The sequence below is a fragment of the Zalophus californianus genome, chromosome 3 (assembly GCF_009762305.2).
Source record: "Zalophus californianus isolate mZalCal1 chromosome 3, mZalCal1.pri.v2, whole genome shotgun sequence".
Lineage (NCBI taxonomy): Eukaryota > Metazoa > Chordata > Mammalia > Carnivora > Otariidae > Zalophus > Zalophus californianus.
This window is the reverse complement of record NC_045597.1, coordinates 19,687,818-19,831,996: the sequence shown is the minus strand read 5'-3', so window position 1 is coordinate 19,831,996 and position 144,179 is coordinate 19,687,818.

Below are 144,179 nucleotides of genomic sequence, written 5' to 3'. Positions count from 1 at the left end.
TTATTATTACTATAAATAATTAATTGTAATGCCAACTTACAGCAATGAAATTACATGAACCAGATGGTAATGAATAGCAGCAATTCATCTCTTCAATTAACAGTTATTAAGCCCTTATTTGAATGTCATATTCTATCCAAAGTTCTCAGATTACATATCTATTGTTACTAATGATTATAATCTGTAAATATGATGACTATTAGGTAGTGGAAGAGGAATCATTTTCAAGAAAAGGAATTTAATACAGTGAATCAATTTCAGTCTTAGAGAATAGTTAGTTGAAGGACTGAAAAGATACACTCAAAAAGCAGAAACCGCTGGAGCTGCGATCACTCTCAGGCTGGCCACACTCACTGGCCACTGCTATCACCATTGCTACATGCATGGCCACTTAAGTACAGCGCGGTTTTTTTTCTGAAAATGACTTTTCATAGCCTCTTGCCCTCCATTCTGCCACAGCACTTCCCTTTGAAAGAACATAGTATATTGAAACTGAGAAATGTAGTTTGTAGTCATCTTGCTTCAGAGTTAGGGCAAAATATAGAGTAATACAGGTATGGAGCTGAGAGATACCTGGCACCTTCTAGCACAGTAATGAGAATAATCCTGACAACTCTTCCTTGGGAATTTAATATGCTTTTAAGCTGACCGCTAGAAATCTCAAAATATACTATGCATGTTTCATCCCATGCTTATGTTTATGTAGCAACAAAATTAATCTAAGCTGTACAAAAATAGACCAACAAGATTACAATATGTTGTCCATTTAATTAGCATAATAAATGCAAAGAAGGGATAATCTTCTCCAAATCACCTAATCTCTTTTAGTTTTTTCTCCCAGTTACAGTAACGATAAAAAATCATTCAACTTGGAAATTAGAGAATTTTATTGGGAAAAATTTAGCATTCTGTTAGCTGTTAGCATGTACTAAGCTCTCACTGTGCGGCAGGGATAGTGCAAATACTTTAGATGTTCATTCCCTCTTTTAATTCTAGAACAATCCCACAAAGTAGGCATGATAAAATTAATAACTGACCCAAACCCACGTAAGTGTTAAGAAAGAGAGTCAGTGTTTCGACCCTAACACAAACCAAAAGATCAAGTTCATTGAACACCATATCACATTGCTTCTATACCTGGTCAAAGCACAAATACAGAGCCTAACAGTTCTCTTGGTTATTTTTCCCTATACCTAGATCTTAGCTGACTCTTAGATCTTAGCTGACTCTTTCTTTCCACATAATGGTGTTAGCTGACTCTTTCTTTCCACATAACAGTGTTCATACCCCTGCCAGTGAATTATGTCTGACCTGAAGTATCATCTAACCCCATTTTATTTTTGCTTCTATTTAGTCTCCCTTATGCAGTCTGTTTATAAGTATATTCTTACATCAAATATCATGCTTTCATTCTATTTTATATATCAAAAGCAATAACTATCCCATTTTCAAAGGAATAGAAATTAATTCTACATGTATTATTTGGGAATGAAATCTGTTTGTGTTAAATTCTGATTTAAAACAAAATATAGGGCGCCTGGGTGGCTCAGTTGGTTAAGCGACTGCCTTCGGCTCAGGTCATGATCCTGGAGTCCCGGGATCGAGTCCCACATCGGACTACCTGCTCAGCGGGGAGTCTGCTTCTCCCTGTGACCCTCCCCCTTCTCATGCTCTCTCTCTCTCAAATAAATAAATAAAATCTTAAAAAAAAATATAGTGATTCCTCCTTATCTGCAGGGGATTTGTTCCAAGATCCCTCCAGTGACTGCTTGAGACCACAGATAATACCAAACCATATATATTACACTGTTTTTTTCCTGTACATATGTATCTTTGATAAAGTTTAATATATAAATTAGGCACAGTAAGAGATTAACAACAATAATAATAAACTATAACAATTCTAAAAATATACTATATTAAAAGTTAGGTGAATGTTGCCTTTCTCTCTCAGAATTATCTTACGGTACTGTGTTCAGCCTTTTTCTTCTTGCGATGATGTGAGATGATCAAATTTTATGTGATGAGATGAAATTAGATGAGGAGATAGGCATTGTGACATAGCATTAGGAAACTATTGACCCTCCAATGCTACGCCAGAAAAAGGATCATCTGATTTTGGACCTTGGATAACTAAAGCCGTGGAAAGTGAAACCACAGATTAAGTGGGACTACTATATTGAATAAACAGACTTGAAAAGAGAAAAATGGTGAAAAGGGGATGCACATGTTGAGCAGAGCACCATGCACCAGTTTTCAATTGCAGGGGAGGATTAAACACTTTCTGTCTATTGCATCTTGGTATGGGAGTCACTGAAGAAAACACAACAAAGTTATGCAGTGGATAGAACATTGCTTTACTCAGAACAGAGACAGAGCAAGATGAGTTTCAATAATAGGTGTTGGTCCCTCATGACTAGGGAGTCTCTCCGGGCAGACCACACAGGGCAATTGATCCATGAACACAACTTGTGCTACAGGGGGAGATCTCAACCTCTCCTCACAGGACAGATGTAACAGTGGGGTTGGCTAGGTACCACATAATGCATGTACTTCAAGCAGAGACAAAAAGCACTCATTGAGACTGAAACAGGAAGAGTACTCCCACACAAGGCGATAAGCTCAGCACAGACTGTGTGCCTTTCATCTCTTGGTAAGGAAATGTTCCAGGTCCAAGACCCATTCTTATGCTGCCTAGTGGGGGTCAAAAAACTGAATACATATTTTAACAAATTAATTTTAATTTTAACAAATATAAATTATATGTTCCTTAGGCTTGTATTATCGTTTCCTTAGATCATTACATGTCGAAAAAGGAAACTAAAAAATTTTTCTTAATTCCAGACTACATCATTTTTTGTCTTCCCTTTTCCTCAGTGTCTTTTTCTATTTTTGTGTATTTTTTTCTTTCAATGCCATAAGTGAGAATAATAAAAGTTTTTCAAATTCAAAGACAGGTTTCTAAACATTTACAGGGAGTTTGTTTACTTTTTCTTTTGATTCAACCAAATGGAGAGAGATTCTATCACAAAACTCAAAGCTTCTCGAGTAATTAATATTTTTGTTTGTTTGTTTGTCATGGTAAGCTTCTTCTTGCATCAACTTTAGATGTTAGCAAAAAAGCTCTTTCATTTTCTGGAAAAATAAAATTGAAAATGGCCATCTGTTCAAACTTCTGTTACCAGAGCTGTCTCCTGTCTGTCTGTAGCATATTTTCAGAAGTGCAGGGGGAAGAGGTGACTAATAAAAAATGCATTTGTGGGTATAACCTGTAACAGCTTAGAAATACATAAAACTAAAAAAGAATAATCCCTAATTAGGGAAAATTTTAATTTGAACAACTCTACAGTAGTTTATAATCCTAATCTTCAAGTAAAATCTAATTACTTCAAGATTACTTGAAGTAATCTTCAAGTTTACTCCTTTTAAAAAAGAGGAGTCATTTTAATATCAGGTACTATCATCTACAATATGCTTCCTTTTCCATTCAAACCCTCATAAGAATGAGAAATAACAGAACTTACAAATAACTTTCCCATAACTAAGGGCTTTCATGAGTATAGCTCAGAGTACAAAAGATAACTTGTGGGCTTGCAATCTTTTTTTTTTCAATATCTTCTTAACATTGTCCTATAATTTTGATGCATATATAAAAACTAAATAGAATTAAATGTCACTAAAAGTTAATTTGACCTCTCTAATATATAAACAAATTCTAGAATTTAAATGAAAATAAATCTTAGAGTTGTTTCAATGTTAAATAAACTAAAGCAGCACAAGAAATACATTAATTGCCCTTATAGCTGTAAATGAGAATATGAGTAGAAAATTTGATTAGAAGGAAATTAGGATAGTGACTTAATGGTAGTCTCACAATATGAAATAATTTCTTGTTATAATGCATATAATAAGCATCAATCTTAAAAATATTTTTGAAATATCCGCATGAATCATTTCCCTAACAATGAATGATCTCTTTAAAAAGGATGTGGACATTTTTGAAAATGTACCAAATATCCTTTTTTTTAAATTTCACATTTGTTTTTTTCCTTGACTACTTTTATTTTCTTTTATTTTTCATTACGTTCATAGCAGACTATCTTGGAGTAATATAATAAAGAGGTACTAGGGAAAAAAAAAAAGACTAGCCCAGATTTCTCCATCCATTTCTCATATTTTTATCTAACAAGGGTTCTGCCCTAGGATACTGGTTGTGTCTTAATCCAGAATATTTTTTAATTTAAAATCAATGCACCAACGTATAGTACATCATTAGTTTCACATGTAGTGTTCAATAATTCATCAGTAGCATATAACACCCAGTGCTCCTCACATCACATGCCCTCCTTCATGCGCATCCCCTAGTTGCCCCAGCCCCACACCCACCTCCCTTTCCACAACCATCAACTTGTTTGCCAGAGTCAAGAGTCTCTCTCTGATTTCTTCCCATTCAGTTTTCCCTCCCTTCCCCTATGGACCTTGGCGCTATTTCTTATGTTCCACATACGAGTGAAACCATATGATAATTGTCTTTCTCCGACTGACTTATTTCACTTAGCCTAATACTCTCCAGTTCCATCCACGTTGATGTAAATGGTGGGTAGTCATCCTTTCTGATGGCTGAGTAATATTCCATTGTGTATATAAAGCACATCTTTATTCATTCATCTGCTGAAGGACATCACGGCTCCTTCCACATTTTGGCTATTGTGGACATTGCTGCTATGGACATTGGGGTGCAGGTGACCCTTCATTTCACTACATCTGTATCTTCGGGATAAATATCCAGTAGTGCAATGGCTGGGCTGTAGGGTAGTTCTATTTTTAACTTCTTGAGGAACCTCCATACTGTTTTCCAGAGGGACTATACCAGCTTACATTCCCAACAGTGTAAGAGGGTTCCCCTTTTCCACATCCTCATCAACATTTACTGTTTCCTTGCTGTTTCCTTGTCTTGTTAATTTTGGCCATTCTAACTGGTATAAAATGGTATCTCACTGTGGTTTTGATTTGTATTTCCCTGATGACAAGTGATGTGGAGAATTTTTTCACGTGTCTGTTGGCTATTTTTATGTCTTCTTTGGAGAAGTGGCTGTCTCTCATTTCTTGACTAGATTATTTGTTTTTTGGGTGTTGAGTTTGATAAGTTCTTTATAGGTCTTGGATACCAGCCCTTTATTTCATATGTTATTTGCAAATATGTTCTTCCATTCTGTAGGTTGCCTTTCAGTTTTGTTGACTGTTTCCTTTGCTATGCAGAAGCTTTTATCTTGATGAAGTCCCAATAGTTCATTTTTGCTTTTGTTTCCTTTGCCTTTAGAGACATGTCCTGCAAGAAGTCACTGTGGCCGAGGTCAAAGAGGTTGCTGACTATGTTTTCTAGGAGTTTGATGGATTCCTGTCTCACATTTAGGTCTTTCATCCATTTTGAGTTTATCTTTGTGTATGGTGTGAGAGAATGGTAGAGTTTCATTCTTCTTCATGTGGCTGTCCAATTTTCCCAGCACCATTTGTTGAAGACTGTTTTTTCCATTGGATATTCTTTCCTGCTTTGTTGAAGATTAGTTGACCATAGAGTTGAGAGTCCATTTCTGGGCTCCTTATTCTGTTCTATTCATCTATGTGTCTGTTTTTGTGCCAGTACCATGCTGTCTTGATAATCGCAGCTTTGTAAATAGCTTGAAGTCAGGCATTGTGATGTGTCCAGCTTTGGTTTTCTTTCTCAACATTCCTTTGGCTATTCAGGGTCATTTCTGATTCCATACAAATTTTAGGATTGTTTGTTCCAGCTCTGTGAAAAAATGTCAATGGTATTTTGATAAGGATTGCATTGAAAGTGTAGATTGCCCTGGGCAGCATAAACATTTTAACAATGTTTATTCTTACAATCCATGAGCATTGAATGTTTTTCCATCGCTTTGTGTCTTCCTCAATTTCTTTCATAAGTGTTCTATAGTGTACAGATCTTTTACCTCTTTTTGTTTGGTTTATTCCTAGGTATTTTATGGTTTTTGGTGCAATTCTAAATGGAATCAATTCCTTAATTTTCATTCTTCAGTCTCATTGATAGTGTATAGAAATGCAAATGATTTCTGTGCATTGATCTTGTATCCTGCCACGTTGCTGAATTGCCGTATGAGTTCTAGCAATTTTGGGGTGGAGTCTTTTGGGTTTTCCACCTAAAGTATCATGTCATCTGCAAAGAGTGAGAGTTTGACTTCTTCTTTTCCAATTGAGCCTCTTATTTCATTTTGTTTTCTGATTGTTAAGGCTAGGACTTCTAGTGCTATGTTGAACAACGGTGGTGAGAGTGGACATCCCTGTCATGTTCCTGACCTTAGGGGAAAAGCTCTCAGTATTTCCCCATTGAGAATGATATTTACTGTGGGCTTTTCAGAGATGGCCTTTATGGTATTGAGGTATGTTCCCTCATCCCTACATTGTGAAGAGTTTTAATCAAGAAAGGATGTTGTATTTTGTCAAATGCTTCTTTGGCATCAATTGAGATATACAGAACATTCCATCCTAAAATAACAGAATACTCATTCTTCTTGAGTGCACATGGAACCTTTTCCAGAATAGATTGCATACTGGGTCACAAATCAGGTCTCATCTGATGCCAAAAGACTGGGATTATTCCCTGAATATTTTTAGACCAAAATGCTTTGAAATTTGAACCCAATCACAAGGGGAAATTTGGAAGGAACTCAAACACCTGGAGGTTAAAGAGCATCCTACTAAAGAATGAATGGATCAACCAGGAAATTAAAGAAGAATTTAAAAAATTCATGAAAACTAACGAGAATGAAAACACATCTGTTCAAAACCTTTGGGATACAGTAAAGGCGGTCCTAAAAGGAAACTACATGCAATACAAGTGTCTCTCAAAAAATTAGAAAAAAAATCTCAAATACACAAACTAACCTTACACCTAAAGGAGCTAGAGAAAGAACAGCAAATAAAGCCTAAACTAAGTAGGAGAAGAGAAATAATAAAGATCAGAGCAGAAATCAATGAAATAGAAACCAGAAGAATAGTAGAACAGATAAACAAAACTAGAAGCTGCTTCTTTGAAAGAATTAATAAGATTGATAAACCTCTAGCTGGACTTATCAAAAAGAAAAGAGAAAGGACCCAAACTAATAAAATCATGAATGAAAGGGGAGAGATCACAACCAACACCAAGGAAATACAAACCATTTAAAGAACATATTATGAGCAACTATATACCAACAAAATAGGCAATCTGGAAGAAATAGATGCATTCCTGGAAACTTATAAACTACCAAAACCAAAACAGGAAGAAATAGAAAATCTGAACAGACCAATAACCAGCAAGGAAATTGAAGCAGTAACCAAAAAACTCCCAAAAAAACAGGAGTCAAGGCCATTTGGCTTCCCAGAGGAATTCTACCAAACATTTAAAGAAGAAATAATACCTATTCTACTGAAGCTATTTTAAAAAATAGAAATGGAAGGAAAATTTCCAAGCTCATTCTATGAAGCCAGCATTACCTTCATCCCAAACCAGAAAAAGACCCCATCAAAAAGGAGAATTATGGACAAATATCCCTGATGAACATAGATGCCAAAATACTCAAGATACTAGCCAATAGAATCCAACAGTTCATTAAAAGGACTATTCACCATGACTAAGTGGGATTTATTCCTGGGATGTAAGGGTGGTTCAACAAATCAGTCAATGTCATAGTTCACATTCATCCAGAATTTTAAAAGAGTGATAAGAAAATCACCTCCGCAAGACATCACTAAGTCAACCATCCATCAGGAATGGTTGGGAGGAGTTAGAAAAAACTAAATCTAAAACTTTATCTTCTGCTTAAAACATATAGATACAAGCAAGTCATATTTTCTTAGGGCTGAAGTTATTGGTACATCATGAGCATTCTCCAATTGGTATATGTGATAATTAAATGGCAATTATTTATAGATTTCTTTTTTTCCCTAGTCAGCTGTATTTAGCACACCATGTGATCTTTTCCTTGAATTTGTGTGAACAGTCACATAGTTTCACAATATCAAATGATAATTCCAATGGACAGCATCATTTGTCTATGAAATGTTGGCAGAAATTTTTATTTCTTATATCGCCTATGATTTTTCCTTTGAGAAGGAAATAAGATTTTTGTTTTACATATGTTCATTTACTATTACCATGCTCAGTGATTCTTTGCAATAAAACAGAAGCTTTAATTCTTGAGTTTCATTTTGTGTATTCAGATTTCATTTATGATATATTAACCATGAATAAATCTAAATAGTAAAACCTATGATTTTTTTAACAAGAATTTTTTGGTGAATTCTCAAAAAATTCTATTGGGAAATTCTAAATTGTTTATTTTATTATTTATTATTTATTATTTATTGATTTTCACTATCAAAATGGGTACCTATTTTTTAAGATTTTTATTTATTTATTTGACAGAGAGAGAGATAGCGAGAGAGGGAACACAAGCAGAGGGAGTGGGAGAGGGAGAAGCAGGCCTCCTGCGGAGCAGGGAGCCTGATGCGGGGTTTGATCCCAGAACCCTGGGATTATGACCTGAGCTGAAGGCAGATACTTAATGACTGAGCCACCCAGGTGCCCCACAAAATGGGTACTTTCCATAGACAATTTATTTTCATCTTTCTTAATTCTTCTGTTAACATAAAAATTCGGTGGGTATTTAGATTTTTTACATTTATTTTAGTTTGCTACTAAATCTTCACTTGAAAACTTTAACACTTATTACATGATGTGCTTATATGCCTTGAGTAATTCCTAAAGTTTTGTGATTATCTACTCTCTGCTTAAGTGGAAAATGGACCTTTCATTACAACAGGTTACATGTCATGTTCTTTTTATCATCAAAATAATCACATGATGGAGAGCTACCTTTTTAATGAAATCAAGTTTGAGGAAGTCCCATGTCACATAGATAGATGCTGGGAGTTCAACTCAGGCCTTTCTGATTCCTAAAGACATGGTGCCATGTTGCCTTCTTGAGAGTGGTCAGCACATAGTATACCATTTGAAAATGATATACTTTTTGCATGAAATTTTATTAAATTTCATCATGGCAGTATACTCCTCACACAGAGCACTCTTACCATCAAAAGGCTGTACTAGTTTAGCAATGGGAGGGACTGCTTTCTACTGATTTTCTTTTCAAATGTGCATACTCAGCTATAGAGATTACAGAAGGTAAGATTTAGAGAGAGTGCAGGCATTTATCAGAGTAATAACAGATCCACAATGCTATAGTCTCATTGTATCATTCCAACCCAAGTTCCTCATTTAAGTTTGGCTTCATATGAGGTATGGATACATAAATTCTACATATCAGACATTCTTCCTTTGCAGGAAGACCCTTATTTCTCTTTCTCTATTAATCTTGTCCCACCTACTTTCTAACTTCTAGGAACTTGTCATTGATAGAACCCAGGCTCACTTTAAGGTGCTATTATTTCATGCCTTTTCTATAGAATTTATCATCTCCTTCTGTTATGTCAAAAGCCATTTAAGAATGAAGGACAGTGCTATCAGACTCCATTTTAAACTAGAAATTTTTCTAATTTTTAAGATAATATTTGTGGGTTTTTTTTTTTTCTTTTTACTTAGTCTTAGGTGATACATATTGAAGTATGAGTGGAAAATTTAGATTTAAGGGAAGACTGCTACTCACTGATGTGAATTTTTCAGTGGTTACATACAGTTATATTTATAGCAAAAGAAAAAAAAAAAAACTCCCTCAGATTGCTGTATGGGATGGAGGCTAGGCAGATGCTTCAGGTGATGGTGGCAGGACCATAGTGGTAGGCATGGAGGTGATGAGATGCTGTGTGTCCTGTGTTGCATTTTAGAGGTAGAACTAACAGGAATTGCTAATAGTCCATACAAGTATACAAAAAAGTCTTTAAGACCCTGCTTTCAACTATTTTGGCTATATAATCAGAAGTAACCTTGCTGGACATTATGGTAATCCTATTTTTAATTTTCTTAAGAACCTCCATATGTTTTCCATAATAGTTGCACCATTTTACATTCTCATTAAAAGTGCACAAGATTTCCAATTTCTGTACATTCTTTCTAACACTTGTTATTTTTTGTTTGTTTTGGTTTTCTTGATAATAGCCATCCTAACGGGTATGAGATGATATCTTATTGTGGTTTTGATCTGTATTTCTTGAATGATTAGTGGTGTTAAGCTTGTGAATATGCATATACTTCTTAGCCATTTGTATGTCTTCTCTGAAGAATATCTATTCTAGTCCTCTGCCCTTTTAAAAATGTGGTTATTTGCTTTTTTCACTGTTGCACTGTAAGAGTTATTTATATATTTGGGATATTAGCCCCTTATTAGATATATGACCCACAAATATTATCTCCCATTCCATAGGTTGCCTTTTCATTCCACTGACTGTGTCATTTGATGCACTGAAGTTTTAAAATTTAATGCTGTCCCATTTGTTTATTTTTGCTTTTATTGCCTGTGTTTCTGATGTCATATCCAAGAAATCATTGCCAAATCCAATGTCCCTCTATGTTTTCTTCTAGGAAGTTTTTAATTTGAAGTCTTATAATTAGGTCTTTAATTCATTTTGAGTTAATTTTTGTATATGGTATAAGGCTAGGGTGCAAGTGCATTCCTTTGTATGTGTAGATAGTTTTCCCAACACCTTTCATTGAAGAGACTGTCTTTTCCCTATTCTGTGGTCTTGGCACCCTTGACAAAGATCATGTGACTATTATATAGAGGCTTATTTCTGGGCTCTATACAATGCTTTTAAGTTTCCTATTTAATGTTACTTTATATTTCTGAGGCTTTGTTCATTTCATTCTTCTTGTTTTTAGATTGTAAAATCTCTACAGTCTATCTTCAAGTCACTGATTATTTCTTCTGTCAACTCAAATCTACTGTTGAGTCCTTATAGTACACATGTTACTTCGGTTACTAAATTCTCAATTCCAAAATTTCCAGTTAGTTTTTATAGTGATTCAACAATTCTATACATTACTAAGTGCTCATCATGATAAGTGTTCTCTAAATCCCTTCACCTATTTCACCCAATCCCCCACCCACCTCCCTTCTGGCAACCATCAGTTTGTTCTCTATATTTAAGAGTCTGGTTCTTTGTTTGTCTCTTTTTTTGTTGTTGTTAATTTGTTTTGTTTCTTAAATTCTATATATGAGTGAAGTTATATGGTATTTGAGAAGACACACCTTAACCACACTTATCAGAATGGAGTGAGAACTGGTTTATTCAAGACCACCCTCATTTGTCCATTTAAGAGATATTCATTAAAATTTTAATGGTTTCTTTTACATCTGGTAAAATATTTTTTTACATTGGTAATTGGAAAAATTACAGTTATATATTTACATTACAAATTTAATAATGATAATAACAATAACTTAAAATAACAGTAGAAAATGCTTCTAAATTTTACTCCCAAAACTAATATTACACTATATTTTAACTAACCATAATTTAAATAAAAACCTGGAAAAAAAAAAGAAAATGCTTATAGAGTGCTTACAACATAGAAGACAAAGATCTATAACTAACAATTTATTGGTGCATTTCATCCTCATAGCAATTCTACAATTACAATTACAAAGAATTAATATTTTAATTTACATTAAAAGGCACTGAGGTATAAGGAATTTAAGTAACTTACTCATAGCCTTGCATACATTAGGTCAGAGCAGTCTGTCTCCAGACCAGGTGACTGATCACTACAGTGATTTCTTCTGTAATAATGAGCATTTACTCTATGCCAAGTACTATTCTAGGCACTTTACTTGTATTATCTCATTTAACTTTTATAACACTTCTAGAAGCTAGATACTACTGTTATCTTCAAATAGAGATGAGGAAAAATTTCTGGAGGCTTGAAATATGGTTAGTACACAGCATGCAATTTTTTTTTTACCGAGCTGATACACTTTAACTCTAATTTTATTTCATTCCTTTTACACTAAATGAAGCCACCATGCTCTGGGTTGAATTTTCATATCCAAAAGCCTTGGGTGAGGACTGAAGTCAACAAAGAAGGAACCTATGCTAAATAAGTCTAGAGAAGTAGTTGCAATCTAGAAGGTCTGGGGATTTACAACATAAGCCTTTATTTTAAAAGTAAATAAACATCAGATATTAATGGCATGATCTGATCCCCCCACCAAATAATAAAAGCAAAAACACAACAAAACAAAAAAATCCACCATGACTGCATCATGAAGAATGATTGTGATACATACTGTACAAGTGTGCAGATCAGTTAAATCTCTCTTACAATATCCAAGGCAAGGTATGATAGAAAGTTAAAGATTTCTTCGAAAGGGATGCAGAGGAGTAGACTGATTCAAGAAAAAATAAAGTCATTATGTTTTAGTAAAGGATTGGATTTGGAAGCATATAGGATAAGAGAGAATAAATTGTCAAGGGCTGTGGCATTGAAAATATAATTGGATGGATTTTCCATTTCTGAGGTAGAAAACAATAGAAGGGGTACTGGTTTGAAGGGAAGTTCAAAAAATTATTCAAAGTGCTCTGTACATACTAGACATCGATAGAAATTAATCCCATCTCATAACTTCATGTAAGTTTTTTCCTAAGAGTGTTGTTTGAAAGAAGAGAAAAAATAGGTATTTCTTTTCAAAGTCTTAAAAGAAATTCTAACTTATGGGATAGAAAAAACCAATATCATAGGTTTTCACAAAATGTATCATAAAGAAGATTTATGCTACCTAAATGTTTTACATTATTCTTTGGAACTCTTTGTTTCATAAAACAAAATGTCTTATGACAACAAAAACATTTCCTGCTTACTCGGTCTTCCATTTCATGCTGTCTGTTGTATTATTATGGCTTATATACAAGATATGACATATTCTGTTCAGAGTCATTCTTGACATTTCCAGGATTTATTTTTCACAAAGCATTTCATCAAAATATACCCATTTTCACTTACAATTTTTTTTCAACCTTGAAATATATTTTTTTTACCTTAGGGTTCAGGTGATCTCCAATCCAGACAGATTTGGAATTGTGTATTGTTTCTATCATAAGTAAACTGAGACATCTCTGGGTTGTTTCATAAATTAGTACTCATTTAATTGACAAGTTATGTCCACAAAGCTCACTTATTTTTTTATGATTCCCTAAAGTATTTTGGCAAATGCCAATATTTTATAATTCAGCTTCTACTTTGCAAGGAAAGAGACAGAGAAAAAAAGAGTGAGAGTAAGAGGAACAGCAAAAGAGAAAGAAAATTCATTGCATTATTAGGCAAATAATCTTGGATATATTTCAAAACAAAGTTTATGTATATATATTACTTCTGAAAACTTAGAAAAACTTTTTTCTGGAAGATTATTGCTAATCCTTGTCAAGGAAAAAGAACTAAATCTTTAATAATATATATCACAAAGAGTAAACTTTAATAATGTGAATATATCTTTGATTACCATTCATTTATAACATTTAAAATAATAAATGAAGATAGTTTTTTCTTCCTGCTTAGAAATAATACAAATTAACTTCAATTCCCTTGAACACAAGGAGGGATAATGTGTCCAGACTAGATGAAAATATAGCCCACATGTAAGTAAACTGTAATACCACAAACTATACAAAGTTGCAATGAAATAGAAGTTATCTGGATGTGTGCTGTGATAATAAAACTAGTTAATAACTTAATATTTCATAAGATTTTTAACCAATGATATTTAAACAGAAACTTCTGACATTGGTGCTCTTTTCCATATTTTGTTTCTGTTAATCTTTCACTAAACTTCTCTATAGGCTATTTCCAACAACTTCAAGTTTAGTCTTGAAATTAAAGAAGTCACAGGATGTGTTATAAGAAACAAGAAAGAAAAAGTTATGTTTCTAGGCCTTGGTATGGGATGGTGTATTTAAGGGCAAATTCTATGACAGTGGCCTATTCTGGGTTACCTAACCTGCCATCTTTTTAATCTCATGCCTTCCATCTCCTTTGGTCATGCACAACGCTGGCAACTTGGGCTATTCCAAAGGAGAAAAAAGGGCATAGTGTTTGAAATGTCTAGTTTTCAGCTTGAGCCTAATTCAACTGCAGTTTGGAAACTGATGGGTTTTAGAGGATGTCAGTGGACTGACTGAATTACACTTTTAGAACTATATTTTTACCAAAGTAAAGAAATGAAGGAAAACATGTTATCTATATACCTTATTTGATAGATTCGAGCAATCCATAGTCTAGAAATTCTAAGAAACAAATATGTTCTCTTAATTTTTAAAACTCTTACACAGTTGTTATAAATTATGAGATACTGAAATCAGAACAAATAAACAAATCAATAAAAATTTTATATTAAACTTAGATTTCCAAAGTAATTTAGGCTCTTATAATCCAAACAGATCTCCCTAAATCTATGTGTATTCCCCTTTGCTCTCCAGTCCATCTTTTACAAGGTCATACTTTCTTTTTCAGTCAAGCATAAATCTTCTGTTTCTTTCTTTACTAAAATGGTTTTTTACCAATCTCCTATAGTTTTCAGAAGACAATGTCACTGTGTAAGAGCTTTGTTGCCTCGCCACGTTTGCCTGCTTCCTGTCTGGTTCTCCTACACCTACTGCAGACAGTTTCAGGAAGGTTTCAAATCAAATTATCTACAATATTTTCTCCTCTGCAAACAGCAGTTTCGCTCTCTTCTCTGGGCTGTCTCTGACGAAGCAGACTTTGGAGGAAGCCCCCTCATCACATAGGTATGTACAACTAAAATGTGTTAATACTATAGTTAATCATCACTCCGTGGGAACAAAAGCCAAGGGGTAAGTAATTCTTCCTGTCCAGTACTCTAGTACACAATTTTGAGGAACAGTCTCTATCCTACTTACAAAGTCTCAGGTGGGACTAATGCCCAGTTTTTCAGTGATGTTAATAAATACTCTAAGTAGCGCATCTAATACTACCTTTTCCTCATTCCCTCACTCTCTCAAGCCCCTCCCTTCTGTTTTTTTGAGGTTATTTTCCACAAAAAAAATCTGCATATAAGTCCTTTTTTCAGGCTCTACTTTTTGGGGAAATCCAGGCTAAGACTGTCATCTTAGGTAAATACACTGCGCAGAAAATTAATTGTGATTAGAAAGTATGAAATTTCAGATATGGAAAATTCTATCTGATGCCAAGGTCCAGGCTTTGGCCTTAGAAAAGTATACTGTGTGGATACAGAATGAGGGTCCAAATCACTGTGGCCACTAAGCACATGAAATACTAGGACACTGGCAGAGGTGGCCAACATTCTACTGAGCCATCTTTTAATATCTACACCAAAATAAATAAACAGCAAAGCCCTTCAAAAATAGTCTCCTTTGGGGTGCCTGGGTGGCTCAGTCGTTAAGCCTCTGCCTTCGGCTCAGGTCATGGTCCCGGGGTCCTGGGATCCAGCCCCGCATCAGGCTCCCTGCTCGGCGGGAAGCCTGCTTCTCCCTCTTCCACTCCCCCTGCTTGTGTTCCTGTTCTCGCTATCTCTCTCTCTGTCAAATAAATAAATAAAAATCTTTTTAAAAAATGGTTTCCTTGTTTTCCAAAGTACTAATGGGAAAATTTTACAAATTTCCCTAAAATTCTATGTGGTATTAGGTCTCCTCTGTTATCCATTTCTTGAATTAATCTCTTTCCTGGATATATATGTTAAGCTACAAAAGGCCCAACAGCCCTAACATTAACAAAAACAAAGAGTATAACCAACAAGAATAATAATAGCCTCATTTATAATATCACCTAACCTCATAGTCATACAGGCTAGAAAATAAAATACTCATCATACATGTCTGTGGTTTTCAAAACTTAGGCTCTTAGGGGGAAATGTAACTTGGTAAATACTTCAGGCATTAATGAAATATTTGAGAAAATAAACAAAACAACACAAAACCATGATCATGAAAAAAATAACCACTCTGATGCACATTTCTTATATAAGGACAATATTCCCATTGCTAAGAGGAAGAAATAAAAGATGGTAAATAAGTAAGAAATGAAGTTATTAGGTTCCATGATTAGGGGAATTCTGCTCACTGGAGCCAGCAACACCTCAGACTATATGGATGCAGAGTAAGTCTAGGGAGATAAAAATGTGATGAAGCTCTAGGAAAACACAGAGTGTATTTGAATTGATGGAAATTTCGTCTCTGCCACCAGGAGAAACAGAGATCTATAAGATATTAAAATGAGTTATGGAAAATCACAATTAGAATTAGTTTTTGCACCATCAGAGTGTGGACTGAGAGTTAAAGCTGATGGAACTTTAGGGAACTGAAATTTGCAAATACTGTGCCAGGTAAGTAGCGTGTATTGCACTGTATGATAATTTTACTTACCATAGAATGTGAAGACAAAAATTGTAATGAGATGGAATTTTAGTTGCTGAACTAGAATCAAAAATAAAAAATAACTTTAATCTTCCTAGTTTTGCTTAAGTAATGGCTTACTGAAAAAATCTTATGCAAACTCAATTGTGTGAATATAGTTCACTGATAGTATTATTATAGAAGTTCTTCCTAATTTCATTTCTGTATGCTAACCCTAAAACTGCAAGTTAAATTCAACTTGTCAAAGCCTGAAGCCATATTTTGAGGTAGATATGTACTTTTGTCAACTTCAAATTATTTCACTTGTATTATTTTTCTCAAACAGATCTTTTTTCAATTCTTATATTCTGATAAAATTTGGATAGGAATTCTATACTTGTGAACCAAAAGGTTTGATACAGAGATTATATTTAAGTAGATTTTATCCACAGAAAGATCAAATGTAGATATTTGCCAATACCATATTTTAATAAAGATTTAAAGTAAAAATATTTTATGCCACTATTTTTAACATGGGTGAATTAATCTAGAGATTCAATGGATTATAAATTATTGATAAACAACTAATGAAAAACGTCAGAAAACAATTTCAATTATTTTTTACTCCTTTGTGAAATCGTGAAGGTTGAAAAATAGAACAGAATTCTTTTTCTTTTTAGGATGATGATTATTTTATTTTAATTTTTTCTAACTTTTTATTTAAATTCCATTTAGTTAACATGCAGTGTAATATTAGTTTCATGTGTACAATTTAGTGATTCAACATTCAAATACAACACTTGGTGCTCATCATACATGTCTGTATTTTATTTCCTTAATCCCTATTCCCTATTTTACTCATTCCTCACCCACCTCCCCTCTATAGCAGAATTCCTTAATATAAGTTTTTAATATATTAGTATTAAAAAGATTAAGTCTAAGTTATTTTCACTGATTAAACTAGATTTCCTAATTATTTTAAATATGGTTGTGGTAAGGGGTTGGAGTCAATTCATTTATTTTGGATATACTAAATCATCACATGCCCTACATGTTCCTTTTGTTTTTCTTCTGATATTGCAATCAAATTCTATAGTCAATTACAACACAACTTCACTTAATATCAAAATTTTTTTTAAAAAACTGTATGAGAAACACTCTGACTGTGTAAAAAGTGCTTAAAATTCCTCTATTGATTTGTTTTTTTATTTCAGACATTTCACTGAAAATATGAATTATACTTATACACTTTAAAAAATTGTTCCTTATTACCAACTTAGACAATAATTTAATAGAATTATACCTTTTTAAAACAAGATTATTATATAATACAGTTTCTTACTTAATACAATTTAAATTATTCTATGTCTGATTTAAGCACAATAAAAATTTTGTATAGTTGAGATTTACTGATAATTTGAGTTAAGAGAATCTGTAATAATTTTATCCAGTTTATTTATTCTCTAACCATTCTTCCTGCTTTTCAAGTCTATTTCATAAAGACTTTTTAATGCATTTCAAGTAAATAATTGAACATTTACCATGAAAAGACATGCTGTGAAGTTATGCTTTCTTATTTAAAGCAATATGTTTATTGAGGTTTAGGCTTGGCTTTTCTTAAGAAGAAAATAATCTTTGGTTTATTAAAAATATTATTGACATTAAGAAGCAATTGTATTTTTTTTTCAGTTTCAAAAGTGAGAACATTTGACACCTAAGGATACCTTTTATTTTTTTAAGACCAGACATTCAACCTAGGGCATAGTGGTGGTAGCCATAGCAACAACAACCTTCAGACCTACTCCAATTTCTAAACCTAGATTATCTCAAACATCTACTATAAAGCCCTATCAGAAGGAAAGCCATAACCATTGTGGGGCATAAAAGCTTTTCAAATCATCTCTACTGTCCTGACAGGATACCTGGATTCAAGAAAATTGCAAAGCATATGAAAAGGCAAAGAAAGACCCACTCTGAAGAGATGAGGCAATCATCAGAACCATACTTAATTATGACAAAGTTATAGTAATTGTGTAACAAAAACTATAAAATTACTATTAATATTGTATTACTATTATTAATATTGTGTTAAATGCTCTATTGGAAAAGGTGGCTCAATATGCAAACTTAAATGGACAATTACACCAGACAGATAGAAATTGTATGAAACAATGAAATGGAAATGCTAAAAATAGTATACAAAGTATTGAAACAAGAAATGCTTTTGATGTATTCTAAGCACAGTTGAGGAAAGTTTCAGTGAACTTGAAGATAAGTCAATATAAATTATTCAAACAGAATTACAAAGAGAAAAGTGAATGAAAAAATACAACAAGAGATTATCCAAAAGTCGTGGGGTATTATCAATTTATCTACTATATGTACACTTTGAATTTGAAGAGAAGGAGAGAATGGGATACAAGAGACATTTGAGAAAACGATGGCTACAAATTTCTTAAAATTAATGACATATATAACACCACAAATCCAAAGAGATCAGAGAACCCCAATAGAATGGTTTTACTGACCAGGACATCCATGCATTGGAATATTGTTCAGAAATTTAAAAAACAAAGGAGCATACTAATAATTGTTGCAATAGCAGGTATGAATAATAAATGCATTTTTCTTTTTTTTTAAAGATTTTATTTATTTATTTGACAGAAAGAGAGAGAGCACAAGCAGAGGGAGCAGCAGAAGGAAAAAGAGAAACAGGCTCTCCGCTGGGCAGGGAGCCCTACATGGGGCTCAATCCCAGGACCCTAGAATCATGATCCCAGCCAAAGGCAGATGCTTAACCGACTGAGCCACCCAGGCACCCCATAAATGCATTTTTTCTAAGTGAAAATTTCTAAGATATTTATAAGTGGTTCTCCTAGACCCAAAGGCTAAAACTACATGCTTCCTTCATGTAAAACTCTGGTAAAGGCAAAACTATAGGGACTAAAAAAAAGATTCGTTCTTCTCAGGATTTGGGGGAGAAGGGAGATAGTTTTAATATAAATGTGTACTATGAGACAATTTTCTGGATAATATTACATTTTGTGTGGAATCATAGTTGTGTATAAACAACTATTTGTATTTTTTTGAAAACCATAGAACTGTACACCACAAAATTCAAGTTTTACTGAATGGAAAAATTTTTTAAATCTACCAGGTTGTTGGAGGGGGGGAAGGAAATGTAGACTGTGATAAATGAATCTAACTGCATTATAAATTAATCACAAAACCACACTGAAAGGGATAGGGAAGACAGGAACTGACCTGGATAAATATGAGTCTAAAGACAAAAAGAATTTTACAAACACATTGTACTTTATGCAAGATTATGCTAAACAAATAAATAAAAAGTTGTAAGAATCAACCTGAAAGAGTCAAAAATGTGAATCCATAAATGTACAAATAAATAACTTAATAAATAAAATACACAGGGAAGTGACAACTCTTTTTTACAGAAGAATTTTGATTCATAGATGTAAAAGAAATTAGAACACCACTATTAGAATAACCCAGGAATAATTGCTACAGGCATTGATGGATGATCAATTTAGAATGTGAATGTTTAAACAGAAACAAAGTATTTACATAGTGTTAAAATACCTCCTCAACTACATTTGATAAGTTCCAAGGGAAAAAAATAGTAAGTTTATATTGTGGCAGATACCACATTAAGCAAATGAGCAAGGTTACTATCACTCCTAACACACAGAGCCATAATGTATCCCCTAACATGAGGCAATGAGGTAACACAACTTCTATAAGTATCCTTCTTAATAATGTATAGCTTCAATTTAATAATGAGTAAGTCATCAAAAAAAAAAAAAAAAACAAATTGAAGGGCATTCTATGTAACTGGCTGGTATATTTCAAAAGTTTCAAAGTATTGTAAGATAAGAGAAGATTAAAGGTTGTCAAAACTGTATTCTGGCTCAGGATCATAAATACAACTTATAGTTATATGGTTTAAGGGAAATGGTACTTTGAACTTAAATACCCAGAGTACATCTGTGCCTACTCCAAAAGAAACAGCTCTATTATGTGTGGTTAAGAAATCTGATTACTGGGGTGCCCGGGAGGCTCAGTTAGTTGAGCCTCTGCCTTTGGCTCAGGTCGTGATCTTGGGGTCCTGGGATTGAACCCCATGTTGGGGGGTCCCTGCTCAGCAGGGAGTCTGCTTCTCCCTCTCCCTCTGCCCCCCATCCCCACCACTCATGCATGCTCACACTCCCCCTCTCTTTCTCTCAAATAAAATCTTAAAAAAAAAGAAAGAAATCTGATTACTGATAATATGGCAGACACTCTGTATCTTAAGAAAAAGAATAAACAAATAATAACACTTCAAAGGCCCAAACACTTCCTACAGGATAGTTAAGAAATAGCAATATAAAATTTCATACTCTGTAAGGAATTCACCTAAATTCAATTAAGAAAAATAGCTATGCATATTTTTAATATCAATTAAGGAAATTTAATCCACACCTAAAATCTTTCCTGTAAATAAAGCTGTGATGTAGTTGACCTCAACAATGGATTCTACTAACTATTTAAGAAAAAAATAATACCAGTTCTGCAAAATTCTTCCTGAAAATAGATGGGGTAGAACTAATTCCTAAATCTTTCTATGAAAGTAATATTACCCTGACAGAGTACACATCATGGGCAAAAAGACATCATCAAGAAAATCAAACAAAAACTACAGCTAAATATTTCTGGTGATCATAATATGAATTAAAATATTGTTTATAATATACAGAATCTGCAATAAACCAAATGTCTAACACTTGATGAATGGATAAAAAGACTGTGGTTTCTCCATTCAACGGCATAGTACCCAGCAATAAAAAAGAATGAACTCCTTATACATGGATGAATCTCAAAAGCATTAGGATAAGTGAAATAATTTAGATTTGAAAGATTCCAAGTCATTTAATTGGATTTTTATGACATTCTGGGAAAGGCAAGACTCTTATGTCAGATGTGAGGGGGCAGAATTAGGAGAGATATGACTGCAAAGAAGCAGGAGCAGACACTTCAACTTGATGGAAATGGTCTAATTATAGTGATGTATAATTGTAATGATGGTTGCATGACTATATAAATATTTTAAAACTTTTTAAATTTGGGGAGCTTGGGTGGCTCACTCAGTTAAGCGTCCAGCTCTTGATTTCTTGATTTCGGCTGGGGTGGTGATCTCAGTGTCATAGGATCCAGCCCTGCATTGGGCTCTGCACTGGGCGAGGTGCCTGCTTGGGATTCTCTTTCCCTCTCCCTCTGTCCTCCATCCCCCTCCACACAGGCATGCGTGCACCCATGTGTTCTCCCTCAAAAATAAAAAATAAAACTTTTTAAATTGTACAAATATAATTAATAAATTTTTACATTTTTATTATATGAAATAGATAATTTTAAAAGAATATGTGTTAAGGAGTTTGCTTGATAAAGCCTTTAATTTTATATGTAATCTGACTTGGGAAGACGTGAATCTGAGCATTCTAAGTTAAACATAGCATCAAAGATAAAGCAACTAGGTTAGCAGTTTCTCCATTTCCCCAGACCCAATGTTATACCAGTCTGACATTCTAATACCTGGTCAGAATAGTTTCTCAGAAAAAATAGTGGAGGGTTTTGTATTTTATTCATGGAAAAAGATGTTTGGCTATTCTTAGCCAAATAAATAATGCTGAATGTTATGTCCAAGGAATGAAACAAGTGGTTTTCCAAGAGACCGTAACAAAGGTTAGGAAAAGCTGATGCAAGTTTATGGAGGGAAGGACCAGTGACTGAGTGAGTTTGAACATTATAGCTACTATATATTAGTATGTATAATGAATGTAATATAATCTAACTCTTTTGTAATTTTCTGGAAAGCAGATTAGTTAATTTATGCCCACAAGATGCCAAAGAAAAGTCTATAGTAAACAGATACAATTCTCACTGTGCTTTGGAATTCTTCCACATTTTATCATTTCAAATATGTTTTTTTAACATTTTAATTATATGAAATTGAAAAAAAAAACTATTGAAATTTGATTTTGCTATGTGGAAGAACAGTTCAAATTCTTCAAGAAGAAAAAAAGCAACTATAAACTCTGAGCTGAAATTCATTGCGTATTTTGATTTTTCTCCCAATGCAAGTGGTAATTCCTTCTGCCTTCCCCACATAACAATTAGTGTCATTATCCACTGTTTTATCATAATACTATGTATACCAACCTGTAAATTATCATCCAAACCCCAAAACTGCACAGTGGCTGACTATGGTAAAGTGTAATTTATTGATTACAATTTCCAGTTTTCATATCCTACTGATGAATACAGGATGAATTCTCATCCTACTGATGAATGTAGTCCTTTGCTCCACTAAGATGTCAAATCCTGCAGGATATCATGTTGAGCTAGAAAGATCTAAGAATGGAGATGATTTGAATGAATATAGCATTGTAATTCTCATACATTTTTCCTTGCCAATACTGTGTATGAAGATTTAGAGTTAAAAAAAATAGAGAAAAACTGTTTGTCAATTTTAATAAGGACAAGACTAAATGTACTATTAATATCACACTGTCATAATGAAAAATCTTCAGTCTAAGATCTGAACACTGAGAAATCTAAAAGTCATATATGGTTTCCTTTAATTGTGCATAAAAGGCTATAAATATATAAGAAATAATAATCTTCATAAATCAAATAAGCCACATGCTAAGTGAATAAAGAATAATGCTGATAATATTACTTGTGCAAATGACTTAGATGTTAAGTTAAAGAGAATAGACAAAAAATGAAATTAAGAGCATTGTACTGTTCAATATGCAGAAGTTAAGTATAGTAAAATGTAATAGTGCAAGGCATGGAATCCTCTGTTTTGCTCTCATAATAATAATAAAAATAGGGGTGACTGAGTGGCTCATTTGGTTAAGTGGCTGCCTTCGGTTCAGGTCATGATCCCAGCGTCCCAGGATCGAGTCCCACGTTGGGCTCCCTGCTCAGCCGGGAGTCTGCTTCTCCCTCTCCCTCTCGCTCTGCCTACTTGTGCTCTCTATCTCTCTGTCAAATAAATAAATAAAATCTTTAAGAAATAATAATAATAATAAAAATAAAATTGGTTTTCAGAAACCAATTTTTTTGCTGATGAGTTTAGAGAGGCAGTTATTTAGATACCACTACCCACAGCACAATAAAGTGGCTCAGATTTTTTTTTTTCAAATAAACAAAAAGCAACTTGAGAGTCCTATGTTAAGATTATCAGGCATTTGTGACAGCCCTGAGAAAGAAATTCTGGTTCTATACAAGCCTCTTGACCTTATTTATGAATAAGAAAATGAACAGTTGTATCTGTCCTACATTTCTCTCCCTCTTTCTCTCCACCACCCTATTTTACCGCCCTCATTATCACAAGATGGTTGCAACAGTGTCAGGCATCATGCCCTCACAATGCAATGTCTAAAAGTTGAAAGAGGACATTTTTTAAATGTTCTTTTAAAATGTCAAATGTTATTCATGGAATATGTTGAAAGGCTATCTTACCTAGATTCTAAAAGCTATTGAATGTCAAGTGTTTTGCTTTCAGAATATGAGCTAAAATTAAGTATTCATACATTTCAAAGAGCTAAGATATCCACAAAACCAGAACAACAACAAAATATCAGTCATCATTGAAAGATTTGTTTTTAAATCATTGATAGTGTTTCAGAAAGTGAATAAAAATGTTTTTTAAAAGATTTATTCATTTCAGAGAGAGAGCACAAGTGGGGGAGAAGCAGAGGGAAATGGAGAGAATCTCAAGCAGACTTCCAGCTGAGCATAGAGCCCAACATGGGGCTCAATCCCAGTACCTCGAGATCATGACCTGAGCAGAAATCAAGAGTCGGAGGCTTAACTGATGGAGCCACTCATGCATTTTTAAAATGTTTTATATAATTTTAAGTATAAGCAAGAAGAAAAATGTTTATAAACTAGTTTTCCTCAAATGGAAGCTTTGGTAAATACAAGATCCATTAAATGTTCCTGAAAAATAATTCCTTGCTCAATGAAGCTTGGGAAATATAATTCATAATCACTTATGTAGAACCCTTGGTAGCCCTGGTATAAAGAACTTTTTATGTTTTCAACCTATAGAAAGTGTGTGTATGTGTGTGTGTGTGCACAAAACTGTTAACAAAATGTTGCTTCAAATTATGAAATAATTTTCTGCTCTATTGAAGGATAACATTTCTACAAATCATTGAATTCAAATACGAAATTGTCTTATGATGATGATTTACTAGATACTGAATACATTCCACCTTCATTACATATTTGGTAGGCTGGTATTGAAAAAGATTATAGAAGACAATCATAACTGGATTGAAGATATGAACGTATATTAATAAATACCTTATTAAAATCATAAAACTTGATGGTAGAAAAACAGAAATAATCCAACATGAAGAATAAAAAGAAACAGTATTTCAAATAATAATACCCAGAGCCTCAAGGACATATTAAATGGCATTACAAGGTCAAAGTGCATGGAACTAGAATGACAGAAAGAGGATAGGACAAGAAAAAAAAAAAAATACTTAAAAACTTTCATGCCTGAAAGTTTCCCAAAATCTTAGGAATTTGTAGATAAATGTTAAAAAACAAAATGAAACATGCAAATAAAACTGAAGGCCATACCCACACACCCTATAGTCAAAGTGTTTAAATTCAGAGATAAAAAGCAATTTGTGATAGCAGCAAAAGGAAAATGACATATAACATACAATGAAAAAACAATCCAATTAATGAGCCAATCAAAAATGATGGAGACAAGAAGAGTGCACATTTTTAAACTGGTGAAGAAAAAAAAAGATGTCAGCCCCAAATTCTAATTTCAGTGATAATATAAATCATGACTAAAGGCAAAATAAAGACATTTTTGATAGAAAGAGAACAAAAAGAATGTTGCCAGAAGAATTGAACTAAAAGAAAGCTGAAGAAAATTGCTCCAGCTGAAAGGGAAATGATCCCAGATGGCCTCCCAAGTTCCTATAACAGAACAAAGAGCATAAGAAATGGTAAACATATGTGTAAATCCAAAAACTTTTCTTTTTTGACACATTCTTCTTATTTTTTATAAAACATATAATTGATTAAGACTAAAATTATAGCACTGTCTTGGAGCTTTATTGTGTAAGCTTGTATTACTACATGTAATCATTATAATGTAAAGAGAGATTCTAGTTTTACAAATTTTAAGATTGTAATATAAGCTGAATCAGAAGACAGAAAAAATGGAAAACTCTCCAAATAATTTTATGGAGTTTGCAACAAAAGTGTTCAAAAGTGAAATTATATTTAAAGTGTATCTTTTATAAACCACATAAAATTGGGCTTTGTCATTTATCCATTCTGAAAAACCTCTGCCTTTGATTATTGTATGTATGTAATAATGCATGCATATATATGTGTAATTTTTGATATGATTGGGTTACTATTTTAGCTTGTTTTCAAATTGTCTCCTCTGTTTTTTCTTTGTTGTTTCTCTGACCTCCTTTTGCAGTCTCTTTTCTCTGTTTGAATGTTTTCTTAAATAGATCTTTAGTTTGCATGTGTATTTTTGTAGTTACTCTGAGGTTTATAACATATCCTCAGGAGATCCCACATCTAAAGATATTCTGCACACCAAAATATAGTAAAATAAATCAAGTTATTTAATTTTGTTTCACATATATAATCATAGACAAAATGTGAGGGAGAAATGTATATCCCATAACAACATTCATTAAAATTATCTTTTTTTTCTCATCAACCTTCTATACACCACCGAATTTTTTTTATACTTCCTTTATTTATTTATTTTAAAAGATTTTATTTATTTACTTGGCAGAGAGAGAGTAAGAGAGCACAGCAGGGGGAGTGGCAGAGGGAGAAGGAGAAGCAGACTCCCTGCTGAGCAGGGAGCCCAATGTGAGGCTCCATCCCAGGACCCTGGGATCATGACCTGAGCCGAAGGCAGACGCTTAACCAACTGAGCCACCCAGGCAACTCCATAATTCTCTTTTATATACAAAACCAAAAAAATGCCCTCCAACTTTTTTACTTTTCCCTAACTTGCTTTTTACCTGTTATCTACCCCACCACTTCAGATTCTACCTCATAAAATCCTCAATTTTGCACTTAAAGGATCCTCCTAGAATTGGATTATAGTATATGAAGAAAAAAATGGGAAGAGTAGAAGCTGTTCTCCTTAGACTTAGATGACAAGGAAAGGGGATCACAACTATAAACAATCCTACATTAATTATTTTTGCATTCAGTTCTAATAAACATTTGTACATAGTATAGAATTATTTCAGATGTAACTAGTCTCAGTTTTTACCACCCACTTTTTATTCATATTTCTCATTACCCACTTTTAAGCTCTTTATCTTATTTTAATTAGTGTAGTAGAATAACATGATGCTAATGTCACCAGCTCTGGATTGAAAGTGTCTGAATTCAAATGCAATCTTTATCATTTATCAGACATGTAACCTTGGGAAAGCTACTTAACCACTGTGTCTTTGTTTCTTAATCTATAAAATGAGGATAAGAATAGTAACTTACTCTTACAGCTGTCATATGCACTACATTAATGCATTAAAGTTCTTAGAAATGTGATTAACATTTACTATTCAGTAAATGATAGGTATTTCATTTAGTTTGAATCCATCTTTAAGGATATTTTTGTCAACAGTGCTTCGGGGGAGGTCTATTTCATAAGCCTTCGCATAAATAAAAATATGTTTTAGTTACTTTTACAAGTGAATAAGCAAAAATAAATTGAGGAATCACAAAACTGGCTCTCAAAACTGTAAACTAATCCCTCAAAATTTCATTTTTACTAGTATTTGGTATTGCAGCACAGTCTCAGATTAACCTGAATTTTATCTCTCTACATGTAACTTCATCTACCCGAATTTTTTTTATGGTTATAATCTAGTGGTATTTTTTAGAGTGTATCTATTTTATTGACCTTTTAATTACTATCGTTGCTTGAATTATAGTGGTGATCTGACACATAGTTTGCATACAATTTTTATATGAGAAAGATTCAATGCAAGCACATTGTGAATTTAATTTTTTTTTCAGTTCTCCTTCAAAATACAAATTTTTCTATATGTTGGATTCTGTTTTCTGTTCTTTTACATCATTTTCTTTCTCATCATATTTGTCCCTTTGCACTTCGCTTCTGTATTCTGAGAATGCTATTCAAGTTTGCCTTCCATATTACCATATTACTGATTTGATTTTTCTGCGGAATCAGTTCTCTTCTATCCAAAGACTAGTTTTCTCAGTTCCAGTGTTTCCATTAATTACTAATATGCCTCAGTTCACTTGCAAGCCTTCCTCATCCCTCCTTCATTTTGCTTTCTTGGCTTATTATCTCTTTACAGAGGCAAAATTCTTTTATAGTGATCTGAATTATCACAGTCTCCTGAAATTTGATCCTGCATCTAACGATTGTGCTTTAGAGGTATCTGCTTCTTCTGATTCTCCTAGATTCATTTACTTTTCCCTTTTATGCATTACATTTTTTTTCTTTTTTTGCATGATATCTTTCTAATTAACTTACTTCTAACATCATTACTAATTCTGTGAAATGGTGAGGTATGTCCAAGTGATTATACCCCAGTTCATTTTGAATTATGTAGTATATAATGCAGGACAATAATGTAAGGTCAGGATTACAAAAATTGACAAATGTGTTCAAGGTAGAAGATGCATGTGGAAAAGGAAAACTACTAAACTCTTTGTATCATAAAATTCATGTTGATGTGACTTGGGACACTTAAATCAGTGCAGGAGGAGAACTCAGATCAATGTTTGGTATATTACTTAAATCACATTTTCACCTTGACAGATTTGAATATCTCCTAGTTTGCTGTTTATTATATAGCTGTATCAACCACAGTTCCATTGACTTATGTCTTTTTCTATCGTTACTTCATGGGTCATTTTTATTCTATATAAGCAAAACATGTAGAAAATATTGATACACAGCTTCTACTGCTGTTTGAGTTACTGTTCTATAATTCTTATTTCATAGGCCACCAACTATCCCTTCCTCAAAATATTCCTATAATCACACACTGCAACTTTTACTACTATACATTTCCCTAATACAGTTTTAATCAATTTTGCATTAACTGAGTAAGTAAAGTTATTTTCTTTTGTTATAAAAATATTTTTGTTATCAAATATTCTGGTAGCATTTGAGGTGGTAAAGAAAGTAGTTCTCTGCATCACAAAGTAATGAAGGAGGTCAGGTTTTCTACAGAGAAGGTAGACTCGATATCAGAGTCAGTGGACAGATGGTAGGAGAGGCATGAAGTACCATCTTATCTATTTAGTATGGTCTCTCTTTCATAGAGTAAAGCCTATATCACAAAAGCAAAGGCCTAGGTTGGTTTTATCTCAATCCCATTCCATCTGCTTTTTAATTAGTATCAATCCATCCCAGATTTTGGTACTAATTGCTTGATTTTTAGTTTCCAATGCTATTGAGAACATTTGCTTTTTTTGTATTTGCATAGAGTTCTTTAAATAATGAGTCAGTAGTAGATGACTTAGATTCTGTTTTAAACTTGAGCAAGATGCTTCTAGATTTTAAAGGTTGGATAATGCAATGAAGTGGTACAAATTATTGATTAAAAATCCATGTCAAAGTCAAAGTGACTTCATCTTTCATTCTTCCAACTAATAGTTTAAATGCCTACCATCTGCGAGGTATGTTGTCATTTTTAATGATGGACCAAGAATCATAAATGTTTTCAGCTTCATGAGGTTTGATATTTATTGAAGAAGCAGACAACATATATTCACACAAAGATGAATTTAACTCTGATAAGTATAACAAAAGAGGGTGGTGGATGGTAGCATATTATAAGTGGTAGCAAATTATAGTTTGCCATCTCAGGGTAGGGACAATAAACTGACATCCAAAGTTTAAGCAGGAGCAAATTAACACATGGAGGCGATAAAATTACAAGTATTGATGGGCAAAGGTCTTGAGGTGCAATGGACCATGGTGTGCTGCTAGATGGAGAGTAAAGTGGATTAATACTTGGCAAGGAGAAGTATCTGTTAGAAATTAGAAATAATTCTGGCTATGTTAAATGTTTTATTCTTTATCTGAAGAGAAAACAGCATGACATGGCATAAGAAGAGATAATTAGGGGCGCCTGGGTGGCTCAGTCGTTAAGCGTCTGCCTTCAGCTCAGGTCATGATCCCAGGGTCCTGGGATCGAGCCCCACATGGGGCTCCCTCCTCGGCGGGAAGCCTGCTTCTCCCTCTCCCACTCCCCCTGCTTATATTCCCTCTCTTGCTGTCTCTCTCTCTGTCAAACAAATAAATAAAATCTTTAAAAAAAAGAGAGAGATAATTAAATTTAGTTCTTGATATGATTACATTGTCTAGAACTCCTCTTTCCAACAAATAGCCACTGTGCTGGCCAAGAAAGTTGCACTAATCATTTTCACCTGTTCAATAGCCATATGTGGTTTTTGGCTACCACACTGGACAGCATACATATATTTTCATCATTGCTGAAGGTTCTACTGGATAGTGCTGGTGTAGAGAATGTAATGTGAATTATATGGGAACCAGAAAGGGAATAGTTAACCCAGCAGCAAGGAATTTGTTGTCCAAGTAAGAGACAATAGGAACTGGTATGGGTATCAGTTTACTGGAGTTGCTGTAACAAAGTATCATTGACTGTGAGGCTTAAATAACAAAAATTTAATCTTTCATAATTTTGGAGGCTGGAAGTCTGAAATCAAGGTGTCCACAGGGCCATGCTCTCTCAGAAGGCTCTAGGTGAGAATCTATTTCATGCTTTTTTCTTAGCTTTCAGCATTGCCAGCAATCCTTGGCATTCTTTGGATTATGGATCCATCACTCCAATCTCTGCCTCTGTCATCACATGGCCTCCTGTCTAGGTGTTTCTGGGTCTTTGTTAAATTCAGAGCTTACCAATGCAGTATCTGATATGTAGATATATAGCACACTCAATGGCATGCCAAAGTTTTAGAAAACATACCCTGAGAGTGTGTAGGTACTATAGAGATCTTCCAAGTTTGATTTGATGTCCATCTATCTCTTGCCTTACAAATCTACATCTTCTACCCAGCTGGAAACAGGAATGTGAACTGCTAGAGCCATTCCAGGTTTGGGAAATAAACTTTCGTCTACAAAATGCAATCCATCTTCCACTCTTTTTTTATTTTATCAAACAGTTAAACTGGAATAACATATGTCTTATCTAGACATCACTTTTCACATGCATCCCTTATCAAATTCTGAAAATTTAATGTGGTGACTCAATGTGCATTCAGTTAAGAACTGGAAAACCACTTATAGCATATGAATTCTAATATATAGTGCAATGAGATAGATATGTTCCAGGAGATATTTTGGGTAGCCTGCCTTCTATTCAATAATCTGCCCAAGACATATCTATATATCTGAATAACACAAAACATAGCAAATAAAACAAAAGAAATAAACTTCTGAATACTCTCAATATTCCCAAATAATCTGGAGTGATATGAAGCAGAATAATGTTCTATTTCTTATGAAGACTTATCGCAATCAGTCCCTATTACTCATTTGCTCAACTCTTATTGAACAGATATTTATTAAGCAACAATTATGTGTCATGCACTGGTTTAGTCAGTGCATTCTTCACGGGCATATTGATCACAGGGACTTTCTTTTTTGTTTAACTCTCAGTGAATTTCATGGAACTGTTTTGTATCCTACTGCAATGAGCAATTTACTTCTTTATTTCTAGGTAACATGCACTGTATGCTTCTGCAAATTTAGTTTATGTGCCTTGTCAATTATATTCATAGCATATTTAATCCTCACAATAGACCCATTTGATAAAGAATATTTTAATCATATTTAGAAATGAGCACACATATGTCCAAAAAGGCAACTGACTTTCTAAATACTGGTAAGAAGTAAAGCAGAGGTTAGATAAAGTACAGATTAATTTCATGCTCTTCATTCTTAAGTGCTCATGTAATATCTTAATGTTTTTGATCTGCTCTAATTTTGACTCTATCTTGGATATATACATTCTAACTTTTGTGACAGTCACTCCCCCATTTATGCTACTGTCTGATCCTTGCTTTAACCTTCAGGGCCAATCTGTCTGTGTTTGCTTGTTTTCAGACATTGGAAAGACTGCCCCCTTACTCCTCATGTGTCTTATTTTCTTTGATGCTCATTTCCATGGCCATTCTGCCATTATCCTATACAATTCTAATGAAAGCATTTGAAGGCATGATTTATACACATTTGGGTCTTGTGGATCATTTGTGACATTTGCCACAACAAAACAAGAAACGTCCCATCCTAATAAATATTATTTATCAAGGAAGACAACTGTTAAACTAAAAATAATGAAACAAATATGGCAATATTTAAAAAGACACATATATGAAAGAAAGTTTTAGAAGATACATCATCATACTTTCTCATTATTTAGTTCTACTCTCTGTACCACCTAATTTAGAACTTAATACTGCTTAGACTTATTTTCCTTTGTTTCATTGCTGTTACTCTTGTCTCCCTAAGCACGTTACAAATAATATGAGACCTTTAACTTAACTATAAACTTAAGATAGTGCTAAATATCTATGAAACATTCAATAAATATTTGTTGATTGATTATCACAATCAAGTGATAATAAAATAATATAGTTTATTCTTTAGAATCAATTTCACAACAGAAGAACATCATCAATAAATATTAAGGAAACATTCAGAAATGAAATAAATATTTTAAATGGGATCCATATTCTTAGATTTGAATTTCACATGGTAATAAAAACATTTCATGTTTTGTTAACTTATAACTATCAAATTTATAAAACAAATTATAAAGATGCACATGTTTAACAAACAAAAACTTTGGAAGCCATTAGTGTAGAAATTAAAATGCCTGCTTTTTAAAATCATTTAGAATTTTAGAAGAATACTTTTCATTTATAACAACGTGAAACTTTCATGAAAGTATAAGCCAAAAAGCAGCTGCTCTAATCAGAATCATCAAAATGCCATGGAATTTGTAAAAGAGGGGATTTATCAACAGTATGTGTCATGGTCTGTTTGAACACAGCTGCGGTTGGGATTTTCAAGCTGACCCCCATCTGGATACAACTCTGATGCCTTCTGAAGGATTCTCAACAGAGCCCAAATGACCAACAGAGTAGGTAGAAACAGAAGGACAGATGGTGAGGTAAGTGAACAAGACGATAATTTTCAATTATGAAGAAAAATCTTACTCCCTTGATTTCCTAAAAATATTCTAGCATTTGAAATTCATACCCAATAATAAAGAACTTGCTTGAAGTTTTGAGGAAAAGGGATCTATGTGTGAATCAAAGTTGTTGGAAAGTTGTTCTTTTTTATTTTTAGAGAGACTGTTCTAAGGCATTTTTCCTGACTTTAGAATCTGATTTTAGAAACATACAGAATCATTAAGAAAATCCCCCTTCTTAGAAGTCCATTGTTTAGTCTCTGGTTCCAACTAGAATTTGGTTTTAAAATAGCTGACTAGACACATATCTTATTATCTTCAGGATAGCTTCCAATATAAAATACAAAATTAACTATTACATAATCATATATACATATAACATAAGAGAATTTCTCTTCTATGAATTACAGGAAATTAAAACATTATATTTCAGGGTTTTTGTTGATTATACAGTATAGGATTGTTTTTGTTAGTGGCAACTAGAATGACCTATAAAATTACTGGAGTTTTTATATATTATCAGCATAATTCAAAATATTGGAACTATTCAATTTAAAACACTTTAAAATTAAAACACTTTAAAACAATTTGAATCCCATTTTATAGATTATCCTATATAATTTATACTTTGAAAAATTTCAGAATTACTAAAATAAATGTCCTAAAGATGAAATTTTCTTTCTTATTTTTACACATTGTAAACCTGTTTATTTATGATGTAGTTTTATAGCATTCACTGAATTTATATACTTTAATACTTACATGACCTTTCAAGTCATCTGCATTGAAACAATGTATTTATATGAATTTGTAATAAGCTATAACTACTGATTTATTATTTTTATTTTTTTTTTTGAACTATCACTAGAACATACAAGGGTATGCATGTGTTTCCACAATATTAGTATTTCTCAAATAGTGACTGTTTTAGTACTTGCCACATATTTTCTGTTTTCAATAGTTTCAAACATTTACCTTTTGAGAAAGCAAAGAGAAAAATATCATCAGCTCATTCACAAGTTAAAACCAGAAATTAAATGTTTGGTAGAGCATGGAATTTGAGACCTTTTAGCCACTCTTCTATCAGATTATTTAGATTACTCTCTTGGCATTGCTGAGTTTCTATTTCATTATTAATGCAACAATGGAACAAACCCTGTTTTAAAAACTTGGAATAGTGGATTTATATAATTACAAAGTACTTTGGAAATTGCTATTATTTTTGTTTGTATTATGATGTGATTGCAAATTAATGAGAGGTATGTTTTTAGAAAGCTTAAATAAACTTGAAACTGAAGACAATGTGAAAAGGAAAATTCTGAAACATACTGATCAACAAAGGACTTATGGCCCAAAGGCTGTCATAATCATCAAAGGCAATGTAAAGGTTTAATATAACATGGAATTAGATAAATGAAAGAAAGTCAGAGACACAGACCAACTAAAGAAAGATGAAAGAAAACAAAATACAGCAATGAGGTCTGTGTTAATTATTAAAACTTGGCATTTTACTATCTGGCTGTTAATGCAAAATAATATATATATTTTTTATTCTCTTATCAAAGAAAATATATAGATTAATTGCTATAGAAAACTCAGGTAAAAATGTATTATTTGAACATTGTATAGAAAAAAATCACTTGAATATAGGTTAAAGAGTCATATATGTAACTATCATGTTAAAAATCTGTATAAAATAAATTATACTCACTTATTTTTCTTGGTATTTATAACATATATCACTTGAACCCCATGCTATGTGAATTATTCCATTAACTTACCCCCCAAATTATTCTAATTAGAATTTTCTAAGTGAAAGAAATACACTACCTGAGTATTTTCCACATACTCAGGGTCTTTGTGTCTGCTACAGGGCAATCATTTTCCATTACTAGACACAATGCATACCCAGATCTGAGGCACTGAAAATCCCTTTAGAACATATATTCTGCTCACCACACACAGACTACCTTAATTTTCCACTAAGAATTTTTACTGACACTTAAACTCACTACCAAGTGCAAAAGCAAAATTAAACTACTTCCAGTCCCCTAAACACAATAGTATTTATCTTGCCTCCCTGCTTTTTCACAGCACATGCTCCATATCTACCTGGATGTTTCTCCCTTAACTGGTTCTCCTACTACTTCCAAAGTGAACTTTTTTTTTAAATTTTGGAAATTTTCTATCACCTTCCAGATCTGAGTTTCAAGTACTTATGTGCCACCTTAGAACTAAGAGCATCCTCTTCTACAATTCCTGTGCCTATAATCCACAGTTTTAGGGGGGAGCAAAGCCATATCCATTGTGTATACTCTTGATCTCAAGAACTTGGTTTAGAACTTGACAAATAGAAAGTACTTTACAAGTATTTGCTAAAAATGTATATGATTTCTTATAAAATATAAGGACAAATTTACTCAATATTGAATGTGGGAAAGTGTTTTGATTAAATAGAATTAAAATATTAAGTGAGATGGAAGAAGTGGTCATTTGATAAGCAAACAAATGCATGCTAGATGTTTCTGTTATCACTATTTATAGATTCTGTTTCTTTTTGTTTTTAGATCTATGTGTGTGTATGTGTGTGTATGTGTGTGTGTTTACTCAGCACACAAAAATCATTTGTTATATTTTAGAGTGCTAATGTAATTTGAGTAACTGTTTCATATTTGTTATTTCCTAGAAGTACCATTTTGCAACATTATTATAGAGTTGTATTTATATTATCTATATATAATAGATATATTATATCTATATAATATATAGATATATTATAGTTTCACATGTATGTGAAACTCCTCTGATTAATCACTAATGTGAAACTCCTCTGATTAATCACTAATAGAAAAAAGATAAGAATGAATAAAAATAACAAAAGGGGATTATTATCTTTTAAAATGAGCAAAATTGAGGCACCTGGGTGGCTCAGTCAGTTAAGCGTCCAATTCTGGGTTTCGGCTCCAGTCATGATCTCATAGGTCATGAGAGAGTGAGCCCCCAGGGGGGGAGTCTGCTTGGAGATTCTCTCCCTCTGCCCCTCCCCCCACTCATGTGCGCTCACTCTTTTTCTCTCTAAAATAAATAAATAAGTCTTTAAAAAAATAAAATAAATAAGCAAAATCACCATTCTATTAAAATATACTCTATCACAAAATTTTTCATAATATTCTACATGAATACTAAGGATGTTTCTCTTAACACATGAACTTTCTACATAATATAACCCAGTATATTTACTGTTTCTATCACCAGAAATTATTGTCCAGATTCCCTCTTAAAAAGTTTCTCAGTTTGTAACTGAGTTTCTCAGTTTCTCCCATTCCCCATGCAAAAATAAATTAATCAAATCAGTGATCAGGAGAATACATGTGTTACCTGAGACCAAAAGTGCTTTTTTATTTTAATTTTCATTAGTTCTATATTTGCAAGTTCTTTGTTTAGGTGTGTAAACCTTCAAATACATTATTTGTATGTGTATATAATTCTATTATCTAACTATTACATTATCATCTATTGTGGGCAACATTATATCTGAACATCATGTAAGATTTGTTAAAATACCAAAGAAGAAAATATAATAGTAAATTTTTCTATTAATTGGGTGGATGGCCAATGAGTACTTAACTCTTTAATTTAACAATACAGAAAAACTGAATTACTAAATGTGTATTAGGACATTAAAGTTCAGGGGCGCCTGGGTGGCTCAGCTGGTTAAGTGTCCGCCTTCAGCTCCAGTCTCATGATCCCAGGATCCTGGGATTGAGCCCCATGTTGGGCTCCCTGCTCAGGACAGAGCCTGCTTCTCCCTCCCTCTCTCCCCCTGCTTGTGCTCTGTCTCTCTCTCTCTCAAATGAATAAATAAAATCTTTTTTAAAAAAAAGGACATTGAAGTTCATATAAGTCCTTCCAAATTGATCTAGTTTATAGAAGTACAGTTAGAAAATGTATTATTATAGTTTAAAACATAGTAAATAACCACGTTTGTCATCCTACACTACAAAATTTCCCAATATATTATCATAATTGTCACTTTACATTGAATAAATACAGAGTCATATTAAATAACTGCCGGGAATGGCCAGCAATCCCTGTACGAATGGATGAAAGATGACTCCAAACTTTGCTGTGAAAGAGAGGAGAAGGCAAGGGGGTCAATGCTCAGAGATGAAGACCCTTTGCTCTTCTTTGTTCCCACTTTTATTTGGATAATCACAAATCCTTATCACTGTTTCTCAAGCACGTGATGTCCAAAAGAAGTCTTACTGAAACTGGCAGGATCTGTTTACCTGAACGATATGATATGCTAATCTGCGCGTTCTACTAAACATAGCCTAAGGGTCAATGCATACATCTCTTAGATCACAGGGTGCCATTTGGGCTACGAAAGCTTCAGGGAAGGTAACTACCCCCAGCATTCCTATGGCAGAGTGGTCATGAGGGCCCGGCTTCCAAAGGCCCAGGCCCTTCTCCGAAACCCTCCCGCCCTCAGCTGCATCCGTGTTCCATTTTAGCAAGCCAGGTATTATGGCTGATTTCATGCTCCACATTAACCTCCAACAAATAACTTCCCCAATTTCAAACAGAAATTAGTAGCCGAGCAAACATTAAAATAGTATGCTTTCTGAGTTTAAATTACTTGTTCTTTCTACTATACAGTGCTACCTAAAATGTAGGTTATGTTATTTCAGGTTTGTAGTGGTCTGCAGAAGATGAGAAAAGGTTTTATTTCTGGCAATTGTGAGATAAAATTTTTACTGTTTCATTTATTAGTAGGAAGTTATTCTAGCCAGAAGTTATGATAAACATACAAGTTTTCTTCAATGTAGAATATATATGAGTAGCTAATTTCTGTCTTTTTTTTTTTTTTTTGCTAATTTCTTATTTGATATATTTTACAAAAAGAAAAAAAAAATCTGCTAAATACAAATATCATGGAATTGGCACTTGGTAATGGGTATAAGAAGAATTATGTTATTTTATCTATCAAAACTTCAAAAGAAGTAAGTTTCAGAAAGGGATCACATTTTCCTATGAGTTACTGAAACTTGGTTTTTAATTTGATGAACCATGGCAGAAAATACTTTGATGTAAAAATATAATCACCTAACCCTTAGGGAACTTGCCAATTGTACCTTCCTTTTCAGAACTGTTCCAATAAATTAAACATATTTAAGTAATCTCAAGTTTATATAAATTTCATTCCAATGAAAAGAATAATAATGGATTCTGCTTAAATGTAGAACGTAGAAAGAATATAGTTATTCTCACTAAACAAACTTGGTGAATAGCAAAATGAAAAATCATTTACCTTGATTTGTTTTTAGTAATAAGTTTCTATACTTCATCCATTCTATTTCTATCCATCACCTCTTATTTATTGAAGGTCTGTTTTTCATCAGGAGTTATGCTACCTGGTGGGGATACAAAAAATGTTTAGGACACACCTCCTTTTCCTCTAGAAACTGAAAGTAAATGAGCAAAGAGGCAGAGGAATGGTTTTAAAACTGGATGGCCTGAAGGTGCAGGGTTCATAGTGTTTAAATTTTCAACGCATAGGTCATATTCCTCATCCTTTGTCTAATTCCTTGATCCCTCTCTTTCATGGCACTTATTTTAATAACATAATATTATTTACTTTTTTATTTCCTCTGCCTCACTAAGTAGAATATAAGCTACATAGAAATGGGAAGATCTTTGTCTATGATTTTCACTTTGTATAACAAGTTGTTAGAACAGTGATGACCTAATGAATGAAAAGATACAATTTTATACTCCCTTGTCAATCTTTGTATGGAAGACATAGATAGCCCTTTTCTTCCTTAAGTGCGGCTTTAATGACTGGTGTTCTGCATAATCTTTCTTGAATGGAACTCACATATATTATGCCACTTAAAATTTGGGATTTTAATTTTATTTAAAGCAGAGAAAGGAGAATGAAGAGAGAGTCTACAGTAATATATCCATGTGGAAAATATATCGCAGTAGGGTTCCTGAAAAATCTGGAATTGTGGGTATATCATTATTATAGATGTTTTTTTGGGAAATAGACCTTAAACTTAGGATGTATTACTCCCAACACATGTTAACACATCACCACAGGAGAATATAGCTTATATAAAGTCAAAGAATCCCACATAAAATGAAAGCAGAATAATAAATGAATTAAATATTTCCTATTTTCCCCAGGCTTTGGGAACATTCTGCCATTGTCAAAATGACATACAATGTGATGTATTTTCCATACTTATTGTATTTCCAGAGCATTGAGGTCAGATTTTTAGAGGAAGAAAAATTATCTTTACATTCATAATGCATTTATAATGTATAATAGTAATCATATTTTGGCTCATTAGATAAATATTTTTGTCTTTTTTTCTGTAATTCTTCTGCTTTTAAAATGTTATAGTAATTTCTTTTTATATACCTGAGTGATAATATCTATTATATTTGCAATTAGAAAATGTAAGTATGACTAAATTAGATTTGACTAAACATACATTCCAGGGTTAAAAGTATGTGGCCATAGCTAGACAGAACACCTTTAGATCTCCCTTATTACAGTAGATATGGATTTTCTCTATTGTAGTAGACAAATTTACTTTTGGGAAGAATTCATACCATCAAAATCTATCTCTGAATTAAGCCAAATGAGAAGAGGATAATGTATCAAAATGGAAACCTTTAGGATGACTTTCAAAAAACTAAATTGTTATTTGATATTCTATAGTCATTGTACCAAAAGGTGAATTTTTAGAAAAAAGGTCAATGACATCATTTGGATTTTACTCTTTGGATGATTTCCAAGTTAGATATTAGTATATTTTCTATTATGTCTTCCTTTTGTGGAATAACAAAATGTTCTTAATTTCAATACTAGGATCTTTTTTTTTCCTTGAGTAAATGATTTTTTTTGGAGTTTTGGTAGATAGGCTGAATTAACGGCTCCCAAAAATATCTAGATTCTAATTCCTAAAGCCTGTACATATTACCTGATATGGTAGAGGGAATTTTGAAGATGTGATTAAGAATCTTGAGATGAGGAGATTACCCTGCATTATCCCAGTGGACCCTAAATGTAATCATATGTATCCTTATAAAAGAGAGACGAAGGGAAATTTGACCACAGAAGACGAGAAAGGGAAATGATCACAGAAGCAAAGAAACAGACATTTGATGATGCTACATTTCTGGCTTTAAAGATGTCCAAGAAAGGGATCATGAGCAATGACTACAGTTCTAGAAGCTGGAATTGAAAGAAACTGATTCTTCCTTAGAGCCTCCAAAAGGAGTGCAGGCCTATCAAAACTGGTTTTGGACTAGTGAAACCAATTTCAGACTTCTGACCTCCATAGCCGTAAGACAATAATACATATATGTTATTTTAAACCATTAGGTTTGTGGTAATTTGTTATAGCAACAATAGGAAATTAATGAGCATAGTAAATCATGTAACTATTCCTGCTACCTTTCTTGCATTTGTCTTTAAAATGCTAAGATCAAACTGTTATCACAATTTTAATCAGCACAGTTGGTTGGTCTTAATGGCATTCATTTTACTCATGGACATTACTCTCAGTTCTACCTCGTTTTCCCTTCATCGTCAATCACTTCTAATTTTCAACACTATCCAATAATATTTTGCTGTATTGTGTGTATTTTGTAAGGTCAGCCAAAGGCATCTAACAATTTCATTTGCTTTCTTTGATTTTCTTTCTTATCATTTTCATCTTAAGCATCTGGAACTTTGTAATGGATTTCCTAATATGATGGTTCTTAGTGACCTTTGAAGTATCACACAAAGGAGATTTTTGTCTCCCAGTGACCCAACACACTTCCTGGTAGTAAGTTAAGGACTTAAGAAGATACTTTAAATCTTATATACTCTAGAGTGCTGTTAATGACACTAGAGCAGAAGTGTACTAAATACACTGTTATATATTCAGCACGACACAGCAGGTTTCATGATCTATATATTTTACCCTTCCTGCAAAACAGTATTATGCAGAAAGAATATTAAAGCAAATACCCATTGATCATGTGCTTTGTATATATTATTGCATTCTTAAGAGAAAGTATTTTATGTTTCTGAAGCATGGCTTCAGCATATGCTTCTAAAGCATGGCTATGAGCTTGTGCTTATGTAAAGGAGATCAGACATCACTCATAAATTCTAACAGTTTTAACAAACCTTTGCTCTAAGTGTCAAAAATATGTATGAGATTCCCATATCTATCTGTAGTTTAATTTTTTTAAACAGTTGAAATTTAGAAACCAAATTAAAAAATTTTGTTTATAAAAAAACAAAATAATAAATATGTATTATCATTTTGAATAAGAGATATATAAAATAAAATATAATACTTAAACTAAGTAATTTCCAAAAATGAAAAATTGATTTTGGTGTGGTCAAAACAACTAAAAATATTGACAAATTTTTCATGAGTTTCTTTTTAATATAGTTTAATTTTATCTCAAAGACCCACTTTATAATCATCAGTTGAATATAAAAAAAATGAAGGAGAGTACTGAGATTAAGAGTTTCAGTGGGACAATATCAAGCTTAATATTAAGTGAAATTAATCAAGAAATATACTAACGGTGAACACAAAATTTATTCATTAAATTTAATCTTTAGGCACATTGCCATGATGAATAATACAGGGTATCAAATGAAATACAAAAGTAACATCTATGTTGTCAAATCTCATAGTTCACTAGAAAAATCTAATAAATATAAAACAATTAAAGAATAACTAAAACTATGAAAAATTTACAGATATTAAATAAAAAAGGTCACCAGAAAAAAGAACCTTCCTTCCTTCAATCTAGCTTTGCCCCTTTTTGTTTCTTTTCAACTTCATTTATTTCCTTATAAAGTCATTCATCCAATACTATATGGGAAGCATTATGTAGAGAATAAAATCTGACCCATATAAAACATCTTGTTCTCAAAAACTTACATTCTAATGGAAAGTCACAGCAATCTTTATCATTATGGTAACTGTGCTCTCTTCTAATTGATATTTAGATATCTTAACATCCTCAACTGGCAAAAAGTTTACATTCTCATGAGGCATTGATATATATTAACATATATTTTATCATAAAAAGTGAAAAATGAGAAAACAATGGATCGTGGATCACCACATCAAAAACTAATGATGTATGGTGACTAACATAACATAATAAAGTTTTTTTAAAAAAGTGAAAAATGTTGGAAGAGGTTATTCTCAAGTAGAATGATTGATTAATATACCTTTCTTATCAGGAAGAATCAGGATAACAATATATTTTGAGAATACGTTCCATGAATGGAACTTTGAAGTGTAAGAGATATTCTAGGTGAAAAATAAAAGGAAGAGTTCTATTTACATCAATATTTACTACTAGATAATCAAGAAACAGACCCACGCAAAGAACATTAAAAGATATGCAATTTAAAATGTATTAAAATGAAATAGCAGGTGATAAAAGAATATATATGTGAGTACACAAAAGGAAAAGAAATACAACAGTGGAATAGAGAAAAATAAAGTACTGACATGGTGACAATGTGAACTTCTCAGAGTGGATATATTTGGGTAACCAAAGTGCTTGAGTTTATAGCCCACAAAAAAAAATGGCATAATTTGGGGCCCATATAAAGTGAGAATTGAACGTGGCACTCTTGCATGTAAGTGGAATAGCAAAGCTACATTAAAGTGCTACAACCTCAATGAATGGCTGGATTAAGAAAATAAATTTACTTAACAGCACAGAAAGAAACATGGGAGATTTGTCTCTGTAGTTCTAAGACCCAGTATAAAATGTTTCCATATTCTATTCATAACAAGACAGCAAACATCCTTTACATTTGAAGTTTGCCTATATGTTCTCTGGACTTTCCAATAAAACTCAGACAGAAATATTAACCTAAAACATAACTACATCTGGTTATACCATATGGGTATCTGACAGAAGTAAACCTAAAGCCACTGTGGAGATTGTCACACAAGATTCCCAAGTTTTTCCATAGTTAAAGACTATTTAAATTTAAAAATAAATTTAAAATGAAAAGTGCAAACACTCAACAATATAATCTTTCAAAAGTGAAAGTCAGAAGACAGAATGGATTGAAAAATTAGAAAGCCCAAAACTCCAGACAATGGAATTATCTGACAGAGAATAAATTAATTATGTTTAAAATGAGTGCAGGTATGAAAGAATAAAAAAAATTTTTGTGAAAAAGATCAGTATGAAAACAGTTGAATGAGGGGTGCCTGGGTGGCTCAGCCAGTTGAGTATCTGCCTTCTGCATGGGTTGTGACCCCAGGGTCCTGGGATGAGTCCTGCTTTGGGCTCACTGCTCAGTGGGCAGTCTGCTTCTCCCTCTGCCCCTCCCCCTGCTCGTTCTCCCTCCCTTTCAAAAATAAATAAATAAAAAATCTTTAAAAAAAAGGAAAGAATTGAATGAAACATAAAACTTACAGAAATAAAAAAGTTGTAATTAAAAGGTTTAAATATGCATATTTTTAAATGTGGGAAAATACAGTTGATGTATTTTTCTTTATCTCACTAATCTATATATGGTCACATTACATATAAAACAAATGTAAGAAGACTCTGCAAGGCAGAGAAAAGAAAGGCAGTCCAGCTAGGGACATTAGGATCTGGGGATTGACACAGTGATAAATTCCTTGGGTTTTCTGTTTGCCTTATATATCCTAAGGTTGGAGCTGAAGAAACTGGTACTTGTTAACTCCAACAGTTGTAAATAATAAAAGCTCCAACAAAGTCTTTTCTCTCTATGCAAAAGACCAGAAAAGGAGCGGCCTAGAAACACAGAAAATATTTCGATAACAACCATTCTGCCCTAGTCAAACACCGTAGAACAAATGTTGCCCACCCCATTCCCACACGCATACCAGGAAAGGTGAGGAGGGACACAGGACTTCACTCTCCACACTGTGACAAGGCATCAAAACCTCTGCCATCCTAGTCCCAGAAAAGCCTGAATAGGCACCCAGGACTTTTATTTCCACCTATATAAAGCGACAAGATCTCATGGGGAGCATGGAATTCCACCTTCATCCAGCAGGAAAGATACTACTCCCACTCCATGCGGGGGTGGCATGAGAGGCAAGCCTACTGGAGAGGCTTTTACTACTGCGCAATTGGAACAAAGCCACACAGAACACACTGAGAGAGGAGACCATGTGGGGACCTGAATGCCAGGCCCTGCTCAGCAGGAACAGGAACCCTCCTCTCTTGGGAATCCATTGAGGACAAGGGAGGAACCTGCACTTCTATAAAAGTGATGAGGTAACACCCTCCCTCCTCACTTTCACTGCTGGAGAGGTGTCAGAAAAATATAATCAAGATAAGTGTTCATTTTTTTCTGACTAAAACACAATTACTTTTAAGGACTTGTAGGGCCTTTTAGCTACATATAACTTGCTTTGGGGACTACTGTTGGAGAATGGAAATGCCCCATGTGTTGTTTTTTTGTTGGTGATGTAGTCAGGAGTAGCAAGCTTATACTTAACAAATAATTATTGAATGGATTATTGAAAAGATTTTAAAAGTACATTTTTACACAAAAAATACAAATCAAAAATAGTAGTTGTTCATCTTTTAGTTACATTTCTAACAAATTATTATTAATTAAGCACAATAAAAAGCAAGAATCGGTGCCATAACCAAGTGGCACAATTTATATTTTGAGAAGAAATGATTACTTAAGGAAGAGAAAAAAGACCTATTAACATTTCATATTTTGCTAGTAAGATCCATCAGAGTGCTACATGGGTATGATTTAAGAAATGTGCGAGTTACCAATGTTTATGGCTAACCAGCATTATAATTCAATACAATTCTGCCTAAATGAATACTACTGTACCTCATCAAGATGATCCAACATGAGACAAGTGATTAGGAGTGAATAAAAGTAAGCCCTCTGTTTTTATTTGCATGAAAATTAATATGCTAAACAGGAAAATTTAGGGAGAAATTAATTTCACATAATGGTCATTTCCTCAGTGTTTTATTTATTTATTTATTTATTTAATTTTTTTTTCCTCAGTGTTTTAATCAATTTGCTATAACAAAATACCATAGACTTGTTGACTTAAAACAACAGACATTTATTTCTCCCAGTTCTGAAGGCTGGGACATTCAAGATCAACGTGGTACTGACAGATTTGATTGCTGGTGAAAACCTGCTTTCTGGCTTGCAGATGGCTGCATTTTGTTCTGCTGTGTGCCCACGTGGAAGAGAGAGCTATCCCTTGCTCTTATAAAGATACTAATACCACAGGGCCCCACCATCATGAACTCATCTAAGCCTAATTACCTCACAAATATCCCACCTCCAAATACCATTACACTGGGGTTGAGCTTTGACATGAATTCTGGGCACAAACATTAAGTCCACAACACTCAGAAAGCACATGTAAGAAATAGAATGTAAGGGTATGATTACAAAATAGTTAATATCACTTGATAGAGAACATAATAACCAATGAAAGAAAAATTAATTTCAGGGTGCCTGGGTGGCTCAGTTGGTTAAGCTACTGCCTTCAGCTCAGGTCATGATCCTGGAGTCCCAGGATCAAGTCCCATGTCGGGCTCCTTGTTCAGCAGGGAGTCTGCTTCTCCCTCTGACCCTCTTCCCTCTCGTGCACTCTCTCTCTCATTCTCTCTCTCAAATAAATAAAATCTTAAAAAAAAAAGAAAAATTAATTTCATTTCTTGACCTCAAGCTTTCTGCTGATTTTGAAATACAAATAATTATGTTGTTCCTATTTGTGTATTTTGTTTTTCCTGGTAGAAAATATTACAATGTGTTCACGATTATTAAAATATCAGGACACAGGTTGTGTCTCAGTGTTTTATGTTTTCCTTTTGTCTTTGTTTGCTTTTCTTAATGATTTTAATAAATGTGGTACATATAATTATACTACATAATATATAATTTCAGATATATATAATTTTCACAGAAAACATCCCTTAATTTTCTGTATTTAATTTATATTCCTATTATTTACTTTTATAATATTAACTATCTTACTTTATTACTTCAGTTTGTACATCTTAATCTGCTTGTATCTTGGAAAGTTTAGGGGACAGTTTTTCCTAAGCACAGAATTTTCAAATTAATCAACCTGAGATTATGAAATTCCTGACTCCCAAATTCCTGACTCCACTATGGCAACAATAGCAGTATTTTCACTGAATTAGTAAATGTTCAGAATCCCAGGATAATAGGATTAGACTTAATGCATATGATTTTGGATCTAATTAATACAACTAACATCCCATGTTGGTATTTTCATTTTAATTAAATTAAAAACTGCCTACTCCTATATGGTTGAAGAAATCCAAAAGATACTGCATGACAAACATAAAAGGTGTTTTAAAAATACACTGAGTATAACCCATCTCCCCACCCCCTTCCCCTCTTAGATGAAAACAATGGATCATGGATCACCACATCAAAAACTAATGTTGTATTGTATGGTGACTAACGTAACATAATAAAATAAAAATAAGTAAAAATAAAAAAAATACACTGAGTAGTATTCATCTTAGGGACTTCTGAAAAAGATAGTGTATAAGATATTAATTTTTAAGGAACTGCATGATTTCTACACCTAGTCATTGTATCAGAGAAGACCATTGTATTAGAGAAGGTAGATATTCTTCTACATTTGTCTTGGAAATTTCCAATCCTTAACAGATAAAACTACCAATACAACTTAACAGATTCAATTTTCCAACTATATCCTCATTATCCCCATAGAAAGGACACTCTTCTGTTTTCAAATATGAAAAATTCATTCATTTAATTTATTGCATTATCATGTTTTGATTATTCAAAAATATTTGAATTTCCTATCAATACTGCTTTAATTTAGAACTTCTCTAATTCACCACTCCACTTTGTTCTTGTGTAATTTACTACATCTAGTTTCTTTGGTTTTTCTCTTATCATACTGCACTGCAATCATTTTGGTCTTTCTCCTTTATTATAATATAATTTCCTTGAGGAAAGAGCCAAGTTATTATGAATGAGTTCTTCACAACTGAAAACAGAAGAGAATTTTACATATGTGGACACTAAGGGTAAAGATAAAATTTAGGGGTAGCCTGAAGGGAAAAATAGTGCCCAGAATGGACACTGGGAGCAAAACAAAACAAACAAAAGAAAGCAAAACAAGGAAACAAACAAATGACAACAACAAAAAAGGAAACTTTTTGCCCAATCATCATTTGCCCCTAAGTCTAACGACGTTAAAAGAACTTGCATGTGCAATTCTCATTTTAGAGGACATGATAAATGTTTGGTTGAGCAATCCATTCAAATTAAAATGCACAGAGAATTAGCTAAAATAGTAAAATGAACATAGCTATACTTCCTCCAAAAAATCAACTAATATTACCAGAAGAGCACAAAAATGAGACAGGACTGTTACGCAGTTAGAAGAGACACTGAAAAAAACATTGATAAATATTAATCAATTTAGCACAGAAATATAAAGAAACAAGCTGATTCCTGAAAAATACCAATATTGGAAATTCGGGTGAGATACCTGAGCATAAAAAAGATTTTTTTTTTCTGCAAATCTGTTTAAGCAGACAGATGGTTAACTAGATTTATTGTGTGGATCATTTGATAATGTATAAAAATATTGAATCACCACGATGTATACCTGAAACAGGATACTGTATATCAATTATATTTCAATTTTTAAAATTTAAAAATTTAAAATAAATAAAAATAAAAATGATAACATTTTGTATCTTTTTCAGAAAAACCCTCTGGGCTCTCAAGAATAGTTCACAAACATATGCAGGAGAATAATGAATCAGGGTTTCAAATAGATGGCTACAACTAAAAAATATATAAAGCACTTATTTCTCCACATCCCATTCCTGTTACTCATAATTGGGTAACCACCTTATTTCATCCAGGCAAAACATTAGAAGCTAACTCTTGAGAGAGTGAATTAGAGGGACTCAGAACAGGTAGATCCAAGGCAAAGCTGAGGGCATTTTCTGGACAGGAGAATTTAAGTGAAATTTTGGATAGTCAATGTTGAATTCTTTCAGCCATCTTCCCCTCACTAAAATCCTAGAATTCTGAAAAGTTCTTGAAAGTACATAAATACACATGGAAAGAGAGAGAGTTACTTGTAAAATAACACTGATTTAAATAAGAATTTATACTGAAATATTTCCAAATGTGCAGCTGTAGCTACTTGTTTACCTGATATTATTTGGAGTTGCTTAATATATCCAGAATTCAACTGTGATAAAATATATTTGCAATAATGCTTATTTTCTTTAGTAAGATTCTGAAATTAAAAGACACAGAGGGCTACATATCGCAATGTAAGACTGATTATCCTTGTAAATTTATCTTAAAATGCAGAAATAGCTCTAATAGCTCTGTGTAGAAATGAAATTGTTTCCTGCTAAAACCACCTGAGGATGAAATTAAACATATTTTAACTGAGCTATGCCCACAGGAGGTCTCCGAAAGAATCTGTTTGTGTAGGAAATGTATGAATTGCTTTTCTTACCTCCTGAGGTGATCCATGATGATGACCTCTATTGAGGAAATAAGTGCTTTATAGCTTCCCCAGAGTAGAAGTACCAAAAAAAAAAAAAAAAAGGCAAAACAAATAAATAAATAAATAAATAAAAACTTAGTCTCCAAAAAGATTTCAAATGAGAAGAGCTTCTCAAATAAACAATTTTTCAGTCATTTAATCCACTAACTGCTAATAAGGGAGCATGCTTTCTGCAGAAGGGTTTGTCTGTTTTTTGTAAATTTGTTTTTTCAGATTTTTGAATCTTTGAAGACATTTGCCTAACCTATAGTTTTGGCCATTAATGCACCAAATTGTTAAATAAAAACAACCTACCACCGATTAAGGGTAAAAGTTAATAATCGGGGCCAATAATATGGTTATTTATAGTAAGATAAACATTGAAATAAAAATAACCTAAAATATAATATGGTAAGGCTCATTAGAATGTTTACTACGTAGAATTTTAAATTTTGTTTAGGTACTAAAAAGAAAGTGTTTTCCACTAAGTAATTCAAAGAAGTAAAGTGCTGGGTATATCATTTCATACTAGTCACTATACTATCATAGAGAAATCATGAGTAGTGTTAACTATAAAAACTCTTTAGTTGGGTTAGCCTGGTGATGGGTATTAAAGAGGGCACATTCTGCATGGAGCACTGGGTGTTAGACACAAACAATGAATCATGGAACACTACATCAAAAACTAATGATGTAATGTATGGTGATTAACATAACAATAAAAAATTTAAAGAAAAAAACAAAACTACAAATCTTAAAAATAAATAAATAAATAAAACAATGGCTTATCACAATTTCCATTCAGAAACACCCCCCCAAAAAAACTCTTTAGTAAAATAAAGCTCTATTACTTTATCCTCATATTTAATCTGAGTATTATTTCACTTATATATATATATTATATATATATATAATATATATATATATAGGGAGCACAAATAATCTTAATGGATTAAAATTTAATGGAAAAGCCTAATCAATATCTAATGGCTATAACAATATATAATTTTTGAATTACAAATTTTAGTATAATTGGCTATAAAATGTCTCAAGTGAAATTTACAAAATATATATGCAAATGTGTAATAAATTCAAAGGGCCAAAATATGTTAAAATTTATGAAATTTAATTCCCGCATATTGTTCAAATTAAATCAAATGCAATCAATAAATACAGTACATTTGCCATGTAGACCCAAGGCAAAAGCACTGAAAGGAGCCTAAAGACTAACAAATGACTTAATTAGGATATACTCTACCTGAAAGTGAGTTCGAGTCCCACACTGGAGGTAGATTTTACTTTAAAAAATTAAAAATATTTGTTTAAAAGAAAAAGGTACAAATTTCTGGTTATAAGATAAACAAGTAGTAAGGATATAATGTACAATATGATGACTGTTGCTAACTCCTGTATGAGAAATAGGAAGTTATTAAGAGAGTAAATCCTAAGAGTTCTCATTACAAAGAGAAATTACTCTTTTTTTTTTCTTTCTTCATTTCGTTTTCTTTTTATTGTACTTAGATGATGGAGGTTAGCTGATCATTTATTGCAATCATTTTACAATATATGTAAATCAATACATGTGAGTCTTAAACTAATACAATGATATATTTCAATTATTTCTCAATAAACCTGGAAAAAAGTTTTAAAAATATCCAATGATAAGCAACTCAAGGACTCCTTGACAGCCAGAGGAATTTTGCATTAAACAGTGTCCAGCTATAGGAAAATAACGCACCTTTAGGTATATTTTTCTCAATATAAGCACCATATATACGTCCATAATGGCAGAGACCTTTGTTTTTTTCACTGCTATACCCTTAGTACCAAGAAAAATACCAAGAACAAAATATGTACTAAGCATAGCATTTATTGAAAGAATGGTATTAACTACAAACATTAGCAGGAAATAGTTGAGAGTAACACAGGAATCTTACAATTCAAGACTAGAAGCCAATATCTGGAAAGAGTTGGGAAATGTGGTAGAAAGTGTGGAACTAAGAGTGCCTACAAAAGGTTTAAACAAGATCGCCACCTGATCCCTAGAACTGAGAGTTCAGTCCATCATGAAGCTAGCGGAAAGGTTGATTTTGTAGTTAAGTAACTATCAGGGACACTTATAATAGGGATAATTAGAATTGAACAGCTTAAATGCAGTCTAAAACCCTGTAATAGTTATACAGATGCTTCAGCAGAAATCTCATAGTTACATGATTTTGAGTGAGATCACATGCTTTTACAATAGCTTTCATCAGCTTTCCAAAGGGAAATTTGACATCTTTTGTTGGGTGAGACCAGCAACTTACATTCCCCGGGACAATACAGTAGTGTTCTTCAGACCTGGGATTCAGAGTTCTGGCTGGACTCATAAAGGTGAGACCGAAGTTAGATACTGATTACGAGTAGAGGACTTGGAAGCACCTGGGTGGCTCAGTCAGTTAAACATGTGACTCTTGATTTTGGCTCAGGTCATGATCTCAGGGTCATGGGATCAAGCCCACCTCAGGCACCATACTCAGCAGGGAGTCTGCTTGAGATATTCTCTCTCCCACCCCCTAACCCCTGTCCTGTTCTGTGTTCTCTCTCTCTCTCTCTCAAATAAATAAATCTTTTTTAAAAAACAGGGAAGGACTTGGGTTTTCTGAGATAAATAAAAATTGTTTTCTAATTAGAGAAAATTACATGAGGTAAGTAAACATTTTGGAAAGTATAAAGCATATTCAATATCAGAGATTAGCAGAGAGAAATAAGTCATATATTTTTAAATAATTCAATGGACTCCTATGCCCTAAAATTCAGCAAAATCCTATTGAAGACAAATCCTATTTGAAGCAGTCTCAAAGAAATAGAAGCCTGAACAATCACAGACTTGATTTTTACCCACAATCATGTGGAACTCCTTCTCTAAAGCTACTTATTTGAAATAAAACTTTTGAATTAAAGAAAAGTTCAGGAGGACATTTTCTATGATAAGAAAATTGTTCTCTACTTAGTTGAGAAACATTTTAAAGTATTACAATATTATTTTTATACAGTTGGTAAATATTTTTCTGACAATTTAGACTGTCAGATTGTGAAAAAATTGAAAAAGCCCTAAGAGAAGTATGAATGGATCTATCATATTTAAAGGGACAAGGATTGATATAGATTGTGTCACTGAATAAACCTAGCTTTCTGTGCTCAAGGAACTTCAAACAACAAAAAATTGTGTAATTTTTATATTTAATTTTTTGTTTCCTTTAATTCTGTACTATATTATAAAACCACTATAGTACAAGTTCTAATGCTAAAGATCTATTTGAAAGCTATAGTTTTCATATATTTTAATCATAACAAATACAATTACATTTTTCATGTAAATTTACACTTGTACAAAAATATGTATTTCCTTGAGACACTATGTTGTCTTAGCACTAGGAGCTATGTGAGCTACAGAGAGATTCAGGGAACTATAAAGCGCTATCCCCTACACACCTCACCACAGGATATGTATCTATAGGGGAAAAACTGAAATAGTTCTCAATATCAAGGGTTTTCTTTAAAAGGTTTTTTAAAAAAATCAGTAAGTATTTTCAGCACTTTGGGCTATATGGTCTCTGTTACAACTACTTGATTCTGCTACTGTAACACAGGAGCAGCTATAGACAATATTTCAAAAATAGGTCTGGCCTTAATTAAGAGGGTAGAATTTATGTCAAGTGTTCTTATCACACATACACAAAACATAATAATAGTAAACGCGGCAGGAAGCAACATTGGGATGTGATGAATACGTCTGTGGCCTTGTTGATTGTGATGGTTTCACAGGTGCAGACTTATCCCCACACTTACTGAGTTATGTACAGTGAATATGTACAACTTTTTACATATCAATCATTCCCCAATAAAATGTTTTAACAAATAACATTAAAATATAGGTATGGTTGTGTTTCAATAAGACTAATATCTGGCTGGATTTCACCCATGGGCTACAGTTAGTCTACCTCAGATCTATATGAATATTTCCAAATGGATTGAATACTCTTTAAAATAGTTGTTAGTATTCCATGAGAGAAAACATTATTAATGGTAAAGGCAGGTTTCAATTAGATTACAAGCTGAAGCAAGTCTCTAAAAATTGAGATTTGTCTAGGAAAGAAAGAAGAGCAAAGACTCCAGTCATGAGAAAAATTAACAAAAGTGTGGTGATAAAGATCAAACCACAAAATTGGTCCAGTTGCCAAAAAGGAAAAAAAGAAAAAGAAACTTTTGATGAGGAGCAAAAGAAATAAAAACTGGTTCTGAGTATTTTTTTCTTTCATTTTCTACTTCTAAGTAATAAGTTATGTCATCCTTGCCATGGGTTTCTAGAACTTTAACAGTCGCACTTTTTTCAAGAGTTCTTTCTCCCTTCTCTGAATGGCATTTCCTACTAAAACTATAGCCTACATGTCAGTGGACAATTGTGGCCTAAATATGAAGCCCAACTGCCTCAAAAGTGGAGAATAGTCTAGTGATTACTCAGGAACCATCATAGCATCAATGATTCATTCTCTTCTCAGGCCTTAATCTGGAATTCTCCCTTTACAGCAAAAAGAAAGGATAAAAGCCCCCACAGCAAAAGGGACGGAGCAGTGTTGTTTAGCCGAGGTAACAGAGAGGAGCTGGCCAGAATACAGAGCCCTGACATTAGATCAGCACAGAGAACTACAGCAGTTCAATCACAGCCAGGAAAGGTCACCCCCTAGGGTAATAAATAACCAGCAACAGTGTGATTTTTGGAGGAAGCAACCTTTTCTAATACAATTGAGAAAATGCTCATCTTTATAGTAAAGTCATCTGTAGAGAACAGATAAATAAGTTTTAGCAAACAGTAAGTTATCTGCAACAAGGCACAGGCATAACAAAGGCTCTTGACCTGTTAGGAATCTCATGGGGTGTATAAAGAAGAGCAGCAGAATGAGTGGATGAAAAAAAAACAGTCTAGGGCAAACCAAAAGGAGGTATTTTTCTTAATCACATGAGACAAGATTTTCACAAGGCCCTGACAAGACAGTCTGAAGATTTCCCTGAGCTTGACTAAATTTAGACAGGTTTCTTCCTGACTCTAGGCCCTGACCTCCCTTTTCTTAGAGCATTTTCTTTAGCAAACTTGTAATTGTAAATTCTTTCTCTGATCCTTTGAGAGATAAATCCTTTTAAAAGCCTCTTGCCAGTTTTATAACCCAAGAATGTCTTTCTCAAGGGGCTGGGAGTCATTTCTTTGAAATATGAACATGAAGGAAGATAGAGCCGCTATCTCCCAATCTTCAGTGGGCACCTATTTCCAACTTGTAAAATTACTTCCTGTCATGAAGTTAGAAGAAAGTTTACTTTCCTTCAGGTAAAGCCAATTAGCAAAATCAGATGGTCTATGGTTTCTGCACCCCAGTTCTTTTTTTTAAAATATGTATTTATGTATGTGTGTATGTATGTATGTATGTATGTATGTATTTATTTAAAGAGAATGAGAGAGAGAGAAAACGAGCCAGAGGGGCAAAGGGATAGGGAGGGAGCCCCAAGTAGACTCTGCACTGAGCGGGTAGCCTTGATGCAAGGCTTGATCCCACAATCATGAGATCATGACCTGAGCCAATACCAAGGGTCCCACGCTTAACTGACTGTGCCACCCACCTGCCCTTCTGCACCCTGGTTCTTAAAAACTCTTCCACTGTCTTTGTTTCAGCAGAGTTGAAGTCAGACTGTGTCTGGTCTCTACTCCCTATTACAATAAACTCACATAAAATGTTCCATAACTGTTTAAACTTGGTGCAATTTGCTTTCATAGTCCTTTATAAGAAATAGTAAAAATCAAAAACAAAAGCAAAACTCCTCTCTATATTATGTACTTATGATAATTAAAACAGGAAAAGTTAATTTCTTAAGATAATAATTGATGTCTAATTTCATCAATGTTTTCCTATTTTCTGAGTCACCACGGAATTTGTTGGCTTCATTGCCTCAGGAAGAGTTAGTCCTGATTGACCTGATGCAGAATTCACCTGAAACTGGCTTTTCCCTGCCTCAAACCCTAAACTATCTAAAAAGTTTATACTAGGGGCAAAGGTGGGGTGGGTGTACCCATTTGAGATGAGAGGCAGAAGCAGAGAGAGAAAGAAGGGAAAGTTAAGATTCCCCCACACTATATAGGAAATACAGTTCTGGGGCTCAGTAAGAAATGATGAGTAGACCTTGGGTTTTTATTGTACTCCAGGAAAGTGATAGGACCTGGAATATAGTGGGCAAATAGAAGACCTAATTTAAAACAAACAAAAAATACAAAAAAGGTCTTCATTGAAGGATGCCCAGTAATGCCAAATAATCCCCATGACACCAGCCTAGCACAGAAACAAGAGATTAGACATCCTCTAGGCACTAGGGAACCTGGAGCAACACACACTCCCATAATCAAAATGTGCACCAAAGACCAGAGATAAGTTTCTTTTTTTGCTCTAACATCCTTCTTCCAAAGTTCTTTGTACAGTTCTAGAAGAAAGGAAGAATCCCCAGTGCCTAAGGTTGTATTTCTCATACTCCTGGCAGAAGAGTGGTTTAGATTTTGATTCCACATGACTTAAAGAATATAAAGTTTTAGATTTTGATTCCACATGACTTAAAGAATATAAAGTGACATTTCTGCACAGCTCAGTTTGTGGATTCAGGTTTATACTCCCTATAATGACAATAGTTTCATAAATGTTAAAGATTTTATTTTATGCTATTTCACATGCATTAACATATTTTTACCAGGAGGTTGTTAAATTGATATAGATTTTACACTATATAGATTTTATGGATAATGAAAATCAGGAATAGAAAAGTTAACTAACAAAAATTATGGTATAGAATGGTGTTTAATTTAGAAATGGTTATCATTTCATTCTACAGGCTTAGTCTTTCAGAGTTAACATTTTAATTATTTTTATTAAAAATACCAAGACAAGACCACAACTAAGAATATATTTATAACCTCTATTTTTATTTACAAGAGAATGTGAAGCAGTATATCAGGCATGCTTATAAAATTAATTGTAGATAATCCAATGTCTACGGCTCATTGGGTGCCCCCCAACATGTTTATGCATACGTGTGCGTTCGCATGCACACACGCGCGCGCGCACACACACACACACACACACACACACACACACTCTTTACTGGATTTGTGCCTCTAGATAGGAAACATCCATTACACCAATAAAAGGGGTTAACAGCAAAAAAGCAGGGGGAAAAGAGCTCTTTATTTTCCGGAGTATATGTCTCGAACGCACTGTGCCAGGTATAATGTTAATTAATAAAGAAGAAAGAAAAGTGGGAGGGAGGAAGGAAGGGAGGGAAAGAGAGAAGAGAGGAAGAAAGGAGGGAAAGAAGGAAGGAAGGGAGGGAAAAATTCACTATAAAGTAAGTTGTGTCCTTTCTTCCTCCTTCCCACCCCTCTTCTGCTGGGCTAAAAAAGAATCAGTGGAGGAATGCAAGAGAATCAGGAACCAGGGTGAGCCTGGACCATGCTGTTGTATGTGTCTTGTGCTGCCACAAATGCATAGGCAGGTAAGAAAGTGTAACGATGTGCTCTGCAATATAGCTGATGGGCTTCAGAAAGCCTCTTCATTTGGGGGCGTCCCAAGTAGACCAAAGGGAGCAGCCAGAGACTTGCCAGAGTGGACAGTAATGAGATAAACACAGACTATGAGTTTGCAGAACTAAAAGGTGCTTCAGTGTCTGCCTCAGAGGAAATGGTGTGAACTGGATGGATCTCACATCAGAAATCACCCTTAATGACATGATACTCAAGCTCAAGAGGGAGATGTCACCCTAACAAATAAGTGACTGTAATTTACCAGCTATATTCTACAAAAGTCTGTAAATGACTAGGCTAAACCTTAATAAACAAGATTGTGTTTTCTACCCAGACCATCCAACAAATTCCAGGGACTAAAACTAGATTATCCAGACAAGTTTCCCAGAAAATAAACATAGCATCCTCTGACAACTGTCCCAGTAAAAAGGTTTGAGATGAAAAAGAGTTGGGAAATACTAACAATATACATCACCCTTCTGAATTTATTGCCAAAAAATTAAAATTAAGCAAGAAAAATGGAAAGATTCCACTCTTGCTTTTCATCTAATGAAGTTCATTAAGATATTTATGTGAGAAACATTTACATATAATTCAACCGATATACTTACTCTTATTTAAATATAGTCTTTCAGAAAACATTTTATTTGCAAATTTATCCAGGCATCAGAATATGAAAAGAAAAAAAGGAAAAGAAAAAAGTGGGTCCTAACATATTGTTATTATTATTATTTTATTTATTTGAGAGAAAGAGAGCAGGAGCAGGGGGGAAGGGTAGAGGGAGAAGCAGACTGCCCACTGAGCAGGGAGCCCAATTTGGGACTCCATCACAGGACCCTGGGATCATGACCTGAGCCAAAGGCAGACACTTAACTGACTGAGCCACCCAGGCGCCCCCAAAAATAATATTATTAAAATAAGTTTATTATATCACTGTCCAAGTTATTGTTTTAAAATAAAATAACTGGTAAATAATGTATAGAAAAAGCATAATTTCTGGAATATATTCTTACATTTTTCACTCCTTCAAAGTCATATTCCTCTAATAATTTCATTCAGGCAATATACAAATAATATATGTAACAAGAAAGTATTCTTGCATGTATGAGTGTGTACATGCAGGTAAAATAATTATTGTTAATATTTTAACTTTAAAATTATGTTGAAAGACTGGCAAAAAAAATCATCTTGATTTTTTTTAAGTTTTTATTTAAATTCCAGTTAGTTAACATAGAGTGTAATATTGATTTTTTAATTAATGTAACTTGCAATGACTTTTAATACAGGTGGTCCCCAACTACTCTAGTCCAACTTAGGATTTTTTAACTTTACAATGGTTCAAAAGCAATATGCATTCAATAGAACCTGTACTTCACATTTTGAATTTTGCCCTTTCCTGGGCTAGTGATACATCTTACAATACTCTCTTGTGATGCTGGGCAGTGGCAGTGAGCCAGAGCTCCCAGGTAGCCACCTGATCATGAGGGCAAACAATTGATACACTTACAACCATTCTGTGCCTATATAATCATTCTGTTTTTGACTTTCAGTACAGTATTCAATAATTACATGAGATAGTCAACACTTTATCATAACATAGGCTTTATGTGAGATGATTTTGTCCAACTGTAGGCTAATGTAAGTGTTCTGAGCATGTTTAAATTAGGCTAGGCTGAGCTGCAATGTTTGGTAGGATAGGTATATTAAATGCATTTTTGGGGGTGCCTGGCTGGCTCAGTCAGTAGAGCATGTGGCTCTTGATCTCAGCATTGTGAGTTTGAGCCCCATTTTGGGCGTAGAGTGTATTTAATAAAAAACAATGCATTTTTGACTGATGATATTTTCAACTTACAATGGATTTATTAGGATATAACTGTATTTTAAGCCCAGGAAGATCTGTATATTGAAAAATAATCTTATATGAGTGGCAAACGATATATAAAAAATAAGGCAAAAAAGGAAAGAGGAAACCCTCTCACAATTCAGATCAGGTTCACTTCAGCAAATAATGTTGCTACATAGAGGCCATGGAAATCACCCTCATATGCAAAAGCTCTTCACAATTATATAAGGTAAGAGTACAGTCATTATTTTATGTGTACTTCAGAGTATAGAATATAGAATAAAAGCTATATTTGTTAATAATGGAGTGTATTAAATATATTAAATATACTATATTTAATTTTAGGAAAATGTGAAGTTATAAAATGTGCAACTCCTATAAAATGAAAAGGTAAGTTAAATACAAAAAGAGTAGCAATTTTGAATTAAATTCAATCTACTCATTGGATGATTCAGAGAAGGAAATCAAGTGACTTAAAAGTCAGTTTTATCACAACAAATTTATGAGGCCAGCATTAGCTTTATACCCAAATCAAACAAAACAGTAGAATAAAATAAAACCAATCTGTCATAAATTTAGATTCAAAATCCTTCAACAAAACTTGAGCAATTGAGTTCAATAGTGTATAAAAAGAACAGTACAACATGACTAAGTTGGCTTTATTTCAGATATGCAAGATTAATATTTGAAAAGCAATAAATGTAATTTGCCATATCAATATCCATTTATTATAAACACCTTCAGAATACTAGAATAGAGTAGGTATTTTCTCTATACAACCTATAGTTAGCACCATACATACTGTACAACTCAGTCATTCTACTTTTAGGCATATATCCCAGAGAAATAAAAACTTATTTTCAGACAAAAAGTTGTACATGGATGTTCATAAAAACTGAATAAAAACCAATGTCAAAAATGACATTGCCTGCATAGTTGCATAGAACATTCAATAAATAAGTCTAGAAAAAAATAGCATATTAGTGGTTTTCAGGTATTAGGGTTTTAGAGGGGCAGAGTCAGTGTGATATAAAGGGATAGTTGGACCAAGTCTTACAGTAATGGTACAGTTCTTCTGTATCTTGAGTTTCATGGTAATTACAGGAAGCTACGCATGTGATAAAGTTACACAAAACTACATACACATCCATGCACATGAAATGCATGTATAACTGGTGAAATCTAAATAATTCTAAATAAATTTTATACCAAGGTCAATTTTCTGACTTTGATAATTGTACTATCATATGTAAGACACTACCACTGGAAAAGGCTAAGTGAAGGGTCATGGGATCTCCCTTAAATTTCTTCACACCTTCTTATGAATCTAAAATTCTTTACAATAAAATGTTTTTAAAAATCAATTTTAGGTAATAAAATATAACGTGAACTTTAAAATATTTAGCTTTACATGCTTGTTTGAACAATTTGAAATATATATTAAAAAACACACTTTGGATTATGAAATAATAAAATATCATTCCATCTACAAACATGTCAATATTTGTAAATATTTCTAAACTGATTATAGCTTCCCAAACATATCAAGCATGAATAGAGGATTATTTTATCAGACAATGGACTTCACTACAGATCTTGAGTTTGTTTTCCCTTAAAAAAAAACTGCTTTGCCCTAGTCAGAATGGAATTTCTCTGGAAGTGGTAAAGGATTACAATTTTAGAACGAGTGTGTCCTTTGGTGTGTATGTTGAGGGGAGTGGAAAGTGTATGAATGTGGAACTGTTATAACTCAAAGCATAATGCCGACAGTAGCAAAATATATTTTTCAGGAATCCCTATAATGAAATCCTATGTGTAGAAAATATGTATTTCTATTTTTCATTAGCTTTCTTATGTTACAAAGAATGCTTGGAGCTGACCCAGTGACTAAAATAGTTTATTCCTTCTGAAGAATAAATATTACATGCATTATTGCAATATAGTTTCCTTTTTGTGTTGCCAGTAAATATATTTTTGTTCATTTTATTTGGGCAGCACCAGGAATAAAATGTAATAATTTTTCATGAAATATTTCAATTTAAAAATCCTGTCTCCAAAGAATGTACAAGGAGTAAGCTGATAATTTTAGATTAAATACCAAGATGACTCTTAATGTATATGTACATGTTCATTTATTATGATTCATTATTAATTCTCTATTGTCCTAAAAGTATTAGTTTGTCTCAGGTGCTCTAACTTCTTAAGCACTGTTGCAATTTTTAATTACATATTTGTCATACAAAAATGAATGTACAAGTGGAGAAAATATCTGAAGAATGTACCAAAATGTATGAAATGGAGAGAAAGACACTATTGTTTCCATAGTAACGGCAGGCTTAACTTGTTACTGTAGCACCATGGAAACTGAAGAATAAAGAACATGGAGTACACCGAAAACATAAATTTTCAAAATTAAAGATTCATATTGGTAAATTTGCATCAACTATGAAGAGCCACCCCCCTTTCCTAATTCTATTTGGGATCAGGATCCTGCTTAGACTTAGAATTTGGCTTAGGAAAACTACAGAGAGCCACTGTTCCAATTTTTATAAGGACTGCCCTAGTTCATTGTTAAAATGTGCTTGGCTGATCTCTCTGAAGGTTTTAAGGATTATGTAAAATGAGATAATATATGAGAAAGTGCTCCATAAATTTTAAGAAGCTATACAAATTCATCATTGTTATTCTTCCAAATCTAGATAATTAAAGTCTGCCACTTCTGTTGTTAGTAACACCACCAATTCTTATATGTGTCTTTTGCTTAAAAAACAGGTTATTTTGTTCATTTTATTTTGCACAGAAAGCGTATTTCTTTAAAGTTTTTTTTTCCAAATATTTAAGTCTAGTTTTCTCTTTTTACACTAGGAACACTAAAAATTAATACAGAGTTTACATGATTAATGCAATGGATGAAAGAACAGATTGAACCTTAGAACTGTGGCCAATTTTCTTAAGAGTAGAAAAAAAAATTAATTGAATTTGATGGTCCAGCACCATAACATATAATTTCTTAGCTTTTTACTTGCAGATCTGATCTAATGGAATATATTTTAGATTAAGTTTCTTCATATGATGATTAAATTTAAATGAGAAAATATTTTTGTCATTGCTTTATGTCTCTAGTTTTAAATACAGTGTTTCATTATACTTCTTCTTCCACTATATAAAAAGCATAGGAAATTTTATATAAGTCTGAGTGACATGGTTAAATGTTACCTTTACCTGTAGTCATCTTGCTCTGCACATTGATGTCAAGAAGTCTGAGTTAATTTTCTCAAAACAATAGAAAGAGTCATGTTAAAACCACTCTTTGTTTTAATGACATGTTAATAGAGAATAGTGGTTAAGAATTTAGAGTCTGGAGGTATACTGTGTGGCTACCAATCCATCTCTGGTGCTTACTGTTTCTGAGATGGGATAAATTACTTATGCTCTCTGCCTCATTTTACCATTGTAAATTGGAGATCATAGTATGTACATTACTTTTGATTTGAAGACTAAATGAACTAAAATGTCCAAAATAATTAGAAAGGTGTCTAGCATGAAAAAGGCACACAATAAGCGATAATTATTATTAGGAAAACATTCAAATTTATTTACAAATATTTCAGTCTTGCTCAGCAAGAAAATACATTGCTAAAGATAAAGGATACAGACAGAAATAATAAATATATAATGTCTTATAATATATCCATTCCTTATTTTAATGTATAAACATTTTTATTTTTTTTTACTTTTTATTTAAATTCAATTAGCCAACATATAGTACGTCATTAGTTTTTGTTGTAGTGTTCAATGATTCATTAGTTGTCCATTCCTTTTAAATACAAAGATAGGAAAGATTAACTTCTCAGACATATACATAACAAGTCACAGAAATAATATCTATTCCAGTGAAGTCTATGCAGTCTTTTATACTAGTGAAATTTCAGATCAGCAATTTTAATGTGATTCTCATAGAATTTTTCCACAAGGTTCACAGTTTATTCATACCTTGTTTTCTTGTATTTTAATGTGTAGTATTTCCTCCTTAGTATTTTGCATGTCCTAGAATATTGTTATCTACAGGTAAAGAAAAGTTCTCAATTTTGATTCTTAAAGGGATTGTTTATCTTTAAGCAAAATATTCAGCTTTTACAAATATGATGTTATTAGGCTGTGAGACTTCTCTACACTTGAGGTTACTGGCTATATGTAAATTATTTTTTCAGATAAAATGGAGAAGACACTAAAAATAGTAGAATAATAAGCAAACACAGTATGCTTATGGATTGTAAATAATTTGATGCCTCATAAATCTAGGTTCAAAGCTCTACTTCTGCCTATTATTAGTTATAGAGATATGGGCAATTACCCGAAAAATTTCATTAGTAAAATTGTGATAAATAAGCCCAAATTCAAAATAAAATGAGAAATAATTATTTTAAGGTATACAATGTATATAAAGTGATAGAAGGATAATAGAAATTTGTTTAGCAGTAACAACAACATAATAGATATTTATGATTTTATAGAGTTTGAATAATTCTTTTGGCAGTTATGTCAAGTTTCTTATACTCAATAATCAACAAACTGTTATTAAATTCTTAAAAGTGTATTAGTATCTGATGGGGCGCCTGGGTGGCTCAGTTGGTTAAGTGACTGCCTTTGGCTCAGGTCATGATCCTGGAGTCCCGTGATCGAGTCCCGCATCGGGCTCCCTGCTCGGCAGGGAGTCTGCTTCTCCCTCCGACCCTCCCCTCTCTCATGTGCTCTCTCTCTCTCTCTCTCATTCTTTCTCTCAAATAATACATAAAATCTTTTTTAAAAAAAAGTGTATTAGTATCTTGGAAAGACCAGAATTAACTTAGTATCCAAAACTTTAAAAACATATAATAAGACTCTGTTCTCCCTCCACGCATGGATGCCTTGACTGTGTTACGTGTTTCTTTGCAAGTGCACTTACCACTGAAGCCAGGGAGATGAAATTCTTTGGCAAGAGCAGGGTAACATTGGCTGCCTTTTGTTCTAATAGAAAGAAGTAGATTGAGCCCTACCCCCAAACTATAAAAAATGCATTCTCTATAGTAAAGGGAGGTTCTGTTACTAAAAATAGTGACAATATGTTGGTTGATTAAAAAATACATATCTACTATTTATGGAAAATTTTAGATAAACTATATCAGTCATTTGGTAACTCATAAAAATACTGTTACTTATTACTTGCAAATAGCCATTTGTTATAGAACTTGTTTGCTGAAGCAACTGGGGAAAGCTAAACACTGATGTGTACACTAAATATTTCTTATCTCAGTGTGGTGTTTGTCAAGGCAACTGAAGGGAAGAACCAAACTAAAACTGGCAACTTTGCAAACAAGAAACAAAAGGGGAAGAGATTGTCCAAGATTTAGAACTTTAAGAGTTGAAGGAGACAACTTTCTCATCTTTCTCATCCCCAACTACTTACAAATAAAACTGAAAAAAACTGTGATCAATAAAAGCAGAAAAATACCCATCCTTGTGTTGAGAATCAAATTAAGATGATGATCAATATATATGATATCAAAAGCTTTAAGATGCTTCAGAGTGAAAGTCCACCTGTGTTTAGAATCAAGTAAATCCTTTGAGTTGGATAAAATTATTCAGTAAAAAGAGGAGAAAAGTGTGACTACACCACAAAGCCCGATAAATTGAAAGTACCTTCAATTAATTTGAGAGGAGATAAAAATTATTAGCTTAAATTGACAGAACCAGGAAGGAGTAAATCCAATATTCAAAGACAGGAAGTCTGAACAACATGTATTATTGTAAAGTTTCAAAAGAAAAACATATAACAACATGCTATCAGAAAAAAAAATAATGAGAATTGTATTATATCTAATTTCTCATCAATAATACAATTTAACCAAAGAAAATAAAATAATAGCTACAAAATTGTGAGCAAAATAAATTTTGGGTCTGCAACTATAGTTCCATCAAAATATCCACCAAATATAAGGATAAAATGAAGACATTTTTAGATACACAAAGATTAAGAAAGTATACTTCTTTCATAATGTTGCTTAATGAAAAATTCACATGAGAAAGCATTTTGGTAGGGGAAAAAAAAAAAAGGAAGAAAACATGGCAACCAAAAAGTGGTATATTTTCCGGAGTATAAAGAATAAAAACACTATGAGGGGTTCTGTGTGTTAAGAGACTGGTAGTCCAACAAGTAAAAAGTTGAACAGATTAAAAAATGAACCGCACTTCTTAAATCCTTAAGAGAGCAGAGGACACAAAGCATACCACTGCCCCAAGATTGAAGAGACAGACAGGTGCATAAAGTGAGTCACAGCTTACTGGAGCAGAGACACACAGGCAAAAACCACCATGGGAAGCAGTGCGGGGGTATGATAACCTGAACTGTAACTGACAAATTGCTGAAGGCTCAGTGTAGACAACCCCAGGAGTTAAAAACTCTAAGAGGTTCCAGTCATCGAGTGCCCTCAGTATGAACTATAGTTGCAGACCCAAAATTTATTTTGCTCACAATTTTGTAGCTATTATTTTATTTTCTTTGGTTAAGTTGTATTTTATGAGATTTACCTCCAGGAGTTCTATTAGGTTCCAATGGCAAATATCAGAGAAAAATCCCTTCTTATTCTCAGCAGGGGAGAGAAAAAGGAACCATTGTGAAATATATCAGAGCATTCTGTTCTTCTTAACAATACCTGCTTTCAGGAGAAACTAGTTAATCAGAGCATAACTGACCAGGGAGACAGGAAATACAACTCTAGCCATCCTGTTCCACCTGGGAGACTGGAAAGGTAACACTGAAAAACATTTGTGAAGTTCAAAGTCCAGAGGCATAGGTTCACAGAAGACTGAGTCCTAGTAATAAGACTACCATGCTTTTACTCCCCCTACCCCTCACCATATTACTGAAGGCCTATTTACAACAGTTCCTTTTGCTGAGTATATCATTTCTGGCTCTCAAGAAAAAATAAAAAAACATACTAAGAGGCAAAAAAGCAAAGCACAATTTGAAGAAACAGAAAAAGTATCAGAACCAGTCATGGCAGATATGTTAGAATTATCTGATGGAAAATTTAAAACTATTATGATTAATATGCTAAAGGCTCTAATAGATAAAGTAGATCGTATTCAAGAACAGATGGGCAATATTAACAGAGATGGAAATCCTAAGAAAGAACCAAAAAAGTGCTGGAGCTAAACAACCCTGTAACAGTAATGAAAAATGTCTTTGATAAGCATATTAGTAGACTGTACATGGCTGAGGAAAGAATCTCTGATTTTAAGAATACCTTATTAGAAACTTCAAAAAATTGAAAACCAAATATAACAAAGACTGAAAATTTAAAAAGCACAAATATTGAACAGCTGTGGGACAACTACAAAAGGCACAACATATATGAAATGGGAATACCAGAAAGAAAAGAGAGAAGGAAACAGAAGAAATATTTGAAAAAATGATGACTGAGAATTTCCCCAAATTAATGTCAGACACCAAACCACAAATCTGGGAAGCTCAGAGAACCCATGGCAGAATAAATGTCAAAAAACAAAAAAAACAAAACAAAACAACAAAAAAACGTTATACCAGGAATATTATTTTCTTTTTTTTTTTTAAGATTTTATTTATTTATTTGACAGAGAGGAACACAGCAAGAGAGGGAACACAAGCAGGGGGAGTGGAAGAGGGAGAAGCAGGCCTCCTGCAGAGCGGGGAGCCAGATGTGGGACTCGATCCCAGGATCCTGGGATCATGACCTGAGCCGAAGGCAGACGCTTAACAACTGAGCCACCCAGGTGCCCCAGGAATATTATTTTCATACTAGAAAAAAATCAAAGATAAAAAAAAAAATCCTGAAAGAAACTGGAGGAGGGAATAAACTTACCTATAAAGGAAAGATAAAAATTACATCTGACTTGTTCAAAGAACCTGTGCAAGCAAAAAATGATTAAATATTTAAAGTCTTAAGAGAATTAAAAAAACCTACCAATAAAGAATTCTTTACCCTGCAATATTATTCTTCAAAACTGAAGGAGAAATACTTTCTCAGATAATCAAAATTTGTTGGAATTTATTGCAAGTAGACCATTTGCACAAATGTTAAAAAGAAGTTCTTCAGAGAGAAGAAGAATATAGTTTAGAATCTCAGATATACATAATGAAAGGAAGAGCGCTGAAGAAGGGCTAAGTGAAGGTAAAATTAAAACATATTTTTCTGATTCTTAATTGATCTAACAGATAACAGTTTGTTCAAAGTAATAATACCAACAATGTAATTATTTATGCTTATGTATGTACTACACACACACACACACACACACACACACACACATATGCTTATGTATGCTTACACATAGTGAGATGAATGACAACAATAATATGAGGGATAGGAGAGAGGATTAGGATTATTTTGTTACTATAAGGTACTCACACTATGTATGAAGTAGTATAGTGTTATTTGAAAATGGACTTGGATTAGTTTTAAATGTATATTGCAAACTCGAAGGCAATAATGAAAAACGGTAAACAAATTATAAGCAATAAGCTAAGAAAGGAGAGAAATGGAATCATATAAAATGTTCAACTAAAACTGTAAAAGGCAGAGAGTGGAATACAAAAACAGTAATAAAAAGCAAAGGCAACAAATATAAAACAGTAAGAAATATGTTAGATATTAATTAACCAATATCAGAAATGCTTTGTCAATGCTCTAAATGCAGCAATTAAAAAAGAGACTGTCAGAATGGATTAAAAAAAAAACAATGCAACTATATGTTGCCTATAAGAAATCCATTTTAAATATAAAGACACACACAGATTAAGTGGATGGAGAAAAATACGCCATGCTAACACTAGTTGAAAAAAGTAGGAGTAGCTATATTAATTTCAAAGAGAGCAGACTTCAAAGCAAAGAAAGTTATCATGATAAAACAGGTCATTACATAATGACAAAGCAGTCAATTGTCTAAGAAGATATATAATCCTTAAAGTGTATGCATGTAACAACAGAGAGTCAAATGACATGAGGCAAAAACTAACAGAAATGCAAAGAGAAGCAGAAGAACCCACTATATTATACTTGGAGCTTTCAACACCCTTTATCATAAATGGACAGATTCGGCAGGCAGAAAATCAGTAAAGACACAGATGAACTCAGTAATACCATCAACAGGATATAATCAAAAACTATTAGCTACTTCATTGAACAAGAGCAGAATATATGCATTCTCCTCAAACTTACATGGAACATTTGCCAAGACAGACCATATTCTGGGCCATAAAAATCCACCTTAACAAATTTTAAAAAATAGAAATCATATAATGTCTGCTCTCAGACCACATGGAATTAAACTAGAAATCAGTAACAGAAGTGGAAAATCCCTGAAGTTGGAGATTTAACAACACAATTCTATATAACACATAGGTCAAAGAAAAAATCTCAAGAGAAATTAAGATATATTGTAAACTAAATGAAAATTAAAACACAAGTTATCAAAATTTCTGAGATGCAGTGAAATTAGTGCTTAGAAGGAAATTTATGGTATTGAATACTTATATTAGAAAAGAAGAAAGACCCAAAGTCAGTCATCTGAGTTGTCGCCCAGGGAAACTAGAAAAAGAAGAGCAAATTAAATCCAAAGTAAGCAGCAGAAATGAAATAATAATTAGAGTGGAAATCAATTAATAATTAAATCAATAGAGCAATCAATGAAATCAAAAGCTGATTCTTTGAAAAGATCAATAAATTAGATAAGCCTTTAGCAAAGCTAAGAAAAAAAAGAGAGGACATGAATTACTAACAGCACAAATGAAAGAGGGGACGTGACTAGATATCCTACGTACTTTAAAAAGATAATAAAGAAATATTATAAGCTACTCTATGACCACAAATTTGATAACCTAGACGAAATGGACCAATTCCTTGAAAGAAACAACTTGCCAAAACTCACATGCAAGAAAACAGAGTAAGCCTATATCTATGAAAGAAATTGAACCAATAATTAACCTTGCAAAATAGAAAATATCATGCCCAGATTGTTTACTGGTAAATTCTAAAAATATTTAAGGATGAAATTATATCAATTCTTTATAATCTCCTTCAGAAAGAAGAGCCAGAGGGAATAATTCATAATTCAGTCTTTGAGGCCTGCACTACCTTAATATCCAAATCAGACAAAGATTTTATAAGCAAAGAAAACCACAGACCAATATCTATCATAAATGTAAAAGTCTTCAATAAAATATTAGCAAATTGAATCCAACAATATATAAAAAGAATTATACACCATGACCAAGTGGGATTTATCCCAGGTATGCTGAAATAATCATGCAAGGATGGTTCAGTGTTTGAAAATCAATTAACACAGTCCATCAATCAACATGCTAAAGAAGAAAAATTGCAGAATCATCAATAGATGCGGAAAAAGCATTTGACAAAGTCCAACTGTGATTTATGATAAAAACTCTCAGTGAACTAAGAAGAGGGAATTTCCTCAAATTGTTAAAATCTATCTATAAAAAGTCGACAGCCAACATCACATTTAATAGTGGACAACCAGAAGCTTTCCCAGAAAGATCAAGTATAAGGCAAGGATGCCACTCACCATTCCCTCATTCCCTTTAAATATTATACTGGGGCGCCTGGGTGGCTCAGAGGGTTAAGCGACTGCCTTCAGCTCAGGTCATGATCCTGGAGTCCCGGGATCAAGTCCTGCATCGGGCTCCCTGCTCAGCGGGGAGTTTGCTTCTCCCTCTGACCCTCTTTCCATCTCGTGCTCTCTATCTCTCATTCTCTCTCTCTCAAATAAATAAATAAAATCTTTAAAAATAAATAAATAAATAAATAAATAAATAAATATTATACTGAAAGCTCTGGCTAACACAACAAGAAAATAAAAGGGGGACACCTGGGTGGCTCAATTGGTTAAGCATCTGCCTTGGGCTCAGGTCATGATCTTAGAGTCCTGGGATCCAGCCCTGCATTGGGCTCCCTACTCAGAGGGAGTCAGCTTCTGCCTCTCCCTCTGCCCCACCCCCCTGCTCATACTCTCTCTCTCTCAAATAAATAAGTAATCTAAAAAAGCAAAAAAACAAAAAACAAATGGTGCTGGAACAACTGTATATCCACATGAAAAAAAAAAAAACAGAAAACCAAAAAATCTAGACATAAACTTTATATCCTTTAGAAGAATTAACTAAAAATGGATCATAGAGTTAAATGTAAAATGAAAAATACTTAGGGGCATCTGGGTGGCTCAGATGGTTAAGCGTCTGCCTTCGGCTCAGGTCGTGATCCCAGGGTCCTGGGATCGAGCCCCGCATCGGGCTCCCTGCTCGGCGGGGAGCCTGCTTCTCCCTCTCCCACTCCCCCTGCTTGTGTTCCCTCTCTCTCTGTCTCTCTCTCTCTGTCAATTAAATAAAAAAAAAAATTCCTAGAAGATAACACTAGAGAAAACCTACATGACTTTGGGTATGATGATGGCTAAATATATAACACTGAAGGCATGATTCATGAAAGCAATAATTGATAAATTGGACTTAATTAAAATTAAAAACTAAAACTACTCTGTGAAAGACAATGTCAAAAGAAAAAGACAAGCCACAGACGGGAAGAAAATATTTGCAAAATACACATATGATGTTATAGGAATATTATCCAAACTTTTAAAGAACATTAAAAAACTTAACAATAAGAAAACAAACAACTTGAAAAATGGGTCAAAGACCTTAGAAATCTCACCAAAAAAATGGCAAATAATCACATGAAAAGATGTTCCATATCATAGGTCATCAGGAAAATGAAAATGAAAACATAATTATATAGCCACTATGCACCTATTAGAAGAGCCAAAATAGGAAACACTGACCAAATGCTAGCAAAAATGAAGAGCAACTTTCATTCATTGTTATTTGGAATGCAAAATGATACAGCTACTTTGAAAGACATTTTGGAGGTTTCTTACAAAACTAAACACACTTTAAACATATACTCAAAACTAATGTCTTTAAATTTCACTTATTTTACTTCTATACTGACAAGATGTTATTTTTTGGTTATATATTTCAACTTTTATAATTGTGATATTAATGTAAAAAGCAAGCCTATTGTAGTTCCAAAACCAAATGTGACCTAATTTGTAGATGCCAACAACTGGTGGGTTTTAACCAGGCAAGTTCAGAGGAGAATTAGTGGATAGAAAGCACACAGGAACTTAAGACTCAGGTATGAATGCCTAGGAGATGGTGCCAAACAATAGTAGCATTTCAGTCAGAGTCCAAAGAATACAAAAAACAAGGGAGTTGCAGAGGTAGAAGGCCATGAACATCTTAAGAATAAATTCATGACATGTCTCACTTTCTTAATGTGAGAAGAATAAAGATTTTTCATACTTAAAAACATTTAAGTTATGCAACCAAATAAGTGTATATGATATATTCACATACTTTTCTGAAGTCAGGGACACTATTTTTCACCTCAGTGTTGTGTACTTTATTTGTGAATGAAAGAATACATGAGTGAGTTAATAAAGGTCAGTTCTTTTAGAAATTTACTCTCTCACTCTAATCAGTAGTCCTTTGAGTTAAACAGGTCTGCAATTAAGAATAGAATATTAAAGAAACAATTCACTAATTTTCATATATTTGAAGTAATATGATAGATAATGCTGAATGAATTTAAAACATTAATAATTTTGGAATGTAGTTTGTTACTAAAAATATATCAGGGCTTTACCTAGAATTTAAAATTCATGATAAATGCTAAGAAGTTTTCACTTACTAGCAAAACTGAAAGCTGCAAACTTTTGTTTTTTTTTTTAAAGATTTTATTTATTTGAGAAAGAGAATGAGAGAGAGAGAGCACGTGAGAGGGGGGAGGGTCAGAGGGAGAAGCAGACTCCCTGCTGAGCAGGGAGCCCGATGTGGGACTCGATCCCGGGACTCCAGGATCATGACCTGAGCTGAAGGCAGTTGCTTAACCAACTGAGCCACCCAGGCGCCCAAAGCTGCAAACTTTTGAATCAGTAAAATTAATTTGACAGTTATCATTCTATAAGGTGAACAGCCTTTTCAAAGCAATTAATTAAAGGTGCCTTGTAAAAGTGAACAAATTATGAATTCATAAAGAAATTTATAATTAAACCAAAACAACCTTACAGAATGTATTGATGTCCAATTATTTTTTGCCTTGTAAATTTAAAATACTGACCATATATATTTTTATTAAATCCCATATTTTAACATGTTATCAAAGTGTATTTTATTCTTTTAGGTGCAATAATAAATGGAATAACTTTCTTCTCTTTCTGCTACTTTGTTATTAGTGTATAGAAATGCTACAATTTCTGGGTGTTTCATATCCTGCAACTTTATCGAATTCATTTATTACTTCTAGTAGTTTTCTGATGGAGTCTTTAGGGCTTTCTACATATAGTTTAATGTCATCTGTACATAGTGAAGGTTTAAATTCTTCCTTACCAATACAGATGCCTTTTTTTTTCCTTGTCTGATTGCTATGGCTATGACTTCCAGTACTTCGTTGAATAAAATTAGCAAGAGTTGACTTCCTTGTCTTGTTCCTTATCTTAGAGTAAAAGCTCTCAGTTTTTCACCATTATGACGTTAGCTGTGATGTGTGTGTATATATATATATATATATATATATATATATATATATATATATATATATATATACAGCCATTATATACATTGAGGTATGTTCCCTCTAAACCTACCTTGTTGAGAGTTTTTATGATGAACAGATGTTGAATTTTGTCAAATGCTTTTTTCTGCATCTATTGGGATAATTATATGATTTTTATCCTTTGCTTTGTTGATGTGGTATATTGCACTGATTGATTTGCAAATATTGAACCACCCTTGCATCCCAGAAATAAATGCCACTTGATCATGAATGATTCCTCCAATATATTGGTGAATACAAATGATATATCTGATAAGGGGTTAATATCCAAAATTTATGTAGAACCTATACAACCCCACACAAAAAGACCCCACAAATAATCCAATTAAAAAATGGGCAGAATACCTGAATAGACATTTTTTTCCAAAGAAGACATACAGATGGCCAACAGACACATGAAAAGATGCTCAACATCACTAATCATCAGGGAAATGCAAACAAAACCACAATGAGATATCACCTCACACCTGTCAGAATGGGTAAATTCAAAAACACAAAAAATAAAAAGTGTTGGCAAGAACATGGAGAAAAAGGAACCCTCATGCACCATTGGCAGGAATGTATATTGGCACAGACACTGTGGAAAATGGCATGGAGTTTCCACAAAAAATTAAACAGAGAACTACCCTATAATCCAGCAGCTGCACTACTGAGTATTTACCCAAAGAACACAAAAACACTAATTCAAAGGAATACATATGCCCCTATGTTTATTGCAGCATTCTTTACAACACCCAAAATATGGAAGCAACCTAAATGTCCACCGAAAGATGAATGGATAAGGAAGATGTGTGTGTGTGTGTGTGTGTGTGTGTGTGTGTGTGTGTGTGTGTGTAATGGAATTTCATACAGACATAAAAAAGGATGAGATCTTGCCATCTGCCTTAAAATGGATGGACCTTCAGGGTATTATGCTACGTGAAATAAGTCAGACTGAGAAAGACCAATACCACATGATTTCACTCATATGTGGAATCTAAAAAACAAAACAAATGAATAAGTAAACAAACTAAAAGCAGAATCAGACATATAATTACAGAAAACAAATTGATGGCTGCAGGGAAAGGGGGAGGAAGTTGGGGGAATGGTCAAAATGGGTAAGGGGGAGAGGGAGAGATAGGCTTCCAGTTATGGAATAACTAAGTCACAGGAAGGGTGCATGGGTGTCTCAGTAGGTTAAGCATCCGACTCTTGATCTCAGCTCAGGTCTAGATCTCAAGGTCGTGAGATCAAGCCCTGAATAAATATAATAGTAATAATAATAATAATAATAATAATAATAATAATAAGCCATGGGAATAAAAAGCACAGTATAGGGAATACTGTCAACGATATTGTAATAACATTTTATGGTGACAGACAGTAACTACACTTGCAGGGAGCACAATATAACACATAGAGAAGTTGAATCACTATGTTTTGCACCTGAAACTAACATAACATTGTGTGTCCACTATACTCAAATTAAAAAAAAATTTTAAAAATTTTAATTTGTGTTTCCTATAAGATACATGTTAGAAAGAATAAATTTTAATACAAATGGGACATTGCAGAGACTTCTCTTTTTAGGAGAGTTATATCACGAGTTTAGGCTCTGTTCTCATCTTAGTTTAACCTCGCTTTCAAAAATAAGTCAATTAGCAAAAATTAAAATTAAATAATTCAAATTCAACAGCACACAATTAAATGTTTACCCAGTTATTGTAGTTACCATTACTTTTACTTTCATAAAAATATTTTTGAAAGAATTATCTGAATTTTAAATCTCATTTTTTGCTTTTTTTCTGAAAAAGATGAAATAATGTTAAAATGTGAAGCATTCCTTCATCATTATTCCTTATTTCTCCAGTATTTTAAAACTAACACCAATGCCTTCAACTAATCATTTTACCCAAAGAGAAACAACAAAATTGCCTACTTCACTTGTTCTTTACCAATATGCCTACATACCTGATTAGTCATTTTTCTATTTACTTATCAATGCATTAAATTTCAACATTATAAATAATAATTTAAGAGTCCTACAAAATCTCATGTTATATGACAGAAACTTCATACCTCCCTGTATTTGAATAAGCACAAAACACTGGAAGTACTATTTCAATTTCAGTCTTTTCTGTTGAGCCCTGTGTTCTTTTTGTCTGCATTTTTATAATGGCTCTAATTCATTTCAGATTATGCTCTTATTCTAAGTATATTTTCCCTGAGAGCCACTTTGTTTTCAAGAGACCATTTCAAAACTACAGAAAAGTTAACCAGGTAGATAATGTATATCCACTTACTTTAGTTATTTGCTTGAATGAAAACCAGTGCTTGAATCTGTCCCCAACCTGTGCTCCAATGTTGTAAGCCATTACCACTCCAAAATACCAAATATGACCATTCATATTTCCCTCATAGAATGGACTGCAGTAGAGGGATATATTTAATGTCTCATAGTGTCATTACATTGTCATTGACAAAATACCTCTAAACCTGAATTCACTCATATTTATAGTAAGTGTATTCCCAAAGAATTTAACACTAGTGACTGATCATTTTATTACAGAATAAAAACGCAGGTTTTGATCTGATTTGGTTAATTCCTTAAAAAATAAGAAATGACCATACCATTGAAAAGATAACCTACAATTTATAGAACTACTATTTCATTGATCTTTTTCTACTTGCATTCTCACCATTCTGTTTTATAATTCAGGGCTGATCCGTGCCAGTACTGAGACTCCAAATAGTATTTGCCACTTTCCAGAAACAGGATGCTTTTTTAGGAGTCTGAGTATCTTTTACATTGGTTGCCTTCCTCTTGCACCTGTTAAACCATACCTAGTGTTACGAACTGAAATGTGTTGCCTCAAGCTTCGTAAGTTGAAATCCTAACCTCAATGTGATATTGGAGGTGGGGCTTTTGGAATAATAATTGATCATGAGGGTGAAGCCCTCATGAATGGGATCCTTATAAGAAAAGATGTAAAAGCTTGCTCTTTCTCCCTGCTCTCCACCGTGTGAGAATACAAGGGAAAGAAGGCCATATGAAAACAAGGAAGTGGGTCCTCATCAGACACTGGATCTGCAGCACCTTGATCTTGGACTTCCAAGCTTCCAGAACTGTGAGTAATAAATGTTTGTTGCTTAAGCTATCCAGTTTGTGGTAATTTGTTATAGCACACAAACTAAAACATCTAGTATTCAAACCCAGGTTAAACATATTTCGTCTGAAACTTTTTCTGACTTTATTTATTTTAAGATTTTATTTATTTATTTGACAGAGAGAGAGAATTAGTGAGAGCAGGAACACAAGCAGGGGGAGTGGGAGAGGGAGAAGCAGGCTTCCCGCCCAGCAGGGAGCCCAATGTGGGACTCCATCCCAGGACCCTGGGATCATGACCTGAGCGGAAGACACTTAACTGACTGAGCCACCCAGATGCCCCCCCTTTTTTTAACGATTTTATTTAAAAACATCTTTCTTTTAAGATTTTATTTATTTATTCATGAGAGACAGAGAGAGATAGAGAGGCAGAGGGAGAGGCAGGCTCCCACGGAGCAGGGAGCCCGATGCAGGACCCGATCCCAGGATCCCGGGATCATGACCTGAGCCGAAGGCAGACGCTTAACCATCTGAGCCACCCAGGTGCCCTTTTTCTGACTTTAAAGAGCTCATTAAATCTCCTTCTCTTGTGAAATTATATAAATTTGCACATCTCACTTAATCCCTATAATAAATCTATTCAGTAAGTATAAATATATCCCACTTTACAGATAGAAAACAAAATTACAGAAATTCTAGAACTTTCTCAATGTCATTCAACTTTTATATGTAGAAGGCTTTTATTTAAACTAGTTTCACTGAGAATTATCTGCTCTTTTCATTATCCTAAATTGCCATGTTACCTTCCTTCCCTCCCTCCCTCTTTTTTCTCTCTCTCTCTCACTCCCCCTCTGTCACGCCCCGCCCCCCATATCCACATCTATGCTTAATGGAATGCTTTCTAGTTAAATGCTAATGTATCATTCTCAATACCTAATCAGTGTGCTATTTGAGGGCAGAAAACATATTTTGTAGTATCTGTAGACAAAGCACTCAGCAAATTCCCTGGCACACAGTAGATGCCAAATGAGTATTTATTAATCTAACCTGGAAAAAGACTGAGTTTCTCAAGAAACACTGCACTATTTACTATGATGAACAAGTGTCTTCTGCTTTTCTCGAAAACTTTCCAAGAAATAAATTACTTTTGAATGCATACATTATTCCATTTTGGCATGCCTGGAAGGATTATTTGAAGCCCTGTAACTAATATAATCAAGGTAGTGTGACTTAAAGAATGCATTTTCTGGTAGGGCTCAGGAAAACATTTGGCATCTTAACTTAGCTCACTGATATGAACTAATAGGTTTAATAGTTCTGTCAGAATGCCGAGGTACTTCTCTGAGAGATGCTATGGGGAATTTTTGCACATTAAAAGTAAAAGATATAACTTATTGTTTCTATCATGTCGTCAGAAGTCTGATCTACAGGGATTCTTATCAGTTGTTGTGTTCAAAGGTTATTACCACGTAAATAGTAAATACAAAAAGAGCATCATTGAGTATACTTGAATTCCACAGTTAGCGGCATATCAAGTCATTTACACTTTTTGGCAGCTTCCTGGAGTATAGCAATGTTGTTTCCTGCCATTAACAGATGGAGTCTCAATATGAGAACTGCTACTGTAAAACCTGCAATATGTCAGGTTAAAGATTAAGTGAAATCAATGTTACAATTGTATGTACTGGGCCAATTATAAGCTTCATGAATTTACTTATTAAAGATCAAGATTTGTGACAAAAACTTCAATAGAGGTAAAGTGCACTATGGAAAACAAACTTGTGTCCTTGATGTGAGTGACAGGTGCTATGGAAGCTGCAAAACATCATGCTCCTCTGCTTTTCAAATTAAACATGTACAAAACAAGAACATTTTTATAGGTTGCTGTTAAAGTTGATGGACCAAGAAGCTGACAGCTTCTAAAATGTTTTAAATGCATATAATTACATACATCAGCATCAAGAATGTTTCTTCCTCTTTTTCCAGGTAAATGGTTTAATCTCAAGCAGCATTGTTTTAAAATTCATAAATTTCATTGGGCATGTTCCTTAAAATATGTGGGCTTAAGATACCTATTTTCTATTTGTGTTTAAACTCAAATGTCTCTGTAATAATGCAAAGGATTGGATTGTCAAGTCAGACTCAAAAAATCAGAGAACTTGACCATTATCAAGATTTATTAATAGAGTTGAGCACTGGGTGTTATATGCAACTGATGAATCACTAAACTCTGCCTCTGAGACTAATAATACACTATATGTTAGTTAAATTTTAAATAAAGTTTTAAAAAACAATTTATTAACACTTTTAATGATCTAATCAATAAAGGGGCACAGGTGAAACCTGTGAGAGGCCTAGACATTCCTTCCTTCATATATCAGACATATGATCTTTGGCCCAGTGTAGTGAATGGGGTCCCTAACAAGGTATATGGGTTATTACTTCACAGCAGGAAGCATATAGGTTATAAAGCAGCTCTATTTATATTCCAGATGTTGGAGAGCTTATGTAATATTGTACAGAAAGCCATATGTCATAATTTCATTGATCCAAGGCTTTTTGACATAAGTAATGCTAAACGGAGGACATCCTGCTCAAAGCATTTCAAAAAATATTTCAAAGCATTTCAAAAAATATCTTTGCCTATTTACATAAGGATAATCATTAGCAAGTCTGTGAAGAAATTAGGTTTGTCATCTGCCTTCTTCCCTTCCAGGTAGCACCCCCACTTTGGGTAATCAAAAAGAAAGAAACGGATCAGTGTCCTTGAAGAATTCCATCTAGTGCTTTGAAGTCTCCAAAATACTTGATTTGGTTTCACTAATACTGGTTATTTCTGAATTTTGTAGTACATATTTCCATGAAACGAAGTTTATGTTAATCTGTATGTTAATACCTTGAGATTAAAATGGTCTCATGAGCAAAAAAAAAAAAAGAGAGAGAGAGAAATGGATCAGAAACTATGTGTATTACATCTTTGTTCAACTGTCAGTAAGTCAATGCTATTTTTAAAGAATTTTGTGATTATGGAAAACAGAAAGTTGCCATCTATCATGGGATAAGTGATCCCATATGTTCTACATTCAAGAAAAGAGAAAATATATGAAATTACTTTTAATACCCAAATTTATTTAATTAAATTTAAATTCAATTAAATGAATCCAGAATATATTAAAAATCTAATAAATTTATCAATATATATGTGCAAACTTACTTATGTAGAGTATCATATACTTATAAAATCCTTATAATTTTAAGAAAATGAAAAACCTGCAATTTATAGAACAATTCTGCCATTGAGCCAGGTATTTTGAGGAAATGATTCTGTTTCTTCTGGGAAAAAATTACCAACTACAAGACAGGCACACGACTTATAGAAACAATTAAAAAGTTAACCAGACTTCATCCACTCATCCTTATTACACAGATCTTGAAAGTGTGCAATTTGCTTTCATTATTAAATAATAATAAATGGGACGCCTCGGTGGCTCAGTCTGTTAAGTGTCAGACTCTTGATTTCAGCTCAGATCATGATCTCAGGATCCTGGGATTGAGCCCAACATCTGAATCCATGCTCAGCATGGAGTCTGGCTGAGGATTCTTTCCTCTCCTTCTGTCCCTCCCTCTGCTCATTTTTTCTCTCAAATAAATAAATAAATCTTTAAATAATAATAACAATAAAGGGTTTCCATTTACTCTGTCACTATACAGAGCTCGAATCATGGGTATGTCACCATTGCAGTCACACAAAACCCCACTTAGTAGTTTAATGCTCTGTCATTACCATCTTGAAATTCTTGATAAATGTATCTTTAAATTTGTTCTCTGGCATGTGACATTGGATGGGGCAATGATGAGTATCCCTGGGGTTTGGATCCTTCGCTCATACATAAACCTGTTCCCCACTGCCTCTCTGGTTTTCTAGGTCTGGTTCTCACCTGCCTATTTCCTGATCCTGGTGCTCCATGATTCCTGCCCAGTTCCAAATGTACAAAGTTCAAAAATTCAGGAATAGAAATCAATACTTCCATGTCTTGTTTCCCATACTTGCCACAGCATAACACTGGGAGATTTAAAAAGCATATATTGGTCACTGATTCAAACCACATGCTGCCTCTTTTTAAGACATGTCACAACTGGTGTGGTAATTAGTCTTCAATAATCTATTCCACTAGGTGTGTATATATAGCAAACCATTTTAATGTTGTGGATTCAAGCCCATTGATTAATTTCTTTTTCTTTTTAAAGAATATTTAATTCAAGTTGGAGTATTACACTATTTTTTTCTGCTTTATGTCAGTTTTTTAGGTAGAATTTTTACCAGCTAAAATTTTCTGATTCTTATATTGTTTCAGTATTACAGTAGTTTGGTTAGTACATTGACTATGTTTTCTCTATTCACTTAGAAATCTTTTATCTTTTCCTGCATCAGAAATAACTGATGTGTCTAGGTGAAAGTTGAAGGTTTTAATAGCATTCTATGGTTTTTAATTCATAGGTGCTTTTTCTGTTAATAAAGTAAAGTACAATGTCTTTAAATGATAGTGTCATTTGGAACAGAGTGGGATAGGGTATGTTTTCAATTTTAAAATTTTGTTCCTGTAGGATCCTCAATTTTGACTAGTGGCTTCCATTTTCCCTTTCTTTCCTAGTTCAAAGGACATCTTCCAGAATATTTCACTCCAATCCGCTCTTCAGTAATAATTCAATTCTAAGATTATTATCTCTTGGTTGTAGTATTTTTGCTTTTATTATTTAATCTGCACGGTGTTTTAGAGGAAATGTTGAGAGATTAGGATTTAGGCAACCACCATTATGCTACAGAAACCCAAAACCTTACATATATTGTGAATCCTATAAGCCACCAATATTATTTAGATTTTTTTGGTTTTTGTTTTCAGTCAACATTTCATTAGAGTTAGGCATGTATGTGCTCCTTTCTTGGTCATAAATCTTGCCAACATTTCCATATTTCTATTTGGAATTATTCTCTTTATGCCTGAAGGAATTATTTTGGTATGACTTTTACTGCAGTTCTACAGGTAATCAAATTTGGTTTTGTCTTGAAAATGTCTTTAGCTTACACTTTCAAAAAGTTAACTTTTACTTTTTAGGGATGTTTCCATTAAAGTTAGACTTCTATGAAGTATCAATCCAGTGTCTCCTGGATTCCACACTTTCATTTGGAAAATCACTTCTTAATTTTAGTGTTGATCCTTTGAAGTAATATTACTAACATTTTATTTAAGACTTTATGACATTATTTTTAAATTTTAATTAATTTGGTATGATATGCCTAGATGTGATTTCCCTAAAATTTGTAAGGAATGTTGAATCTCTTGATTGATCTCTTTCATTAATTTTGGAAAATTCTCAGGCATTATTTCTCCAAGTATTATGTTTTCCCAATTGTCTCATTTTCTCTAGAATTGTAATTATACATATGTCAGATCTTCTCACTGTTTCCCATATGTCTCATATATTCCTGCTATTTTGCTCTCTACTTGGACATTTTCCACTGATATTATTTCCAGTTCACAAAACTTTTGCAGTGACTAATCTTCTGTTAAACCCATTTATGAAGTTTTTAATTGGGTTATTGTGTTTTGCAACATTTGAGTTTAAATTTATAGCTTAACTGATTCCAATTTCTAGTGAAATTTTCCATCTTTTACATCTTTCTTAAAAAAATTGCAGTTATTTAAATATCATGTATGATAACTTTAATACCCAAATTACCTATAATTATTTTTCCCTCTGCTGCTTTTATCTAAGTTTTTGGACATTTGAACCAGGCATATCTGGTACTTTTCATTTAGTGGTAGACATTATGGAAATAATACTTAAAGTTCTAATACATGCTACCTTTTTTCAGAGAGTATTGATTTTGTTTAATGGAATACTATTAGAATTAAGATAGATCATTTGTTTCCAGTTTTACTGAGATATAATTAATATATACTATTGTCTAAATTTAAGGTGTACATGTTGATTTGATACACTTACTTCTGCAATATGATTACCAGCATAGAGTTAGTATGCGACCTCCATCAGGTCACATAATTACCATTTCTTTTTGTTGTGAGAACATTTAAGATCCACTCCCTTAGCAAAATTCAAGTATACAATACAGGATCGTTAACTATAATCACAATACTGTACATTAGATCCCCAGCATTTATCTTCTAACTGGAGGTGTGTACTCTTTGACCAACATCTTCCCATTTCCACCCCCCACCCCCAGCCCCTGATACTGGTAACTATCTACCTACTCTATTTTCACAAGTTTGGCTTTATTTTTTTTTTCAGATTCCACATGTAAGTGATATCATATGGTATTTACCTTTTTCTGACTTAACTCACTTAGCATAATGCCCTCAAGGTCCATTCAAGTTGTTACAAACGGCAGAATTTCCTTCTTTCTCATGGCTGAATTTTTTAAAAAGATAAAATGTTAATAACTATGAAGCCACAAAAACTCCCATGCATTATTTGTTATTTAAAATTCTATGTTTTTGAAGGCTTTTTGATGACACTGAAAATTATATTTTTACATTAATTTTCTGGTTGTTTCTGTTCATATATAGAAATTCAACTGATTTTGGGGGCACCTGAGTGGCTCAGTCAGTTAAGTGTCTCCCTTCAACTCAGGTCCTGATCTTAGGGTCTGTGCACCAGTTTAGGAATAGGGCTCCCTGCTGAGCAAGCAGGCTGTTTCTCCCTTCTCCCTTTACCCCCCCAACCCACTGCTTGTGCTCTCACTCTCTCAAATAAAAAAATAAAAAAATTATTTTTAAATACTGAGCTCACATCCAGCAACCTTGATAAATTAACATTAATTCCGAATGTAGATTTTTTTTTAGATTTATTTATTTGAGAGAGAGAGAGAATGCATGAGTGGAGGGAGGGGAAGAGGGGAACAGGAAGGGGAGAGAATCTCAGACTCCCCACTGAGTACAGAACCAGACCTGGGGCTTGATCTCACACCCCGAGATCATGACCTGAGCTGAAATCAAGAGTTGGTCACTTAACAGACTGGGCCACCCATGCACCCCCTGAATGTAGATTCTTTTGGATTTCAAAGATCTATTATCATATCCCTAAAAATAACATTAGTTTTCCCCCCCTTTCAAACATTTATGCATTTTATTTTATTGCCTTATCGCACTGGGCAGGAAGGCTAGCATAATGTTAATTTAAAGTGGTAATACGTGCCTTATTTTTGAACTAATAAGAAGGGCACAGAAACAATCTTTCTTCTATTTTAATTTTGAGGAGTTTAGGAAATCCAGGGGTTGAATTTTGTCAAGTGATGTTTTCTGCATCTACTGAGATAAACCAAAGGTCTTCCTTTGGTTTTAACACATTAATACATTTAAAACACATTAACACGTTTGATATTTCATTAAAACACATTAATGCATTTGGTATGAACATATTAATATGTATTATTGAGGTAAACCATACTGATTGAATTTCAAATGTTCAAACAACCTCACATTCCTAGAATAAACTTCACTTATTTCTTTCACATGCTGATGGATTTATTTTGCTAATATCCTGTGTTTCAATATTAAAAGATTCTTTACATCTGTGTTCATGAACAATATTGGACTTTAATTTACTTGTATTTTAGTGTCCCTGTTTTATAGTGCTATATTTTTTTTTAATTCTTTTGTTGTCTCATAAAATAAATTGGAAATATTATCTCTTTTCTATTCCCTGGAAAAACTGCATAAGATTGGTGTATTTTTTTTTAACTATTTAGATAAAGATGCTAGTGAACATATTTGGGCCTGGAGTTTTCTTGTAAATTTTTTTATAAATGATACAGAAATGTTCCTATTTTAATTTTTACTTTTGACCAAGTGAATTTTTCAAGAAATATGTCCACTTCAAGTAAATTGGAAAACTTATTGTCATACAAGTGGCAACAACCCAAATGTTTCTCAACTGGTGAACTGACAAACTGAGGTATATTCATGCAATGGAATTCTATTCAAATAAAAAAGAATAAAACATATTTGCAATAACATGAATCTCAACCATTATGCTAAGTGAAAGAATGTACACTCAAAGACTACATCCTGCACGACTGCATTTATGGCATTCTGGAAAAGACAAAACTATAGGGACAATGTTTGTGAGGGGCTGGGATTGAGGAGAGGGCATATACAGAATTTCAGAGACTGATAAAATTGTTCTATTTTGTATACAATTCATGATGACAGGATTGTATACAATTGTTACAGAATTATACACTGTAAAATTGTGTATTTTGATGTATATCTTAATATTTTTTAAAAATCTAAAGAAGAAAAATAAACTGTTGCTTTGAAATTATTCTTAAAACCTTATCAACTATAGTATCTGTAATAATAGTTCCATTTTTATTCCTTATATCAGCAATGTATGACTGTCTTTTTCTTAAATCAATTTGAGTTATGTAGCATCTATGGCACTTGAACATCATGAGGGTTATGACAAGTATAAGAACTGTGAAGTTGCCTGCCTTTGTTTACCTGCTTTGGAGGGAGGAAGGGGAAGGGGAAAGAAAAGAAAAGAAAAGAGAGAGAGAGAGAAATAACAGGTTCAGGTCCATCAACTGTTAAGTCATAGCTCACTCTAAAAATCAGAAGTTCTTAGAGCATTTAAGAAAATCCAAAATTCTTGCATTTACTCTTGACTTAGAATAAGGCCTTAAAATAAGGGCTTGAGAGGTAAGGAAGTAGAGATATTAACCAATTTTGATGTGAGACCAGAGAAGCTATCATCTGATTATATTCTTCGGTAGGGTCTCTGCAGAGGACACTACAATTTAAAAGGCTACTTGACTTAGCCTAGATTCTCCTCCAAACTAGCTGCCATGGCTAGTTCATTCATGAGCCTTTTGTGTCAGCACTAACTATAGGGGGAGGCTAGCTAACATTCAGCAGAGCCAGTCCTCCTATTCTCTCGGCCATTATATGCCTCCTTTTTAATAAATATTTTCTGGAGAGCAAAAACTCTGTGTACTTAGGGCTTAGAAACTCAGAGCTACATGTTATTCTTCTCAAAATTTTCTTGTCTCTTCCTCTCTCTTTTGTTGTTCACCTTCAAGCCCTTGATCAACCAGACAACATATTTACTACTAAGACTCTACCTTTTCCTACATCTTGGGACACTCCTCTATGAATTTAAAATAAACATCTACTGTTACCAATCTCCAGCTCTGCCTATACACTTTGCTGCCACATTTTAGGCATAGTGCTTGAATAGGACTCTCGCTAGAATCAACATATCATACTAATCTCTTGGTGAGTCAATCAGGCACCAATTTTTCCTCTTCCAATGATTTGTGCTAAGAAAGCCATCATTTGTCCATGTGAGATGAGAGAGAGGCATCGATTTGACAAATAGATGCTACAGATGCTAATTTATTCTGTGACTTGTGGATTTTGGGGGCCTTAATCTGGATGTATCTTTTCATTACACAATAGATTATTGCTGTTCCCACTCACTATAGATCGCATATTTGTGTCCCCACAAAATTCATACATTGGTTGGCAGCCTAACATCCAATAGGATGGTAAATGAAGTTGGGAACATTGGGAAGTAATTAAGTCATGAAAATAGAGCCCTCATGATGAGATTAGATTCTTTATAAGACAAGAAAGCAAGCTAGTCTTTTCTCTCTGTGAGAATACAGTAGTAAGAAGGCCATATATTTATACCAGGGAGAGTGCTCTCACCAGAACCTGAGCATGCTGGCACCCTGATCTTGGACTTCCAGCCTCTACTTCTGTGAGAAATATGTGTTTGTTGTTTAACCCATCCAGTCCATGGTAATTTGTTATAGCAGCCTGAGCTAACAAAGACACCACTAAAATGAATAATTCAGTGGATCTTTTAAAACCCAGCTCAATGTGTACAACTCCAATCATCACTTGATTCATAAACTCTCCTAGACAGTAGTAGCTGTTTTTAAGAGTGGTTGGTTCTCTGCCATGGAAAGCATGGTTTTGCTACAGAATTCTAGGAGTTTGTATTAGTCAGAGTTCTCCAGAGTAAAGGAAGCAATAGAATTGATAAAGGTATAGGTACAGATATACAGATATTTAGAAAGAGATTTACTGAGAGATTGACACATAAAAAAGACAACACAGGATCTTCCTGCCACTTCTATACCGGCCTGGAAAAGATTCTACTTAGCATTCCCATCATCCATGGATACCTCTTGCATAAAAGACCCAAGTAGCAGAGTACATTTCAGAGCATCCTGGAACTCCTTCAGGGGTCTCTTGCCAATTGAGCCCTACTAAAATAGGTTCAAATCCAAGCTTTGCTTCCTATTAATCATGAGATACTTGGAAAATTATGTTCCACCAAGGCTTTGGTTCCTGAAATATATTTTAAAAAAGCATACTACACTTTCTTAAGTTATTGGGAAGAGATCTATATGAGTAGTTATCTTAAGTGATGTTTTACTACTAACATGATCTAAACAACAATTTAAATGGTAAAAAAAAAAGACCAATTGGGTGTCTAATTACTAAATCCAATCAATATTTTCCAGCATGTATTTGTTTGAGTTGACCTTTCAGTTAATTCTTACTTTTTCTTAGTATTGCCTTTCCTTAATGAAGCAGTAATCAAAAATCTCCCAACAAACAAAAGCTCAGGACCAGATGGCTTCCCAGGGGAACTCTACCAAACACTTAAAGAAGAATTAATACCTATTCTTCTGAAACTTTTCCAAAAATTAGAAATGGAAGGAAAACTTCCAAACACGTTTTATGAGGCCACCATTAGCTTGATCCCAAACCAAAGACCCAAATAAAAAGGAGAACTACAGACCAATATCCTTGATGAACATGGATGCAAAAATTCTCACCAAAATACTAGCCAGTAGGATCCAACAGTCCATTAAAAGGATTATTCACCACGACCAAGTGGGATTTATCCCTGGGCTGCAAGGCTGGTTCAACATCCGCAAATCAATCAATGTGATACAATACATTAATAAAAGAAAGAACAAGAACCATATGATCCTCTCAATAGATACAGAAAAAGCATTTGAAAAAGTACAGCATCCTTTCTTGACCAAAACTCTTCAGAGTATAGGGATAGAGGGTACATACCTCAATATCATAAAAGCCATCTATGAAAAGCCCACAGCAAATATCATTCTCAATGGGGAAAAACTGAGAGCTTTCCCCCTAAGTTCAGGAACATGGCAGGGATGTCCACTATCACCACTGCTATTCAATATTGTATTAGAAGTCCTAGCCACAGCAATCAGACAACAGAAAGAAATAAATGGCATCGGAACCGGAAAAGAAGAAGTCAAACTCTCACTCTTTGCAGATGATATGATACTTTATGTGGAAAACCCAAGACTCCACCCCAAAACTGCTAGAACTCATACAGGAATTCAGTAAAGTGGCAGGATATAACATCAATGCACAGAAATTAGTGGCATTCTTATACACCAACAACAAGACAGAAGAAAGAGAAATTAAGGAGTCCATCCCATTTATAAATGCACCCAAAACCATAAGATACCTAGGAGTAAATCTAACCAAAGAGGCAAAGAATCTGTACTCAGAAAACTATAAAATACTCATGAAAGAAATTGAGGAAGACACAAAGAAATGGAAAAACGTTCCATGCTCATGGATTGGAAGAACAAATATTGTGACGATGTCAATGCTATCTAGAGCAATCTGCACATTTAATGCAATCCCTATCAAAATACCATCAACTTTTTTCAAAGAAATGGAGCAAATGATGCTAAAATTTGTATGGAACCAGAAAAGACCCCGAATAGCCAGAGGAATTGTTGAAAAAGAAAAGCAAAGCTGGTGGCATCACTGCCAGACTTCAAGCTCTATTACAAAGGTGTCATCATCAAGACAGTATGGTACTGACACAAAAGCAGACACATAGATCAATGGAACAGAATAGAGACCCCAGAAGTGGACCCTCAACTCTATGGTCAACTCATCTTTGACAAAGCAGGAAAGAATGTCCAATGGAAAAAAGTCTCTTCAACAAATAGTGTTAGGAAAATTGGACAGCCACATGCAGAAGAATGAAACTGGACCATTTCCTTACACCACACACAAAAATAGACTCAAAACGGTTGAAAGACCTAAATGTGAGACAGGAGTCCATCAAAATCCTAAAGGAGAACACAGACAGCAACCTCTTCGACTTCAGCCGCAACAACTTCTTCCTAGAAACATCGCCAAAGGCAATGGAAGCAAGGGCAAAAATGAACTATTGGGACTTTATTAGGATAAAAAGCTTCTGCACAGCAAAGGAAACAGTCAACAAAACAAAAAGACAACCAACAGAGTGGAAGAAGATATTTGCAAATGATGTATCAGTAAAGGGCTAGTATCCAAAATCTATAAAGAACGTATCAAACTCAACACCCAAAGAACAAATAATCCAATCAAGAAATGGGCAGAAGACATGAACAGACATTTTTCCAAAGAAGACATCCAAATGGCCAACAGACAAATGAAAAAGTGCTCAACATCGCTCGGCATCAGGGAAATCCAAATCAAAACCTCAATGAGATACTACCTCACATCAGTCAGAATGGTTAAAATTAACAAGTCAGGAAATGACAGATGTTGGTGGGGATGCAGAGAAAGGGAACCCTCCTACACTGTTGGTGGGAATTCAAGCTGGTGCAACCAGTCTGGAAAACAGTATGGAGGTGTTCCTCAAAAAGTTGAAAATAGAGCTACCCTACGATCCAGCAATTGCACTAATGGGTATTTACCCCAAAAATACAAATGTGGGGATCCAAAGGGGTACGTACACCCCGATATTTACAGCAGCAATTTCCACAATAGCCAAACTATGGAAAGAGCCAAGATGTCCATCGACAGATAAATAGATAAAGAAGATGTGGTGTATATATACGCGATGGAATATATGCAGCCATCAAAAGGAATGAAATCTTGCCATTTTCAACAATGTGGATGGAACTGGAGGGTATTATGCTGAGCGAAATAAGTCAGTCAGAGAAAGACATGTATCATATGATCTCACTGATATGAGGAATTCTTAATCTCAGGAAACAAACTGAGGGTTGCTGGAGTGGTGGAGGGTGGGAGGGATGAGGTGGCTGGGTGACAGACATTGGGGAGGGTATGTGCTATGGTGAGCACTGTGAATTGTGTAAGACTGTTGAATCACAGATCTGTACCTCTGAAACAAATAATACATTATATGTTAAAAAAAAAAAAAGAAGAAGAAGAAGGTAGCAGGAAGGGAAAAATGAAGGGGGGAAATCGGAGGGGGAGACAGACCATGAGAGACTACGGACTCTGAGAAACAAACTGAGGGTTCTAGAGGGGAGTGGGTGGGAGGCTGCGTTAGCCTGGTGATGGGTATTAAAGAGGGCACATACTGAATGGAGTACTGGATGTTATACACAAATAATGAATCACGGAACACTACATCAAAAGCGATGTAATGTATGGTGATTAACATAATAAAATTTTAAAAAAATATATATTGCCCTTCCTTCATTTTTAAGGCTCTCTCCTCTTATGTGACCTAAGACAAGTTTGTTTTCTGGGTTTCTTTTTTTCACCAAGGTGATTTGCAGGGTAATGGCAAGGCCTTAGTTTTTAGTTCATAACATTTGTGGTAGTTCTTCTTTCTCACATTTACAAAAAGAAGATATTTCTGGGGTTTCTGTCTGTGGCTTTTTTCAAGTATCATCTACTTCTCTCACCTTGGATGATCTAACTTATGCCTAATGTTTTACTTCTCACCTGTTTGTTAATGACTGCCAAATTTATATCTCTGTCCAAATGTCTCTTCCTACAGAACATTCAAATTATGTGGTTCAAAATCTTTACATCTTCCTCTCATATACCTTTCACAACCCACTTTTATGAAATTTAATCATTTACACCACTTTTTCCCTGTAAACGATTATAAGAAAACATGTATTACTTTTCCTAAATACAAATAACATCTATTAGCTATGGTGTAAAACATTACATCTCAGTCCTTCTGAGGACTCTCTAGGCCCTGAGAAAGTTTGGAGAAAGTGAATTTTTCAGAATACTCTTGCTCAGTCCTATAGCCTCCAAGCCACACTGTGCCCTACGACATATCTCTTGTCTGAGACCTCAGGTTTCTATGCAAGTGGTTGCACTGGCTGTTTCTGGGCCATAACTGGATACAAGGAGCTTTGAAAAATTAAGGAGTATACAGTCTATTCAACCTTCCTGGGACACAGTCCACCTCCATTCCTCCCTGTGAAATTCTGCATATTCTCCCCACCACAACCTTTTGGAATGAAAGTAGAAGAATCAGAAGTGATATGTCATCTTCTTTTGTTTTGTTTTCTTTATAACTCACCTTGTTTCCAGTATATGATGCTATTAATTCAATCAACTGACTGTGAGAATTAAGAATCATTCAAGTTTCTTCCCTCTCAGTTTACCATCAATTCTTAGTGATTCTATCTGTAGATTTCTCAAACCCATCCCCTGCTGTCTTTACTGCCATTACCTTAGCATAAAACCCTGTTCTTTTTCCCTGACTAGCCTCACTACCTCCAACGTCAACCCCCTTCAAACAATAGTCCAATCTCTTGAGAGAGCACTATTTCTAGAAGCAGATCTCATCTTGCTATCACCCACTTTAATCTCACCTATTTAGACGCCTTATTAGATCTTGTAAGAAAAGTTTTTTTTTTTTTCAATGTTTTCTTCGCCTGGCATTTGAGTAATAACTTAGCTAATGATAGCTGCTGTGTACAGGCTTTATATCCCTTATCTCTTCTGGTCTACAATATCCTGTGACATACATTATTCTAAGATGAGAAACCTGAACTTGACTAATTGGTGAAAGTCACCTCCTTTGTTACTGATGGAGTGAAGACTTCTACCCAGGTCTCTCTTAGTCATTTATCATTCATATATGGTCTTCCCTATTTCTTCATATCCTTGCCAATGCCTGCCATACCACCTGTATTCTAGTTAAAACAAAGTACTTAGTTTCCCCCCCTCAAAAGTCTGCCAGCACTTCATTCCTTTGAATATATACTTCACTCTACTTGCAACAATTGATTCTTCTTTTGGTCAAATTCACCTCGTACTTATGGCAGCAAAAGTATCACTATCAATACTATCACATATCAAATCATCAATGAGGGTCAGTGTGTGTGTCAGTCCTCTCTTTTTATGCACCTGAAGAATCCCATGCATATCGTCACCATAAAAATTTTACCCACCCATTCGTCATTTTCTTCTTGAATATTTTCTGTAGTAGAAAGAGAGCTCCTTGAGAATGAGAACTGTCTCCTTCATATTTATACAGCACAGAAGGATGACAAATGGTGTTATGCATCTGGACAAAAAGCTGCATTTACTAAGTGAATGAATAAATGAATGAATAAATTTATTTTAATGTTGTTCAAGCCATAGTGAGCTCTTATTCCCAATTTGCCAGGTGAATTAGTGAGGACATCCATCATGTCCCAGTGATAAGTGTTTGGATCATGAGGCTTTTTTTTTTTCTAAAGCTCCACTACTTCGGATTTAAGTGTTTATACTTAATGTTAAGGATTCTGTATAGATTGTAAAACTGCAGAGCTACAATTTATGAATTTTTCTCTCTGGAGTCTCAATTCTCCCCTACCCATTTCACCCACTCTAAATTCTGCCTATTTTTTAAGAATTATTAATGCTCTAATATTTTAGTATTACTTATTCTTTCTATTCATGAATTATTCATCTTTGATAGGCTGGATGAATGTGATATTTTCTAAGTTTTCTCATTCTAGGCAATATTAATTTTGTTTACAACATAGCTCCCCATGATCAGCAGAATTCTAAGATGGCCCTTAAGATTCCTGTCATCTGGTGTACACAGTCTGTACAATCCCCTCTGTTTGAGTGTGGGCAGGACCTCTAAATATAATGGGATAATCACCTCTGTGATTATCTTATATTATATAGACCCCATTTATCATAACAGACTAGAGATTCTTCTGCTAGATTTGGAGAAGCAAGTTTCTATGTTCCAAGAAAGGTACATGGCTAGGACCCAAGGGAAACCTCTAGGAGCTGAGAACAACCCTCACTGACAACTATCAAGAAAACAGGGATCCCAGTTATACAACCAAAAGGAACTAAATTCTGTCAAAAACTACATGAAATTAGGGGCGCCTGGGTGACTTAGTCATTAAGCATCTGCCTTCAGCTCAGGTCATAGTCCCAGGGTCCTGGGATCAAGCCCCGTATCAGGCTCCCTGCTCTGCGGGAAGCCTGCTTCACCCTCTCCCACTCCCCCTGCTTATGTTCCCTCTCTCGCTGTGTCTCTCTCGGTCAAATAAATAAATAAATTCTTAAAAAAAAAAAAAAAAAAAAAACCTACATGAACTTAGATGCGGACCCTGAACTTCAGATGAGATAGTAGTCTCTGCCAACCCTCTGAATTTAACTGGTGAGGCCCTGAACAAAAGTCCCAGCTAACCTGTATCTGGACTTCTAAACCATGAAACTGTCATATACTAAATGTGTGTTCTAAGCTGCTATGTTTCTGGTGATTAATCTGCAATGCCACAATAGGAAATGAATGCACTGGTCCTCATTCTTGTCAGTAACTCTATGGAAACTGCTGGTAGAGTACCTCCTTTCCATATTTATAAATTAAAAGTGGAGCACATTTTAGAGATAGCATATCGTTTCTTCCTTTCTCTAATGGATACTAAACTTCAAAACTGTTTGTTTTCTTTTTTAAACTGGTCTCCATCAGATCTTAGAATTTTTGCTTCACAATGCTTTCCTCTGCTCCACTGACTAGATATAATACCGTCTGCTTCTAACAAATTGCCACCATTTATCAGCAATTAACGGCAGCCTAAAATAGAAGAGAAAGAAACCTCCAAGGATTAGAGAAGAAAATTTCACTTTCTGACCTTCCATCTGTGTATAAAAGGCAAGCTTTGGATTTGTGTGTTCTTGGAGCATTATTAAATGGTGTTCTTAATTTAAATAATATAAATTTATATTTGCATAATTTGAACATTAATCTTCACAATACAATTGTGAGAATCATGGGACATATTATCTTCATTTTATCATTTATTTGATGTTACCAAGGTTATTTAAAGGATAATGGTGAAGCTGATTACGGAGTCAACCTCTTTTTATATACCATACTTACGCATGCTGGTCATCTGCCTACCCTGCCATATAAGGAAACATAAACACCCATTTATAATTTTTTTATTTCAAACTTGATGATATTGACAGAACTCTTACTGAGCCTTTGTCTTTTAAAAAAAAAAATGTTCTTTTCCAAGATATCTTATGGATATTTTCAAACATATAACTGAGTTGAAAGAATTTTACCATGTCCTTCCATATACCCACCAAGATTCCACCATTAACATTTCACTATACTTCATTACATATATATCCATCCTTCTATCCATCCACCCATTACTCCATCTTATTTCTGATGTAGTACAAATTAAATGTCAGATATCACTATAGTTTTCCATAAACAGCATACATATCATCAGAGTTCATTTAAAATATTTTTTCGTTTGCTCTTAGTTTTACATACAATTGAAAGCACAGATCTTAAGTATACAGTACCTCAGTTTTGACAAAGACATACACCTGTTTAAGATACAGAGAACAAACTGGCAACTTGTTTCAGGTTTATGTAAAGATTAGGATATTTTGTGTAATCCCTACATCAATATGCCACTAACCTAGAGTTCTTGCTAAAACCAAAACTTGTTTAAAGTGTCAGTTTTCCTTGTCAAACCAACGAACCTGCAGAATATGCTTCCCCAGCCTTGCTTACCCTTAGGCCATTTACTTTTGAGAACTGCCTTGCCTGGCACAACGTATTGTTTCCTTGTACCTTTTATTCAAGATCAACCTGCTTTCCTGAGTCTTATAAAACCTCTGCTTGTGGCCAAAAGGCAAGGAATTCTTGCTTTCATAATGACCCTCCTACTAGCAATAAACACTCTCTTTGTGGTTCCACTGGGGGCGGGGGGCTTTATTCTAGGGCATTTTGACAAGTGGACATTAAATTCTTTGCCTTAGGGGTACCCAGGTGGTTCAGTCCATTAAGTGTCTGCCTTTAGCTCAGGTCATGATCCCAGGGTCCTGGGATCAAGCCCCACATCTGGATCTCTGCTCAGCAGGGAGCCTGCTTCTCCCTCTGCCTCTATTGCTTTGCCTACTTGTGCTCTCTGTCAAATAAATAAAATCTTTAAATGAATGAATTGAATGAATGATTTGCCTTAGGTCACAAAACAGTACCAAATTATTACACTTAATGAAAATGCCATTTCCAATTTACTAAAACAAAGATAGATGATTGATTGACAGTCTTATTTTGACACAGTTTTTTCGTATTATTTTTTATATTAGCTCTCCTGTTTAATTTTTATAAACACTTATAAGCAGGGAAGAATACAGAAAGAGCACAGTACCACTCATAAGCAATATGGGCTTTTGCAAATTGAACTTTATCTTGATAAAAACCCTCTATCAGAAATTAAAATAATCCCCAAATAGATATTTGAAGGTGAAAAGAAACTGCAAATGGGTAGTAAAAAATAAGCGAATGTTAAGGGTGTGTACCCTAGTTCTTTTTCAGCACCTAGACCAATCAACATCCAGTTCACAAAACAAGATTCCAATGACTTTAACCAGTAAGAGATTTATTCGAAGGAGTTTGGTGCTCATAGAAATTATAAAATATTTGAAGGACCAGATCCTTGGCTGAGCCTCAAAGATAATTCTCAAAATATAAAGAACTGGCTCAGCCCTAGTCTACCCTTGGTAATATACAGGAAGCAAGAAGTCACCACTCCCCCCAATGCTGTCAAAGCAACTCTTTCTTGACATCTAGGAATCTGAAGAAGGGACACCGTAATGCCAATACAAGGATTAAAAGGCTGTAATAAAGAAGTTTCCACTGTAACTACTTCTGCCATTGCTGCTATCATTTTTGCACACCTAAGAAGCACAGAAAATTCTCACATGTTTTCTAAGCTCAAACAAACAAAAAAACCCAGGGTGGGTAACAGCCAACTTCTGTGGAAAGCCATCTAATTAGTGAAAATAGATCCCATTTACAACTAAACGGATGTCAAGAACAGGTTGAGATAACCATCTATGTTATTACCACTGATGTTGTGACCTAGTTAAGACCAATTTATTGAATATTTAAGGTTGTATACAGAAATACTCCATTTCTTCAACTAAGAAAAAAGTGTCCTTCACAAATCAATTTTCTTATTTGAACAGGTCATGTTCACATAATTTAAATGAATCTGAAACTAAATTGGAGAAGTGGATGGCAAAGCAAATGATATAGAACCAAAATGAGTGCTCCTTTTGAAGTGAAAAAATATATAAATTAAATTATGTTTCCAATGAATTGGTGTAACAAGAACTTAACTAGTGCAGAGGCAAAACAGTTTCCATTAATTAACTTAAAAAAAATTAAAGAAATTGCATGAAACAACTGAACAAAAATGACCACATATTTCTCCAGGAGTTTCAGTTATATTCTTTGAAATCAGGTCTTCAGGGATACTCCATGCTTATCCTTCCTTTTTAGAGTTAGCTGATGCCATTTGGCAGAAACTGAGAACAAAGGGGTTAACCCAATTTCAAGTTTGTCTTTGATGTACTCCCAAATCTCCTCCTGTGAGAAATGAAAGTGAATTGCCTTAAGTGGTTAAAGAGTGGAAATAGATCAGAGCAGTCAATAGCTGGCCTTGGTAAGAGGATGGTTTAGCTTCTTTCTTCTTTAGAACAATGTGTCTTGGTTATTGTATCTTTTTGAAATAAAATGACCAGACTGATCTCTGAAGCAAATTCATGTTTCAACAAGTACAGTTTTTTCCAAGGGAAACTACTAATGGGAGATTATATGTTAATCACAATGCCATAAAGGCTTTAAAGTCTAGTTGAGAGGGTTCTTGTAATTTAGTACTTTGTTTCATGTGCTTCTTTATTTAATACTCACAGAGGCTAGAAAAGGCAACAAAACTGTCAAATCAAATTAATTATGCAAAGTTATAATTGGAAAATACCCAAGAATATTTCACAGTAGAAAAAAACTTGTTTTGCTTTTGAAAGTAATAAATATCAGATTTCTCATAAAAATGGCTTCCTAGGGGCACCTGGGGGGCTCAGTCGTTAAGCCTCTGCCTTTGGCTCAGGTCGTGATCCCAGGGTCCTGGGATCAAGCCCCGCATTGGGCTCCCTGCTCAGCGGGAAGCCTGCTTCTCCCTCTCCCACTCCCCCTGCTTGTGTTCCTGCTCTCTCTGTGTCTCTCCCTGTCAAATAAATAAAATCTTTAAAAAAAAAAAAAAAAGGTTTCCTATTAGGTATGACCAAAAGTGTACACAATTCCCAAAGAGTCCCTAAAGACCATTTAACACAATCTCTTTCAAATACAACCTCTCACTATCTCAAAAGAGACTTGGACAGCATGGGCAGGTCATTATTTCCAGCAGAGCATTTTTTGGTGCAAACTACCATGATGGGAGTTAGGGCACACTACTGCCCTGTAAGTCACTATCATACTGCCTGGATTTTTCTTATTAGCTCACATAGCAAATAACTTCAAAGACATGCAGCAACTGCAACAATTATAGTACCATCAACATTTATTTATTCAAAAAGCTCAAATGAAGATTTTTAAGAGCAACAACAGTAGGGTATTTACTGCATTCCCCATATCCCCCCAAAAAGTATAGTACAACCAAACCTACAGGTAAAATCTACAACTAAACTAGAGAACAAGGCATCTCCATGAACTCTAAAGCATGAGCGAAAGATGAAAAACCACCGGCAGTTAAAATACCCCTATGGCAACGGTATCTTGTTTAGGAGGAAACAATGCTAAGGCAAATGGGCTTCTCTGTTGGCTTGAAAATAGGATTTTAGTTTCCATGCATTAAAACACTTAAAATATGTCTACATCCAAGAGTCCTTAAGTATACTTTAAAATGTCCAACCTTGAAGAATGCTGGGGAATCACCTTGTTATTTTGAAAGGTAATAAGTAAATGTCAAAACATCTAGCATATTACTGTCTTCTCTTCATGAATTGTACTTCATGGAAGCAGATGATGTGAGGTATTTAAATTCTTAAAAGTAGTGCAGCTAACAAAAGAATAAACTATGACAGAATTACACCATTACCATTTGCAACCACAATGAAGAAATGAATCTATACAATAACTACTATTTTAAAACACCGCAAAAGAAAAATAACATTATTTGCTTTTTAAAATATGGTATCACCTATAAAGTATTCTTGACTCTCACTCCCCCCTAGAAAATCATACCTTAGTTTCATCAAAACTCTGTATTATACACAGAGCATACAAGGAACATAGGAAATACTTTATGCCACTACATAGATGCTTAGATTATGAGTAGTTTTACAGGATATATGACCTACAAAACTTTCTGTAAATCTTTGATCTACATATCCAAGAGGCTAAGGATACCCCCGGCAGGATAAATACAAAGAAAATCTAAACTGTGCAATACCATAATCACACTGTCAAACTCAAGGGCAAATTTTCAAAAGCAATCAGAAAGGTTAGAAACAGGTTACACACAAAGGAAAACAATTATAAGAATGAAGGCTTACTTCTCATAACCTTGGATGCCAAAGCAAACAAAGGACACTTTTTAAAAGTTTATGAGTGGAGCTGGGGGGAGGGGAAGAAGGAGGTATTTAATTCAGAATACTATATACAGTGAATCAATCTTTCAAAAATAAGGGTGAAATAAAGACATTTTATGATAATAAAAGCTAATGGCTCTGCACTATGAGAAATGCTAAATAAAGTTCTTCAAGTTTAAGAGAAAAATTTACTAGATGCAAACTCCCATCTATAAGAAAAATGAAGAATTTCACAAATTAAAAAGATACGGATAAATTTTCATTAAATTTCATTAAATTCATTAAAAGTAACTGAACCATTTTTTTAAAAACTTGTACCGGGGGGTACATTATATATTTAGAAGCAAAATATGTGACAATAATAGTATCAAGTATAGTAAAGGGTACATGAGAATTACACTGCCATAAAGTTCTTAGATTTTACCTGAAGTGTTATAATATTAACTCTCAGTAGATTGTGACAAATTAAAGAAATATGTTTTAGTTTCTAGATCAGCCACTAAAAAATATATGAAAAGTCATTCTAAAAAGCAAATTGCAAAAATAACATGGAATGCACAGACAGAAAAAAAAAAAAAAGGAAAGACAAGATGTAAAAGTGGGACAAAAGAACAAAAAAGCAGAAAGAGGAAATGAAAAAATAGAACAAAAGAGTAGAAAAAAAGTAGAAAGAGGAAACGAAACAATTTTATTAAACATAAAGAACTACTCACTCAAATTTAAGACAATACCAGATTGGCCTATATTACATGCACAGTGAAGACTAAATGTAGAAAGAAGAAAAAAAATAAACCATACAAAGTATAAGTACAAGAAATTTACTGACTCTATTAGTATCATCAGAAAAGAAAACTGGACTTTAAGACAAGGCCACAAAGAGATGATGTCATGTATTAAAGAGTTGATTTGTTTTTTAGAAAAACAATGCAAAATAAGTATGTGTTTAATAATAGTCATAAAAGAAGAAGACAGCAGGAGGGGAAGAATAAAGGGGGGGAATCGGAGGGGGAGATGAACCATGAGAGACTATGGACTCTGAGAAACAAACTGAGGGTTCTAGAGGGGAGGGGGGTGGGGGATGGGTTAGCCTGGTGATGGGTATTAAAGAGGGCACGTACTTCATGGAGCACTGGGTGTTATACAAAACAATGAATCATGGAACACTACATCAAAAACTAATGATGTAATGTATGGTGATTAACATAATAAAAAAATATATATATGAACAAAGTAATAGAACCAAAGATATAGAGAAGACCACAATCATATTTAGAGGTTTTAACACTTCTCCTTCAGTAATTGATAAAACAATTCCATACACACAAACTCAAGCATTTATGTTTTTGAACAACACTGTCAACATGAACTACATTAAATTTACAAGACAATACTCCCACTACTGCAGAAAATACATTATTTTCTAGTGCACATGGAGCATTCACTAAGCTATACTAAAATGGGGGCCATAAAACTAGACTCAAATTTCAAAATAATGAAATTCTACACACTCTGTTCTTTGTCCACAATGAGATTAAATTAAAAATCAATAATAACAAACTTTAAAAATCATCAAATATTTGGAAATTAAACAAAACACATATAAGTAACCTATTTGTTTTTTTAACCTATTTGTTTTTTTAAAGAAACACAAGAAAATTAGAAACTATTTTAAAATAAAAATGAAAACTACACTTGTCAAAATGTGTGAGATGCATTGATGAAGCACCTAGAAGCAAATCTGTCATTCAAATACCTATATTAGAAAAACAGATTTAAAATCAATGAACTAACATCTGTATTAAGAAGCTAAAAGAATTATTTGACCAATCTGAACATTTTAAGAAAAATCATATGAAAAAAAGAGATTCAACATCCGATTATGATAGAGCCACTCAGCCAAAAATAATTGAAGAAAATTTTCTCAACCTGAATAAAAGTACCTGTGAAAAACGTACAGCTAACATCATACTTAACAATGAAACATTTTCCCTCTGAAAGAGGAAGAAAGGGAAAGATGTCTTCTCTCAGGGCTCCCATTCAACACTGTCCTTGTTAGCACCAGAAAGTAAGAAAAATAAATAAAGGGTACAATGACTGGAAAGGAGGAAAGAAAAGTCTTGTCCTAAAGAAGGCATGATAGAGGATAGATGGATAGATAATAGATAAATATAGATAGATATAATCATATGAAATGTATAATTATCTGTAGAGTTAAAAAATAAATTAAGACGAGGGACGCCTGGGTGGCTCAGTCGTTAAGCATCTGCCTCAGCTCGGGTCATGATTCCAGGTCCTGGGATCAAGTCCCGCATCGGGCTCCCTGCTCGGTGGGAAGCCTGCTTCTCCCTCTCCCACTCCCACTGCTTGTATTCCCTCTCTCGCTGTGTCTCTCTCTGTCAAATAAATAAATAAAATCTTTTAAAAAAAAAGATAAATAAATAAAATAAATAAAGACAAATTATAAGGTAGAAGGTCTATAAAGAAAAATCTGTTTTATTTCTATAAACTGGTGTATATAGGAACTAAGAAGAAAATTAAATTTAAAAAATACCCTTTACAATAATATAAATACTCAGAAATATTTAGAAGTATTTTTTAAAAGATGTGTAAGTTCTCCACATTTAAAAGTTCAAAAATATTTCTGAAAGAAATTAAGAAAGACAATTGGATAATTACATATAATATAATAGACAGGAAAGTGTATGTTAACAATGTAAGATGTCAATTCTCTCAAAATCAAGCTATAGTCTATGTAATCCCAACCAAAATAACAACATATTTTTGAAGAAACTGACAAACTGTTTATAAGATGTATATAAAAATAAAAACGACCTAGAAGAGCAAGGTATCTTGACAGAAAAAAAATACAAAGTTTTTTCCTGATTTTCTGACTTTCCATAAGGCTACAGTAATCAGGGAAGTGTGTGACTGATGTAAAAATGGACACCACAATTAAAAGAATAGAATGGAGAGTCCAGAAATTAACCCACATATAACATCAATTAAACACTGACAGAGTAGCCAGAGCAATTCAACCGAGAAAGAACTATCTTTTCAAAACCTATCATTATGGATGAACGTGGAAAAAGTAATCCTTGATCATTACTGCACAGCATAAAAAATACTAATTTGGAATTTCCACAGATCTAATAGTAAAAGTTTAAATTTTACATCTTCTAAAAGAAAATATAGTAGAATATCTTTCATACTTTTTAGCAGCCAGTGATTTCTCAGGGACTATAAAAAAACACTAACTATAAACACAAAAATATACCAACTGGGCATCAACAAAAATTTAATTATTTTCTCATCAAATAATACCATTAAAAAAGTAAAAAGCAAGGCACAAATTGGGGAATTGGGGAAAACATTTCCATAAAAAGCAAGCTACAAACTGGGAAAAACATTTCCATTAGCTAGTTGGCTTAATTCTTACAAAGAACTTGTATCCTAAGATGTAACTTGTATCATGTCATCAGTGAAGATTGAGTTTGACTTCTTCGCAAATCTGAATGCCTTTTATTTCTTTTTGTTTCCTGATTGCTGAAGCTAAGACTTCTAGTACTATGTTGAACGACAGTGCTGAGGTGGGCATCCCTGTCGTGTTCCTGACCTTAAGCTCTCAGTTTTTCCACATTGAGAATGATATTTGCTGTGGGCTTTTCATAGCTGGCTTTTATGATATTGAGGTATGTTCCCTCTATCTCTACACTGTGAGGAGTTTCAACCAAGAAATGATGTTGTATTTTGTCAAAAGCTTTTTCTGCATCAAGGCCTGACTTCAAGCTATATTACAAAGTTGTGATCATCAAAACAGCATGGTACTGGCACAAAAACATACACATAGATCAATGGAACAGAATAGAGAGCCCAGAAATGGACCTTCAACTCCATGGTCAAATAATCTTCAACAAAGCAGGAAAGAATATCCAGTGGAAAAAAAGACAATCCCTTCAATAAATGGTACTGGGAAAATAGGACAGCCACATGCAGAAGAATGAAACTCGACCACTCTCTCACACCATACACAAAGATAAGCTCAAAATGGATGAAAGACCTAAATGTGAGACAGGAATCCCTCAAAATCCTAGAGGAAAACACAGGCAGTAACCTCTTCAACCTCAGCCACAGCCACTTCTTGTCAGACACATCTCTAAAGGCAAGGGAAACAAAAGCAAAAATGAACTTTGGGACTTCATCAAGATATAAAGCTTTTGCACAGAAAAGGGAACAGTCAACAAAACTAAAAGGCAACCTATGGAATGGGAGAAGATATTTGCAAATGACATATCAGATAAAGGGCTAGTATCCAAGATCTATAAAGAACTTATTAAACTCAACACCCAAAAAACAAATAATCCAGTCAAGAAATGGGCAGAAGACATGAACAGACACTTCTCCAAAAAAGAAATACAAATGGCCAACAGATACATGAAAAAATACTCCACATCACTTGTCATCAAGGAAATACAAATCAAAACCACAATGAGATACCACCTTACACCAGTTAGAATGGCAAAAATTAACAAGACAGGAAATGACAAGTGTTGGTGAGGATGTGGAGAAAGGGGAACACTCTTACACTGTTGGTGGGAATGCAAGCTGGCACAGGCACTCTGGAAAACAGTATGGAGATTCCTCAAGACATTCAAAATAGAGCTACCCTACAACCCAGCAATTGCACTACCAGGTATTTACTACAAAGATACAAATGTAGTGAAAATAAGGTGCACCTGCACCACAATGTTCAGAGCAGCGATGTTCACAATAGCCAAAATGTGGAAGGAAACAAGATGCCTTGTCTTGTGTCTTTGTGTCTTTGTGTATCCACAAAAGATGTGGTTCATATATACAATGAAATATTACTCAGCGATCAGAAAGGATGAATACTCACCATTTACATCAATATGGATGGAACTGGAGGGTATCAGACTAAGTGAAATAAGTCAATCAGAGAAAGACAATTATCATATGGTTTCACTCGTATGTGGAACATAAGAAATAGCACAGAGGATCATAGGGGAAGGGAGGGAAAATGGCATGGGATGAAATCTGAGAGGGAGACAAAGCATGAGAGACTCTTGACTCCAGGAAACAAACTGTGGGTTGTAGAAAGGGAGGTGGTTGGGGGGAATGGGGTAAACGTGTGATGGGAATTAAGGAGGGCACATGATGCGATGAGTATTGGGTGTTATACACAACTAATAAATCAATGAATGCTACATCAAAAACTAATGATGTACTTTTTTGGCTAATTGAATTTAAATTAAAAAAAAGGAAAAAAGATTAAAGCCAACTGACATGATTTCATAACAATTACTGCTGTATGAAAACAGATTTTTGTGGGAAGTCCAAAGAATTCTTATTAACTGAAATCTGAGCAAAAGAGCGAGCACATTTTCAGTTGAGACTGGGTGGGACAAAGATGTTGGGGAGTATGAGCAGCAGAGCCATAAAAAGAGGGAAGTCAAACAAACTATGAGAAAGCCCAAGTTTCAGACTTATTTTGCCTTAGCCTAGCCCTGCCAATAGGGAACCAGCTAAGGGCAAGCCCTGCATTGTTCATCATCGCACACACTTCGCCTAAGACTAACTTTGTTTAGGATTCATACTCCATAACATGACTTAATGAAAAAGAAACAATAACGAGGCTTGAGGGGGAAAAAATGCATGAGGGGAAAGAATTTTTTTTTTTTTTAATAGAAGGAGGCACCAGGATTGGAAAGGCTATGGAAAAAAAACCTGTATTGTAAACAAATGGAGGAAATGAGGGTTTGGGAGCAAAGAAAGGAGATCAGCCATTAGTAGTAAAGTCAGTTTCAGGAGTTTTCCCTCGTCCTCATTCACAGCTGTGTTTGCTCAGCAGATAGACACTAGCCCTGATGCAAACACTGTATAAGAAATAATTTCTCCAACCAATTTATTGTGACATGCTGAGAAGCCATGAGTGGGTTACAGGTGTCCCAAGATTGCAAACCACTCTGTCCATGGGATCATTCAACAAATCTCAAATATTATCATGTTCTATTTTGCCATGACATAAAAAACACTGTGAAAGCTTTGTCCTAATCTAAGGCATATAAAGTTCCAAAGGAGACCTGGAAGACTACACTTCATCTTTTGCACCTTAATGGAAAGTATCAGAGGCACTCATGCAAGCGTAGCCAAGAAAGAATCAGCCCAAGTCCTATTCAGTTTTACTCTTCTTCAACAAGATGCATCATCTCAATTTGGGTTGCTGGAAATTAATGTAAATACTCCTTTACCAGCTTCTAGTTTTGTATCTAGTGCTTGTATTTGAGTGATTTCTCCAAGGAAACACAAAATATATAAAAATCTCATATTGGTAATAATTGTGTATTGTGTGAGAATATTCCTATTTTTCATATTCTCCTGATTCAGGACATCAGTGAAGCAAAGCCAAGCAAATCACCAGCAGAGTTCTGAATTCTTAATAACACTTTCTATCTACCATACTGTATACAAAAGCACCATTCGGAGGACATTTTAAGAAAATAGAACACATTATTATAGTTCCTATTTAATCTTTCCCTTTTGTCTCTTGCATCACTTTTAAGCAAAAAAGTAGAAGGCACTGTTGGTTGGCTAACCCTATCTACAAACAACCATCTTTTCCAAAGTTACCTTCTAAGCATTGGTCTAAGGGTGCCCATGTAACTCTGTCCTGGCCAATGGGATGTACAAAGGCTTCATGGAATGAGGCTTTCCAGGGAGGTTTACAGGAGCAAATAGGCCACATAGATGTCATGTCCTTTCATCCTTTGTTCTTCTCCTGGATCAGGATGTCATAAAAGATTTTGAAGGTGAGGCAGGCATCTGACAACCACAGGAAAGAAAGCTATATTCAAAAGATGACAGAGAAAGAAATTTTAAGAGATCCCCAAGGTCCTGATAGCACTTCCAAGTATTTTATAAATTCCTCTACATATATATTTCAATCATAGGCAGGGATGGATAATTTAAAACAGATAGAAAATGTATCCTTTATTTCCCAAAAATCTGTCCAAATTGTATTTTCATAGTTTAAGGAATTTTATGAACTTTATTATGCATATTCTTTTTTCACAATAGAAAAGGACTAGCATACTATCATTATTCATTACTTATCAAATAGGTATCAATATGTTTTATACAATGGTTGTTACAAAGGGTTCTTTTATGTCATTATGTGTCTAACATTTTATTTTTTTTTAAAGATGTTATTTATTTGAGAGAGAGAGTGAGAGAGAGATCATGAGCCTGGGGGAAGGGTAGAGGGAGAAGCAGACACCCCACTGAGAAGGGAGCCCTCTGTGGTACTTGATCCCAGGACCCTGGGATCATGACCTGAGCCAAAGGCAGACACTTAACCAACTGAGCCACTCAGGCACCCAACATTTTACTTTTTAATTGATTTTGTAGATACGCTCATTCTCCCATTACTGCTATTACTCCTGTCATGACAACAGGGCATATGTTTAGCTACCTTATGAATTACAAAATAAGGCTTAGAACTAGAGGAAGAATTTTCTTCCCAGCAATTGTTAACTCAGATGCTACTATTCCAGGCAAAATTCTGAGTTAATGCAGTTTAACTGTTTTTCAGCCCACTCTACTTAACTACATTAAAATTAATTTTAACAGCTGAGACTATAACAATTTATACATTCCCTTTCAAGAGAACAAACGGATTAAAGGGCAAATAAATGAGGACAAATGGATTAATTTATTTCTAATAACAAGATGCATGCAGAAATTCACACTGTTCATTCACTTATGACTTTTAAAATATATGTTGAGATCTAATAAGGGCCAGGAAATATGTTCAGTTCAGGTAATGAAATGAAAAAGGAAAAATATCACATATAATAAGAAGCCATTTCAGGGCTGTACATTTTTTCCCAAGGCCCATAAGTGTTGTAAAACCTGATAACACAATGTAAAAAGTGTTAGGACAGAGGTATACATTTTGTGCTGGGGTAATGTGCTGGAGCTGAAGAGAAGAGGCAGGAGTGGTGAGTGGTACCATTAAGCAATTTTCAAAAGAAGTGACAAAAGCCACCTTGGTTTTTACTAGACTAAAATTGTCCTGAATTTATGGCTTAATAACTGTGTGCGCTCAACAAGGAAATTAACAAAATGTCATATACATCCATACAGACACAAAGAACCATTTTAAAAAATATACATGAATTAGAAAACATTGGGGTTTAGTTAAAACAACTTTTTTGACTAGTCACAATATTGTAGAGTTTATCATAATAGTTCTGGGTAACACTCAAGTTGCACTGGAGTTCAATTAAGTTGATCACCTTTTAACTGACGTTTGTAATTTTTTTCCCATAATCATCACATATTAATAGTAATAATACTATAAAAATCTTTTTGAAATATCTGGGTTTAAACAGTATCACATTAAGGTACTCACATTACAATACCACTTCCTGTATTTCCTCTTTATTGCGATTTATTCCCAAGTATGAACCAGATTATTGTTTTGTTACCTTTGACTTTCTAGCAACCATAGTTTAAGAAAATTAGATGCAAAGTCTACTGAAAAATTTTGCCTGACATAAAAAGATTTTCTTTTTTCTGATAGGTCTGCTTTCTCACAGAATATCTTATCTCAGTGTATTTTCTTTAGTCAAAAAATACATCCTATAATAATTGAGACTTAAAATACATGACATTTTTATATAGTAGGAGAGATAACACCCTTTCAGTTAACATCATATCCATTCATAAAGATCTCACAAATCTCTAATAAAAATTTGAAACTGATCAAACACAATCCAGTTCACTATTAATATTAATGATTCTGAAAAAAAATATTAATGATTCTGATAAAACACCTATAAGAACTACAAAATATTTCTGATAACAAACAGGTAGCTCTGTTTGAAACTATTTAGGATTAACATTACTTTATATACAAAACCTCTCATAGTGTAAAAATAGATTTTTATGGACTTACTGATTTTGAAATGTAAATGTAATGTAAGTCCTTACTTTAGGTTCCCTATTAAGACTAGAGAAAAAAGGAAACTTGGTTAAACGAAAGTGGATGTTAAAAATCATGGCTGGGGGAAAGTTTTATTTTGAAGACTTTTATAAAATATTTATCCACAAATAAATACAATGAAGGGATCACAGAGTTACAACACTCAGATCCTTCAGTTGCCAATCTCCATCAGAGTTGCCTTCAGCCTCTCAAGAGAAAGTTACACTTCAAAGGAAAGGTGATGAAGTTCTCATCAAACTGTTAAAAACCCCTGCAACTCTCCTTGACTTTCTTTTCTCAAGATGGTTTAGTAGTGATTGAAGTAGGTAACATTCTGTCAAAACAGTGTTATCTGAAAGGAATTTCTTAAGAAAACCTAGCTACTACACATAATTTTCCCACAAAGTTTCCATCAGCCTTTTATTCAAGTAGGATTTATTGAATTATGAACATGTTTAATCAGCAAGGTTCTCTATGAGTTATAATTAAAAAAGTATAGTTCTTATATAAAAAATAACTTCCTGAAACTAAACCAGACCCATGTTAAATTTGAGTTTTGAAATATGTAATTTTCAATAATTGTCAGGTAATTATTATTCATTATTTGCCTTTAAGAGTTTAGCATTAAGAAAAGAAATGTTTCACCATTTCCATTTTATTTTTTTTTATTTTCAAAAGGCTGAAAAATGATATATATTACATGGTTGACTGGCTATTTTATTCAAACACTCAAGGTATTTGTTTATCATACACACCTCCTATATTAGTTCAAGTAGGTTTGTACAGCTTTTCTCTTCTTGGAGAGAGGCGCCAGTAGACTGTTGATTATGACAGAAACATATCTGTGTGGGAAATTAGGTATTACTCTTCTACTGAAAATTATTTTTTTCTCCCCCAAATCTAGCTAAGTTTTGATTTCTAAGATAGGATTATTGTTGTTCTTGAGTTTGGAATAGAAGCTATAAGAGACTTAGAACTTTAAGCCTCACCTTTGTAATTCTTTGAACCTAGTTATCATACTATCTTTACAGGATAAATAAGAGAAGCAAAACAGTCTATCTACTATACTTTTAAAACACCTTTTTTCAAACATATTAGTTCTTTTTGCTATTATAGCCAATACTCTAACATCCTCTCTTTAAATAAAATCCTCTATAGTGGCTCTTTGAAGAGAAACTCCATATACTTGGGTTTTAAGCTAGAATTTAGAATACATTCAGAATTACCTGAATACATGTTGAATAGCATGTACTAATATACCCACTGCTGGCCTGAGTGTTATCCCAAAGAGAAATGCCTCTTTGAGAAGCAGATTTTCATGGTAGCAAACCTACACATTTTTACTTTGGAGAACTGTGAAATCTGAAAATGCTAATTTTACTCATGTTGTAGTCCAGGAACAGGTAAATAAAGACTCAAAATTTAATTTCTGATATCAATAGAAGTTTAAGAGCTAAAAATAATTATACAATACCTTTAACGATTTTAGGAAGATGACATCAATAATGGGTTCAATTCTTTCAGCTTCAATTCCATGCCTGCTTTTAGAGGCATGGACAGGACTCCTACTAAGAAACCATAGGGGGGGAAATAGTGTATTTCCATCCACTCAACAGATTCACTTGGCTGCTGCCAAATCTTTGTTCTAGGCTGTTGACAGCGAATGAAAGCAGTTCTTTCTGTATAGCGAAATTCAATGTGTTACCTGGGCCTCATATTGCTAGTCAATTCTTAGAGGCTTGCAAAAATCTTTTATACTGGGAGCAAAAAAAGCTTAAGGCTTAGTCAAGATAAAGGTGGTCCTTCAAAAAAAAATACATTTTCTTTTTTAAATCACTGCCCCTGGTATTCCCTTTCAGTGTTATTTATATTCACTGTGGTTTCCTGTTCTCTTCCTTTCTCTGATCCTTGTGAGCACCTGGATTAACTGCAAGATACAGGACCTCATTTAAGATGTCTTACAAAAGGGATACTTCTTGTTATTAGGCAGTCTCTTTCCATGTCTTTCTTGACTGCATGGTCTCTATTTTCTGTTCAGTCCTCCTTATTTTCACATCTATTTCTCTAAATAAGTCTTTCTACAATAATCTTAGCTCCTGTTCAGTCATAACAATTTCTTCAGATAATTTTGAATTTTTATACCTCTTATTGTGGCTTTATTTGTAAGTGGCCTTTAAATTTATTGAGCACCCATGATATTACTTATATCTCCCATACCACCTCAAACTCCAGGACAGCTCAGGAGTTAATGGCCAACCAGTGTCTTAGTAACTTCTCTGAAGACTATAAGCACCTAAAATACTCATTCAGATTTATACATTAGATACCAACTCCACAATGTTTCACTTCTCTTTTTATTGAAGTCCCCACCAGAAATCCAACTTTTCAGGTCCTTTTATATAAACTAAGTCTGAAGTTCATAATGCTTTATAAACACCAAATCTGAAATATATAGTCTATCATAAGCAAATCCCTTTAAGCTTATCAAGCTCTCTAAATGTTCATATCCTTTCCCTAAGTAAATGAGTTTCTATTGAAAATACCATGCCTCTTCAGCTTTCTCAAGTGGAGACTTTTTTCTCCCCTAATACACTTAATTCAGGTCTTAGTGGAGAGGTATACAGAACAAACTATCCTAGAGAAACTATTGACTATCATGAAGACAATGGGGTCTCAGATGTTTTATTAACTCGGGGCTATTCCTCTCACTCCTTCCTTCTCCAACTCAATGGCTCAGCAGCTAAAAAGTCAGCAGCACTGCAGACAATGGAGGGGTATGATCTCTTTTGGAGCTTCCTTAAAAAAGCACCACACCCAGAACACAGTTAATATTTTGTCCAAACCTGCAACTTCCTATAAAATCTCTTTATCTCTGACGATTTTTAAAAAATTTAACTCAGAGAGCTGTGCTCAGCTGTGGGGTGGGGGCTGAGAATAGACCATTCAATAATAATAACTGGAGACTTCAATACTCCATTGTTAATAATGGAAGGAATAACTAGGGAGAAGATCAACAAGGAAACAGAAGATGTGAACAACATTATAAACCAACTATGCCTAAGATACATATATCTTATATATATAACTCTCTGGCTACATCAGCAGAGTATACATTCTTCTCAAGAATACATGATCATACAGACGTACTACAAACTACAATAATCAAGGCTGTATGGTACTGGTATATGAATAGACTGATTATTTTTTTCACTTTATACTATTAACTGTGATATTGAATTTGACATATAATTTAAAATGCCACGAATTCATTTATTTTTCAGTATGCTTGTTTTTTCTTTTTAACATTATTTCTGCCTTATTATTTTATCAGACTGCAAACCAGTACTGTTACTGGGCCTTATTTTATTATCACTAAACATAAAAAAATCATATACATAAAATTAACAAAACAAAGAAACCAACTTAAAAATAATGATCATGCTTCATGCATCTATCCATTTGTAGTATTGGAGGAACAAAATTTTTCACATGAATATGTGCTTTTTTATATGCCCTATTCCCCGGGAATCTTTGTTTTTGACTAAATATGAAAAAATATTTCCAAACATTTCCCCAAAAGTGCTTGCTTACTCTTTTTCATATATGCAACAGGTTTACAGTGATACTTAGACAATATTATATGATATAAATTGTATTCTTTCTGAATTAAATGATCCCTTAAGCTCTACTTTTTTGTTGTCTATAAAATCTCTTTTCTTCCAGAAACTTTAAAAGATAAAAGTTCCAGGTTATACCTGAAGTGTTCTCTCTGTATCCAGCCTGACTGATTCCACATGAGACTTCTGATCTACTGTCCCTCTAAGGCAAGCTATTTAAATCAATAAACTTAATTTATGAACAACTTTAAAATCCCATATATCTGGAAAGGATTTCTGTCATTCTCCCTTTAAGTGTGTAAACTGTGGGACAAACAGTGCCTTACCAAGCCACTTTCCCTTATTTCTGGCCATGTACCTGAGCTCTAAATACCAAGTTTAAAGGCAATCTTGTTTTTGGTGAAGTGGAAGGAACTACTTTTTTTAATTAGCAAAAATAAAAATACCCAAAAGGCATCTAAAATATGTAAAATATTATGATTTTGAAGAAGAAAATTATGGCAGTACTGGGATGTTTTTCTGACTAATTAATTTAATACTTGTGAAAATTCATGTCTTCGAGAACTTTAAATGAATAAAATACAGAAATCCAAAATAATATAAATCAGATTCATATAAAATAGATACAGAATATTATCCTAACAAAAACTATTGAGAATTATAAAGAATAAATTGTTTTTAAGGTATTGTTATCGATAATAAATGATCTTAAGATTTTTTAAATATGATTCTTGTATGAAATAAGACTACTAATTTTATTTAAACTTTTTTTTTTTTTTTTAGGCGTTTCATTGTGCCCTCCATTCAAACTAAAGGGAATCACATTAGATGACTCAAAGAATCACACTAGGAGTACTTATGGTTCAGCAGTTTTCAAATTTATGTAACAAAGATCTTTTCCTTCTTAGGTGTAAAGTGTTGTTTTGTTTAGTGTCAAAATAGTTTGTCTTTAACACAGTGGTTATTCCAAGAAATTCCCATTTATGTCCTTAAAACCAGCTATCTAATTTTTCCTATGTTTAAGTTTGTTTTTTGGCATTTTTTCTCAAGCAAAAATGCTTTTTTCACTTCTAAAAATGGGAGACATGTGAGATTTTCTAAGAATAAAATATTTATATTCATTCTTAATGAAATTTTTAACAAATTATAGTTCTATATTGTAATTTATGATTAGTCCTGATGCCAGGACTTGAGAACAAACTGGATTATCCCCTGAAATTCTTTAATGAATTCATAATGTTGATATTAAAGACAATTGCTCCCTAATATATGTCACTTAGCATATGTTTATATGATGTTAGTTTCATAAATCTTGAAATGCTAATTCTCTTTCATATATATATATGAAAGAGAATTATATATATATATATAATATATATATTATATATATATATATAGCCAAACTAACTTGATTCTAAACCCTCATTTAGATGGGCATACACAGATGCCTGGGTGGCTCAGTTGTTAAGCATCTGCCTTCAGCTCAGGTCATGATCCTGGAGTCCTAGCATTGAGTCCCGCATCAGGCTCCCTGCTCAGCAGGGAGTCTGCTTCTCCCTCTGACCCTCACCCCACTGTGCTCTCTTCTCTCTCTCAAATAAATAAATAAAACATCTTTAAGAAAAAAACAGACAGGCATACATACATTATTGTTTTAAAGAATTTCTATTTTCCTGAGGGGACTTACCATTTGCCATCACCTATAAAATCAGGCCATTGCCATCACTGATTACTATGGTTCATTCAAATTCTTAACTTTTCTTGATATACCAAACCTTCCTGAAATGTAAGTCAATTTTTTTCTTTCTGTCATTTTTCTTTGTCTTTTATATTTTTGTCCTGTTATCAGTAAAGATGAAGCACAGCTGCCAGGATCCTTTCCTTAAAATGTATTTATAGCCTGAGAAGGGCCTTGGGAGATCATCGATCCTTTCCATTTACAGAGAAGGTGCAGGGTAACAGTGAAGGTCACCCAGCAAATCCATGGTGAGACTGGCACTGAAGGAGCGGTCTTGTGACAAGCCTCTGTTCCCGCCAGTCTTCAAAGCTTAAGCAATTATTGGGTCACCAAAGAGCTTTTTATTTTCTAGCCTTAAGACAAAAACATATTTTATGATTTTCCATAAATCTAATTTATAGAACCATTGGACAGACACACAGAAAATAAGTCAATGTTGTCAAACTTCTTAATCTGGTAAAAAGAAAAACTTAACCCCTGACCAGCATGTTATGTCCTCAGTTTAAGCCTAATAGAAACCTATCATCAAATACCATATGTCTCTCTCAGGACAGAGTTTGATTGATACAATACTTCATGTACATAAGGCTTATTGAAATAAAGCCATTATAAAATAAATGATCAGGAAATCAGTGAATCATTTCTGTACTTGGCATGGGTTGATGTTAGTAATGGAGGAGAAATAGCATTATTTGTAAACATTTTCTCATTTTTTACTAAAGATAATTAGATAATTCAGGTCAGTGTTACCACTAGTAAAAATACTAACTACTATTATTTAAGCAAAGTTTCTATCTAGAATTAAACAGAGATAAACATAATAAATGCATTTTTAGTAAGTGGGTATACTTAGAACCTTGTATTTATACTAAATTATTAGATAGCAAGTAATTATGCTAACAATAAAAATCACTAATTTTATATATGAACATATCTTGGAGATAATTGTGGGTTCAGTTCCAGACCACCATAATAAAGCAAATATCAAAATAAAGTGAGTCAAATGAATTTTTGGTATCCCAGCCCATATAAAAGTTACGTTTACACTATACTGTAGTCTGTTAAGCATGTAATAGCATTATGTCTAAAAAAATAATGTGCATACCTCAATTGAAAATGCTTTATTGCTAAAAAATGCTAACCATCATCTGAGCTTTCAGGGAGTCAAAATCTTTTTGCTAGTGAAGCGTCTTACCTCATTGCTGATGCCTGCTGACTAATCAGGGTGGTGGTTCGGGTGGCTATGGGTAATTTCTTATAACAAGACAATGAGGTTTTCTGAGGCTCTTGGGTGGCTCAGTTGGTTAAGTGTCTGCCTTCAGCTCAGGTCATAATCTCAGGGTCCTGGGATCGAGCCCCGCATCAGGCTCCGTGCTCAACAGGGAGTCTGCTTCTCCCTCTCTCTCTGCTCCTCCTACCCACTCATGCTCTTTCACTCTTTCTCTTTTAAATAAATAAATAAATAAATAAATAAATAAATATCTTAAAAAAAAAAAAAGACAATGAAGTTTTCCACATTGACTGACTCTTGCTATCATGAATAAGTTTTCTGCAGCATGTGATGGTGTTTGATAGTGTTTTATCCACAAAAGAACCTCTTTCAAAATTGGCGTCAGTCCTTTCAAACCCTACCACTGCTTTATCAACTAAATTTATGTATTATTTCACATCCTTTGTTGTCATTTCAACAGGAGTAGATTCTGGTGTTTCTCAAGAAACCACTTTCTTTGCTTATCCGTAAGCAACTTCTCATCCATTAGTTTTATCATGCAATTATAGAAATTCACTCACATCTTCAGGCTCCACTTCCAGCTCTAGTTCTCTTGTTAATTCCACATCCGCGGTGACTTCCTCCACTGAAACCTTGAATTCCACTAACTCATCCTTGAGGGCTGGAATCAACTTCTTCCAAACTCCTATTAATGCTGATGTTTTGACTGTTCCCCATGAATCACATATGTTCTTAATGTCACCTAGAATGGTGAATCCTTTCCATAAAGTGGAATCACTAACTATGGCAGTTACAACCATACAAAATATATTTCTTAAATAGTAAGACTTGAAAGTCAAAATTAATCCTTCAACTATAAGCTGCAGAACAGACATTACCTTAGTGGGCATGAAAACAACACTAATCTCATTGTACATCTTCATCAGAGCTCTCAGGTAACCAGATGCACTGTCAATAAACAGTAATATTTTGAAATGAATCTTTTTTCTGAGCAGATTTCAACAGTGGGCTTAAAATATTGAGTAACCAATGTTGTAAACAGATGTGCTGTCATTCAGGTTTTGTTGTTCCCTGTATAGTACACAGGCAGGGTAGATTTAGCATAATTTGTAAGGGCCCTAGGATTTTTGAAATGGTCAATGAGCACTGGCTTCAACTTAAAGTCAACAACTGCATAGCTGCTAATAAGAAAGTCAGCCTGTCCTTTGAAGTTTTGAAGCCAGGCATCCACTTCTCTCCAACTATGAAAGTCCTAGATGACATATCTTTTCCAACAGAAGAAAATCTGCTCTTTAGTGTAGCCACTTTAATTATCCTAGCTACATCTTCTGGATAACTTGCTGCAGCTTCTACAACAGCACTTGCTGCTTCACCTTGTACTTTTATGTTATGGAGAGGGCTTGTTTTCTTAAAACTCATGAACGAACCTTCACTAGCTTCAGACTTTTCTTCTGTAGCTTTCTCATCTCTCTCAGCCTGTACAGAATTGAAGAGAGTTAGGGCGTTGCTCTGGATTTGGCTTTGGCTTAAGGGAATATCATGGCTGGTCTGCTCTCCTCCCCAGACCACTGAAACTTTCTCTATATCAGCAATAAAGCTATTTCACTTACTTATCGTTCATGTGTACAATGGAGTAGCACTTTATATTTCCTTCAAGAACTATCCTTTGATTCACAACTGTTTGGTGCAAGTGGTATAGCTTTCAGCTTATCTCAGCTTTTGTTTGACATGCCTTCTTCACTAAATTTAATCATTTCCTGCTTTTGATTTAAAGTGAGAGACATTCCTTTCACTTGAATACTGTGAGGCCTTTGTAGGGTTATTAATAAGTCTTAATTTCATACTGTTGTATCTTAGGGAATTGGGAGGCCTGAGGAGAGGGAAAGAGATGGAAGAATGGTCAATCAGTGGAACAGTCCAAACAGTCCATTTATGAATAAGTTTCTTGCGTTATATGGCACAGTTCGTGGTGCCCCAAAACAATTACAATAGTAATGTCAGAGCTCACTGATCACAGATCACCATGAAAAACAGAATGATGAAAAAGTTTGAAATACTACAAGTTTGAAATACAAAACATGACAAAAAGACATGAAATGGGCATATTCTGTTAGAAAAACAGTGACTTACTCAAAACAGGGATGGCACAAACTTTCAATTTATAAAAAGCACAATATCTGAGAAGTGCAATAAAATAAGGTAGACTGTTTTTTTTCTTCCTTATGCTAAGACATATGTATTAAATCTGATTATTTAACACATTTTCTGGTTAGGAATTTATTTCAAAGCTATGCACAATGAAGTATGTCTAGATAAATTTTCATTTATAATTCATTTTTTCATAATTATAATTTATCACATTATGTACATTTGAGGTGATTCACCTGTAACTATTATAATTACATCTGTTAGACACCTGAGCCTTTCAGAAGTTAATAACTATAAACAATAAAGAGATTATATCACCATCTAGATTTTCTTAAAGACAATAAAAACGATGCCAAAATCCATTGTGTTTTTTAATTAAAATAAAAATAGGTTAAATTTTGAAAGTCTAATAGAAACCTATAAAAGAATCATAGGTAAGATGAATAAATAATAACACTTTCCTACAAATAAAGAGATTAAATTTTGTTAATTTTGTTTTTAAATTTAAGAAATCTTTCAGATTTCCATACCTCTCTCCTTCTTTCCTTCCTCCCTCTCTCTCCTGACACATATAGACAAGTTTAAATATGCATATATAATTATATACATACACATGTACACAAATATATATATACACACACATATACATATATACACTTTACAATATTCTTAAATGCCCTGCTTGTAAGGTTTTCTTCTGTGTCCTAAGACTTACATCCTAGAAGAAACCAATCTGAACTGTGAAAATCCTCATTTCCACTGGGAATTTTATTTTTAGATTTTCACTCTCCATCCATCTGCCTTTGAGCAATTTTCTGTGCTTCAAGCATTAGCAAGCAGTATTAATCCATTTTCTAGTTTCTGTGAAGCACATTATGTTAGTTCATATGCACTTCAGTGCTTCTTCTTAGAAACTTCGTGTTTGTTTAACTATTTCACTATCAACCTTTATAGATAAGAGAAGCAAAGAAATACAAAATCTAGGTAAAAATGTTATTAATTTTACTTTCCATCTAAAAAAGAATCCACTGATTCAAAAACAATGGAATCTTATAACAAAATACTGTCTGACACAGCGAAATTACACACTGATATTTGAGCAAATATCAATAAACTGCAAAAAATAGTTTATTGTTCTAATGGTCAGATACTTCAATTATGTTTGAGGAAGCATATGAAACTTTCTTCAGTATTAATAAGGCAACATCTTATACAAACTCATTATGATTTATATGAATTTATTTCCTTGCCTCCAAAATTATTTTGAGATATTAGAAAAAGCATTATCTCCACCCAATGTATAAAATTATCATAGAAATTACATAATGTGAATGTAAAAGCTGTATTAACTCTTAAAAGTCAAATAAAAACACTGTGGAATTTATCCTTTGTTATTTTCCAAGTGTAGTCACTGCCCTCCAAAACAGATTCATTATGTATAATTCAAAGTTTTTAATAAATGTTGAAAATTTGATTAAACACTAGATTGCATTGATGATAAATTTGAAATGAATGAACCTTTCAATATTTCTCAAAATTCCTCGGTAATTCCAGAGATATTAACAAAGTTTACTGTATCATCTAAAGGGAGTATCATTTGAGCATATGGCGTCAATCAATATATTTAGTAGTGCTACAAATAAACATTTTTTCCTGAGAATTTCATGTTAGAAAGGACTTAGAACATATGTTCTTCAACTGAAAACAAGCTGTAGAAAATTTAATTCAATTTCACACGTTCTAGGTAACAGCTAAGTAATAGCACTATAGTATAATCTGTGTTAGTCAACCCCCTCAAAATTTAAAAAAAAAAAAATCACTACATGGTAATATAAAGGTATTTTAGAAAATTAAAGCCTAACACAGAAGGAAGAGAATAAAACAAAATCAAATGCTCTTTCCCCTCTCCTACTTTATTGTTCTTTATACACAAAAGATTGTATATACCTAGGTGTGTATCTCATGTTTTGATATACATATACACTGTGAAATGAATACCACAAACTAACATCTATCATCTCATATAGTTATTTTTACCCTCTGGCAAGAGTACTTAAGATCTTCCCTATATATTAGATCTCCAAAACATATTCATCTTGCATAAATAAAACACCATATGCTTTGGCCCAATCTCTCCCTCCCCCAGGCCCTGGTAACCACCTTTCTAGACTCTGCTTCTATGAATTTGACTATATTAGATCCCATATATAAGTGAGATCATACAGTATTTGGCTTATTTTACTTAGCATAATGTCCTCCAGGTTCATCCATATTGTTGTAAATGGCAAAATTTCCTTCATTTTTAAGACTGAATAATATTCCATTGTGTATATATTTGTATACCATGATTTTTTTATAAATTCATCTGTCTTCAAACATCTACGTTGTGTCCATATCTTGGTTATTGTGAATAATACTGTAAATGAACATGGGCGTTCAGATAACTGAGATATTGATTTCATTTCCTTTGGGTATAAACCAAGAAATGGAATCACGTGGTATTTCTACTTAAATTTTCTGAGGAACTTCCATACTGTTGGCCATAATGGCTAACCACATTCTTACCAGGTGTACAAGGATTCCCTTTCCTCCAGACTTTTACCAACACATACTATCGCTTGTCTTTTTGATAACAGCCATTCTAACTTGTGTGCAGTAATATTATTTTGATTTGCATTTCCCTGATGATCAGTAATATTGGGCATCTTTTCATATACCTGTTGGCCAGCTCTATGTTTTCTTTTGAGAAATATCTATTCACTTTTTAATGGGGTTAGTTGTTTTTCATTTTGCTACTGAGTTGTGTGAGTTCCTTATATATTTTGGATATAATTCCCTCATCAAATGTATGGTTTGCAAATATTTTCTATCATGCCATAAGCTTCTTTTCCCTTGATTTTTGTTTCTTGCTGTGCATAAATTTTTTAGTTTGATATAGTCCCATTTGTCTATTTTTGCTTTTCTTGCCTGTGTTTTTGGGGGTCACAACCAAAAACTTGTTGCCCAGACCAACATCAAAAAGCCCCTAGCAGTGTTAAGATTTCGGGTCTTACATTAAAGTTTTTAATCCATTTTGAGTTAATTTTTTTATATGATGTTAGAGAGGGATCTGATTTCATTCTTCTGTATGTGAATATTCAATTTTCCTAGCACCATTAGTTGAAGAGATTATCCTTTCCCCACTGTGTGTTCTTGACATACTTCTTGAAGATCAGTTGAAAGTAAATGTATAGATTTATTTCTGGGCTGTCTATTCTGTTCCACTGGTCTGTATGTCTGTTCTGTTCTGTTTTCTTAGTACCACACTGTTTTTATTACTTAGCTTTATAATACTTTTTGAAATCAGGAAGTGGGATGCCTCCCGCTTTGTTCTTCTTGCTCAAGACTGTTTTGGCTATATGGAGTTGTCTGCGGTTCCATAGGAATTTTAGGATTGTTTTCTCTATTTCTGTAAAGAATGCCATTGAGATTTTGATAGAGAATGCACTGAATCTGTAGATAGTTTTAGGTGGTACAGATGGTTTTTTTTTTTACTTTTTTATTGTTATGTTAATCGCCATATATTACATCATTAGTTTTTGATGTAGTGTTCCATGATTCATTGTTTGTGCATAACACCCAGTGCTCCATGCAGAATGTGCCCTCTTTAATAACCCATCCCCCTACCCTCCTCCCCTCTAGAACCCTCAGTTTGTTTTTCAGAGTCCATCGTCTCTCATGGTTCGTCTCCCCCTCTGACTTACTTCATTCTTTCCCTCCTGCCTTCTTCTTTTTCTTTTTTCTTAACATATGTTGCATTATTTGTTTCAGAAGTACAGATCTGTGATTCAACAGTCTTGCACAACGGTGGTACAGATGTTTTAACAATCTTAATTCTTCCAATCCATGAACTTGGGATGTCTTCTGTTTACCTATGTCTTTTCAATTCTTTCATAGATGTCTATAATTTTCAGTTACAAGTCTTTCACTTCCATTAATTCTATTTCTATGTTATTTTATTATTTTTGTTGCTGTGATTATAATTTTTATTTGCCTTTTTAGATTCTTCATTGTATATAGAAATGCCAAGTTTTTATATGCTAACTTTGTATCCTACAACTTTACTGAATTCACTTATTAGTTCTAACAGTTTGTTGTTATTGTTGTTGTTGTTGAATCTTTAGGACTTTCTAAAAATGTTCTTTACTGATTAGAAACTCTGTTTTATCTTCACAACAACTTTATTCTGCTATGTATTATCCATTCAAAGTATAGTGTGAATTAAGGTGATTAATCATTTTTGATGTCTTGGATCAATAAGTGCCTTACTTGACATAAAAGAACAGGCATTTACTAGATCTTTGCAATAAGAAATAATTAAGGCCAGAGTTTAGCTCAGGTGCTGATTTTCCTTAAACTGCAGACCTCTTCCCAGCACATCACCAGTGCTCAGTAGAAATGTGAGAATATTACCTGGGAGAGTACCTTCATCTATTATCAGTTATTGTCACTCATTTTAACCCTGTGGGGTATTAATAAAACAGGTAAGATTAAAATAATTTCTATTGAAAACCACTTTTAAAGTGGAAGAAGAAAGAAGAAAGAGATGAAGAAGGACAAACTAGATAGTGTCCTTGACAACCAAGGATAGACTATGGACTAGAGATGCAAACCCAGGGCATTAAAACAAACACATTTATAAGCATACAAAAAGAAAAATGCCACCAAAAACAAGGACACAATTTGTATTGGTGACATTCCTGGAAGGAAATAAAATTTGTTCCATATGGCTAATATGAAGAGATGGCTGAGGACTTGTAGGCAGGACTAATGGAGCAAACAAGGTTTAGTGAAGCATCCAGACACTAGGAATGTAGGGACCCATTACTCTCTGTACTTGAAGGAAAAAAAGAAATATTTTAAAATTCCTCAGCGATACTTGAACTAGTATCCTCATTGTAAAGAGAAGCAGCTATAGACAAAAATGCAACACCAAAGCAAAAGAGAATAGAGAATCTCTCTTTACTCCTGCCCTCTAACCTCATGTTGGTGAGATTAGGTCCTTAAACCTAATCAGAATCCAGCCAGCATGGGGTTCCTGGTAATACTTTCCATAGGGGTTGACCCCTGATGCTCATGTGGGCAAGGAAACCAAAAATGGATGGGATAGGTAAGTAAAAAAGAATAACCACATAATCCATCCACTGCTCACATTCTGAAGGTTCACCCTAAAGAAAAAGACTAGTTGGCCTTTTACATTTTTGTGAATTCACTTAAGTAACTACAAGTGGTCTAAAATGCCCATTTCCAGTTTGGCAAATCACTAGTACTCCCTGCCAAATGTCCAGTCTTTGGAAGAAAGAATCACAGCATCAATGGCATTGCTGGTTTAAAACCTAAAGATACTATAATTTGGGGAATATACATTACCCCGCTTTCCTCAATTCATTCATATTTAATTTCATCTTTTAGTTCTTTATCTCATTCAATATGGTAATTTTTAGGCCCTACTTAACTTAGTAACTTAGTAGTAAATACATTCTATTCTGTAAAACCTTTGCTTATAGATGGAAATTTTAAAGGAACCAAATGCTTTTCTTTTTACCCCTTTTGGGAAATTTACATATAACTTGAATTTTTAAAAGTATGACTATTGCCCGAAAGGAAAAGACTATCTGAACTCAGGAACTGATATTTTATTTTCTTGGCTATGTAGTGGTACTATGTCAAAATTTTATCCTCAAGCTTACAAAGACCTTTAAATGTCAAAATGGTAAACTATGTCTTGAGAATGAAGAAAGCAGAGGAGTGACTCCAACTTCTGCCCTGCTGTTAATACATTTTAATTGTTATTATTTATTTAAGAGATTTCTAAACAATTTCTTAAGTCTTCTTTCAGTGGCATCTGGCATTAATACATTCATCAAAAACATATTAATTTTTTTCATATTTTAAAGTTAAATTAATGGTGTATGGAAATAGCATTATATTGGAGAATAAGACATATGAGCTCAAATCCCAGTCATCCCTCTCTTTCAACTCTCTCTCCACACTCACAAATAAACACATCCATATACTTTCATTTTTCCATTCTGGCTTTGGATTTGTGCAATGATAACAATACTTGGCAGTGAACAGCCTCATATACCTTCTGAGATTAAAGCAAATATTGCTAATCCATGAGGATTCTTTCTTATTGAATAGAGATATACCCAAAGGTTTCTTTTCATCATTTCTCTGCAGCTAGAATAAATTGATAGAGTAGTTGCAAAAAAGTTGAAAGTTATTTGTCTTCCTTGAGCTACTTACTCAACATTTTGAAATTGTGGATTCTTCTGTGGTATACTGAAATTAACATACATACCTATATCTCAGATCATTTATTTATATTTCATATGATGGTGTATTTAAAGTGTCTGACATTTTACAGGTACTTATTAAACATTAGCTCAGGTCCTACTTTTTCTGACTACTGTCATCAACACCATCAAAAATAGCTACTTATTACAACTCAATAGCAAAAAATTCCAAGCTTTCTGATTAAAAAATGGGCAGATCTGAATAGACATTTTTCCAAAGACCTACAGATGGCCAATAAGTACATGAAAAGATTCTCTATGTCATTAATATCAGGGAAATGCAAATAATAACCACAATGAGATATCACCCCAAACCTGTTAGAATGACTATTATCAAAAAGACTAGAAATACGTGTTGGTGAGGATGTAGAAAAGAAAAAAAACTTGTACACTGTTGGTGGAAATATAAATTGGTGTAGTCACTATGAAAAACAGTATGGACATTTCTCAAAAATTTAAAAATAAAACTACCACATGATCCAGCAAATCCACTTCTGGGTATTTATCTAAAGAAAATGAAAACGCTAACTCAAAAAGACATATGCACCCCCATGTTCATTGCGACATTATTTACAATAGTCAAGATATGGAAATAATGTGTTTGTTGATGGATGAATAAAAAAGATGCAGTATGTATGTGTGTGTATACAGATATCTATATATATAGATATCTATATACACACACAATGGAATATTTGGCCATAAAAACAGAATGAAATTTTATCATTTGTGACAACATGGATGTACCTTGAGGGCATTATGCTAAGTGAAATAAATCATAGAGACAGATACAATCTAATCTCGTTCATAAGTGCGGCCTATAAATAAGTAAGTGAGTAAATAAATAACCATGGCCATAGATACAGAGAAAGGAGTAGTGGTTGACAGAGGTGGAGGGTGAGGTTTTGGAGAAATGAGTGGCCTGTTCTTTTTGTTTTAGTTAAATAAACGGAATAAAAAAATAGCTACTAAAAAAGATAGCTACTATTTCATTATCTCCTTACCAGATTACTACACAATTTTTGTATGTTTATTATTAATGAATTCTACACTACTTTTCACATTTTCTTTCATTTTACATAATTAAATTCATCTAAGTTAATAAAAAATTAGTGAATGATTAATACACTGCATATACATGTATGTTTAGTTCAACAATTCAATTCTAAAATATTTATTGAGTACTAACCATATAAATAATATCAGACCTCCCTGGAAGAGACAATGATGTTAAAAGAGGACTAAAGCAAAATGTTTGCATTCCAAGAGTTCAAAAATTGAAAGAAAAAAGAGACAAACACCTAAATTAAACATACTTAGCATCTTTATTGATGTCCCCATTGTTTTTTACACTGATTTTAGCAAAATTTTCTCCTCCTATACTCAATCTATAGAGATTGATCTCATCTCAGATTAAATGTCACTACCCTAGTCATATCCAGGCTAGAATAACATGTGGCCCTTAATGGAATACTCAGGAATTGCCTATTTATCAGAGTTCCTTCATGCAACCCAGGAGTGGCCCTGAGCACCTTATTATACCCTTCAGTTGTTTCCCAAAGGTCAGAAGGCATCACAAACATTCTGTTCTTCCAATTTTCCAATTGTAATATATTGAAAATCTCTGTGTATCTCTCTCATATGCACCCAAATGCATGCATAGTCTTCTACAACAGTGCCAAATCTGAAGAGAAAAAAACAATTTTCCACTTGCATCGTAACTCACAAGTTCACATAACTCTAATGGAGTTAGCATGGTCTCATTACTATGCAGTGCCATGATGCTCCCTTTCCTTCACCTTCCCACCCCCCCCTTTTTAAATGTGCTATTTTAGGTCTACCTGGAATAATAAATGAGCTAATGCTGACCCATATATCTCTTACAGCCTGCTACCTCTGCCACACTAAGACCAGGTGGAGCCTTTGAAATTACTTCTTATAAGTACTTGATTAAATTCTTAGCCAAGGGCCATTTTTCTCCCAAATCTCTCTATGGGGAAGAAATAGTCATTTTCTTCTCCCAGTTATAAGAGCTTTTCAAGAAGGAACAAGTGGTCTGTGATTTTGATTGCTGTGGAGAGGTCTAGTCGAGTAAGGACTTAGAAGAGACCACTGAATTTGTTAATTAGTGGGTCGTGGTGAATTGAGCTCCCAAAGATAGTAGTTTGATCAAATTGGTGGGAGGAAGAATAAAAAGAATTAGTTAAGACTGTTAGAAAAGGTAGTGGAGGCAAGAGTACTATTTTAAGAATTTTGACAGTGAACAAATTAAAACAGAAAATGGAGACTGAAGAAATAATGGTTTCAAAAGATAACATTTTAAGTTTCAAATTTGAGGATGTTTAGTATTCATAACTAATGAGACATTACAGTTTTTTAAAGCCTGAAATTCTAGAAAAATATTATAAACAGAAGAAATTTGTGCAGAAACCAACTTCTCTTCTTGGATGGTTAGATAATTGGCATATTTTTGTAGTAGAGTATGTACAAAGTATTTTGAATGTTGGCCTGACTTTTTCTTAGGTTTGTTCACATGTTAAAACCATAATCAAACTCCTGGAACTGCTTGGGATATCTGCCATACCATTATCCATTCACTCTTAGGATTGGAAGAAGTACTCCTTCAGTCTCTGTGAATGTACTAGGGTAGCCCGTAGAAGGCATGGAAAAATTAGAATGTTCATAGTTCTGGTAATGTCCCAATAGCATGAGAGCTGAGGCTATTAAAAGGCTACCCCAAATCTCATAGAAGGGGGACTCTATATTCATCTTATCTCTACCTAGTTCCACTCCACATAACAAGAACTCCCCACGGACAGGACATGGAAGCAAAGAGGCACCCTCTCTCATCTCTTCAATGGTTTTCCACTAGACTTGAGCCTTAATCTAACTAACTACTGAGGTCCTAAATCAATCACTCCTGACTCTAAGCAGGGCTGGTGTGAGGCAACCCAGCCACTGTTCACCAAGGAATGTGGGCTCCAGGGTCAATTCACATCAGTCCCAGTTCTGCTGTGTTGCTTGCTAGGAAGCTACAGTCAAATCATCTAATCTATAGAATTTTAAGTCTCCTCATCTATGACATGGAGGTAATGGTGGCATCTTTGCCCAGGGTTCTTATCAATAATAAATAAGATAATAATAATAAATAAATCATATAAGTGTTTCACTTAGAATGGCCAATAACACAGAATAAAAACTCAACAAATTAAAAGCTATTAATATTATCTGTCCTCTTTCTTCATTTTTTCTATCTTCTATCTACATTAAAAAGAAATTCATATACATTTTCCTAATGTCCAGCAAAATGAAATTTACATTTGATCACCGAACAACTGTGAGTTCATTGCTCAGATCACATGAAAAGCAACTCCAAAAGTCTTTGGGCAAATCTACAGAAAAATTAGCCTCGCTAAAATTAGTAATAACCAAATGAACAATGGAAAAACTTATCTGTGCATGTAAAGAGCTATACATCATATTTATCCTTCCAGTTGTATTTCTCAAGACAAAAATTATACAAGACGAAACAATGAGAGGAAATCAGCAGTATTATATACTAAAAAACGAGATGGTTTTGTTTCAAAACAAGATTATATGGGTAGAATATTGTTTCTTATTACCTTCTATTAAATGTTTGACTGGAATTGTTTCTTAAGAGTTGCATCATCAAACATAACTGAAAAATGTAATTATGCTCTTTCCTCCTTTGGAAAGCACATCATATTAAGTAGTCTAAAAAAATTTTTTTAAGGAACCTGCTTCATTTTATCTAAAATTCCCCCCAAAATACTGAAATCTTACAATGCTAATGTTTTATACAATGTACCCTATAAAATGCTGACATAATTTGAAATAGTACTTATTTCATCTTTGCCCAGTCTGATAAATTTCTAAGTGTACAAAACCTATACTCCTGCTGAAAGCTAGCAAGGATGAAGAACTTGATTATATAGCAAAGATAACAAAGAGAACAAAATCAGTCAAACCGTGCTTTGTACGGTGGTTAGAGCTATGGCAAAAAGCCAACTTGTTGGAAGTCTAATTCTTTTCTTTCCTTCTTTCTTTCTTTCTTTTTTTATAAAACACAAATATGCTCTGCCATTCTGCCTCAGAAAATACTTCATTTTCTGTAAAATCTGTTTATACTTTTCACTCTTTCCACAATCTTTAAGAGAAGAGGGTTAGGAGGAGCTAAAACCATCAACTAGCTCTTAGAGCTCTGACTCCACAACCTTGGTGAAACTCACCATCAGAGATGCCTCTGTGCTGTGTTATTATGCTGCAGTTTGATACTACTTTGTTGAAAAAGAAAAATAAATCATTTGACTGTACTGTTTAGAAAATAGTATTCCCAGATAAAATCTCCTTTGATGTCTTCTATTCCATAGTGATTGATACATTTACTATATCCATTTTAAGCCAAAAGCTGTTGGTCATGGTTTGGCACCAATTACAACCTTGAACTCCATAAATGTTCTTCTTTCATCATTATGGTTTTTGAGATTGAAGGTACTTTGAAGACCTCAAAAAATTCAGGTTAACTTTTCTTTTTCTACTAGTATATCATCTTATAAAGGAGACTTTTATTCTACAACAAAAGGTAGATCTAGATAGTTCTCTCTCCAAAATTAAGAAAAATTGGTTTATTTGCACCATTATATTATTCATTCTTTTATTGCTTTGTGGCAGTGTTAGCAAACCGAGTTTCAAAGACAAAAGATCTAAGTTTCTTATTTTCTGAAATCTTATAGATTACTAAAGGAAACAGACTTTTAATCAAAATAAATCCAGTGAAGCATGTATATAGTATCAAAATGTGCCAAGTGCCAAATATTGTGGTAGCACAAAGGTTGAAATAAGCCATTCCCTTTAGTGTGGAAGGGGGTAAAGAGTGAAATAGACTAGAGTTGACCTAATAAGACAACCTTCATAAAGGAGACTACTGAGATGAGGCTTTATTTATTTAGGCTGATATATTTAGATGTGGAGACTTAGTGGAATTGCTACATAATTGCTTCTATTTAATCTGAGAAACAGAAGGCAAAGTCATGTCTTGAGAATAAGGAGGTAGAGTCAGCACAGTTTGAGACAAGTATGGAAAATTAAAACAGATATCGTGAAACTATGATAAGCGAGCCAACAAGGAAAAATATAATATGTGACACTGCTGAGATCCAGTTGAGGTTGGTGATGATTATGGATCGTATGCTGCAAGTTATATTAATTACTCCCACCAAGGCCAAGCTGCCTGGGTGCCCTCATAATAGCAGCTGATATCCAGGTACATATGATTTGGGAATTTCACCAATGGGGTGTAACACAAGGGAAATCATATAAGTGAGTTTAGGATATTAGAAAGAAAACAGCTGAAATGATTCACCGAGGGTCTCAACATTTTAGAGAATGAAGTGACTTTAGAAGTGTTGTTCAATAAGGAGAAAGTAGAGAGATCCATATATTAATGGGGCTGATAAGGTCAAAGGACAGGTGAAAAGGGATTCAGCAGAGTGGCCATAGAAATAACTTATGAATTAGTGAATTAAAGATACAGGAGTTTCCAATGAGAAGAGGAAGCTCGCTGATTTCAGGAACCACTCACATTCTGCAACTTACTAGCTATATAAAACTGGGCCAGCTGCTTAGTATCTCTGCACAGTTTTCCTTTAACAGTACAATGGTAAAAAGCAGTTTCTCAAATTTTAGTTTTATAAGACTCAACGGGATAACTTGTTAAGCCACATATTCCAGATTCTGGTTTTTGGTCTAACTTTCTGTTTTTGTTTTTTGTTTTGTTTTTTAATCTAGGATGTGGCCTGAGAATATGCATTTTCTACCAGTTTACAAAAATAATTCAGGCCACAGTTTGAGTAATACTGTAAAGGGCAATGTGATCTCACAGAGATAATGTGATAAGGTATACAAATGTTACTTGGTATACAGCAGGCAGGCAATCAAGTATCAGTTACTTTTCTCATCTCATGAATACTTGCTTGTTGCTGACATCTGAACAAATGTAAAAGTCTAAGGCACTGTACTAGAATTTTAGAAGGAATCCCCATTACGTGAGTAAGTTGCCTTTGAGTCATTTTCAAGTTCTAACATTTAACATTCCCTCTCCCTTAACCATGTAATGAGAACCTAGACTCAAGACAATAATGCAAAAGGAGATTTCACAAACATTTCTGAGCAATTTTGATCTAAGCACTGATTTTGCATATCACTGAAATAAGATGGCTTTTGTAATTATTCTCTGTTAATACCTAACAATTCATCTTGTAATTCCTTTACCAAATACCTATTCAGTCTCATAATTTCTATATAACCATTTTCACCAATAGTTACATAATCCTTGTTCTGCTACCAGGACCCCTATAGACTCAATTCCAAGTTCTTTAGAGTTCGTAAGTTATTTCAACAAATATGAGCTAGGCTTTAAAGAAACAACAAAATAAGTTGACTAGTCCTTGTTTTCATTGAGCTAAGTGTATTGCTTCTATGTTGCTTCCTTCCAAAAAGATCTTGAGTGATGTTTAAAAATATGTTCAAACAAGAGAACTGCTAATACAGAATGTTCATAAATAATACTATGTAAATAATAGGAAACTATATATAACATCATATATATGAGTCATATATATATATACATATGATACTATATATATAGTCACTGTAACTGAGCAGTTCAGCTCTCAAATTAGGTACAGATAAAATGATAATGGTTTTACATAATTTTTATTGTGTAATAAAAGACAAAAATCAATTCCTCAGGATAATTAGTATTATTTCTTAGAAATGACTTTTAAAAGGAATTTATCACTTGAGACCTTATTCAATGGATAGTGAACAAAACAAAAGACAATGCAGTTAAAGGTACTTCTGCAGTTAAACAGAGATTTAGTGGTCATATAAAATAGTGAATGTTGAATTTAACTTGGGCTCTATGGTCCCAGATATTAGTGATGGTTAAGAACATCCCCTCCCGGGGTGCCTGGGTGGCTCAGTCGTTAAGCGTCTGCCTTCAGCTCAGGTCATGATCCCAGGATCCTGGGATCAAGCCCCGCATCAGGCTCCCTTGCTCAGCGGGAAACCTGCTCCCCCCTCTCCCAATCCCCCGGCTTGTGCTCCCTCTCTCACTCCCACTCTTGCTGTCTCTCTCTCTGTCAAAATAAATAAACAAAATCTTTAAAAAAAAAAAAAAATCCTCTCCCACACTCTTATGTTCCAAAAAGAGCTAACCTCAAAAGAGCCACCCTTCACATAACTTACTGTCCATGGACTCCCATAAGATTTGAAGATAACGCCCCTGTTTATTTGTTTCTATAAAAACCCAGCCCCCTTTCTTTTCTTTGAGGCCTTCCTCATTAAAGAGCATTCTTCCTATTCAATAAGGCTGAATAAAATCATCCTCTTAATCATGCAGGGCATTTTGTCATTCACAGTATGTTGATGCTGCATAGGAATTGAGGGGGACAACACTAAAGTATTTTTCTTTTCAAGGTCTCAACCTTGTTCACTTGGCTAACTTCTTTTCCCTATTAAAGAAAGTTTAGAAAATAGATCAGACACCTCATTCCCATTACTTTTTTAAAAGTTGAATTTTTATGCATTTATTTTGTGAGTCTCGAGGCTTTAAGCATTTCCAAGTCCTGATGGTTCTATCCATACATACTTAATGTTCTAAATCAGAGAGAATAGCAAAGTAATTTTTGTAAAGGTGAAGGGATAATAAGGTAAAACTGAAGGAAGAAAAAGAGTAAAATGATAGCTTCAGATTTTTGTTCTCTTCAGGTCTTTGGTCTTGACTTGCTAATTTTTTTCAGAATCTTCCATCTATGAGCTAAACATTTTGTGGTGGCCATTTCCACAGAAAAGAGTTCATTGTGACATTTCTATTTGCATATTCTGGTTTACGGCCTTTTCTCGTGATAATGAACCAAGAAGTTCTGCTTTTAACATTTATAAATTTGAGTGTTGGCACTTTCTGTCCCTAGGTTTAATTTTCAATTCCCTTCTTTACTTCCTTGTTCAACTTACATATATTATACACTTTTCTTCCCTTCAGAAAATAAAGATTTTCTTTACTCTATTTTCCTTTCAATCTGAAACTGGGCTATTCTAGAAAACAGAGGCAGTATTCTACTAACATGAGAAACACTTTAGCCTATAGTCTTAGCTGGAATTCCACTCAGGTGCCTTAATCAGGTCGTCTGCATACTCAATCCTAAATAGTCCCCATGTTTCCTCCCAAGTCAGCTTCCAATCCAAGTACTAAATATTTGATAAATCATATATAAAATTCTACATAACAACCATGTAAGCTAAGAGAATGTGACACCCATACAGTATGAACTATCCCGGGGCATCTGTGTGGCTCAGTCAGTTAAGCATCTGCCTTCAGCTCAGGTCTTGATCTGAGGGTCCTGGGATCCCTGCTCAGTGGGGAGTATACTTCTCCCTCTCCCTCTGCCCTACTCCCACTTACTCTCTCTCCCTCTCTCAAATAAATAAAATCTTCAAAAAAAGAATATGACCTATTCCACTTGCTTACTGATATAGAAATTAGTCACCAACACATAAAACTGTTTGGTATAGCAGTCAGAACTTTTGTTTTTACTTCCTATATTTACTGTTAATCATTATTATACACTCTTATTGTCATAACTTATTGCATGACAGATTTATATCTTATAATAGTTGGTGAATTGTATTTGCTGAGATCAAAGGAGACCTGGCCTCTGTTTCATCCTAACACAGTCATTCTTTATCTGCCATAGTGACTATAGTTGTTGAAGTGGTCCTTCAACAGCACTGAAACAAACAAAAAATATATTATCTTTTGAAATATTGTTTCTTTTTATTTATTTTTTATTATGTTATGTTAATCACCATACATTACATCATTAGCTCTTGATGTAGTGTTCCATGATTAACTGTTTGTGTATAACACCCAGCGCTCCATGCAGTACGTGGACCCATCCCCCCACCCCGAACCCTCAGTTTGTTTCTCAGAGTCCATAGTCTCTCATGGTTCATCTCCCCCTCCGATATTGTTTCCATTCATATTACAACTAGATCTCAAAAATACCATTCTCATATTGCTTAATTACATTATGAATGATAATGCAGAAAAAAAGAGACAAAAATTTTAGTAAAATATTTCAAATCAAGCATTTATAATACTGCATGTAAATATCCTCATGAAAATTATTCTATTTCATATAAACGTTTCATTAGAATGCTGGAAGAAATATGAAAATATTTCCTCCATTCTAACTGCAGGCATTTTTATTAGCCACTTTACCATAAACAGATGTTCATTTTAGGTCTAATATTTACTTGTCAAGTTGACAACAAGTACAAATTACTCTTGGGTAAAATATATCATCATCTTACAAATATTTAGTTAAGTTTGAGTTTATCATAGTCTTGATGTTCACACTGATGTAGGAAGAAGCATTTGAAACATCAGATAGTTGCCCGTTATAGGTATTTCTTTAAAATGTGAATTTTTACTATAGTCAAATTAGATGCTTGTGCTGAGAACTTATTGTTCAAGGTGTTCACAGTTAATCTCCTTAGAAAGTATTATTTAGGCTGCTGCAGATTTAAATTAAAAAAAAAAGATATGTAATTAGTAAAATGGCCTGGAGGAAAGAAAGACTACTATGAATAGAAATCTGTCATTAGGGAACTCTGTCTATTGATGGGCTTATTAGTAGGCTTAATTTTAGAACTCAAGAAAAAAAAAAAAAGACCAACAAAATAACTATTAAAACAGAGCACAGTATGTAAAAATATAAACAGTCCCCCTTATTTGGTCTAAAATTATGGTTTAGATTTCAATAGGTAATTTCTGACTACATAAAAATTAGTAAAAATGAATGTTCTCAATAAATTTTGGAAAACAATCATCAGTTGTTTATTGAATCTATTAGACTACCTGATAGTCATGAATGCATATTCCCTTTGACCAGTAATCCACTTTTCCTACAGAAATAAAAGGAGCAGTTAGTAAGCATCTCACGATACTGTTTGTAATGATAAAAACAGGAAATGCTCCTAATACCCATCACTAGGGAGATTGTTAGATGAAATACACTGTATCTGTGCTATAAAATACTCAGAAGCATTTCAAAAGAATGATGTAGACCTATATGTTCTAAAATGGAAATGGGAACATGATGATTTACATGAAAAAACACAAATGATATAAATACTATATTAAATATTTATAAGAAAAAACAAGTGCATGTGTACATATGTGTACAGTGTGGCTACAAATCACTACCTCAAACTCGTGTCCAAAAATATAACTTTTAAAATCTTTTCTATAATTCAATTTAGTCCTTAAATTGTCAACTGGTGGAAATTTATTCTCAATGAATTTAGGAGTTCATCAGTCAATTTAGCCTAACTTTTCTCTCCCCAAGGGTTCCACATAATCCTGGGATTTTCCACAGTGCTAAAGCACTGATAAAGAGTGAACATCTAACCCTTGTTCCTTGGCATAGACAAATGTTGGCATCTGCTAGGATTTACTTATCATTTATTTGATCTTCTGTTGTCACCACACAGAGCTGGAATTTATGGTTCCCTTGACTAATGAGAGCAAAGCTCTTATGAATAAACAACTTTTGAGTAAGAAAGTTTAGAAATGCTTATGTAGCGAAGTTAACTGTGGAGGATGTGTCTGGGTAGTCACTCTCCCCCAAGATTAAGGAACAAAACCAGAGTAGGGGGTGAGATATAAAATTACTCTATTCTCCACAATTTAACATCAGCCAAAATTGAATCAAGCCAACACAAGTTCAGGATAAAAATACAGACAATTCCAACCAAATCTGCTACTGAAAAACCCCTTGTAATGAATACACCTTTTAACATAGGCAGTTTTGTTTTTTTTTTTTTCATTTAGAGCGCAAGAGAAAATGTGAAAGGAATTCTTTCAAAGCATTTGCCAAATTCAAGTGGGAGCTGGAAAATCCAGCAGAAGGTAGCTGATAATGGGCTAAGAAGCTGAGCACAAATTTTGGCTGTCACAGATTATGGGCTATGGAGACAAAAATTAAAGAACATTCCAACCAGATTAAATAACAGAAAAATTGAATAGTCCTATATCTACTAAAATACAAATATATAACTAAATATTTCTAAATTATCAAATCCCAGGTGTCTTCTCTGCCAAATTATACACACACACACACACACATTTCTTTCCTACTTGGTTTTATGAGATCGGCAAATTCTTGATTCCAAAATCTGACAAGGATACCAAGACAATGACAATCAGCAGACAACCTCTATCATAAACATAGCTAAAAAGTCCTAACCAATAAATTAGCAAACTGAATCAAGTTATATATGAAAAGAATAATGTAAGTGCCATGACCAAGTGAAGTTTATTCCGAGAAAATGCAAGAGTCAAAATAATTTAATTCACCATATAAACAGAAAACAAAACAAAAAAAGATGATTTCAGTAGATACAGAAAACTAATTTGATAAAATTTAACACTCATTAGTGATAAAACCTATTAGCAAACTAGACTAAAACTAAGTTAGGACTCATTAAAAAAAAAAAAAATGGAAGGTGTATGGGGGCCAAAAATCTTAGGGCCATTTTAGAATTCTGCTTACCACAGGAAACTATCAAAAATTATCAGCATTCAATATACTGAGTGGTAAAGTATTTTTTCCCAATGACTGGAAAGGAAACATAAATGTCCATTCTCACAATGTCTATTCAAAACTAACTCACAGAATGCAATAATGCAAGACTAAGAAATGGAGAACACAAAGATTAAAGAGGAAGAAATAAAAATGTCATTTTTGCAGACTCAAGGTAGTATATACAAAAATTTCAAAATAATTTCCCCTAAACAATCAGTATCAATAACAATTTCTCAAGTGTGCTGAATGAAATATCAATATATAAAATTCAAAAGCAGCTTGATATATCATTAAAAATAATTAAAAATGAAATTAATAAATGAAACCATTTACCATAGCTTCAAAAATCTTCAATACCTAGAAATAAACCTAGTGAACATTGTTCAAACATTCAACTCAGAAAACTACAAAATACTGAAAATGAATGGAGCCTAAGTGCTTTCACTATCCATGTCCACATATTGGAATATTGAATGTTTATAAGTCAATTCTCTCAAAATTTCTCTATAGATGTAAGGCATTCTTAAGATCCCAGAATTCTGTTCTGTTTTGTTTTGAAATCTGACACGTAGATTCTAAAGTTCATATGGAAATCCAAACATTTTGAAAACCAAGAAGCTATAGCATCAGTAACGAAGGCAATGTGAAATTGGCATTTGAGAAAAAAGAATATGTAAATATCCTTGAGGCATGAAAAAGTTGCTCAAACTCTTTAGCCATCAGGAAAATTCAATTTAAATCCCAATAATAAACCACACCAACAGAAATTACTAAAATTAAGAAGCCTAACAAATAATAACTTATGGAGATAATAGTACTACTTATGCCAAACCTGGTGGGACTCTCTATTTATACAATCATTTGAAAAACTATGTAACAATGTCAATCTTAAAACAAATGGTAATTTCATTAAACAAAGGTGAGTTTATTTAGGAATAGCAGAGGAACTGCAATTTGGGACAAGCAAACTATGGCAAGCCATAGAAGTCCAAAGAGACAAAGGGGAGTCTAGATTTTATTAGGTTCTTGAAGGAAAGTATGGAGGGTTGTTTTGAACATAAATTTGTTGGAGGAGAACAGGAGTTTGAGGTTATGGCAGTTTCTCACTGGCTGCAAGTGGTGGGCAGTTGCTGTTACTGAGGCATTGTAGAAACCTTCCTTCTTCCTGCTGGTCACGTAAGTTGAAACAAATGTTACCTGCATGAGACCTCTCCTTTCATGGCTTTCTGACTCCATTTTTTTTTTTTTAAAGATTTTATTTATTCATCTGAGACACAGAGATACAGAGAGAGAGAGAGACAGAGCATGAGCAGGGAGAGAGGCAGAGGGAGAGGGAGAAGCAGGCTCCTTGCTGAGCCAGGAGCCCGATGTGGGACTCGATCCCAGGACTCTGGGACCATGACCCGAGCCGAAGGCAGACGCTTAACCGTCTGAGCCACCCGGGCGCCCCTCTGACTCCATTTTAAATCAAGTCTCCTTTACTCATCTTCACAGCAGTATCTTATAAATTAGATGATTTGTATCTTCTAGAACGAGCGGGGGTCTACCCCCCCGCATGTATAAATCATATATGAGTAAAAATGTGACAAAATTATATATATGTATGTTTATAGAAGCATTATTTGTAATAGCCCCAAAGTGGATGTGAGCAACTCTCCTGCAATAACAGAGCACATACACTTTGGTAAGAGGATACAGTGCAATATTATATAATAATATGAAGGAAAAAAAGCAAACAAAATGTGTTCTATACAGTAGTGTGGTTGAATCACACACACATAATATTGCCTGAAAGAAGCCAGACCAAAAAAAAGTGAATACTGTAAAATTTCAATTATGTTAAGTTTCAAAAACCGTAAAAACTAACCCATGTTCTAGAAATCAGGATAGTGATTACCTTTGGAGATTAAGTGTGACTAGGACGGGGACGGGCCCTGAGGGCTGTCCCTGATGTCCTGGGGTTCTTGATCACTGTGTTGATTACATGGACATGTTAACTTGGGAAAAAATAAAGTCCACACTTAAGATTTCTACAAATTGTAATGTATTTTGTTCTTCAATTAAAAACTTAAAAATTCAGGCTATAGTTAGCTAGACATCATTAGAATACTTCTACTTTTGAAGGTAAAGTTCAGGTTTAACATATTAGCATTATTCTGCTGTATCATGTTATTTTAAAAAAAAATAGGCATCTGCTATTGAACACCTCCTATACTTGTACGACACCCAACCATACATCTTCCTTGGCACCCCATGTAGGAGGAACAGTATTCCAGCTGTTCTTTGCCTGAAATCTCTTCCTGAATAACTTCCAGCTGGCTTAAATGCAAATCTAATTTTACAAAAGTGACGCTTAGAAGCAAACACTAAAATAGTGACTCGTAATGAGACCCAACAAATAGAAGCTTACTTTACATATCATTCACACTTAAATTAGTGCACAATCTGGTCATATATGACAACAAATTGTTTCCAAGAAATTACAGTGCTGTATACCAGATGCTTGTAATCAAATCTGCACTGTGATCAAAGTCAAAAGTCCTACACCTATATTACATTCTGTTTGACATATTCAAAATGACTCCTTCATAGTAATAAATTAAGGGCAGCAAAAATGTTTGCAGAGATGGTGGCAATATGCTCCGGAAGAAAGAATGTGGATATCAAAATTTCAGAGCAATTCTGCCAGGGAGTATATTCACAAATGAATACTATGAATATATCTACTTTATCCGACCCTCCACACGCATTTGTTCAGTATTCCTATCTCTATCGATTTTGTTTATAAATCCGTCTCCTTAATAAGCAATTATTTCACTGGTTTCAAGTTGGTAGATGTTGTTTTATCTCTAGAGTCAATTTTGTCTACACACAGTAAACAAACCCGAAGGCCACAGAGTTAATAAGTTGACTGTAAATATGCTGATTTTATATTTTCCACCTTTAACAGTGTATTACATGACAAAGCAGGTAGCATACATATAAATGATTAAATAATTAAACACAGCTGAAATAAGTGCTAATGCCTTCTTATAGTTTTTACTTTTCCCCTGTCCTTCCCAAATGGGTGAAGGACAGCCTCTACCTCTCTGAGTTTTACCGTAAAATCATTGATCTAACATCATCTCTCCATGTTGGTGATTATGTCATCTTGGTGTAGTACCTTCTCCAAACCTGTATCTTTGATCTACTATTCTCAGCGTGAGGAAAATGATTCACTCCTCTTCTAGTTGAAGATTTTCTTTATGACTCACTTTCCTTTGGCTATTCCCTGGTGTTCCATCGACAGTTCTGTAAAGCAACCTTGCGGTAAAACAGGAGCCACAAACAACTGTCCTCCAAATATATATTTTTAAGTATGTTTTAAAATTATATATTTTATTTGATATTTACAAATACATGCCTCTGAAATCTCCTAAAAAGATGAAAAACCCAGTCCAGAGCAGACTCAATTCCAAACGCCACCTGCTGGCCATGGACTGAGCAGAAGCTACATTTTTCAGCAGGGCACACACCCCTAGTTAGCAGCACCATTATGACTGCATAAGCTATTATTCTGGCCAAACCTCATTTATTTATATTACCTCATGGCCACAATGGGCATTTGAACTGATAACCCCCATTAAAATTCCTAACAGGCTACCTAACAGCTCTTGTAATTTCCCTTGAAGTTTAGAAATTTCTCTTGCCTCTAAAACTAACTCCTTACCAAGATAAAAATAATCATTTGTTAATTAGATACTAAAATCTGCTTCCAGTTTATTCTCCTTGTGGGGCTGAAGATGCGTCGTCTCTCCCAAGTTTATTTTCCATGATTCCCTTATTTGAGAGTAATTTGATAGAAACTAAGCAGTTGATTATCTTTTTTTAAACTTCTTTGCCTTCACTCAAACCCATTATTAAGAACATTAACTACAAAATACTTTAGAAAGTTATCTTTTCGTTTCTAGCCTGAAGTCATATATATCAGTTTCCTATGCTGGCATAAAAATTACCGAAAATTTAGCAACTTAAAACAACTTAAAATGGTCTATCTTACCATTCCTGCGGGTCAGTAGTCTGGGCAGGGCTTACCTGTTGCCCTCTGCTTAGGGTCTCATAAAGCTGTCATCAAGGTGTCCCCCCGACTGTGGCTTGACTGGACAGGGTCCACCCCCCAGGCTCATGGACAGAGACTGTTGGCAGCATTATTTCCTCGCAGTTGGTGGACTGAGGGCCCCGGCTTCTTGCTGGTTACTGACCAGAAGTCACCGTCAGCTGCTGGAGGCCACTTGCTTCTTGTAGTTCCTCAAGACTGCCCCCAGTCTTCCCGGGCACACGGTCTTTCCCAACATGGCCACCTCCTTCACTAAGCCAACAAAGATCCTGGGGAGCGGTCTGCTAGCAAGATGGAGTCTCATAAGATACCACACGTCATGGGAGTGGCGTCCATCACTCTGGGACAGGGCATACCATACTTGGAGAGAAGAGAGCCAGGCAGCCATGATACTTCAACCCCTTGCTGAGCCGGCTCCTTCCCGGGCAGCGGCAGGGTCAGCTTTCTGGGCCTGGAGCCCTGAGAGGCAGCAGGCCCCGCGCGGCCAATGCGTGCTGCTCTTCCCGGGCGTCGCCCTGCTGGAGGCCACCTCGGGCCTCACCCCAGGGCTCTTCAGCATCCACCACCACAGACTCCGCCAGGCCTGGCGGACACAGCTTGCCTTTGAGGTGGAACTGAGACAAGGAGGCTGCGAGGCCGGCCGTGGAGCACCCGCCTGAGACGCTGAGACAGCGCGGCTCCGCCAACTGCGCTCCCGCGGCTCAGGCCCCGCCCTTCCTCCGCCTGGGCTTCCGGCCTCACAGGCTCTGAAGAGAATCCGTGCTCCAGTGATGATGGGTCGCGGGGCCAAGAGTTCTCACAGACACCCAAAATTTGTTGTCATCTCTTAAAGAATTGAGAATTGCATACGAAAACTTTATAAAAAGTAAAAAAAAAAAAAAAATTGGCAGGTATATATGCAAACTGCCAACAAGAGGCAAAGTAACAATCCACCGTGTTAGGGCGGGAAAATACCGCCTAAGAAAGCAAACCGCATCCCCAGGCTCGGATACAAGCGCATGGACCCCAGGAACGTGGGAAGTCCCTGTAGAGCCTTGTCATAGAATATAGGGGTTTTTCCCAGCTTTATTGAGGTATACTCAATAAAATTGCATATGTTTAAGGTGTACAATGTGATGTTTTCATACATATCCATTGTGAACTGATTACCACAATCAACCTAATTAGCATGTCTGTCACTTCCCATAGGTGTGTGCGTAGTAAGAACTCTCAATAAATTTCAAGTATACAATACAGTATGTTAACTGCATTCAATATCTTTCTTGATCTCTTCTTTTCTAGCATTTAAAATAAACTCCTACTGCATTAGTTACATTGGCTTCCCAGAATGTTGAAGAAACAATAATGATGAGCTTTAAAATACCTATTTGATGTAAACTATGACATTTCTTTTTTTTTTAAGATTTTATTTATTTGACAGAGAGAGAGACAGCGAGAGAGGGAACACAAGCAGGGGGAGTGGGAGAGGGAGAAGCAGGCCTCCCGCCGAGCAGGGAGCCCGATGTGGGACTCGATCCCAGGACGCTGGGGTCATGACCTGAGCCGAAGGCAGACGCTTAAAGCCACCCAGGTGCCCACAAACTATGACATTTCTTAAACTCTTCTTTTTTAAATGAAAACCAGAAATCCCAATTTAGGGTATGATCTTCTAAATAAATTAATTGGCCAACTATTTTCCACATATAATATGCCATTTATTTGTGTAAATAGTAAAAACAAAGTCATTGAAAATAATGACTGATTAGACACCGTTACTGAAGAAACATAATGTCTATTAGTCTTTCACACGGATGGATAAACGTAAATACATAATTTAAAATTAGTAGAGTCAGGAGAGTCAAATAAGGAAAAACTGAAGCTTTAAGATAGAGTCACTGAAAAAAAAAAGAATTGGGTAATGTACATACAGTCTGTATTTATGCAGAGAAATTCAGAAAGCTTCAAAGAAAGAACTTTTGGCAGTAGATTTTTATAATTGAATTTTTATAAATAACCAAAATATATAAAATAAACAATATATAAAAACCACAAGTGTAAATACTTTCAAGTACATAAAACAATCTTTTAGATTCTAAAAGAATATAATTCCATATGTGTGAGTTTGAGGGGTAGGGTGGGTGTGAGAGGAGCTGCCAACCCCTCTATCAGAGCAGCAGTTCAATCTGTTTTAACTTAGTGACTAATTTATTTAAATCTGTTTTTTTTCTCTTTCCCTATTGAAGTTAATAAAATATAGCATAGTGGATAATAATGTGGCCTCTCAATTCAAACTTAACAAGTCTAAATCTTCACTTTAAAATATACTACATGATGGTTTGATAATTAATGAGATAATATACCTATTAGGCTATATAACAATACCTGGAGAATACAGCATGGATGTTTATATTGGGGAAAAATGCACACATATATACATGCATATGGCTGGGTATGTCTATCAAACATGCAGCTATAGATGTACACAGAACATACATGCTATCATACATATATGGAAATATATAATATGCAAACATACTAATTTTCTTCCAAATAAAAATTAAAGAAAAATTATAGGCCAATATAAAGTTATTCTTCAGTTTTTCATAGTAACTAAAAACACAAAATGTTGAATTGAATTAAACAACAGTGGGAGTTGACAGCTTCCAAAACTCAGAGTAGAAGAGATAAAAATCACTTAGGAAAACTGTACTGTGGGCTGCTTAATCCCCTTTGACTATTAGTTAAAGAATTTTTAAATTTTCAAAAATGAATAATTGCCAAATGTTTACTTCACTTTATGTTGTTCAGGTTAGCACTACAACTCCCCTAGCCAATCAAATTTGTAATTTATTTGGTATTAGCTCCTAACTTGGTATTCTTCAATTTTTGAGACAATTAAATTATATTATAGACTTTCCAAATAACAGCAATTTTATTTGTTCTAATGCAGTTCTGCAAATTCTGTCTGTGCACTGTCAGTTATGTTAAAAGCGTACACAGCAACACATTATAATCTGAAGATTAACACGTTCTTCTATTTCACTTTATATTTTGTTCACAAGTTTTGGTATTTTAAATTTATCATTTATATAAATATCAACTCTAATAATACTTTGTAAATGTCCTGTTAATATAACCTATCTCACAGAACGAGGCTAATTAGTCCATCATAAACTGCCATGTGTCACCAAATGTTGGCATGGATACGGAGAAATTATTTCTCATCAATTGGTGGTGAGAATGTAAAAAGATAAAACCACTCTGGAAAATGTTTTGAGTTTTGTTTTTTTTCAGTTTCTTAGGAAACAACAACAATGAAACTAAAAATACCTTTAACATATGACTCAGCAATCTCACTATCAGCCATATATCCCAGAGGAAAGGAAATTTATATTGATACAAAAACATGCATGTGATATTTTACTTGTGATATTTCCAAATCAAAAACACCCCGAATGTCCTTCAATAGGGTAATGGTTAAACATGGAACACTGCTCAAAAATGGACAGTAACAGGAGGAGGAACAAGATGACGGAGGAGTAGGAGACCTAAATTTTCTCTGGTCCCAGGAATTCAGCTAGATAGATATTAAACCATTCTGAATACCTACAAACTCAACAGGAGATTGAAGAAAAGAATAGCAGCAACTCTGAACAGAAAAGCAACCACTTTCTGGAAGTTAGGATGTGCGGAGAAGTGAATCCGAGGCGATATACAGGAAGATAGACCGCAGGAGGAAGGAGCCTCCATCAGCCGCTACTGGCAAGTGATAGAACAGCGGAGCACAAAATCGGAACTTTTAGAAGTCTGCTCCACTGAGGGACGTTGCTCCAGTGGCTAAGCGGGGCGTGGAACCCTCGCTGCAAAAGTGTGGTCTCAGGACCCTCGGGATCACAGAAAGACCAAGGGTGCCTGAGAGCGGCAGAGCTCCCACGTATCGGAGCAGGGAAGCCGGTTGCAGAGATGGAGCCAAGGAGTGGGCTTACAGCTCAGGGTTGCCATAAACCGTGGTCCATGGCACAGTCGGGCCACTGCTCCTCCAACAGGGACCCAACAAGGGGCAGATTCGGGGAGACGCCCCTCATCCCCCCGGGAGGAGAGGCGGGGCAGCACACCACAGGAATCTCCTGGGACTGGAGACACCAAACGGGGTCGTGTGCCAGAGATAAAAATGCTTGGTCACAGGCCGGGTGAGAACGGAGTGAGGCCAGAGACTGGGGAGACAGGACTGATTGACTACTTTTTTCTGGGGGGCACTGAGGACTGGAGCCTGAGTTCTCGGCTCCTCAGGGGCGGAGATTGGGAGGTGGCCATTTTCACTCTCATCCTACAAAGCAGTATGGAAAGCTTGCAGGGAACAAAAGCTCCCGAGAGCAAACCCATGCAGATTACTTAGCCGGGCCCCCGGTAAGGGTGGGGCAATTCCGCCTCCCACAAAGATATTTGAGAACCACTGCAACAGGCCCCTCCCCCAGATCATCAACACCATTCAGCCAAGACCAAGTTTACTAATCAATGAGAATGGCAGAACTCCAGCACTAAGGGAATACAGCACATAGAATTCATGGCTTTTCTCCCCAATTCTTTAGCCTTTTAAAGTTATTTTTTTTTTGAATTTTTCTTTTTCCCCTTTTCAACCAACATCTTAATCCCTTTTTTTAAATCTTTTTTATTTTTCAATTTTAGAATCATTTTCTATCCCTTCATTGTAGTTAACCTTATTTTTGGTATATAAATGTTGTTCTCTCTTTAAAATTTTGGGATACAAAGTACCTGGGTGGCTCAGTTGGTTAAGCAACTGCCTTCGGCTCAGGTCATGATCCTGAAGTTCCCAGGATCGAGTCCCGCATCAGGCTCTCTGCTTAGCAGGGAGTCTCCTTCTCCCTCTGACCTTCTTCCCTCTCATGCTCTCTCTACCATTCTCTCTCACTCTCAATAAAAAAAAAAAAATCTTTAAAATTTTGGGATACAGTTTCTTCTAACAGACCAAAATATACCCTAAATCTCTAGTGTATGGCTTTGTTCTTGTCTCCTGCCTGATCACATTCTCTACCCCCCTTTTTTTTATTTCTCTTCCTCCTTTTTTCAACCAACCTATCTTATTAATTCCTTTCATAAAATCTTTTATAATTTCTAACTTTACAGTCATATTCTATCCCTTCATCACATTTACCCTTATTTTTGTACATATATAAGTTTTTCTTTCTTTACAATTTTGGGAGGCAGTTTCTTCTCACAAACCAAAATACGCCCAAAATCTTGTGTGTGGCACTGATCTGTTCACCAGCCTGATCATATTGATCATATTTTTTTTTCTTTTTCTTTTCTTTTTTTGTTTTGTCTTTCTTCCCCCTCTTTTCCCCTGGTTTCAGGTCTCTTCTGATTTGTTTAGTGTATATTTTTCTGGGGACATTGTTATCCTGTTAACATTTTGTTCTCTCATTCATCTGTTCTCCTCTGGACAAAATGACAAGACATAAAAACTCACCTCAAAAAAATGAACAAGAGGCAGTACCGACTGCCAGGGACTTAATATGGATGTTAGTAGGATGTCAGAACTAGAGCTCAGAATGACGATTATAAAGATACTAGTTGGGCTTGAAAAAGCATGGAAGATACTAGAGAAACCTGTTCTGGAGAAATAAAAGAACTAAAATCTAACCAAGTCAAAATCAAAAAGGCTATTAATGAGGTACAATAAAAAAAGGAGGCTCTAATGGCTAGGATAAATGAGGCAGAAGAGAGAATTCGTGATATAGAAGACCAAATGATGGAGAATAAAGAAGCTGAGAAAAAGAGATAAACAACTACTGGATCACGAAGGCAGAATTCGAGAGATAAGTGATACCATTGAACAAAACAATATTAGAATAATTGGGATCCCAGAAGAAGAGGAAAGAGAGAGAGGGGCAAAAGGTATCTTGCAGCAAATTATAGCAGAGAACATCCTTAATGTGGGGAAGAAAACAGGCATCAAAATCCAGGAGGCACAGAGAACCCCGCTGAAAATCAATAAAAATAGGTCAACACCCCAACATCTAATAGTAAAACTTACAAGTCTCAGAGACAAAGAGAAAATGCTGAAATCAGCTCAGGACAAGAGGTCTGTAACCTACAATGGTAGAAACATTAGATTGGCACCAAACCTATCCACAGAGAGCTGGCAGGCCAGAAAGGACTGGCATGATATATTTAGAGAACTAAACGAGAAAAATATGCAAACAAGAATACTATATCTAGCTAGGCAGTCATTGAAAATAGAAGGAGAGATAAAAAGCTTCAGGACAAACAAACTCTAAAAGAATTTGCAAACATGAAACCAGCCCTACAAGAAATATTGAAAGGGGTCCTCTAAGGAAAGAGAAAGCCTAGAAGTAACATAGACTAGAAAGGAACAGAGACAACACAGAGTAACAGTCACCTTATAGGCAATACAATGGCACTAAATTCATATCTTTGAATAGTTACCCTGAAGGTAAATGGGCTACATGCCCCAATCAAAAGACATAGGGTATCAAACTGGATAAAAAAACAAGACCCATCAATATGCTGTCTCCAAGAGACTCATTTTAGACCCAAAGACACCTCCAGATTGAAAGTGAGGGGGTGGAAAACCATTTACCATGCTAATGGACACCAAAAGAAAGCTGGGGTGCCAATCCTAATATCAGATAATTAGATTTTAAACCAAGGACAAGAGATGAGGAAGGACACTATATCATACTTAAAGGTTCTATCCAACAAGAAGATCTAACAATTGTAAATATCTATGGCCCTAACATGGGAACAGCCAATTATATAAGCCAATTAATAACAAAAGCAAAGAAACACATCGACAACAATAAAATCATAGTAGGGGACATTAACACCCCCGTCACTAAAATGGACAGATCATCTAGCAAAAGATCAACAAGGAAATAAAGACTTTAAGTGACACACTGGACCAAATGGACTTCACAGATATATTCAGAACATTCCATCCCAAAGCAACAGAATACACATTCTTCTTTAGGCCCATGGAACATTCTCCAGAATACATCACATCTTAGGTCACAAATCAGGTCTCAACCAGTACCAAAAGATTGAGATCATTCCCTGCATATTTTCGGACTGCCATGCTTTGAAACTAGAACTCAATCACAAGAGGAAAGTTGGAAAGAACTCAAATACATGGAGGCTAAAGAACATCCTACTAAGGAATGAATGGATCAACCAAGAAATTAAAGAAGAATTTAAAAAATTCATGGAAACGAATGAAAGTGAAAACACAACTGTTCAAAATCTTTGGGATGCAGCAAAGGCAGTCCTAAAAGGAAAGTATATAGCAATACAAGCCTTTCTCAAGGAACAAGAAAGGTCTCAAATACACAACCTAGCCCTACACCTAAAGGAGCTGGAGAAAGAACAGCAAATAAAGCCTAAACCCAGCAGGAGAAGAGAAATAATAAAGATCAGAGCAGAAATCAATGAAATAGAAACCAAAAGAACAGTAGAACAGATCAACAGTACTAGGAGCTGGTTCTTTGAAAGAATTAACAAGATTGATAAACCCCTGGCCAAACTTAGCAAAAAGAAAAGAGAAAGGATCCAAATAAATAAAATCATAAATGAAAGAGGAGAGATCACCACCAAAACCAAAGAAATACAAACAATTATAAGAACATATTTTGAGCAACTATATGCCAGCAAATTAGATAATCTGAAAGAAATGGATGCATTCCTAGAGATGTATCAACTACCAAAACTGAACCAGGAAGAAATAGAAAACCTGAACAGATCTATAACCATTAGGAAGTTGAAGCAGTATTCAAAAATCTCCCAACAAACAAGAGCCCAGGGCCAGATGGCTTCCCAGGGGAATTCTACCAAACATTTAAAGAAGAATTAATACCTATTCTCCTGAAACTGTTCCAAAAATAGAAATGGAAGGAAAACTTCCAAACTCGTTTTATGAGGCCAGCATTACCTTGATCCCAAAACCAGGCAAAGACCCCATCATAAAGGAGAATTACAGATCAATATCCCTGATGAACATGGATGCAAAAATTCTTACCAAAATTCTAGCCAATAAGATCCAACAGTCCATTAAAAGGATTATTCACCACGACCAAGTGGGGTTTATCCCTGGGCTGCAAGTTTGGTTCAACATCCACAAATCAATCAGTGTGGCAAAATACATTAATAAAAGAAAGAACAAGAACTATATGATCTCCTCAATAGATGCAGAAAAA